Genomic DNA, 140,553 nt, shown 5'->3' with positions numbered 1-140,553 from the left:
TCTGCGAATACCAAATGACAGTGTTTGCCCCCCTCTTCTGCTTCTGGTGTGGTAGCAGAGGAATGATTTGCTTCTTGGTCGGTTATTAGCTGGTGAAGCTTTCGACTTTTTGACATCATAGGGGACTGAAATAAAACATGTCACGACACGGGACAAATTTTAGAGAAACCAAGTACAGAGAATTGTTGGGTGTGCAAGCATAAGATAAGAATATTGGTTTTAGTGTGCTATCGGAAGCTCACCTTGTGAAGATGGAAGTTCATCTTCTCTACTTCAACCAAAAGGTCACTTGGCAATTCCGTTGTGCAAAACCTGCAATAAGGAATTGTTGTGAATATGGTCACTTTTGGATCAAGAAAAGCGTGGTTCAAAGGTAGCCAGTGAGAGAAGTTATTAATCTAACCATGCTTGCCCTCTGGAATTCGGTTGCTCCCCTGTTGTCATTTCCTCAGAAAAATACCAGGATTCAAAAATACAAGCAGATTTCAGTTTAACTGAATTCTGAAGATGCTGAAAACTAAGCATACATAATGTGAGTAGGGGATTGTGGGACAGTGATTTTATTATCACCCTGAATTATAGACGAATTGTAGAAAGTAGACTTGACTGGCACAACCAATTGCGAAATATAGATAGATGAGAAGGAAGAAAAATATTGTCTTTTTGTGCTTTCTTTTGGAGATTTTATGTGGAAAAGAACACATGAAAGCTTAATATAAGAAGTGAAAAGACGAAGAAAGGACCGGGTGAAACAGTATGGAATCTACAAACTCAAAACGGACAAATAGACCTAGACCAAATTCCTAAAAAGGGGATCCATAGGATCCCTTTCCTTCCTTTATCAGAACTTCCTTTTCTTTCTTCTTCTCTGACTTTCAGCAGAACTTCACTATCACCTACTGTTTATCTCACTCATGAATTAAGATGGCAATAAACTCAACAAAAAGGAGGTGTCACTGATTAGTTTTCTTTTTGGAAAGACAACATTCACTCATTACCCATATAGCATTGCTTGCCAACCAGGTTATTACTTTTTGCGCAAATGATGGAATAATTTAGTTTAGGAATGAGAATTCTGGTTTTCTCACATACAGTGTTGCTTTGCTTAGATAATAGATCATCTTATCATTATTTTAGACGGAACCTGTCAAATAATTCTCTAAAAGGCCCAGCGGGACCTTATATCATCTGCCATGGCGGAGTTAACGAATGCAATGTTAATTGCAAATTTCTTTAGTTGGTTTAGGACAACATTCTTTACTGGTTCTTTTGTTCATCTTTTATTAATTAGTTAATTTTTAAAATAAACAAAGTTAATTAAAATAATAATAAATATTTCAATTTATGATAATTAAAATGTTCTTTATTACTATACTATATTAATTAGTAATTTTCATTTTTAATGTTAAATTAAATTTAGTTGATGATAAAACTAAAAAAATATAGGTTAAAACATGACAAAATTCAAATTAATAAAGACTAAAAACAGAAGGAATTATTAATAGTACCTTTTGTTTGGAGGATGTTAATAAATTCATGAAACGTCTTCTATATTCACTCTACCAGAAAATATGTAAGCATTCCTCTTGTCTGCCCTTGATTAAGAGTAATCACAGTAAATTTAGTAAAAACCAGATTAAGGGGGAAGGAAGCCTTATATATATATATATATATATATAACAGAAAGTTGGTATGAAGTATTATTGTTAATGAAATTAGTTTTCCTAAAGTTGAGGAATACATTTTAAAGGATAAGCTTAGAGCTTCCAAACTAAACAAAATTGAGTAAAGAGAAAGACAAATACTGAGAGGTGTCTTCATTTATCGTGGCATATCTTTTGTCTCATACTTTCGTAGAATTTACGGCTACCTTTACTGAGTAAACAACCACTGTAAGGTGCAGTGCAGCATTCCAAGAACTTCTTCAAAATAAACCAAGAGTTCAAATTGATACACGCACATGACAATGTGTACAAATATAGAAAAAGGGTGGGAGGGAAGTGTTTCAATAATGCAGTCTTTGCTTCAATAGATGTACTCTTTGTGAGAAAAGAAAAGGAAATAATGTAAGTATTTGCTTCAACTTGCTGACTTGTGAGAATGGATTTAAAGAAAGATGAGTTGATGAATTTAACAGGATAAAAAGAAAATAATAGAATTGTTTGTTTTAAAGATGAAGAGTTAAAAGTGAAAGGATACGAAGGTAAATTCGGACCTTACCCTTTCAAATGCCTTCCAATGGATCAGTTTATTTGAGAATTCAAGTGATGGGTGTAGAAGTTTCTTTATCAGTTACTGTTTGGTCACTCACACTGTCAATCTAGCCTATTTGCGCTGCTACGTTTTTGGACACAGGGGACCATTACAAGATGCTATTTGCTATTTCGAAAATATTAGTCATACCAGCAACTCTTACGGCTCGTTATCTTAATTAGTTCCAAAATATTGTTTTTAGTTTTGATTATTTATTCTCTAAGTTTTAATCATTCGATGGATTAGTCTCCATTGTTTTACAGAGATTAGATTTGGTATTTACACTGTACTTTTGGTCGTAATTCCAATGTAGAAGAAAATCAGTGTTTCATTTTTCTTACTATATCCAAAAACTTAAGCACCCTCGAAAATTTAAATTTAATAAACCGTTGAATTAACTTCTGAATGGTTTCTCACGTAGAGGACAATATACATAAAATTTTCATGCAAGAACTATGTTCTTGACCGACATTTTTGAGATTTATAATTCTCAAAGTCAAATTAATGGATAATAAAACATGACAATTAAAAAGTATATCTCTCAATAAGCATTTGAAAATCGTAAAAACCCTGCAGATAGCATCCATTCGAAGATAAAGATAACATAACCAAGTCGTTAGAACCCACGTTAAATGCGTCTAAAAAGAGGAGCAAAAGTTCAAGAACATCTATTGAAACTAAAATGACAATTAAACCTTTCAATTATGGTTATATCCAAATATTTTAAATGTTCCCCCTCCCTCCTTTTACCAAATTCCTCCCTCTCAGACCCACGTTAACAGAGTATGGGTTAAAGAGGGATAGAAAACCATGACAGAATAAAAAATAATATACCTAAAACCAAAACATAAACTGACAAACTTTGAAGCATACGAAGTTTATTACACAGGGCACTAGAGCAGAGAAATTTATTCTTTATTAATGGATCCATTAACATAGAAGAATGCAGGTTCATGTTGGTCAGTTTCACATGACCAACGCTACATTACATTATTATATTAGTATTAACCTCCTTAAACAGTTATAACACACGATACTACCCTCTGCACGTCGTCGTATAACTCGAAAAGAACTTGTACGGATCAGAATCCAACGCAGCTCCATCAACTTTGAGCATTCCCGTTGCCTGCTGCAGAAACCAACAGGTACACTCCATCTCCATAATGAATTGGTATTTACATAAAGTTTAAAGTAACGTAATTGATTAAGAGGAAGTTGAAAAGGTTTACCTTGGGAAGAGTTGTTGGGCTGAGTTGGTTGCTGAGTAGCCGTGTCGGTGCTTCTGGGGGGTATGACAACGCCGGGCCATGAGCGGCAGGTGCAGTGCATTCCCTCGTCAATGCTGGCGTAGAGGGTGGTCAGGTGGTTCCCACACCCTCCCCACGTGTACCTCCCACAGCTTCTACACTCCACCCTATAGCACATGATTTTGGCTTTGAAAGTTGAAACTCTTCTACACTTGAGCAATTCCAACGATGCCTTGCTTCAGAGTATGGTATTATGACACAACAAACCCATTTTATAAAGAATGTATTCAGATGACATTGTTGATCCTGTCATCTCGTTAACATCAACGCTTTCTTGGTTTAGTTTCTCTTGTGTCACACACTAATGGGGCCACCTCGATACTGAAGATAACGCCTGGCATAATTATTCGGTTATTCCATTTCAGAGATTCTGTTTAGAAGCCACTCTTCCTATTCCTAATTTGCCTTTCAAAACCTTTATGGACCAGATATTGCATTCAACGACTACCATTATGCCACCTTCTTAGGAATAACCGCTAGACAAAATACATCGCATTCACTTCTTTTCCTAGGTCTCTTTCATTTGTTGATAGTAACTAGTAATTGATCTTACAGCTTCGAGTAGGGGTGCTCAATATATAGAGCTATTTTTTAGGTTAAGATGCTTAAATACTCCTTTCACTGCGCCGCATCCGTTGTCTCTTTGTTTCGCGATCTTAAATATGGTTTTTTATCCTAGGTGAAAGAAATAGCAGAGAACCCTCAGATGGTTCTTCGAATATACTTCAAACTTATTTAGAGAAATCAAATTGAGAATACTTTATACGGAAAAAAAAATCGAAGTCCATCATAAGGTATCAGAAATATAACCAAAACAATTCGGTAGAGAACATATAAATCGATCACAGCCTTTAAAGCTTGCAGATTTTAACTCCTAATTTATAGTTTACATGCATGAGCAAGCTTATAAATGAATTTTGCCAAACAAACTAAGAATCCAAGAAACAGTATTTAACTTCGATCGACAGAAACATCCGTTATTCACAACGGTGGAAAGACCCGTGCAATCATTTTTCATTTATCCTGTTATTTTTGGGCTGCGATGTTATGATATGGATGTTTCATTATACCTTCTGGCTTGGTTAAACAAAAATTGTAGCATGCTTCAGTAATTAATCAATTACCATGCCCCCCAAAATCATAACTATTACTCATTCAACCAAATCCAGAGTAAATACCCTGAGTGATTTTAATTGAAAAAAAATATATCGTAATTTTTTTACGAATGTCATTTCAAGTATTCAGAAATTTGTGACGATATCAATTAGCTGCACATAAAGCCAGTACGGAGACTATATAGCAGAAGACTTTCTCAGAAAACATTCAATCCCCTAAAAATATCCTCTCATCAATAGTTCACTAGTGTCACCAAACTGTATGGTTGCATTCAAAGTTCAAATTAAACACACCATACAAACGAACCAAGAATTACATCAGCAAGCGCTCTCATCACCCTTGTCTTCAGTTGATTCTAACGCTGGTTTTTTTGGTGTGCTTCCTTCTGACGAGCTGGCATTTGATGGTCGCTTAACACCTCTTCCTACCACACCAAGGTGTGTGACTCCACCTGATCCATTGGTGTGGGCAGTTGAAATGGATGGAGAGTCAAAACCTCCATTGTTTTTTACAGTAGCCAACTGTGAGGAACTCACCATTCCCAGAGATGATTCCTTCCCATTGCCTGCTTTGGCAGCGGCTATTCCTAGGATCTCAGCTAAAATTGACTTTGGATTTGAGACTAACTGTTGCAAATCTTCAAGCTGCAATTTCATAAATTCCCATTTATATCAAAATAAAAGCATAGGATAGCTAGTTATCTTAAAAAAATTTACCAAGTTTACCTTTCTTTCCAGCTCACTTGATAGACCTTTCAGAGTTTCAATCTCTGATTGCTTATCCACAATTGAGTTATTAGGGTCAGAATTGGGGTCTGTAGGTACATTCTCAGTTAACTCGGACACAGATGTCAAATCTGAACAACTCTTTACTTCATTTGTAAGACGATGCAATCGTGCCTTACAAACAGATGCAGCCTTCTGACAGTAGATAATTGCTTCTTCAGCCTTAGAACCAACCTCCAAACACAAGCATATGCGAAAGTTTCTATTTTCAGGAGTTAAGTAGCAGCAGAGGACATATTCAGTTATCTACTTTGCTTAAATTAAAGACACCATAAAAACCACACATTTAGATAAAAATTAAACATAGGATACAAGTCAGCAATTTTTCTATCATCTGGTTCAACAAGTTGCTCTAAGATGGACAGTGCCTTCTGGTAATCTGACAGAGAAGTTTCAAAATCCTCTGCATATACAAGAACCAGGAAATAATCCATCCAGCTATTAATATAATCATATTCCACCTTTTTGTTTTTCTGGAGAAGAATTAATAAAATTTAAAATGAGTATATGAATATGGAAATACCTCTTTCCAATGCAACATCTGCCAATGTTGATAGTATGTCCACCTGCTCTATTGTATTGACAGATTGCTTTTCGACAATCGCTCTAGCAATATCAAGCATTTTCCATGCCAGATCCAGGTCAGTCTCATCTTCATCAGCTTCTGCCAAGTCTTCTGCATCACTAGCCTCGTCACCTTCTTCCTCATCATTCTTGGTGGACCCTGTTTCATGTTTGAAAATTGAACTAACACTAAGAAACTGATTTATCTGCAGACTACATCTTTTGTGGTTATAAATTATAAAATTCATCTTGATTAGGGAATAACGTAATGCACACACACATATATACAAAAGTGACCTTATGCTAGCTTCTCCAAATTTTCAAATATGGTTGATATTCAGACACCCAGTATCTACATCTAAAAATTTTAGGAGGCGTTGTACATATTTTTATTCATAAATATCCTGCTTTATATAGTCTGCATCAACCACGAGCTCTTTCTTTTCTCACTGGCTTAGCTACTGGTATCTCACTGGCTTAGCTACTGGTAGGAGAGAATCGACTTATAATGTTAACATCAGTGCCATGCATAAACATCTTATCAGTACACATAAACATCTTATCAGTACACATAAACATGCTTAAACAATGTTTTTCAATTTGTCATTAAACAGCTCATAAATCAAGCTAATTACACCTGTTGATATAAAAAAATGTTCTGGCAACTCTAAATAAAATGCACATCTTATAATCTATCACATAATCAATGCCTCAAAACACTTCCCCTTGTCTGCAAAGACGGTTGAGTAGGGCAGCATGCTTTCTAAGGCAAACTAGCTAAGAGATAACAATTTTTTTGAAACAATTTCAAATTTGCATCACATTTTACATATATGTCCAATTCATCTTATAAAGAACCATGGTATAAAAAACTTTAAAAAATGGAGCAATAAATTATAAACAAAAATAAAATAAAAATTAAGCAGTAAGCCCTAGAGACAACACACTGACCATCATCCACAGCTTCACCCTGGTCAGCTGAATCCTGCACAGCATTGCTCGAAAAAGAAGCAGTGGAAGATTCTGCGTTCCCAGAACTCTTGGCAGGTCCTTCTTTTGTGGAGTCATGTTGAGATCCATCCTCCTTCTTGGGCACATCAGCCAAAGGATCAGCTTCCTCCTGAGCCTTGTACAAAAGAGCACACCCATATTTGTAGTATGTGTGCACACACTCAGGAGCAAGTTCACCATAATGAGACACTCTGTTTATTTCAAATATTCTTTCAGAGCATTATACACACATACACACACACACATACATACATACATACATACATACATACATATATATATATATATATATATATATATATATATATATATATATATATATATATATATATATATATATATATATATATATATAAATTTAGGGTATGAAACATCACATCAACTATTGTTTTCTATTAATCAAGCACACATATTCACTCATGCATAAACCATACAGTCTTAAAAGAGAATTTCTTCAAACCTTTTAGCAGAATGATTAAACTCAATTCACACAGAGAATGTATTTTACAGTAAAAGAAACCTGATTTCCAGAGCACGGCTGAAGTTATCAGCTGCTTCTCCAAAATCGTTCTCTTTTATTGCCAGGTTCCCTTTTTCCATCAGCTCATTCGCCAACTCCAGAGACTTCTGAGGATCGCTAACGGAAGCTTCAGCCTTAGACACAGACTCTTCAACACCATGGGTTGTAGAAGCATTCACAGATATTTCGCTCTTGTCCTTCTCAGAAGAGTTTAGGGTTTCGTCCACTGCGACAGCTTCCTCCAGCCGAGGCATTGTGACAGAGGTTTCAGATGCAGGAGCTTCTTCCGCCATTCTCGAATTTCCCTTCAGAGACGGGAGAGAAAGAAAAAATCGAAACTGAAGTGACCTCAATTCGCAAGGGTTTGGGTTTTGATTTGAGGCTTTGGTTTCTGGCGCAAAATGGTGAAAATGAAAAGGAAACCCGAGTACGAAATGGGCCTTATACCCGCACCATTTCAGTACCCAAATTTGCCGCTTGATACCATTTCGGTATTGACAGTTTGACACGTGGTAGAAGTGATGGTAGAAAGGACATTTTAGTAATTAAATAAATCAGTTAAATTTGGAAACAAACCATGGTCACACAGGTAGAGGATCAGTGAGGTAGTGACATGGTTTGTGCAATCTCGTCATGACCAAAGTTGGTTGTGATCGTGTGTTGTGAAACCTTTGTCGACACTTTAAAACGTGAGAACTGAGACAGTTGCTGTTTTTTTTTTTCTGACGGGGTTGACGGCCAAAGAATCAGCCGCACAGGACATCCCCCTTATTTTGGATACAAAAAGTCTGAAGAAAATGAAAGAGGAAACGGAGCAGATTGTGCAGAGGGGTTGGTAACCGCGTAGAAGGGAAGACTGTGAGAATGTTTCTACCATCAATAGCCTGCTTCAGTTGTTCTGTATGTCCCAGTATTTTGTAACACATTTTTATTCTATTCTTATTATTTAGAAAATTTGAAGGGAAAATTTTTTATTCTTTATTAAAATAAATTTGAAAGCAAATTGATAGGAAATTTAAAATTAAAGTTTTTTTAAAATTAATATATGATTTGATTAATGTCACATATTAAAAATTTTATTTTTAAATTTGCTTTTACTTATTTTTAAATTCACTTAGATAAAATAAGAAATTTACCTTCAGATAATTTTAAATTTGTTCGATCACTCTTTTCAGGTTCATTTAAGTGACTAAAGTGAGACCAAGATCACCATGAACATGTGGATTTAGATTTTTAATAATGAATGTATTGTTGGAATATTCCATAACTGTAACCGTTGAGAATAAGTTTTTTAATCTTAGAAAACGTTTATGAAAAATGCACACCAAGATTAGTAGTAAGTTTATACAAAAGTTTCTAATAAATTGAAATCATATTTAATCTTTAACAGAAACTGAATATATGTACATATTCGATGACTCCATATTTGTACGCCTAAATAGAGGAATGCTGGTTGAGGACTCACAAAAGGTAGTTTTTCCTTCTTTCAAATTGGTCATTTGACCCTTTATTTTAAAATAATATAATTACAATTTTTTATATAATATTTTTTATTTAATTAGTATTTGTATTCAAGCAATAATGTACAAGATTTTCAAAATTATAAAATATTTATTATATTAATTTGAGTTTATGAAAATATAATTATAATTTAATATAAGTATTTTATTTTATAAAATTAAATAATAATATTTTGATTGTTTTTATAATAAGAAATGTATTTATTATATATATTTTAAAAAAATATATATTATATATAATTATATTTTAAACTATATTATGATTGAGTTAACCAAAATTAAAAATTTAATTTTAAATAAAGCATTGATTAGATGATGTAAAAAAATGTAAATAATAAACTTTAATATATAGATATAAACACAACAATATAACTTCATAGTGTCATAGATATAGTTATGATTCCATGAATATTAAAGGTAAACAATTTAATTAATACAAATAAGTATAATAATATATAGTTATTGATTAATCAAACTTAACATATTGGATATTATTAATCAAACATATAATCATTGGATATCAACCTCTTTACATCTAACGAAACATGTGACGGATTGTCATCATGGGTAAGGTTTTTCTTATCAATTTTGTACTAAGCTTGTTGACAACGGAATATTACAACAACTCTAAAAAAACCTTTTTGTGTTCCAAGCCTTTAAAAGAGTGCAAAAAAGAAGCATCCAAAGATTTAGGTGTAAAATACAAATATTAGTTGACTATACAATAACTCAATTAACAAGTTTAAAAGAGTAAAACGAAATTGAAAAAAATTAAAAAAATATGTGACGAATTAATATATTAAGTTTGTTTAATATTTTTTGTAATCTCATTTACACTTTTCTTCTTATACGTGTTTTTAAAAAGAATGACATTGAATAGATTTTAAATAGAATATTCAAAACTTAAAACTAAGAAAATCATATCTCATTTTAAATTAAAAATGTTTTTATTTTATTTCTTACCTTCCATTTTAATTCAAATAAATTAGACAATTCCTTTTTGTAATGGAATTAACATTCTCCAACAGGAGTTTTTATTATATTTTATAAAATAGAAGTTGAATTTATCTTGTTTCTTTTCCATACTAAGGGACAGAAAGAAAAATCTTCCTTTGTCAACTGTGAACGGTGGGTGTTGCAATCTGAAATTCTGCATCTAGGAAATTTTGGTTCCGTGGATGGCGCGTTTCACATCCCCAAACCCCATCACACTGCACAGATTCCGTCCATGTTTACCAATTACTCGCTTCGCTGCAAATCCTCAACACAGTCGCATCAACACCCGCAAATTTCAGACTTTAGCTTGCCAAACAAATCCTAACCCCAATCAAAAGGATGTCCCTCCAAGGGTATGTTTCCGTTGCTCTGCAAAAACAGAAAATTGGATGAGGTTCTTTATTTCGTACCTTAACTTCCTCTAACCTCTGCTCAGGAACAAGAAAAACCAGTAGTTGAACCTACCACAGTCAATACTCAGACCACTAAGACGACCACAAGTTCACTTCCTCAATTGCCAAACAAAGATGTCAACAACAAAATCGCACTTGTTTCTACTTTAGCGGCTTTGGGACTTTTCCTGTTTGCCAGGTTGGATTTAGGTGTTTCTCTCAAAGATCTCTCTACCACTGCAGTGCCTTACGAAGAGGTTTGGTTATGCCCTCCACTGCTTTTCTTCTTTTAATTAGCTTGTGTTAATTATGTCAATATATCTGTTAGTGTTCCCAAGGTTTTCAAACCGTGTTACATAGTATCTGGCACCATTTTTTTTATAATTCTTGTGCTTTCATATTGGATGGTCCAGGCTCTCTCCAATGGGAAACCCACTGTGGTCGAGTTTTATGCAGATTGGTGTGAGGTATGTCGGGAATTAGCTCCAGACGTATACAAAGTTGAGCAGCAATACAAGTAATCACCTTTTAAGTAAAACACATGCTTTCCTATTTATTATCGTTCATATTAAGCAGAACATTAAGGCCATTTTACATGAGGAAATGTGGAGTTTTGGTTTCTTTTTTACTTTTTACTTTGAATCACAAAACTCTATGTTATCTTTACTTTGGTTTCTGTTTCCAAATATTTGCACTTGGTAAAAATATGTTTTTTTTTTATGTTTACTGTATAATTTTTGAGAAATAAACATCCTGACTGAAAAAATATGATAGTTTTGTAATTAAAAGTGAAGATAAGAAATGAAAACAAAAGTAAACAGAGGTCCTTAATTTTGCTATTGCCAGTGTTAATTAGTGTTGACACAGTTTAATTTTCAACACAGGGATCAAGTTAATTTTGTAATGTTGAATGTTGATAACACAAAGTGGGAGCAAGAGCTTGACGAGTTTGGCGTGGAGGGTATTCCACATTTTTCATTCCTTGATAAGGAAGGGAATGAGGAGGGTAATGTTGTGGGTAGGCTTCCCAGACAGTACCTGCTTGAAAATGTGGATGCCCTTGCTCGTGGACAAGCATCCGTTCCTCACGCTCGTGTTGTAGGCCAATATTCAAGTGCTGAAACAAGGAAAGTGCATCAAGTTGTTGATCCAAGAAGTCATGGTTAGATGACCAGTTTCATCTGTCAGTGAGCAAACAACTTGTTACTCTTGTTTACATTTATTTTTTCTTATCCACATCACAATCTTATTATGAACATTGTGCAAGTCTGTCACAGATTAGGATCTAAAAATCTAGATATCAGTCACACACATGTTAGCTCAAATGTGTCTATATTCTTAGTCTTGTTATAATTAAAATTCACTTGAATGTTTACAGGCCTGTTACTCTATTCATTTTCTGTTTTCTAACCATTTATATCTGTACACTCCACTCCCCTTCAAATTCTAAATGCACGGAATTCTCAGTCTATCAGAAAGTGATGTGTTTATTGGAAACAATGAATTTTCTGCTCCTATCAGGGTTTACCACTCAATAACCACGACTAAGATTTAAATGACATTTGCCATACATCGCGTTTATAATTACAGGACGCCCTTAGGGTTCTACTGGTCAACGCTGTTTTCTACCATATTTGTGTTTTCGTTGGACACTCTTCAAGTTCTAGTGGCCAATGCCTTAAGATTCAACTGTTTTATTGTGAATTTTTCTAACATAACTGAAACTTTCAAATGTATTTGGTGTTTCAAAACATCACCAGCTTAATAGAAATAATATATATTCTTTTGTTCTTTTTCAAAATGAAAATTCACTAAAGCAGGGTTGAGATAGACGTGGATCATGCGTCAACTAATGAAAACATTTTTAAATTAATCTGGTTTATTTCTTAACCGTTCACTTAATCGATTTTAAAAAAGATTTTTATCCATGACAGAGGGTAGAGAAATTAATTATTTTTCTCCGTTATTTTTCAATTTCTTCTGCTATGTTGATTTCTAGCTTTTAGTACAATGCTTGCTCTCATCCTGCACACTATATGTAAGATCCATGTCTGCAAACACTGCCCCAAGATCCCTGGGGATTCTCGTATTCCAGCTACTTTAAGTTTAAAACTGGTTTTGGTTCAAAAGTTGGTTCCGAATAATTTAAAACTTTTGTATATTTTTAAAAGAAATGATGTTTTTATTTTAAAATTAAATTCAAATAATTTTTTTTTTCATATACTGAAACTGTATACCTTGGCATAACTTGGACTACTCAAAGACACCCAAAATGACAATTGTAGCCAAAGGTGGTTTCTTTCAACCATAATTATATACAGTAACTAGCATAGTGTTGATCCTGACTGAGTAGTGAATTCTGCATATTGATCACTGATGATTTATGAATATAATATTTGGAAGTTAATCATACACAAAAATAGGTATAGCAACAACTGCGACAGAGAAAAGGAAGTGTTATATGCCTTTAGTATTCACATTTATGGAGGCTAGCCACCCCAAAGTAAGTATACATGTCAAGGGATGACATTTACTAACAAGCTGTTTGACGAAAGTGAGCTGTGTCCACTCGACCAATGAATAGGATCATGTACTGATACAGGAGAGCTGTCTTTCACCTCCACAGAATGAAAAAATCTCTCAATCTTCTGGGGAACTATCAATCTCGCACTCCCTTGGCCAGCCTTTTTGATACCACTCAATGACTTTTCACTTCCACTGCGAGGTGATGAACAAGTGGATCCATTCGATGAAGTCATGGCAGTTTCCTCCATAGTTGCCCATCCACTGCGTTTAATGTGTTCTAGCTCCTCTGCCACTTCCATCATAGTAGGCCTCATGTCACTGTGAAAAGCAAGGCATCTAAATGCAAGCTCAGCTACCTTATGAATAGAATACAGTGTCCAAGCATCTCTGTGTGGTTCAAGGAAGGGGTCTATGATCTCATCTACAGCACCCCTCCTAATCCTATCTACGGCAAGTGCAGCTAAGTTAACCTCACTCCTAGGTCGAGAAAAATCAACCGCTTTCATGGCAGTTATTATCTCTACCAAGACCACTCCAAAACTGTACACATCACTTTTATCAGAAAGATGGAAGTTCTGGTGGTATTGGGGATCCACATAACCAGGAGTCCCCTGTGGAGCGGTTGAGATATGAGATGTTTCTGTCATGCCAAGCCTAGAAAGCCCAAAATCAGCTATCTTAGATTTGAAGTGATAATCCAAAAGTATATTACTAGATTTTATGTCTCTGTGGTAAATTGGGGGGTGAATTGCGGAATGGAGATATGCTATAGCATTAGCAGTTTCAGTAGCTATGGTAAGTCTTACTGTCCACGGCAGTCCTTCACTCCTCTCTCTTTGCAAGTGCTGAGAAAGTGTTCCATTTTGCATATATTCATAAACAAGGATCTGCTCTCCCTTCTCTATGCAGCAACCTAAGAGCCGAACTAAATTTGGATGACTCACTGAAGAAAGGAGCTTGATCTCATTCATGACTTGGTCAGCACTGTTGGTGTCTCTTTGCCTTAACTTCTTGATAGCAACCCATTCATCACTGTGCAGTTTTCCGGCGTAAACTGTACCAAATGCCCCGGTTCCCAGCCTGTGTTTCTCAGAGAAAGAATTTGTGGCTTTTTCTACTTCTTTGTAGGGATAGAAAGGTATACTTGAGTTTCCTGCAGCTTCACGTAATTGCCGCTTTACTCTGGTATGTTTTCCCAACCAAATAGAGCGGCGCCTAGCACAGTAGCATAGAAGAAATAGACCAGCCACCACCAAAGCTCCAGCTATGCTCGCTGTCAAGTGTGAACAATCATGCAGAATTAATCCAAATATGAAATTTAAGAACTTCTCTTCTGTATTCATGTTTGTATCAAGAACGTGAAAAAATATGCATTCAATAAAAGTTTGACAGGTTAACAAAGATTCTCGTGTGAAACAAATTTCCAACATATGACTATATACAGTGAAACGAGTAGGACATTAAGATGTTAAGGTTCTATTCTATAATACCTCCAACAGCAACGCCGATTTTGGTTGCTTTTCCACATCCTCCGGAAGCCAGTGTCGATGCACTGCAACTTGAAGCCGAAGCTGATGACAAGGCAACCGTAGGAACAGATTAAAATCAATGACGATATATGCTAAAAAAACTAATATATCACATTAGATGATAAAAACATATGTTCTGGATATGCAGTATCTACTAAAATCTTCCTCGTTTGATCTATAGCTTTTGAAGACATGATTGTTATTGATCAGAAATTGCTTCAGTTTTTATTAATGTTTGAATTCTGTAAAGTTTTAATTATAAACCCGTCTGAATTAAAAAATAAACCAAACACGTGCAATAGGAAAAATCGTCAAGACGTGGCACAGAAAATGTTCGAACTAAGGTTTTATGTCAATATGAGATATCTATATTGAGAAAATGTCTAGTAGAAAGGGTAATTCGAATCACATTCAATTTGCGTTGTCAACATATGGGTGATAAATAAATTTTCAGTGATGCCATATGCCTAATGTTACGAGTAGTAATTACTACCTTAAATTTGGCAAGTTCCTAATACTAATTGCTCACGTTGAGCAATATCTCCCGTTTGACCACGTCTAATACATTGAAAATTCAATTCCATTCAACCACGCATGTGCAGCCAAAACATGTTGACTTTTGATTTCTCAAGGATTCTGTTCGGTTAAGTTACCATTTAAAACAAATAACGCGTTCGTTATTCCCTCCAACCCTACTCAAATAAAAGAAAACTCAGAACATAACGCCAATAATCTATGCAGTTGCCATACTCCCTATCTTCCATGAGATTGGATTCCTTAGAGAAGTAACACGAAAATTATAATGGGGTAAAAATTAAATAGGTTTATAAGCAAAGCTATCAATAGCTGTTCTTCCATATCTATCCAAAATTAGGGAACCTGCAATGCCTTGTGAACTACACGACCACCAGAAGAAAAACAAAATGCAAGTTGTTTTATCAGAAAGGGAAAGTCAACGTGGTTTTACAGGTAGGGTTTAGGTGAGCTAGTACAGTGTACGTCTCTTCATACTTTTGTTTTAAAAAATATTTGTTTTTTTCTTAACTTTTGAATACATCATTAATAATTCAGTAGTATGCACTCAAATATTTTACGAGTACAAACATATTCGAATATAAAGTCAATGTTTATATTTAAGAAAGATATATAAGTATTATTTTGTACATTACTTATAAAACATGATAAAATATTTTACTGAAAAAATCTAAAATAATTAATTATAAAATAAGAGAGAGAGAGAGAGAGAGAGAGAGAGAGAGAGAGAGAGAGGGAGATTATATTGTTATAACATATTAACAAATTTTTCCATTCCATCCATTGAGTTTAGGTCATTCTCAAGCTAAAAAGGAAATCAATGCTCTTGTACGATGTTAACTCTGCAAATTAAGAAGAAAATGTGCATGTTTTCTGCAAATAGAATGTGAAAAAAATGAGTGCAGTCTCTCGATATGGTGTGATAGATATACACTAGGCACCTAACATTTTAAAGAAGATGGGTATTTGTTTGAGACGGGTCAAAATTGGGGTCTTGCCACATGGTTATCCAGCACATAAAGCCGCAAGCAGGTGTTAAATTCTCAGTCAAACCCCGCAATTTTTCCACAAGCAAGAACCAAACCATATAATAATAAAATAATAAAACCAGTAGATAGATAAATATATGATTATATAAATAATGTGAACTCACTTTTCCGGCAACCGGTGCCATTTATGAAGCCGTCGCCGGTGAAACCATGGATACACTGGCACCGAAACCCTCTTTGGACCGTTGAGCAGGTAGCGTTTTCAGAACATTCATCACACTGTCCTTGAAGCCACCACGCCAACTCGACCACCTGAAACTGCAGCGTAATCTCCTTGCTCTGCCCAAAATAAATCGCAGAGAACAAGTAATTACACTTAGTTTCTTTCAAATCTTTGTACGTCAGAACACCCGCCTCATCTTGTTTCGAAAAGCAACTGATATTACCACTTGTCTTATCGCAGGTTTCCACAAAATTCGAAGCCGGAAAAGCGCACCCTCGAGACGCATCGCTGCAATCTTGCACCAGAAAGCTGTTGTTAACAGAGGGAGCAAAATTGTTACCGAAAAGTGGCTCGATGGATTCCATGCTGCGGTTGCATTTTGCAGGGAGATTGACGAGTATGTTGCTGTTGGTAATGTTTTGGACCAGAAATTCGTGAAGACGAACTTTGTTGTCGGAACAGTTTAGTATGATTTCACAACCTTCGGAGAATCCGAAAGGGAACCGAACACTCTGCTTCCCGCATTGCCTATTACAGGTGAGGTTTTGCGCTCTTGTTGTGCACGCTATCAAGATCGTGAGGACTATAACGAGATTCGTACGGTGGTGAACAAACATTTTTAGATGCTCATTGAAACTGAACTAACTTCAAATTGGTAATCACTATCATCCCCCTTCCCTTGCTGAAAATTATTAAAACAAAAATTCAACTTGAATTCTCCCGAAACATGGTAAGACGATAATCTTTCAGATGATGGATTAAATGAAAATTAAAGGTTGTGATCGGTGCCGTTGGGTAGCCATCTATCTCAATAAATGCGTGCTCATACAAGAGAACCAATCCCCTTTGAGGGAAAATTTAAAAAAGAAAACTGAAAAAAAAATGAATTAATTGCCCAGAGACATAAATATGCATACCTTCAGAGGTTCTGCAAAGGTTGAAATTAATGACTGCAGCAGTTGAAGAAGTAATTCAGCACAGCACACACAACACAACACCCTTCTAAGATATGTGTTTTGTCTGCTTAACGTTCTTCTCCGACGGGAAAACAATAAAACGGAAGTTGCAGCAGAGCGTAGGTTGTGAATTGAAGAATACTCTAATAGTAAGAAAGTTAGCCACCACATTCACACTTTGTTAATGTCTTGGAAATAAAATACATGTGACAGTCGACATCTTTTTCTGAACATGAAATACCGAATGTACCCCTCAATGAACTTTCTTCTGCACAAAATGCCCCTCTTCCATAGCCAAATTACGCCCACTGCACGTAAAATTTTAGTTGGTCAAAACAAGGCAAATTGTAAGAAGTTTGACTTATACCACACATTTTCTAGTTTGAGCCCTATATATACACAGTATTGTTTTCTCCGATTGTACTTTTTTACTAAAAATGTTTGCTATGGCTGTATAAGACATGATTTAACAAGATTAAAATTCTTTTAGAAAACAAAAAAAATTATCATAAATTAATTTATGCATCAATTAAGTTTTAGAAGTTTATATATACATAATGATAGGTTCAATATCTACCGTAAAATCACACAAATTTTCTATAAACTCCCAAAATCAATCAAATTTGTATTATTTATTAAGAACTAATTATAAAATGAATTTAGACTCAACTATATTAATCAACTCAATATTAAACGTTGTAATTTAAAATATCCTTTTAGTTATTATTACTAGTAAAAATATATGTTTTTCTCTTTTTCTTGATACAGACAATTAATTTAATTCAAAAAAATTAAATAAATATTCAATTAAAAAATAAAATGATAAAATAATTACTTTAATTCAAAAAATGATTAAATTTAAATTAACAGTCATTTTAAAGGTAAAAATGAAAATATAATTATTGTAATTTAAAATAATAATTACTTAAAATGTAAAATTAAATATATATATATATATATATATATATATATATATACAAAAAAAAAAAGAATACCCTTAATGGTATAAACAATAACACTTTTTTATTTTAACTTATGTAAAACTTTTAGAAAATTATTTGATATATTCTAAATTGGAAGTTCTCTCACAGATTGTTCTAAAAAATTATTTTAAAAACTTATCTTTAATATTGATTTGTAAATAAGGATCCGTTTTGAAACTATTTTTACATTTATTTAAATAACTCTAAAATGTTTTGACTTTAAATTTGTTGAATTAAACTATTTTAAAAAATTAAAGTTCATCACAATTTTCTTAAAATACATTTTAAAACAATAAAAAGTTGAAAATATATTTAAATTATCGTTAACAATGTATAACTGAATTAAGGGAAATAAACATAAACAATTTTGTTTGTAGGAGATAAATAATTTACACTCTTATATCAGTTAGGGGGAAGCGTTGATATAACAAAAGGTTTAGGTCCCTATTTTTGTTCAGAATTTGAAATAGGTTCCTTTATTTTTTGACGTCTCAATTGGATCCTTATTTTTGTTAATTTGATGCAAATAAATCATTTCCGTCAATTTCATCAAACGGCGTTAATGAATGTGTGACGTGGCCTTACACGTGTCAATACTGTCCTCAGGCCGGTCACGTCACACATTCATTAACGCCGTTTGATAAAATTGACGGAAATGATTTATTTGCATCAAATTAACAAAAATAAGGACCCAATTGAGACGCCAAAAAATAAAGGAACCTATTTCAAATTCTGAACAAAAACAGGGACTATTGAGACATTAAACCTATAACAAAATCATGGAACTTTTATGTTTGGCTATAAATTAATCAGATTGTTTGGTGTGAAATGAATGGTGCCCTCCTTTTCATTTTGTTGTTTCTCTTCGGCTTATGACCACTAATCTGCTACCAGGTTTCCACCATATCTATCATGATTACTTTATTTCTAATCAAATTACATGTTTGTAAGACTTAAAATAGATGATGACTGTCTTTTTTTATTTTAATGAAGATAGATCCACTTAACTGGTCACTCAAACAGATCTCAAGGAGTTATAAATCAATTTATTCATTTCCATATATACTAAAAAAACTATAATTTCAAAATGTTATAACTTTTAATTAGTTTTTTTGTTGAGATTTTAATTATGATTTCAAAATGAAGATATATTCAAATAAAAAATAATTTATTTTCTTTTTTAGTTATTTATTTGCTGTAATATAAAATTAATATCAAGAAAAATATCTATGTTATTTTATTTTAGTAATTATTTTAATATTTTTTAAATTATTTATTTTATTAAAATGTAGTAAAATATATTTTTAAATATTTAATTATTAGCTATGTTTAGATAATTGATTATATGTAATGTATAGTCGAAAATGATTCAATTGCTTCATAAATCTTCACATCGTAAAGAAAAAAAGTGTAACTAAATATTTTTGTCTATAACAATATTAAATTTATGGATTAAAACATACAAATAAACTAATCACTTATTAGTACGAGGAGATGAAATAGTTTACTTACTATAGTGAAATATTTACTTTCTAAATTTGGAGACAGAATTTCGTATACAAGTCTCAAACTTTCAAAAACTAATATATTTAATTTTTTTAACTCAATTATAAAACTCTCTTGATATTTTAAATGACGATTTATGTGGATATTGTTTACACCATTTTTGGTACATTTAAATTTAAATGTAAATTTAAAACATATTTTAACAAGTAAAAAAGAGTTAATGTTATTGAATTAAAAAAATTATATCTATTTAATTTTTTTAAAATTTAAAATATATCAAAATTTGAGACATAAATAAATTTTAATTTCACATTTAAATTTATGAACTAAAAAAAATTAACCTAAAAAACTACATAAAAATAATAATTGTCAAATATATTCACAAAATATTTATGACATGTTTATTTAGATACCCATTAATATTTTTTAATTAAGTTTATTTTAAAAAATTCTTTTAAATACAAATTAAATAAAATTTTGATCTTAAATTAGAATCTAAATTAATTGTATAATAAAATAACATTGAATAAAATTATTTGTTTAGAAAAAGCACCAAGATAAACGTTTAAAGGAAATCATAATTTTAAAAGAAAATTAATTCAATAAGTCTAAATAGAAACACAAATTTAATAATAATAATAATAAAATTATTAAAAAATTAATTATCAATATTCTTCTGATTAATAATCTTATTTGATTCATTTAATTCTTAAAAAATATACAAATAAATTTATATATTTCGTTCATTGATAAGAAATAATAGTTAAAATACTTATACCTATTATGTAAAAGCGAATTTATTAAAGGTTTCATTTTCATATGATAACTCCTCTAATTATAAAAAAAAGTACATATTTTTCATTCTTGACCACATATGTTAAATTGAACATTATATTTAAGTAGATTGAATTTAAATTAATTGGTGAAGTGAATTTTTTTTTATAGTTATATATATATATATATATATATATATATATATATATATATATGATAAAGTTTCATTTTATGTGGAATATTTAATGCATTCTCTTATTACAGTAATAACATAAAATGTGAAAATCGAGAAAAACTAAATAATAAGTGATAAAATAGATCCAAAATTTAATTAAAAGATATATATCATGATATTAAGAAGAAAACTTAAATCTAAACTCAATCAGTATGACTCTATAAAATAAAATTTGTTCTAGTTTATATATTATAATTTTTTTTTATTTCTACTAGAATCTTCAATACTTAATTAACTTTTAGTTAAGTAAAATATGTACGAGAGCATCTCCGAATAAGATATTATTCATCCATAGAATTGGATTCATATTTATCGGTTAAATAAACTCTCACCCATCCGATTTCTTAGACCCAAACAACCTATACAGATTCTTAATCTTTCTTAAAAAAAACAAGTTTTCTGTAACATTTTTCCCATTACATACAACAATTTTAGCAAATTGTTTTCCATTTAAACAATATTTTTATTTACTTATTTATCCACGACCAAAATAGTTTACTACTGTTAATAAACGTGTGTATATATGTAAAAAACTTAAATCGATACTCAATGAAATAAAAAAACTAAATTATTTTGAAGAAAAAATGAACTCAATTATTATTTCAATTTAGTTTAAAAAGGAAATTATTACTTCTAAATAAAAAATTTAAACTAAACTCAATCATAATTTACGAGATTAAACAGTAAAAATTAAAATAAAATATTTATCAATAACGATTCAAATAAATTAAATAGTAAAAAAATTTAGATTAATTTGATTTATTTAAATGATAGAAGTGATTCATTTAAACAATCATACCATGTATACTTTGTGTGGAATTCATTTGGACTGGTTCATACATTTTACGCAGTTTGTCACTGTGCCAGTTAAGATCAAAGAATGGGATTATGAAATCTCATACAATTATCTATAATTAATTTTATAGAAATGTCCATGTCAAATTAACTATATGAATTGCCATTTCATTACTACTTGCAAGCACATAAATGGACGTTGATAATAACATATTAATATTTCAATGTCAGTAAGTGCCAGTTGTAGAACAGTACAAGTTGCGGCTGCATGAATTCACATTTTTCCATCTCTCTTTTACTTTTTTCTTTCAATCTTTAAGATGTAATAAGGCAGAAAAAAAAATTATAAAAGTTGGTGTCATACTATAATACTACGTCAAGTGGTAGTTAAAGGGCATAGCCATAGCCATGAATGCTGCATTTTTCCAAGTCAATTCAATTTAGAACAATCTATTCTCATCTAAACATAACAACAGACAAAGCAATCCAGAGTCAACAAAACAAACACTGCCAAGAAAAAAAGGGATAACGTGTTTATATTTGTTACATGAATTAATTTGGTTTTTAAACTATCTTAGTTTTAAAAAAAAAAAAGGAAAATTCAAAATGCATCTTCATGTTTTAAGTTTGTATTTTGATAACAGCGTTTAGTATATATTTATGGAATAAAAAAATTAAGCTAAAGTAATTGGACTTTTAACTTATTTTTTTTAAAAAAAACTCAAGTTTATGATTGTTATCGTTCATTGAAGGCAAATCCAATCATGCAAACAATTGCACAAGAGAAGTAAAGTTTCAATTCGTTACTCAGTCTATTATCGTATTTTACTGGAAATTCAAAATTCCATACACTGTTAAAGAAAAAAAAAACGAAGATTCGATTTATTAGTGTTACTAATATCACAACTTATCATGATCAAAACGTGTGGAGAAATATTTTGAGAAATAGTTTAACTAGGTCACAACGTTACGTGGGAATCTAAGTAGTTTCCATTTGTGACTCCTTCTCGTTATGGGAATTTCTGCTCAATATTAATGATGTTGGGACCTTATACTAAACAAATATATATTTAGTTATATGCTATGAAACCGTAATTTTGTTTTTATAATTTCTAAGAATAAATATAACCAAAGAATTAAGATACTGGAGCTTTATTTCCACGGCTATATAATCCCCATTTTGTAATGATCACATAATATGTTGATTTTTCAAATTTTGTTGCGCTACTTTTTTAATGTTTAAATTTGTTAGTAATTATATTATCAGGAGGCACCTGATTTCGTAATAGAAGTAAAGTTTGAATTTATTACTGATTTTATTATTATTATAATTGCACTAGAAAAGTGAAGTTTCGATCTATTAATTGTTAGTTTTTTTTTTTTTAATTCTTAAGACAATAGATGTGTACTGTATTTTGTTTTTATATACAGTTTTTTTAGGTTGATTTTTTCCTCATTGTGAGACCAAACTTACACTTAGAATTCACATTAATACTCCCAAGATCGATCCTTATGTTGACAAGAAATAGAAGACATTAAGATTCAGATGAATGAGAATATTAAGAATGAAAGTTTAATTTATAATAAATATCAAAGAGTTAAAATCATCGTATTATGGACACGTATTAATTCAATAAATATAAACCTTTTTAAAGTGTATCAATCTGAAAACATAATGATTGACAACTAAAATGAAAGGCAAAAAGAAGAAGAAATAAAACTAACAATACGCAATCATATAATTTTACTCAAGAGGGGAATACGATTTTAATATCTTTCTTTATAAATTTAAAGAGAACACAATAACACTTTCTAAATTGCAATGATAATATGATTTTTCCAACACATAATCTCCATGAAAGTTTAAATAACAAATATTTCATTTCTTACAACTTTTTTATATGCGTTTTCACATTGTTATACTAAATATGTATTAAAAAGAATAATTATTCTCTTGTATGATAAATCGTACACTTAAACATGGATAACAATAAAAAAAATACAACTACTGAAATTAGTAGAAATGTTAGTTACACTTTTCACATTTTTTTTCACATGCATTAGAATTATAAAAGAAATTTATGAGATTCTAGTATATTTTAATGAAAAAAACAGTATAATCCTTAATAAACAACGAAGTAAAACTTCCCTTTTCAAGAGTAAGGTTAATTTTGTTGATTTTTAACCCAAATTCAAAGCGTGGTGCCACCAAGTCAAAAGCAGAAGCTTTAAAATTTATTTTTGTAGAAGACAGGCTTCCTTTCATTTTAAAAGTTGACACAAAAAGTCATTTATATATTCAATTGGGCACGCAGCAGAAGGATAAATAAAATGAAAAAAAAAATCCCTATTCAAGAGTATATTTACATTGTCATTTTGAAGAATTTATACCATAAAACAATCATAACATATTGACTAGAGTGAAAGAATGTAAAGGGTTTCCAAGTATACAAATGATAAAAGAATAATTATAATAAGATGATGACTAATTAAAAAGAAAACATTTAAATTATCAACAATTCAGCATGTTACCCTTCTAGTCTCATGTCCTAGTCATAGATATGCATATAATTATTAAATGTTCCCGGTCAATTACAATTACACTACTTTTTCATTTCATTTATTTCCAATTTCAATGACTTTTTTTTTGAAGACTGATCATTTTCCTTATATCATAAATTCTGAACGATAAAAGAAAAATCTTGCATCGTTTGTTTGTGTTGTTTTGATGTTATGAAACATTATTTGCCTATTGACTTTGAAGCCACTCTATAATTTGTTCAAGCTTATCAACATGCAGAAAATTTAGGACAAGATCTTTAGTGAGTGATTATGACCCTTCTTGGCAGAATTGTCGTCTACTAAAACAAATCTCTACATTTGATAGGACTCCGGATATATAATTTTTGAATCTATAATTTATAATGGTGTTTTTATTTTTATAATGATGTCTCTTTGTGAAGAATAAATTTTTTTCCCATCGTTTTTAATTTTCCAATGATATTAATTCACAATGAGAAAAATAAAACTAACAAATATTTAGAAACAAGCTATTAGAATATGCACAATAATTGGGGTATGAAAAATGTTATTTTTTTTTCCTTCTACAATCATTATAATAGAAGAAAATAAATATTTTGAAAGAGTATTTTTTTTAAAATTATTCTTAGAATAATTTATGAGTTAACATGCATAATTATAATATTAATTTATTGAACATTTTAATGCTTTGTTTTGGGCCATTGTAGAAAATTTCAAGTGTTTCATCCTACACTTCCAAAATTTCATCCTGCAGCTCTAAAAATTTCACTTTTAACCTTGTGAAATCTCATCATTATCCTGCACTTCTAATTTTATAGAAAATTTTAATTTTAACTTTAATAAATATATTTTTATTTTCTTTTTTTTTGTTAAAAAGACTCCACACCACCTTAATAATAACTAAATTTAAAATTTAAATATTATTTAATATAATTTTATACTTTAATAATTATTAAAATATGATTTATATTATAATAATAGTTATATTAAAAATATAAAAATAAAATAATTAAAATAAAAATAATAACAATAAAAATAAAATTATATTAAATAAAATATTTAATATATTCAAATATATTAAATTATATTAAAATAGTAAATTAAATTAAATAATTATTAAAATTTAAATAAAAAATAAAATTATATTAAATAAAATATTTAAATATACTAAATTATATTAAAATATTAAATTAAATTAAATAATTATTAAAATTTATATATAAAATAAAATTTTAAAATCATTCTTTATCGATATGATATCTGATTCATAACTTATCCGATATGTATATTCGATTAACAAATTTCTCAAAAATTTGTTTTTTTAAAATTTTAATAATTATTAAATTTAATTTAATATTTAATATAATTTAATATATTTAAATATATTAAATATGATTTTAAGTATCATTTTTATTTTAGTTATTATTTTTTAATTTTTTTAATAGAACTATTTTAAAAATATAAATTATATTTTATTAATTATTAAAATATAAAAATATAATAAGTAATATTATAATTTTTATTTAAGTTTAATATTTATTAAATTTTAAATAAAAAGCAAAAGTATTAACATATTTTACAGATTTTAATATATAAATAAGTTTTTTAAAATTTTCATTTTTATTTAAAATTTAATAATTATTTAATTTATTTTAATATTCTATTATAATTTAATATATTAAATCAAATTTATTATTATTATTATTTATTATTATTTTATTTTTATGTTTTTAATTACTAAAATACAAAATTATTTCAAATAATATTTAAATTTTAAATTAAATTAAATTATTATTAAGCTGGTGATGATTGTTTTTAATAAAAAGAAAAGAAAATGAAAAAATATTTATTTAAGTTAAAAGTTAAAGTTTTGAAAAAGTTGGAGGTGCAGAATGAGATATCAAAAGGTTAAAAGTAAAATTTTTGAAGATGTAGGATGAGATGTTGAAAATGTAGGATGAAATAATCTTTCAGCGGGCTTTTGCTCTCACCTGTACTAGCCCAATAGCCCAATAAAATATTTTACTCACTGTCCCGGGCGTGGTACAAAACATAAAATATGCATTGCTTAAACCCTAGAAAGAGTTTCTGATTCGATTTCAAAGGTGAAAGAAGGATTTTCAGAGGAGCATCGATGTCGGACAGAGAAGACAACGATTCCGACGCCCCCGAGGAATTCACAACAGAACAGGTATATGATTTCTTCTTCTTCTTCTTCTTCTTCTTCTTTTGTTGTCAATTAAACCAATCAATTTCATGACCTGACTGGTAACAAGATCAATACTTAACACAAGGTTGACCATCGCAGGGTTTACGGCAAGACGAAGAGATTCAAAGGGTTCAAAGAGAAAACAAATCCAGGTATTGCTTTAAATGTGTCTGTTTATTAATCTAAGTTGTCTAGAGTAAAACTGAAAAAATAAGTTTTTTGTTTGAATAAAAAACTGGTAAACTTCCCTAATTTTTTATTGAAACATGGTTCAATAGAGTTGAATAAAAACTCGCCAATGTATATAGATTCTGGGCTAATTCCAAGCTTGGTCTAAATACCATTGAGGGGTTGGTTGGGTAAGGAGGGAGTATGACTACGAATGTTGCGGAGTATATTCACTAGCTTTCTCTTATTGCAAGACACGAGTTTGAGAGGTTCTCATTTTGCTGTTAAGTGTTATTCATTGATTAACACTTAGGTTCTTAATGGTTTTGAAAAAATACTCAAGAGAACTGAGCAAACTTGGGCCTGTTCAGGGTATATTTAAAAGGGCTATTTAGCTCTATATCAGTGAATTGGGAATCTGCAAGTTCATGGAAGGATATTATATTGTCAATTGTTTCTTAAATTATGGATTGATATATGTTGAACATTTTGCTGCTAAGTGTTATTCATTGATTAACACTTTGGTTCTTAATGGTTTTGAAAAAATAAGAGAACTGCGCAAACCTGGGCCTGTTCAGGGTATATTTATAAGGGCTATTTAGCTCTATATCAGTGAATTGGGAATCTGCAAGTTCATGGAAGGATATTATATTATCAATTGTTTCTTAAACTATGGATTGATATATGTTGAAGATTTATAGGTTAAGATATACTTGTATGCTCTTAAGCTCTGTTAGTCACTTGTAGGATATATTTTTGGTCTCCTGCAGAACCATCAATTAAATGACTCTACGACTTTGATTGGTAGGGTTGTACGCGAAGCAAAAGAGCGTAGGAGGAAATGGGCCCAAAACATAACTCCTAGACCATCTAAAGCTGGTAAAAATTCTCAAATTGTAATAGACTCTGAACCTCAGCAAAAACCGAAAGCAGCCGATGGATTTCTCCCCGAGGATATTGTCCAAATGCTTGCTGCCCGTGAGAAGTATGTAGATCTGCCATTTTTTTTTCTCTTGTGCGATATGTGTATTTTTATTGGAACAAATCTCTAAGATGCTATAATTCGCTTGCAGTCATGTTTCATTTTCTGACACTAAGGAGGAGAAAGATGAAACAAAGTCTACCATTTCAAGGAAGAGAAAATCAAGGAAGTCAGGGTTAGAATTTTCATTCTTTTTTATTGCATTCATTTCTGTGACGATGCATTCGTGTTACATTTTGTCCTGTATTTATTGTGTTCGTACCGTGACTTGCAGTTTGAAACCTGTTATTTTGAGCAAAATAGGTCCTCCTCAATGCTCAAACAGTGCCCTGGAGTTCTTGAAAGAAAGGAAAATGTCAGTTCGAAGATCGTCTTCAGTTTTGAACAATTCCAAGCGAGCACTCCGTCTTCTTTCTCGTTCAGGGGTTCTTGGCAGGAAATGATAATGTTAATTGATTTGTCTTAATTTTTGGCCAGTGGGGTTATTGTTGCAATATTTACTTTTAAGCTATCATGATTATTGCTGCTGTTGGTCCACCCTACTGAGTTGTAATCTATAGATATTCTAATTTGTTTGGATTATAAATAGGAAAGATAAAATGAAATCGAAGTTGAGTAAAAAATTATTTTATTGTACAAAAATAAGAAGAAAATGGAGGGTGCGTCTTTTCTTGTGCGGATGAATAAAGGGTATGGTAGGAAGGTATTCTTATATTAATTAATTTTTTTAATAAGAATCTTTTTCTCTATAATTTGCTGCTTAACAATTTTTTTATTCGTACGAAAATATTTAATCTTTTTTAGAGATTTATGTCAATTCGAGGGAAATGGGGAATACATTTTCAATCAGAAATAATTTGCTTATTTATCCGCGTAAAAAGTAGTACTGAAAGGTAGTTATTTTTGTCCTATTTTCTTTTATTTTAGAAGTAGGAATAACACCGAGGGCTTGTCTGATTTACTTATCACCTCTTGTTATCTTAAACGATTCTATTCTTAAGTAATTTCTTATCAAAACCTCAAATTGGTTTTGGTGATAGATGTTTCAAAACATAAAAAAATAGAGACAGACAACTCATCATCAGTTCCTTTTATGCTTTTCACCCTCTTCAATTCGCACTTTTGCTTTGCCCTATCAGATTGCAGTCAAGAATTTATGTTTATAGATTTCAAAAGCTAAATAAAGTAATTGAAAATGGAACTCAAACACAACATAAAATGGTTGAAGTTTCTGTCTCAAGGACAACAAGGATAAAGAAAAAGGCACACGTAAAGTTGTGTTTTTGAGTAGAAGTTCTGCCTAACATCTGATCTATATTGATCGTGGTTTGAGCTACAAATTAAATCTTGTTAATTTACAGTGGCACAATCATTTCTTCAACGTTCAAATCTAGTAATTTGACTAATGATAATATACCGTAGTTTAGTACTTCCACATTCAATATAAGGGAATATCTCAGCTATGATGAGTTGCATGTATTTCAAGGAGCAGAGAATACATCATATTGTTGTAGCCAAATCTGTTCTTGAGTTGAAGGTGTGTTGCCTTTGGAGCTGCCGAAAAGACCATCAAAAGCGCCTTTGATTCTGTTTAGGGACTTGCGGTGTCGAATGCGATGAAGAACTTCTTGTTTGTTAAGGGTCTGTGGTGATGCTTTGGAAGACAAGGATGACTTCAACTGGAGCTGGCTTGAGACACCATGAACTGGGTCATTGTCTTGCACGTGTCTGCGGCTCGACTTGTCAGTCTCTGCTTCGGGTCTGGAGATCTCGAAATCCATTTTGGTTTAGGTTTTTGTTTGATTAGAATGCTGCTAAACACAGGACATGAATGTTAAAGTGGTGGAAGACGTTGAAATATATAAGCACAGATCACCGATAAGAAGGGTTTCACTTTCAGGCTTCTCTTCAAACCAAAGCCTGTTGTTTCTCTCAAACAAGGGATGCAGACGTAAGTATCGTCCAAGAGACAAAAACTGCGTGTTAACTAATAAAAGGTTTTTCAGACATTCACCGCATTTTCATCAAACCACCAAAGATATTCTGCTGCCTGTATTCTGTGATGTCAAAAAATAGATACAAAAGTCACGTAGCTTTTAAGAGTGTTTGTCATGTTATGCAACTTTTTTTATGATTATTTTACTTTAAAATAATTGTGTGTATATATATATATATATATATATATATATATATATAATATTAAAAATACGTGTCCAGTTTATATATGATATGAAAAATTCTGGAGTAATTCTTATTATAGTTTTTACTCTTGTGAATATATTGTATTACCAATTTGTAGGTAAAATTCATTATCTTTATTTTTAAGATGGAGGTGTGATGGGAACTAGGAATCTTTCTCAGATATTCGTTCATAATTCAAATTTTGGCACTCAGATAACTGAAATCAGAACCTCCCCTGTAAAAAAAATAAGAAAAGAGAGACAAGATGTAGGAAGTAGAGTGCAGTAGCTATAATTATTGAAGATATGGTTGACAGTGATCTCTTTCCATGGGAACGTGTTGGTAGAAAAACAATGGGCTGTGTTAGTAGTTTTCCTTTTTCAAGTAAACTAATGGCTCTGTCTTTGCTTCTGTCAGTTTTCACAACTCAACTCAAACAAAAGTTTAAGATTTTAATGATAACTATTAGGGTTAATTTTTTCAAGTTTTGCAGAACAGAATCGATATATTATTGGATAAAAGGATTACTAAAAACAGGGTCAGGATGATTGGATAAAAAATTGGGTTGTGATTATCACCAATAAATAATTTATCCACTTTTATTTATAATTGAAAGAAAGAAAGTGCAATATAAGAGGTGAACCTAGAAAAGAAAGTTATTTTGAACAAATTTCAATCATTGAAAAATAATGTTAAAAAAGTGTTTTAACAAAATATATTGTTTTCATTTTAAACTTTTAATTAAAACGATAATACTAGATTGAAAAAAAAAACATGAAATAACAACCTATCAACTTCTATGTAATTTTGGTTATTTTAAGAGAAAACATGAAAACAAATAAAATTGTGAAGAAAAACACGAGTTACTAATATTTTCATTTCTCTTATTATATTGTACAAAGTTTTAAACTAAAATAAGATTAAAAAAATATCTCTTTCTTTCATTTTCTTCCTATCTCATGCCAAAAAGAGTTGTTGATTAAAAAATATTTGTATTTGTTTTTAAAATGGTGTATCCCTGTAACCTTTCAGCACCATCATGGTTATAGTGACAATAAATTTAAAATATACTTCCCAACATTTCAGTATATTGTACTGATCAAATGGTGACTTAACTAAAATTGATCTGGTGTATAAGTGTTGAGCGTTTGCAGAATTTCTTGTTTTGGCAAAACTTGAGAAAATAAAGGGTAATTTTTTTGTGGGAAAAAATAAGCACCAATTATTTTTCTTTGGAAGTGGGTGAAAACTACAATTTTAGTTTATTGACTAAATCAAACTCGTTTAACAGGTCAAATAATCTCGTTCATTCGTTCAACATATCTAAAGAGTGCAATTCCTCATATTATAGCAATGTAAGTTAATCATAACATGATTCTTTCGTTACCTAATCTTACAATCTTCTTCCTAATTAAAGGTTGACATGGAAGTTAACCCACGTAGTCATAGGCATATACGCAGAAAACGTGGCACAACATAATTAGACAACAACATCAGATGCATAAGGTTACCAAACAACCACTGCGTCCCAAACAAAGTCCTTTGTCAACCTCAATACCAAACCTCCCAACGTTTATTCAACGACGTTGGGCGGTTTGGTACCTCAACTGATCCTTAACATTAACATTTACTCATTAATTCACCACGACCCCAATACCAAACATTAACTGCAAAAATCCTCAATGCTAATTCCTCTCTAAAACAAATAAAAAAGCTTAACTTGGCTTTGAACCTTTCTGCTTCTGCTACTGCTACATTCCCTTGCATGGGAACGATGACAGGATTGTTAGAGGAAGGAAGCTCCCATGGAAAAAAGTATGGAAAGTTAAAGAAAGACGAATTCGATGGTTATAACTCTGATAACCATCCAAGAAAAAATAGCCCTGTTACGTTGGACGCACCTCATTTGGATCCTCAAATGGCAATAGATCACACTGCTTACGACCCTTCCCTTTCTCCTTTATCGAAATCGCCATGGTCCTCTCACATGAACGAAGAAGGTTCTACCTCCAACGACAACGAGGCTCTCATAGGGTCCTTAGTCCGAGAAGAGGGTCACATATACTCCCTCGCTGCAACCAAGGAGTTGTTATACACGGGTTCAGAGAGTAAAAATATTCGCGTGTGGAAGAACCAAAAGGAGTTCACGGGGTTCAAATGCCACAGCGGCTTGGTGAAAGCGATTGTGATCGCCGGGGAAAAAATCCTCACGGGACACCAAGATGGAAGGATAAGAGTGTGGAAAGTTTCCGGGAAAAACGACCAACAACACAAGCGTGTGGCAACGTTGCCCACGTTAAGAAACTACATAAAATGTTCGGTGAAACCAAGTAATTACGTGGAAGTGAAACGACACCGTAACGTCTTGTGGATTAAACACTACGACGCCATTTCATGTCTGGCCGTGACAGAGGATCATTGTTATATATACTCTGCCTCGTGGGATAGAACTTTCAAAGTGTGGCGAACGTCCAATTTCAAGTGTCTAGAGTCTGTGATAGCCCATGAGGATGCTGTTAATGCGCTTGTTGTGGGGTTGGACGACTTGGTTTTCACGGGCTCGGCTGACGGCTCGGTTAAGATTTGGCGGCGGGAGGTTCACGGGAAAAGGACAAAACATTTTTTCTCGCACACGTTGTTGAAGCAAGAGTGTGCGGTGACGGCGCTGACGATGAGCGGCGAGGGGAATTTTTTATACGCTGGTTCTTCCGATGGGCTGGTGAATTATTGGGTGAGAGAGACAAATTGGGAGCACAGGGGCACATTAAGGGGACACAAGTTGGCCATTTTGTGTTTGGCGGCTGCAGGAAGTTTGGTCTTCAGTGGGTCTGCTGACATGTCCATATGCGTGTGGAAGAGATCACTGAGTCAGGAGCACACGTGTCTTAATGTTTTGTCCGGCCACTGTGGCCCGGTTAAGTGTCTGGCGGCGGAGAGGGATCTCGACGGCATGTGCAACGAGCGACGGTGGATTTTGTACAGTGGCAGTTTGGATAAGTCCGTTAAGATGTGGAAGGTCTCCGAGAATGCAACTGCACAACACAACCACCAAGCACCACGGCAGAGTGTTGATCTCTTCCCCATAGTTTCATCATTGAAGAGAGTGGGGTCCAAGAGATTCTAGTTCCATATCATATGTTCCAACGACATAAATATCTGTGTCATAGATTCGTTAATTAGTTAGCATGTATGAACAGGTTTGGTTTTTCTGATATGTTCTCTTCCAACATTTATGTTTATATGCTTTCCACTCCTAATTCTGGGTTTATGCACCAAGTCTGTGGCAACGATTTCGTATTTTTGAAGAGGAAAATCAAACGCAGATATTACAATAACCAAAAGTAATGTATATCCAGTCATTTCATAGATTAAGCATACTTTTAAATATAAATTATTTATCACAAATTTAAATACAATTTTTGCGTATATAAATATTTGTTTTTTTTATGAACATTAATAACGACATTGTTTAAAATTCTAAACACATTAATAAATATGGGAGTTTGTCAAAACATAAATATTGGCTTCATTTTTACTTTTTTTTGGCTTGCATTTGTTTCTACACTCCTACCTTTTTTGTTCTAAGAAACTGAAACTTAAGCATTTGCGTTTGTCTTGATTTTTTGGGTAACGTGATGTTGTGTTAATAAACTAATAATGTCATCCTGAACCATTCATTATCTTGCACCCAAATTTGAAAATTTATTTCATTCATAATCAAATGAGATAAAAAATTATAAAATATATTTTTTAAATACACGTGAGTATTCACGATATCCGGTGATAGTTTTTAAACCAATAATAAATAAATTTTTTTGTTGATATTTTTTAAACAAATAATAAATAGTATTTCTATTGAAATGGGACGAGAATACTTAGTGTTCCTACCTTAGATGAACGTGCATGCTTAAGTCAGAATTTTTCTCTTAAAATAAAAGATAATTTCATTATGAAAAAAAAAAAGTCAAATTACTTTCAAATTAAATCTCTATTCGTAGAATTTACACAAATCTGACAAATTAATTTATCTTTTAATGGTTATTAATATCACTCTTAACAATCATTAATAGTCATTGTCGTAATAATTGTGCTTTAACTCTGTCCAACTGTTGTGACCAAACGATTATGAAATTCTTTTACGTAACCTAGTCGTTTGGCTCGATCCAACATGCTGATAAGTTGAATCTAGCCTGTATTAACAAATAGAATTTTTTATTGTAAACTGGGTAATGGTTGCCATCTTTACATGCAATTGAGAGGTGTGAAGTTCAAAGCATCACGATTATCGTTTTCAATGAACATATTTCAAAACCAACGATAAAGAGACCAAGTGGTTGAAAGGAAGTATCAAAGAGTGTAAAATGAATCAAACCTCTTCGGATAGTCTTAAGCAATACTCGAATTTAGGAATTTTGTGTATAATAGGACCGATCAATGAAAAAATAGTCCGATTAGTCAAAATAACTGGTTGACCGATTCCAAATTTGTTTGAAAGTGAAAAACAAAACTATTACACCAAACAACGAAGGTTTAAGTCAATTTGAATGGCAGATAAACAATTATAATAAAAAAAAGTATAAATAAAAATTCAGGTAATATGATAAATTACGCAGTAATTATATATTTATTATCTTTATTTTCGAATCCATATTAAGTTTTGACAACAGATATCAGTCCATCATTAAAGGAATAGGAACGAAGACGTTAAACGATGGTCCCGTTGAAATAGTAAAATTGCATAAAATAGGAAGAAGTTGAAGGTAATGTGATTGCAGGAGTTAGAAAAAAGAGAAAAAAAAAATGCAGGAAGTTTGTGTGGTAAAGCAATGTTAGAATGGATAGAGTAGGAATGGGAGTGGGAAGCATAAAAGGACAAAGCGTTCACCAGCTGAGACCCCACGTGCCCCTCCCAATCGCAAAAAAGAAGAAAGATTCCCCGAATTCACGTCCCGTTTTTGTTTCCCTTTCCTTTTCCTTCTTCTCTCACCCACTCTCTCCTATTCTATTATTATATTCCAATAATAATATCATTATTATTCTCTTTCTCTGCCTTCCTCACCTAAAATCACCTTTTGCTTTCTTCACACTCACACACATTCATTCCAATCTCATCACCCAACACTCAACACTGCATTATTCTTACTATTCCCTTTCGTTTAACCCTTCTCGATATCATCGTTTACCACTACTTCCTCTTTGCTTTCATGCTTTTCTTATATTCCGATTCTCGTTAGATTAGGGTTTCCCCGCGTCACCGTTTCTCACCATGTCGCCGGCGGCGCCCCAAGCTGCCGACTACTCATTCGCCGTCGAGTACGACGGCCCGCCGCTAACCTACGACCTTCCTCGGGCGGTGCCCATCAGTGTCGACAGCATTCCGGTGGCTGCCGTCGTTTCCCAGGTTCCTCTCTCCGACGCTCTCTCATTGCCGGTTGTGCAGCCGCTTCTGCCACCGCCGCAGCCCCCTCTCAGAACCCTTGGCTCCGAACTTAGGGGTTCCAAGTTAGCGTCCGAAACGACGGTCTCTCCCACCTCCGTGATCGCATTCGAGCACCGAGCTTCCGAGAGCAACGTCGGGGAGCTTTCCGGCGAGCTGAGCAGCTCCGGCGCGTTTGAGTTCTCCACCGGGAACGACGGCTCCGGTGACTTGTCGGATTTGGGCGAAAGTTCGAGAGTGCTTGAGGAAACTAGAAGCTCTAGTACCGCTGAGTTTTGGGACAAATCAGGGAGAAGTTCTGGCGTGCTGAGGGCTTTGGATGGAAAAGAGAGTTTGGATTTCAACGAGTTGAATCAGCAAGATTGGGCATCCACCGAGTCAGTGTTGAGTTTGGAGTATCCGTCAACTCGGGTTTCTTCGCTGAAGGCTGAGGATATCGATTCCAAGCGCCCCCCGGTTGTTAAGTTTGATGTGGACTCTGATGACGATGCCTTGGATGAGGAGTTTGATGTGGAGGAAACTGTGAGTAAACCTGTTAAAAGGGCGCCTCTCACGAAGGGGAAGAAAGGGTCTTGTTATAGGTGCTTCAAGGGGACTAGGTTTACTGAGAAAGAAGTTTGTCTTGTTTGTGATGCGAAATATTGTAGTAATTGCGTGCTCAGAGCTATGGGGTCTATGCCCGAGGGGAGGAAATGTGTGACTTGCATTGGATTCCCGATTGATGAGACCAAACGAGGTAGTCTGGGGAAGTGCTCTCGGATGCTCAAGCGATTGCTTAACGAATTGGAAGTTCGGCAAATAATGAAAGCGGAGAGATTTTGTGAAGCCAATCAGCTTCCACCTGAGTATGTTTGCGTCAATGGCCAGCCGCTTTCTTATGAGGAACTGGTTACGTTGCAGAACTGCCCGAACCCTCCCAAGAAGCTGAAGCCGGGAAATTATTGGTATGATAAAGTATCTGGTCTTTGGGGGAAGGTATTTGTTATTATTATTATCTATTTGATTTTTCTCGTGCATTTGTGATTTATACAGAGTTATAGTTTGAGTGTCATTTAGGATGCTGACTGGTTTATGATTTCACAGGAGGGACAGAAGCCTTCCAGAATTATAAGTCCACATCTTAATGTTGGAGGCCCCATCCAACCGGATGCTAGTAATGGAAACACTCAGGTTTTCATCAATGGTCGGGAAATAACAAAAGTTGAGCTTCGAATGTTGCAGGTCGAAGATTTATACCGAAAGGCTGTCTTAATAATCATACTTTGTTTATTGTTAAACAAAAGCGTTGAAAGGATTCTGTTTTGGTTGTGCAGTTGGCAGGAGTTCAGTGTGCTGGCAACCCACATTTTTGGGTCAATGAGGATGGTTCCTACCAAGAAGAGGGGCAGAGGAACACTAGAGGTTATATATGGGGCAAGGTAACCTCTTACTCTTTTGCGGTGGGAAAGAAAATACCTCCAGTTCTTCCTGCCAAACGTTATTTACTATGCATTTCTTTATTTGTGCTTGTTAGGCTGGAACGAAGCTTGTATGTGCTTTCCTGTCTTTGCCAGTTCCTTCTAAATCTTCAAATTCTTTGGGAGAACAACCTTTCAGCCTAGCTAGCAGAACAATTCCTGATTACCTGGAGCATGGGGTGCTTCAGAAGCTTCTCTTGGTCGGTTGTAGTGGATCTGGAACGAGCACTATTTTTAAGCAGGTGACATTTAACTTGATAATTGAGTCTGTGAATTAAGTCATGTTTTAATATTTTCTTTGAATTGATAGTTACATTAAATTGGATAAAATATGGTCTGTAGGCACCTGCTACAGGAATAAACATTAGTATACCTTCATTCGCTTAGCAAAATGAAAGAAAAGAAACTTCTGTGTTTTTCTAAGCTATAAACATTAGTATTAACCTAGTTAATCACAATATATTGTGTGCAGTAATATTGTCAATTCTGCAAAGGTTGCTATATATTTTAATTGGATGCCCAACTATGTTACTCTCCATTATGTCATCTAGCATTTCCTCGTTCAGAAAAGCCTATTTTTTGGAGTAATTGGTAACCTATTTCAAAGTTGGATGTGGTAGGCGATTATTCTTGGGAACATAAGGAATTGTTCAAATAAGATTTTGAGAAGCCCCTCCTCAATGTAAAAACAAAGTCACCAATAGAGATGCTGGAACTAGTCAATATATTCACAGAATTGCCAATATCTGTTGCAGGCAAAGATTTTATACAAAAGCGTCCCATTCTCGGAAGATGAGCATGAAAACATAAAGTTGACCATTCAGAGCAATGTTTATGCCTACCTTGGCATACTGCTTGAGGGGCGGGAGCGTTTTGAAGATGAAAGTTTGGGGGATTTGAAAAAAAGACAGTCATCCGTACTTGACAGCACAGGTAGGATGCATTTTTTCTCTCCCTTATCCTCAGAAATATGTGCTTTTTATTGAGGTTTGACCTGTTATCCTGGCTATCTTTCTTTTAAAGCACCTCTATGGTGCCCCATTTAGTTGCCACGAGTTTGTTCTAAATGGCTTGCAGCATACTTGTTTGTTTGAGTGGAGTTATAGTTCATAATTATGTTTATATGTCCTTCTGCTTTTTAATACTTAAAGGTTGAGTCTTACAATTATTGTTTTCTACAGGAAGTAGTCTAAAACATGATGACAAGACTGTATATTCCATTGGCCCAAGATTGAAAGCGTTCTCTGATTGGTTACTGAAAACTATGGTATCTGGCAAACTTGATGCTATCTTTCCAGCTGCTACTCGTGAGTATGCACCACTGATTGAGGAATTATGGAATGATGCTGCAATTAAGGCCTCATATGAAAGAAGAAGCGAATTGGAAATGCTGCCTAGTGTTGCTAGTTATTTCTTAGAGCGGGTAAGATAATTCTTTAATCTATTATTTAGCATTTGTGCTGCTATCAAATTAATTGTGTAAAACCCTTTTATGTGTTACCCATTAACTGTTTTTAAAAGTAGGTAGTTGAATTGTTTATGGAATGGCCGCTTTTCATTTTTATAAGGGATTTTTATGTATAGTCAATTTCTTCTGCAAGTACTGGGAAAACAATGGAGGGGTGAATAAAATTTTTGTACATAGGATTTGATAAGTTTTAAGTATTAGTAGGTGTTTGACTGGTGGTGAAGCTTGGTTGTAAAAAGGGATAATTTCTCAGGGAGAGGTAGCGAGTATTGTACAAAGGATATCGGACAGAAGCTTTAAGCTTGCAGAGTAACAAATAAATTTCAGTCTAGCAAAGTCAGCATTTTGTGAGAATAAGTTAATACTGCTCCTCACCTGTTAAGCATTATTAGAATGCTTGGTCAATATTATTTTTATTGTTGCTCCATCTTGTGTTCTTATAGGTTTCCGTTTTTATATTTCCTCTCCTAGAAAAAAATGGTTGGGCTAGTATCTTGACTAGTTGTGCTGTTCATGGACACTATTGTCTCTGACTATGACAAGTTTTTCTGTTTCAGGCTGTTAAAATATTAAGGACGGACTATGAACCCTCAGATTTAGATATCCTTTATGCAGAGGGAGTTACTTCATCTAATGGGGTGGCCTGTGCGGAGTTTTCATTTCCCCAATCAGATTCCGAGGAAACCGTGGACACTACCGATCTCTATGATTCTTTTGTTAGGTAGCTGAAAATATTTCTGCGCCTGTTATGTACCAAAATTGTGTTTTGGCTCTGAATAAACCCAATTGATCTTATAATTGTTTTCTCTGGGAAAATAGTGGCATCAGTGAAAATACCAAAATAGACAAGAAAATAATAGCATTAGTGAAAAATATCAAAATAAACAAAATACAGGATAAGTATGCTAGAATTGTAGTAAGGAGCTTATGGCTTTGATGAAATATTTTTTTCGCTGGTATTGTTGTTTAAGAAACACGGTAGAGGGTTTTTCCATCTCTGGATATGGATATGAAGTGCTCTCAAGTTTTAATCTTAGTGTTTCTATTTTTTATATTTTAGATCAATCTGTATATTAGTTGGATAGTGGTGCCCATACTACTGTAATGGCTACCGTAGAGATTTTTTAGTCTGGTTTAGTTGTTAAAAGCAAACTCTGTTTCTTATGAGGAAGATGCGTCGCCATTTTGTATATTTGTTTCAAATGGGCGGAATATGACTGTCCTGTCATGCATATCTATTTATGCCAGAAATATCCTATGATGTTGCTGATTTTCGTATTTGTGAATTTGAATCATAAGGGTATTTATTATGTGTTCCCTACCACGTGCCTTTATCGGATGTTTCTGATTCATACTTTTTTTCTGGTCAACAGGTATCAACTAATTAGAGTACATGCAAGGGGCCTAGGAGAAAATTGCAAGTGGCTAGAGATGTTTGAGGATGTTGAAATGGTTATCTTCTGTGTTTCCTTGAGTGACTACGATCAGGTTTCTGTCGATGGGAATGGTTGTCCCTCTAACAAGATGATATTGAGCAAGAAGTTTTTTGAAACCATTGTCACTCATCCAACCTTTGAGCAAATGGACTTCTTGTTGATATTAAACAAATTTGATCTGTTTGAGGAGAAAATCGAACAAGTTCCTTTGACCAAGTGTGAATGGTTCTCTGATTTCCATCCAATAATCAGTCGCAACCGTCCCAACAGCAATAGCAACAGCATTAATAGTAATCCCTCCCTTGGTCAGTTGGCTTCCCATTACATAGCAGTTAAGTTTAAAAGGCTTTACTCATCTCTTACCGGAAGAAAGTTGTATGTGTCCCTGGTGAAGGGGTTGGAGCCTGGTAGTGTGGATGCGGCGCTTAAATACGCCAAGGAGATTTTGAAGTGGAACGAAGAGAGACCAAACTTTAGCTTGAGTGAATATTCAATGTATAGCACGGAGGCGAGTTCATTCTCTCATTGATTGCTGATTCAGGCAAGCGTTGTTAGCATACTTGTGTAAGGCTTGACATCAGTTCGTGTACATATTACTAACTAGGAGTAAAATGGATCGTTCCTTGTACTAGCTATCTCCACTTGTAAGATTCAGTAGATGTTAAACATGTAGGTAAGGTTTCCAGCAATTAGAGAGTGTGCTGGTGAGTCAGTCAGCACATACCACAGATCAATATGTAATTTTCAAATTCATTTTTTTTTTCATATGGTTAGGTAACATCTTCATGATAGAATTTTTATATCACATTTTGTCAGTCTGTCAACTTGTGTTTTAGTTGCAAACCTGCTTTTGTGTGCAGTACATGTACTAAGGCAAGCCTAAGATTTTAACTAGGCTTTATGGCGTTATCCTGATTGTGAATGGCATAAAGATAACATAATATTTGTGAAGGCCTTGCATTACTTTCGTTTGTGAAGGCCTTGCATTACTTTCGTTTATTTATCTTTTTCTAAAAGTTCAGAATGATCAGAGTTCTACAAATTACACCAGCTTTTATAACACAGTGCAACTTCGTTAAACAAGCTATTGTTATTACAAGATTGATAGCCCGGATTTCAGAATCTAGAGGCTTCGTGTACAACTAGTATTATATAATCTAGTTCTCATAAAGCTTGGTGTCCAGACGTGGAGTTAGGAGAACTTCGAGCGGGGTTGCTTTTAAATTTGTGAGTCCAAAGCTCTCCGTCATGTCAACAACTTGATTTGAAGGAGAAGCAACATTGAAAGAGTGCAAGAGTCTAGACAAGGTCAAATGCACTACACGCAGAGCTAGTGAGGCACCTGGGCATGATCGCCTTCCAGAACTAAAAGGGACGAGCTCATAGTTTTGACCCTTTACATCAACATCTTTGTGGCTTGTCAAGAACCTTTCAGGCTTGAAATCATGAGGGTCACTCCACACACGACCATCCCGATGGATCTTCCAAGCATTCACCATTAATTGTGTGCCCGCAGGAATGTGATAGCCGCATGAAAAGGTGCAGTCTTCCATGGCTGCTCGAAGGGTGATAATGGGACTGGGTGGATATAGGCGCAGAGTTTCCTTCACAACGGCTTGAAGGTACACCAGCTTCTTTATGTCAGATTCTTCAACTTTCCTTTCCTTCCCAATAAGAGTGTCCAGTTCATGTTGGGTTCGTTTAAGTTCCGTTGGATGGTTAAGTAGCAGAGACAGCACCCATGTTAGCGTGACCATGGTGGGGTCAGTTCCTGCTAAAATCAAATTCTGCAAAAGATATACAAGACCATGGTTGTAATTCAAAATTGGATGTCAAGCAAAAAGGTGATGTGCACCAAAAGCTGATATTTTCTTCTTGTGAACAGAATAAGGGTGTTACACTGAATCGGATTGCAAGACATCACGTAAAAATTGGAGAAGTGGAATTTGGTTACGTGCGTTAATAGCTTTGGATATTTGCAAGACAGAAGGGTGTTTAAAGAAGAGAGTTTTTCTTCTAAGGAAGTGGACCCTACTGAACTTGCAAAAAAACTAGTAGCTTTTGACATGTTGTTTTGTCCCTTATGAAAAGACTTGAATAGACGAGCCGAAATATCAATAGCTTGTTTGATCTCACAAATAATTAAAAGCAAGGTTGCACAATAAATTAAAAAGTGGGGAAATTTTGACACAGGTCACGGTGATAGTGGTAATGGTTTTCGTCAACTCAAAATTGTACTCTTCTAGCATTTAAAGAATCACTGTTCAAACAATATTATATGTGAATCTTTTCCAAATTTATGTCTTGTACTCTAGTGTTTCTGTAGGAATAAATCCTTTTGAATTTATTACTTGGTAAGGCAGACATAAGACTGCAGTGGTTTGAATATTGATCCATAAAAGCGGTTCGCCAGATACGGTATAATTTCTCTCTTTGATTTTACCACCAGAGGCTCCTGATTAGCGAGTCCTAAACTATAAGGTTTATAGCAGAAAGTCCTAATTGTATGTTTATCGGATAACATGCAGGAATTATAGTAGGAAGAAGAAACCGTGAAAACAAGATAGCTAAACATTTACGTACCAGGCAAGTGGCCTTGATGATGGTATCTGAATCATAACCAGAAATCTCTGTACCCTGCAGAACATTCAGCAAGACATCCATGAAATCATCCCGTTCTTCCTTTCCATTCACATTCAAAGCTCTTTTCCTTTTGTGCTCCTCTAGCCAACCTTCAACTAGAGTGTCCAATTCACTAGCAGTTCTCTTCATATCCTTTTCATATCCATTGATATCTAGCCACCCCAGAAATGGAAATGCATCAGACAACACAAACGCCCCAAACAAACATACCCAGTCCCTCATAACTCTCCTATACCTTCTTGCTTCACCATCCGCATAACCATCGCCAACCCCACAATACGGCTTCCCTCCCACCATTCTGATAGCAATATTATGTGTCAAATCTCCAAACCACTGCTTCATATCTACCAAAACTCCTCCCTCCGGACACCCTTCTTTTGACCATGACCGGTAGAGCCCCCTTATTGCAGCATCTAACGCAAACGTTCTTGTGTTTTTGAGGGGCTCAAGCCGGTTGTTAGACAGAAGCTCAATGGTCGTTAGCTTCCGTACTTGAAGCCAGTAAGGACCATAAGGAGTGAAGCCAAACATGGCATAGTTATAGCCCATTAACTTTGAGGCTGCAACACAGGGCCTGGTCGAGAATGTTTTGTCATGGACAGTAAAACACTCCTTGGCCATCTCCCAGCTACTCAACACCAGAACTTTGTATGAACCGAGCTTTATTGTGAAAATTGGTCCATGTTTCTCAGCCATGACCCCAAGTGTTTTGTGCGTAAGCTGATGACTCCCGAAGAGATGCAAATGGCCAATGATAGGCCATGCACCTGCTGCTTGAGGTGCACTACAGATCTTTTTTGTATTGCCGCCAACTGTTTTCTTAAATTGATAAAACAAAAGGCACACTAACAGAGCAAGAATGCCTGAAATAAGTGTTTTAAGCAGAAAAACATCCATGACCCTCACGCTCTTCAATACCAAATTAAGCTAAAGAATTTATAAACAACATATATGTCGGTTATCTTCTTCCTTAGCCTACCCTTTCATCTACCATCTATATATAATATAATGTCACTGTCACTTCATCTTAATTTTCCTTTTTTTCATCGTTAGCAGTGGAGTTAAGTGCTCAACTAATCATATTAATCACTAATATTATTCCTTTTTTATTTCTCTTTGTATAACTATCATGCATATAATTATTACACACACATTGTTCGTTACACATGACAGAAAAAAGGAATAGAAACAAATAATATATACATACATATTATCAACAGACTCATCTCATCTCATTTCATGCGATAATTAATCTTCTTCAGAGTTTCACTGCTACCAAATACGACGTCATACAAGTATACACTCAACATCTACACTTTTATTCGGTAACATTAAATATACTCTTTTTTTTCAGTGAAAAGGAAAACTTTGACAACTACTTAATACATAATAATAACTAATATATTTAATTATTTTTATGTATATATTATTTCTCACAACAAAAATATTTTTATACGACTTTTACATTTTATTTTTTGTTTAGAATATTTATTTATTTTATCTGAATATATGTCTTCTTAGAAATTCTCTTTCGTGCCAAAAAAAAATTAAAATTCATTTTAGTTTTTATTTTTTCTATGATCTTTCTTCCATTTGGTTTCCTCTCTTTTTTCCTTTTTACTTTCTTTCATTTCACTTTTATTTCCAAACCAAACATACTCAAAATCTCAATTATCACCTAGGTGTCCTCGATTTTCCTAAGTACTCTAAGGTTTATATATATTAAAAAATATTTATTATTGATAACTCATTTAAATTTAACTTTGCCACTAATCCTTGTATCTTTATTTAGTCTACGTATATAATAACAAATTCTTAGGATTTGTTAACTCGTCTCCAATAGAAAAGTTATCATGAAAACTTTCTTAAAATATTCTCAGCTTCTTGAGAAATTAAACATGTGAATTATCTAACTACAATTTTGGGTGAAAAATTGTTAATTCAATTGGACTTGATGATTAGGGTTTATATAAAAAAACTCTTATAAAGAAAATTGTTGAAGAAGACCTAAATGTAGTGGAGGCATCAAATTTCTATCTTGTGGGGTGTGTGTGTGGACCTTAGAGAAGTGAGTGAGTTAGTCTAAGGCCACTTTTGCTTCACAAATAACAATAATTGATTCAAACCTAACAAATAGCTTCGCTCTCAATCGCTTTTCTTCTTTTCTCTAACGCTGTGGAAAACCGAAATCCACCACCATACCTTTATATTTCTTTTTTGTGTTTATCTCACCCTTATAAATTCCTTTCTTCTCTCCTTTTCAATAATCATATTTCTATTTTCTTCATTCATTTTTTTTATAATTTTACAAATGAGATTGGTTCATGTCTATCTATTTATAAAAAAAAAAAATTACTTGACTACAAATATTGAACATTTTTCTTCAAACAAAAAAAATATAGTAGCAAGCCCTACTAGTGAAAATGAAATAAGCATCCTTTTGAACACACAAAAGCAATTATTCATGGTGGAGTTGATATTTGTTCGTGCAAAAAGAAGTTTTTCTGAATATGACACCACAATATAAGCTATTGGAATCTGCAACAACAAAAGCTTATCAGAATGTAAACATTTAGCACTTTGAAAAGAGCAGTTTAACTAAGTTAGAAATGAGGATATCTATTACTTTTTTTAGGATTACCAGCTATCATGTCTTTTTTTTTATCTATAATAGGACAACTTATAACAGCTTTTATACACCTACAAAGATTATACAGTTCTATGAAAAATTGTATACTTTTGTCAATTTTTAATTTTTATATTTATTCTATTTTTTATAACTTTTCTATTACTTTTTTTGTTCTTTTTATGACTTTCTCTATTATCTATAACTTTTTATTGTTTCTCCCTCGTAATATAACAAAATCCAAACCACTCACTATTTATTTATTGTGTAACCTCCATTACCATTTTTAACTATAAAGTAAAAATATCTCTTTCTCGCCAAGTATTATTAAAAAAGGTATTATTACAAGATTTACAATATGCCGATAAAACAAACAAACAAAAATTACAATGTAATATTAAATTAAGCATAAAAATACCATGTTTGAATCATGTTAACTTCTGAAATTATTCAGGTTATAATTTTCTCATTACGTTTTAGATATGTTCATCAAAATTAAAAAAGAAAAGAAAAAGGAATTGATAAATAAAAAGCCTTAAAAAATATTTCGACCTGATATATTTCTCGTATAAAAATCTTATTTATTAATAAATGTATTTATTTTTAAATTACAAATATAATTTCTAATAATTGACAAAAATTTCTAAACCAACACATATTCATATGATCTTGAAAAACAAAACTTAATATAGACCGAATATGTATAGGTGTGACCTAAACACCACTTATCTTTGCCCGAAAGTAGAGGTTGATTATTTTCCTTGACTAGTTTACTTGGCTCAAACTTAAAATGAAATTCTAGTAGATGTATGTGGTTGTGTGAGCTTCAAATTTATTGCTTTTTCTATTTCTTTATTTATGCTTTACTAGTGGACATATAAATAGATATAGCAAAGGATAACAAAACAAAATATGAATTACGTTCACAGCCTATAAAGGAATTTTGAACTATTGATTACTAAAATGTATTATAAATAATAATATAATGAACAAACTATGTTTTTGGGGCTTGTAGTAATTTAAAAAAACCTTTTTATTAATTTATCTTGAACTTTAGGATTGAACTACTTTATTACCTTCAAACCTGTTTTTCATATTTTGAGTTGTAATGAGACATAATGTTGAGTGATTTTGAACAACATTTTCTTCAAGTTCTTGTATCTTTCCCATTGTACTGAGAGAACTTTAAACAATATTAATAATGGTGAATTATCATGACAATTAAATTCTCATACTTTTCAAGAGTAAAAAACATTGATAAATTTTAATTCACAATAATAATTGATAGAGTTCATAAGTTTCTGATGTTTGTGATGACATATATCTCATTATATTGGAATGCTATGTAAGTGAGTATTACTGTGAGATTTTGCAATTCTACTAATTCATAATTAAGCTTACTTCATCTCCACAATTTCCACTTTTTATGTTTTTTATATTATTAATCCATGTTAGGGTTACCTAGCTGTCGTTGAATATCTATATCTTATTGTAAGAAAGTAATTTATGTTTTTTCTTTTTATTTTATTCCCACATCTTCTTATCACAATTAAATCAGAAATTAAATATTCTTATCTATGTCATATATTCACTCATATTTATATCTTTCATAATAAATTTAAATTAATTATATTCATAAAATTATAAATAAAGTAACCGCCAAATAATTTTCATATGGAAGTCCTACTCTCTTTTATTATTATTATTACCTATTTTGACATAATTAATTAAAAATATAAATTAACATACATGATATATATTAAAAGTAGTCTATACATTAATAATAATAGTTTGGAGTGTGTGTATTCTTATTTTGAGGAGAAATATATATATATTAAAAGAAACTGGTTAAAGAATTTTAATCTTATTATCATTTTGTGAAAAGTTTATGTATTTTATAAGATTTTAATGGATTAATGTTAGTTGTTTGCAAAGAAGTTAAACCAATAATATGTTTCTTTCTAATTTTTTCAAATTAATTTTATAACTTTTAAATGTTAATAGAAGAATTAAATCCATAATTTCTTTTAGCATCTCTTTCAACTTTTACTACAAGTTAACCTTATGGTTCCAACATTTCATATGATTATTGATAACTTTTTATTCGTTAACCACTAACAATAAAGTTAATTTATCACAAAAACATTAATATTATTTGGTTAAACACGGAATATAGTCAATTTGATCTCATAAAACTATTAAATCAGTCTATAAAATGATAAAACGACATTGATTTGATGTATGTGTTTACATATTTCCAATTTCGACGTTAAGAAACCAAATTAAAAGATATAACATGTACAAGGATAACTGAATGATATATAATAAAGAGAACAGTTATAATATAACAATAGTTATATACACTAAATCAACAATATTTTACTTTTAGATAGATGCTAATTTAATAATTGTTTACATTAAATTATATATGATTAACCTGAATCGTTTTTACTAAAAAAAATTAACGAAATTAGATGATCTATATGGTAGACTATTTGAAGATAAATTCCAATTAAAAAAAAAATCTAATTACTGAAGACTCTATGATATTCTAAAAATTTAAAAACCATAATAATACTTCATTTAACACTTTAATATACACATAGGATTCTAAATTTAGATGATAAGGAAAAAAAAGGTATGTTTAGTTCATTAAATAATACTTAGGCCCTGTTGATTAAATAATTTTTTTTAATTTATCACATCAATACAATTTTATACTAATTTTCACAAATTTTATTTCTAAATTCACTCTCATTTACTTTCAAATTCACTTAAATAAACGACAAAAAAATTTATCTTCAAATCTCTTCAAATCTACTCTCTCAATTTCACTCAAAAGAACAGGTGTTAATGTACTAATTTATTGTTAAGTGATTAAATAATGAATTTTAGGGTTTGTAAGCATTGACATAAAGTGGAAATTGAAGTATGAGAAAAGTGGAAGGGCACATAAATATTAGTTGAATAACGGTGACATTGACAGTGACAAGATGATCTGAAACTTCCATGTGCCTTGCTTTTGATGGTGGACGGTGGAAAGAGTTTTGAAGTGTACCACCATTGCATCAATACGCCAATCTTACAACAATGCTCTCTTTTTTAAATCAGTACAAATACCAATCATTACATCTAAAGACTTCAATTTCGCCTCTGTCTCTCTTAATTCTATTATCATAATAAGCATCTAATAAGGATCACTAAATGAATTAAGCTTTGATTAAGTGCAGTGTTTATGTTATAGGGACATTATGTCCCCTTATTGGTTTCAAACCTGTAACAACAAACAACTTGGTGTCTAGGATATGTTGGGTGTGCCTGATGTAAGCCACCTCCTCATACACGTCAATTTCTCTATCGTTTTTTTAGTCAAAATTTCCATGCAATTCTCTTCAAACACTACCACACTAATTACATATGTGAAAATCAATCAAAAATTAAGTAGTCATCAAGTAACCACAAGAAAACTAAAAAATGCTCATGTTGGTGAGTTGCTAAAGCTTCACAGTCATTCATCGCTCGAAATTCCCTAAATTGTGCTGTCAGCCATGTAAGAAAAGGAAGTGCACTAAGATTAAAAAATCTGAATAGAAGCTATTCAATTATTAGAAAGCTTAATAAGCAACTAATGCACTACAAATTTTACCCAGAAGATGTTTCAAAACAAACACTGCTTTAAAAATAAGCAGTAGCAGTAACATGTTTAAAAATAGAATGTCATCACAGTGGAAGACCGGTTCATTTCTTTTTTCTTTTTTTACCATTATCCATGTGTTGGTTTTGATCTGAATAAATAATGCTTACACTGTTTGTAGTGTTGGCTTTCCATGTGTTTTACCGATCAAGGATCTTCATTTTGGACCATACAATAGAAGACGTATGAGATCATTGAAATGTTGAAATGAGTTTATTCTGTCAACCGAACTGAGATTACATGTCCTTTGGGGTAGGCCAAGTGGTGAATCCCTAATCAAACTGTCTAGTCACTACAATTTATGAATAAGTGTAGTTGATGAGAATGAAATTGGGTTTTAGATCTTTTCAATAAAGTTGAGTTTAACCATTCCATTTTAAAAAAATTTAAATGAAAACAGAAGTTGAGTGAAGTGATGCATAGGGTTCCCTAGGGAGAATGGAAGGGACATAGATAAGGTGTACATATAAAAGGGGAGGGCCAGAAAAAGGTGTGCAGCTGTAGGATGCTAAATGTCACCTTCTCAGAAATCCAAGTACAGGGTCCTCACTTCTTCATACCCCTCATCCATATTACAATAATGCATACATCTAACATTAGCGTTGCTTTCGCCAACTTTACTTTTACATCAACCTTCGCTTTCTTTTCTTATAATACTTATCTTATACATATATATTTTCTATCACATCATCAACTATACTCAAAAATACCAAACCTGTACTCCCTTCTAATTCCCATTATACTACTATTTCTTTATTTTAAGATAATTAAGCTAATTTTAACCACCACTTTTACATATAGTTGCATTTTTTTCTTATAACTTTGACACTTTAATATTCTACAACTGATATTTTTTTCTTTTAATGCTAGTAGTATTGAAAAATACAATCATAAGTAAACGAATTGTAAAATTGTAAAGCACTAAATTATAATTTTTAATTCAAGTGGTGAGAAGAACATAGTGTTATTCTTATTTTATGCAAATTGTCTTTTCTTATTTTTTGTCACATGGTATCAGAGTTATGGTTAAAATCTATTCTAGCGATATTTTTTGTTTTTTGAGTATTTCTATTTCATCCGTTGTCGGACCGATATCGGACCATTCACCCAATTTCTACTATTACGCTCAAGATGTTTATACTTCGACGTGAAAGAGTATGTTGAAAATCTCATATCAACTAGAAATAAAGCCAATTTATAATATATATAAGTGAAGTACAAATCTCATCTTATAAATCGATTTTGTGAAATTGAATTGAGCTTAAATCCATTTTCTAACCCTTAGAGTTTAGAAATTGTGAGGAGACACGCACTGGTAATGGGTCTAATGATAGCTTGCAGTGAAATAGGTTGACAAAGATTGGAGTAGTTCTTTCGTTACAACTGGCGGAAATCAAGTAATACAGACTCAGACACTTCAATTTTGATTACATCCTTTTCTGGGTTCAGATATTTTGCAATTTCGTGTGGATCAGATTTCATTTCTCTGCTTTTTAAAATCAAATCCTTGGGAGAGTAATTTTTTTCTCCTTTTTAGAAGACCAGTTATGCAATTTATGAGTAATTAAATAGCATTAATTAATTTATTTTAAAAATACTTGCTTAACTGTGTGGTTCAGTGCCACCTAATAATTTCTTATCAAGCAGGGATTGTAGCATGGTAATATTAGTGCAGCACTCAAATTAGCAAAGAAAATTTCGAAGTGGGTGATTTGAAACCAAATTTTAGCACAACGATTAATATATGGATGTTGCTCCCTCCACCCTCAAGTATTTCTTCACCTTTCTATTATTTTCTTTTATTCTAAAAATATTTTATACTTCCTATTATTTTTTTTTATTTCAAAAATACCTTACACATTCCTACTATTTTCTTTTATTTTAAAAATATTCTACACCTCCCCACTATCCTCAACAATCTTTCTCTTTCTTTCTTTGTATTAATGGAGCATTCACATGATTTAAACTTGTGATATATTGCAAAATATAAAATTCAGAGGAAACTTCAATATTACTGCTTCTACCACTTCCATTTTATAAACTTAAAAGTTAGATGCAAATACAAAATAATAAACATAATAATATTAATAGTAAATAATATATTATTATTGTTATTATTATATATTAACTTTATAACAACGAAAGAACTAAATAAATTTCAAATGTTTAACAAATAATTTTTCTTTTATATTTTAAGTATTTAATAATATTTTTATATTATTTATCTAATAAATTAAATACTTTATTCAAGTTATTTGAGTCAAACATGTCGGTAAGTTAAAACATAATATAATGTTAAAAATTATACATATTAAATGTAAAAAAAAAACACACATATATAAACATTTTTCTTTAAATTTAGAACAAAATTTTACCATTTATTAAGTAATTTGAAGAAAAAAAAATATATTGAACAGTGATAATAAGATTGAATCAAACTTATTTAAGGGAAAGTGTAAATAAAATTTTGCAATAAAGAAAATAGTGGAGAAGTGTAAAGTATTTTTGGAATAAAAGAAAATATTGGAGATGTGCATAAATACTTAGGTGGTGGAGGGAGCAACACCCTTAATCTATATACTGCGCTGAGGCCAGTTCACTTGATTGTTAATTTAGGCTGCAATCAATAACAGTTTATTATATTGTCCTCTTTTAATATAGAAAACGTTTTAGCGTCAATATGAACAGTAATTTGTTGGGTACTACACAAATCCAACTAAAATAAAGATAAACAAAAAATTTCAATAATAAATAAAAATGAACAATAAATTATTCTTCAAGTTCTTCACATGTTGAACTCCTTAAATTATGTAAATAGTATAATTGTACATTTTAATTTTTACATGATCGTTTTCTGTGAAAACCAATCGCGATTTGAAGTCACATGTCAAGTTTCACTTAAATCTACTATTCGCTAATCATGTAGTTGTCTTTCACCATTAGAGCTAATTATTGTTTCACTCACTAGAATATTCTCATCTTCTCATATACTTGCAACATAACTTTGTGAGGTTGATGTTTTAGAATTCCTTCTTCCATTCTTCCTCTGCCATCGATCTTTCTTGGCATGTCCTCTCTTACCATAATGATAAATAACATTTGAGATGTTTCTTACTTTGAGATTTTGATTTATCATGAGTTTGACTCCCACTATATCAACGTTCTCTTGATCTACCTCTTGTTATCGTCAAAGTTTACTTGTTTGGAACTTTTCCGCCTGTCTATTTTATTTTTTTTTTCAAAATTTTTCTTCAAGAATAGCTTTGGCAATATACTTAAAGTATAGGTACTCATCAATATTGTTAGTTGTTATGTTGATGAATATTGTTAGTTGTTATGTTGATGATGAGTTAAACATATAAATCGGATAAACTTTTCAATAAAAGCTCTGCACATTCATTTTCAACTCCTTTAAAACCAACTTGCTGTTAAGTAAAAATTCTCCAATGCTAAAGTAATATAAAAGAAGAAGACAAATAGGACGAAAAAACTTTTGGATTGCTAACACAAGGTAGCATGTGATTTCTTTTATAACAACCAAACCATTCCCCTAAAGATGTTTCCACCTACGTGGGACTTCTTTCTTCACATAATTCAGATACATAGATTGAGTGACCTAACGATGCTATTTCAAAAAATCAGTTGAGTATTTGGTACATGGAAAGTCCTGCACAAGAAGACAGAGAATGGACAGGCAAGAATCCATTAACATTTTTTTTAATAAAAGAATGCTACTAGACTTCAAATATATGCAAGCACACACTCCTTTGGGCCCAAAAGTCCTTCAAATGTCATCGGAGAATTTCTTTATGAAAATGAAAATGTGAGTCTAAATTATACATTAAATAACAAGGTCAAATATCATATGAAAAAAAAGACTCAAACTGAATGTTTTTGAACTAAAAATGGTTTCAATCCCTAGAATATGTTGACTCAAATCACATATATATAATTTCTCTTTAATGAATCCTCTGGTATAAAAAGTTGATCAAAATTCTGCCACAAATTATCAACCTGTAAGATGCAGTAAACATGAAGATTGAAGGTTGTTATGCAAGTGATCTATTGATACATTTGCATTTAGATACCAACGTTACTTAGCCGGTCCCTCACCTTGCAATTACAATTTATAACTTGATTGCAAATCATTTGCACGTTTAAATAGCTGATACAACTGAATGATGGATAAAACTTAAGCATCTAATAAGTTCTCTGTATGTTGATGACTGATCAAAACAGAATGGTTGGTTGTGAAGCACACAGTATAGACAATAGTTATTGTAATGCAGTGCAGCTTCTTTAAAATGCAGTCTTCAATAAGTACATAATCATTACACTACATTGCAACTATTTAAGCATGTTATGGCTATTAACATATGGAAAGAACCCAGAGGGTTCTTGTCGTTATTTTGAGAAAAACTAGGTTCATGTAATCTAGTCCTCGTTAGTATGTGTTCTTGCTGTTGCTTTTGAGGAATACATACATCACCAATGAACCACCCATATAAAATATTACAACAACACCAACTTCCAACTCAAAATCTTAAGGCAAATGATACTAAACTACCATATGATCCATGATCCTGATCAAGTAACACGTATTTAAGTTTTTACGTTTTAGATAGAAAAGCTAGTTATTATCTTTAATTAGCAGATAAAGATTTATCAAGACTGTGGCTGATAACCTGCTTATTTGGGACTTTAGCTATTAGACAAAATCTCGATAGTGGTCAGTTTAGTCATCTCACGCCAGTAAGGACCATAAGGAGAGAAGCCAAACATAGCATAGTTATAGCCCATTAGCTTTGAGGCTGCAACACAGGGCCTGGTCGAGAATGCTCTGTCATGGACAGTAAAACACTCCTTGGCCATCTCCCAGCTACTTGAAGAAAATAAGGTATTGATTGGATAATTAATTAAAATTTGATTCAAACTTAAAACATCTGTAACAGAGTAAGAAACATGTGATTACAATAATAAACATATATAAAAGATATTTTAAATTAAAAGAAAATGACATAAATTTATTGCATAACAATAGATTTGCCCATTTAAGTCATGGTGCATGTATCATTCGCCTAGGGATGTCACTTGAGGTAGACTGGTCTTTGTATTGAGGTTGCTGATGTGAATTGAATGAAACGTATGCTACTGATTTAATTCAAGCGGACAAATGATAGGCGTAATCTGATTTTCCGTGTGTTTCAGTCTATTAGAAGAGACCATTTAGTCAATGTTTGCGTCAGCATCGGTTCAAGTAGTGGTTTCAATAATAGAGGATGATCATGTCTTTTACCAGGCAAACGTAATTAATCATCACCCTTTACTTCGTTATCTGAAAGATCTAAACAATTTTTGTTATAATTATACAGATTTAAAAAGAATATAATCCATTATCCATGAGTTCCTTTAAAAGTGGAGTTATTGGACAGATCTATGGATATCGAAAATCTTTAGTACGTAGATGTTTGTATATATACTACTAAACCTGCTATTACAATTTCACTTCCAAGAGCATCAGTATCCAAGAGTAGATAGAAGATACAATCAAACTCATGATAGAAACCAGGTTCTCGGGCGTAAACGTGTTCGTGGATGACATAGAAAAACTTGGGGAATGTGAACCACAAGTGCAGAATTATTATAACAACATATAGTAGCTTCATTGAACTTTTTATTAGCCCCAAGTTGAGGTTACTAAACCTTATTAAAATCTAGTCTTGGTAAAGCTTTGAATCTAAACGTGGAGTTAGCAGAACTTCAAGTGGGGTTGCTTTTAAATTTGTGAGTCCAATGCTCTCTGTCATGTCTACAGCTTGATTTGAGGGCGAAGCAACATTGAAAGAGTGTAAGAGTGTAGCCAAGGTCAAGTGCACAACACGCAGAGCCAGTGGGGCCCCCGGACATGCTCTTCTTCCGGAACCAAAAGGGAAGTACTCAGAGTTCTGACCCTTTACATCAACGTCTTTGTGGCTTGTCAAGAACCTTTCAGGTTTGAAATCATGAGGATCATGCCAGACACGACCATCTCTTTGGATCTTCCAAGTATTCACAATCAAATGTGTGCCGGCAGGAACATGATAGCCGCATGAAAATGTACACTCTTCCATTGCTGCACGAAGGGTCAGTATAGGACTTGGTGGATACAGCCGCATGGTTTCCTTTACAATGGCTTGGATGTACACTAGCTTCTTTATGTCAGATTCTTCAACCTTCCTGTCCTTCCCAACCTGAGTGTCCAATTCTTCTTGGGCTTTTTTAAGCTCCGTTTCATTGTTTAGAAGCAGAGACAGGGCCCAAGTTAGAGCCACCATGATGCTGTCTCCTCCTGCCAAGATCAGATTCTGCAAAAATACACCAGCTCATGGTTGGAATTCAATGTCAGATATCAATATGTACAAAAAAGAGGTGGTGTATTTTTAGCTTTTAAATTTGTTCTTCTGTTCTAAATCAAAGATGGACGCTGTACTGAATCAGAGAACATACTAAGAATTTCTAATGACTAAAGCACAAAACATACTAAGAAATTCTAGTAAAAAAATCTTACATATCCTTCCCTCTGTTATGAAGACCTATAAGAGAAGATTTCGGGGTGTATAAAGAGAAAGCCTTAACCTCCTTTTTTATAAGGAGAAGAGAAAGCCCCTCTTTTATTTTGTATTCTCCTCACAGATAATAATAATATGAACACACTTACCAGGCAAGTAGCCTTGATGATGGTGTCTAAATCATAACCAGAAACCTTAAGATCGTGCTGAACATTAAGCATAACATCCATGACATCCTGTTCTTCCTTTCCATTTGTACTCGCGTTTCTTTTTCTTTTGTGTTCTTCCAGCCACCCTTCAACCAAAGTGTCTATTTCACTGGCTGTTCTCTTCATAGCCTTTTTGTATCCATTGTTATCTATCCACCCCAGAAGTGGAATTGAATCGGATAATACAAACACCCCAAATAAACTCATAAAGTCCCTCATAGCTTTCTTATATCTTCCTGCTTCACCTTCTGCAGAAGCATCACTATTAGCCCCATAATATGGCTTCCCTCCCACCATTCTCAGAATAATATTATTCGTCAAATCCCCAAACCACCGCTTCATGTCTACCAAAACTCCTTCCTTTGGACAACCTTCTCTTGACCATAACTTGTATACCTCCCTAGTTGCAGTCTCTAACTCAGATGTTCTTGTATCCTTAAGCAATTCAAGCCTTTGGTTAGAGAGAAGCTCAATAGTGGTAAATTTCCTCATCTCACGCCAATAGGGTCCATGAGCAGCGAAGCCAAACATTGCTGAATTGTAGGTCATTAGCTTTGTTGCTGCAATACATGGCCTGGTGGAGAATGCTTTATCATGGACAGTGAAACACTCTTTGGCCATCTCCGAACTACTCAACACCAGAACTTTGTTCGAACCAAGTTTTATTGTGAAAATTGGTCCATGTTTTTCAGCCATCATCCCAAGTGTCTTGTGTGTAAGTTGCTTAGCCCCGAAGAGGTGCAAATGACCAACAATAGGCCATGCTCCTGCTGCTTGAGGCACAGTGCAGATCTTTGCATTAGGACCATTTGTCTGCTTCAACTGATAAAGCAAGGCACCTACAAGCAAGACAAGAACGCCTAAAATCAGCGTTTGGAGCTGGAAAACATCCATGATCATGACAATGGCCATGTTTAGTAGGCTACCTTAAATTTGTTTTATGTCCTTTTTCCCTGTGTTTAGCTTAGTAAAACAGTGCACCCCAGTTGTCTTTTTGACATACAGATGGATCAGGTTCGTGAAAATCAAATGTTTCAGATTTATTAATTGTGCATGATTAACGTAAAAACGTAAAGTCTTCTTTACTGAATGGACTTCAATTAAAAATTGGTCGGTCTACTGGAATTTTTCAGAATTGTTGCTCTTAAATTTGCCATAAATTATTAAATTCAAGACACATGATTTTTGTCTCAAGTGATTTTTTTTATATTCAATTGGTAATAATATAATCGAAGTATGCTAGCAACTAAACTTCTGATAAGATCCTCTAGGCAAAATTGACCCGGCATCTTGAAATGTTCAAATCTTCTAACCGATATACAGGAATTCGGTGAGAAACATTATAGTCTGTTCCGCATTTTTTCTGGAGTAGTTAAAGAATATGAATAAACATTTACTGCATACATTCTGGCTTAAGTATTTTCCGGATTCCATTTCATTTTTTGCAACTTCTTTTTTTCATCGAAATATTATTTTGTCTTTTTTATCTCATCTGAGAAGATAGGCTTTGTCTGACTTTCTGCGCTTTAAAAGTGCCACTAGGCATAGGCTAAGGAAGTAATATTAGAATATTCATTGTAGATTGAGATCATTCTTATCGTAATTCTATTATATCTTAGCTAAATGGACCGGCACTATATGCAGCAGTGTTTCAACCATTTTTTTAAGGATTAAATATTTATTTCGTCCTCAACTTAAGAGGTAAATTTTTGTTTAGTATCCGATTTTAAAAATAAAGACATTGGTCATATGTTATGAAAAATGTATGAATAAGGTCATGTCCGTTAAGTTGACAACAACGACGTTAAGTTGACAGCAACGACGTTAAGTCCATGTTGATGTGACCGTACTTTTTCTCTTCTCTCTTATGCTGTCTAGCTTTTTCCCTCTCTTGTTCAGCTTTTCCTTTGATGATTTGTTGAACTTGTTCTTTCTTTGTGGACCTTATTCATATACTTTTCATAACATAGGGACCTAATGTCTTCATTTTTAAAACCGGGTAAACAAAAATTCACCTCTTAACATGGGGACGAAGTAAGCATTTAAGCCTTTTTTTTAAAACAAGCCGAGTGCACTCTAGAAGGTAGAGCTGTCAAAATGGGTAACTCGGCCCGACCCGACCCACCACGGGTTGACTACTTAGTGAGCCAACCCAACCCGGCTCATTTATTAGCGAGCCGAAAAAATTTGAATACAACCCGACCCACCACGGGTTGGTGGGTTAAATGGGTTGGCTCATTGGCTCACTTAATTAACTTTTTTTTACCCTCTTCTTCTGATATTCTTATAACATGTTACTTTGATCAATCAAATTGAAACAGCATTAATTGGACCAATTGATATAAAAAAAAATAAAACAAAAAGAAATATATTGTTATATATATTATAAGCTATCAAGAATAAAATTTTGCCAATTTAGTTTAATGAAACATACACAACCCTTTTGAGCAAGAAACTACATATAGCCGTTAATAAAAATATATAGCACAACATAAAATTGTCATGCTTGTAGACAGGTCTAAAAACAAGATAAAACAAATGATATATTCCTGAATTATCCAATCTATAATATTATCCATCTATTAAATTGGAGTCCTAAATGGATAAATTCACGGTATTATGCTCTCTTGAAGAGTTTTATTTGCATAGGGAAGGAAAACTTTTGGAAAGACAGCGCGAAAGGCTAAGTAAAGGTTCTGCATTTTGAATAATTAATTTAATTAATTTTATTTCAATAAAAAAAATAGGATTTGAATAATTAATTTAATTAATTTGATTTAATTAAAAAAAATAACCAACCCGACCCACCACGGATTCAACCCGTGTGAGCCGGGTTGGCTCACATGTTTCAACCCATTTTGACGGCACTACTAGAAGGTAAGGTTATTTAGTAATTTTATCATCCTTAATATACGTCATTTATAACAAAATAAATTAATATTTTCCAATTTTAAAAAATTAAATTTACATTTATTATTATTGACTTTTAAAATGGATCATTGCTTATTAATAAAACGAATTCATGTTTACAATATTTAAAATTTCCTCCGTCTTCTTAAGTAACCCTATCTAGCAACTTTATCTTCGAAAGATTTTGTTCTTATTAGTGACTATCTTTTTAACGTAAGATTTCAATCAGGATTATCTTCTGGATCCGTAAACGAAGAGAATGGCATTGACATTGATTATCTTCACCATCTGTTTTCATGCAACTCAACAGACAACTTAAATTCAGATTATAAGAAGTATTTGGAATTCAAATACCATTATAAAAGAGTATCTGTGTACTATCCAATCACAAATTATGGCCACTTGGCATAAGAGGCCTTCGGAAAACATTTAGCTACCATGCTAGAAAGTCAAATTATAATAACGTATCTGTGCTGTACTATGACAAAAGAAAGCACACCTTACAAAAAGGTTTTCATGCCAAAAATTACCAACTCCATCCATTTAAATAGTAATGCTTTTTCTTGGAAAGTAAGCACATATATCCCGGGTTACACTAAGAAAAAGAAAAAAATTCTTCATGGTTTTTTGAATCTGGACCTAAGTCTTCCAGCAATGCTGTCCGAGCTGGGTTTGGAGGAAGAAGCGAGTGGCTTCATGGTATCTGAACATTCCTTTTTTTCAAGCTGCGGAGATTTCGGAGTATCTAAACACTTAATCTTTTCTAGCTGTTCTTGTTCATTAGAGAAAAGCAATCTCTTTGTTGAAACCTCAGCACCATCACCTTCAGTTTCAGCTAGAGACTTCAATGATCCCAGATGATTATCAGTGACCTCAAGAGACTTGTTGTCCACATCAGAGAAGGGTAGCGACCTTTGTACTGAAACTGGATTTGAAGCATCTGCATTTTTCTCCACATCTATTTCTGCGCGCCGGGTTTGAACAAGGAAGTGTGCAACTGATTTGTAACCCAATGACGATATCTAAAAAAAAGGGAGCAATTTGAGCTTAGCTTCAATTTCAATATCCGGAGAAACAACTTTATGGTAATATAAATTTCAGTAAAGAATTAGGAGTAACCTTTTTATATAAAGGGCCAGTTGGGGCCCATCCTTTTGCTTGACGGCATAAGCTACAGTTGCAAATTCCACGACAAACAGGGCATAGCCAAGTTGGATTCTGTAGGGCTTCAAGTACATGCTCCCCATATCTACAAAAGAACAATGTAAAATAATGAAAGAGGTCATGCATCACAAGAAGCCATAAATTGCAAGGATTGGTTTTGTTCAAACTAAACAAGCAATAACAACGGATTACCAGCAATGGTTTTTTAAAGGTGAAGTATACTAATTTACTGAAATATTGAAGGATAAAAGATTCCAGACAGAATATTCAAAGCATAATCACGAATTCCCTGGATATAATCCTGGGCTTTGGATGTATGCACATTTGAGATTAGCCTTTGATAATACCTTGAAACATTAGCAGATATACCATAGCTCCAGCTACATGTTTCAATGAAAACAAAATGAGCATTGTACAGTAGTTTAACTAACGAAGTGATCAACAGCAAACTATCCTGAAGATAATATAAATCGGGCAACGACAGGCCAACACCTGATTTAGGAGGGAATTTAATTCACATTTAATACTAATTTTGGAATAGGAGGTTACTGGTTATGAAGTGGCGGTTATAATGATATATGAGTCGTGGTTACAAACTTGTAAAAGAGAAACTTAGTGTGCCTTTGGGAGGGAGCCGAGTCCCTAACGTTGCAGTGGTGAATTGTCACCTGTTAGATGATGCAATATGTAAGATTTAGACATGCGTTTATTTTATTTTTAGATGATGAAAGTGAAAAAGTGTACACATGTCAACATCCTAAGTTGAATCCATACAATGGATGAAAACTCTCTAAATGCAACCTAATGTTGTGAATGGTAGGGAATCTGCTCCCTGTTTAGGAGAAGGAAACCCTGTGTTTGTAACCAAATCTGACCTAACTTCAGTCTTTATTACGAGAGATTAAGCATGCAGTGCACTGTCATTATAAAAGATTTTCCATCATTATTAACTAATAAGAAATCACCCAAAATATTGGTCTACTTGCTTACAATACAATATTACAGCATCAACTATTCAGCATTATCCTTATTTGTCTATAAATATCCTACCAAATCAGCACAATGTAGAGAGACTGTGGCATCTTTCGGCATGAAAACAAACTCACGTTAGAAGGCATACCTCATATACAAGCAATCTCCACAAAACTGCCCCTGGACCATGTTACATTGGCTACAACATGTACGATAACCAAGTGTTTTTTGCCTACAAAACAATATCTTAACTCAATGAGAAAGTTCATGCAGAAAAATAAATGAAGACCGGTAGATCAATAAATTAAATACATCTCCTAAATGAGAACATGGTAAAAATGGTTATTTGCAAAGAAAGATCTTACAAAGAGAGAAAAGAGAAAGTTTATCATCAAAAGCCTTTCTTTTCTAACTCAATTATGTTTATGAGCAAATACAAAAAGTAAACAAACAAACTCTTACTGTTCAAAGTGCCACCGCTATCATACACAAGTACACAATAAAATTAGTGGTGTTTTATTTTAATGAAAAAATCAGCATCATGTTACCCGCAATTAAAAAAGCATGTCTCGAAAGTAGTATTTATATAAATACTAAACACAAGTTCATGGGCAGACAGCCAGTTCACCTCTTAACCAACCACTCAAGAACAACCAAAATTTATACCAATACTCTCTCTCTCTCTCTCTCTCTCTCTCTCTCTCTCTCTCTCTCTCTCTCTCTCTCTCTCTCTCTCTCTGTGTGTGTGTGTTAAAGCCGCATATATCTTCCTTTGAATAATATACGACTACTAAGTTACTCTGGAACTCTATGGCAAGTGATACTGTGATTTCTAAAAAATCCAAACTAACAATAAAAAGTGTATTAGAGGGTGTGATGGTAGCACTCCCCTTAATAACTTAGGCTTCAGACATTAGAGTAACAATTTAATAGAGACTGATTAACCTGCACTGATGGCAAGTTTTGCCACGGACGGAGTCATAGATTCTCTTTCCATCTTTACCACAACCATCAACGAAAAGCGTCCAGGGTTTCTGGGTGTTCCCCAATAACTTCAGGTGCTCATCAGTGTACACCTCAGGCTTGGCACCTTCTTCTATCACCACCCTTCCACGTTCCGCAAACTCGGATTTCTTGACAGGAACTTCAGCGTAACTAACAGGGGTCACATTCTGCAATCTGGAAAAAAGAATCAAAGTTTAAGGTAAAAATGAACAAAACTTATGCGTTGAGTGATAGATGGCTGGGATTGGAACCTGGAAGAGCGGCGAGTGGGGGCGGAAGGTTTGAGAGTTGAAGGAGGGGTTTTGGGTTTGATTGAAGAGTAGGATCTAGAAGTAGTTCGGTGGGGTTTGTTGTTGTTGTGGAGCTTGAGGCTGAGGGAAAGGTCGAATATGCCCAACTTCCCCATTCTCTCACGGTTTTCGCGGATTCTCTTCTCTCTGGTGAGCTCGTAGTCGGAGATATTAGGCTGCTGAGGTGTGGCGTCGTTGGCCATGGCGTCGGACTCCGCCGTTAGGGTTCGCTTTCTGAGAGCCGGCATGGCAGAGTGGGTTTGAATTCAAGTTTGGAGTTACTCTAGAATACGAAACAGTACAACGGTCGGGGTGGAAAGAGGGAATCCCTAAAGCCAAAATCTTAATGTTTCTCTCTCAAACGTCACACCCACTTCCTAAGATGTATTCTTACCATTTTTCGTTTTATTTTCTTAAGTAATACGTTGTCATGATATTAAACATTTATATAGTGACAACATATTGAAATTTTGAAATAAAATAATAAAATATGGACAAACTTGTCTGTAAAAGTAAAAAAGTAAGTGTTATCTGCTAACGTGTACTTCTCATTTCTTCTTGTTAAGAAAATTATGTTACCATTTTTATAAATTTGTATTCGTTAAGTAGTTTAAGATTTGGATGAAAGTACGGGTCGTTGTTTCTTGTGAAATATAATTTATATTAGTATCATGAATAAATATTAAATTAAAAAAATACAAATTTCAGTTATCAAAATATTAATTATTGATATATACACCTATGCTTATTTTAGTAACGCAGACCTATTTTAGTAAAATCCGAATGACATTAGTGTTTTCCAAAATTTTCCTACCAAAAAAAATGTAATATTTAAAGCAAAAAATTTATTAGGTTATTCTGAATTTAAAAATATGTTTTTACAATTAGAACTGAAATTAAAAAAAAAAAACTGAATGTATTTTTGTAGCATTATAGTTTTGGTTTTTTTTTTTTTATAGTTTTATTCATACGTCTTTTATTGCGAATGTTTTAGGTCTTCGTTAAATTTAATATGTTAATTTTAAAATCTAGTCTCAAAAATTTATAAACTATGTAGCATATTTATATAAATAATGTATTGGTAAAATTAATTAAGTTAAAATTCCATTTCTAATCCAATTTTCGTGATTTTGTTTTGGAAATTCAACTATAAACATTAAATTTTTAAAATCAAATTGTTCATGAAATAAATCATCACACATTTTAAGACTCACTTGCATTTTTCTATTTTAAAATATTGTAAAATAATTTTTAAGGATAAAATAAGAAACGCTACACACACTCACTTATATTCAAAGTTTCACTTATATTCAAAGTTGTAACCTAAATTGGATGAACCTCTTGATAACCTACATTTTTCAAATTGTGTTGTTGTTTGCTCTCTTTCTTCTTTCTCTAAGTCTTGGAGACGCTTACGTTAGCGATTTACTCTAATATTTATTGTAATAAAAATGAATAACCAGAGTTAAATTATTTGTCTTTCTCATCATACATATATTTTTAAATATTATAATAACCTTACGATTAGATTTGACTCATTAATCATCACTAAATTATTTTCACTATTCTTATTAATCTCCCGTCAATGACTATTATTCTCTTTATTGGATAGTCGATCCCTTGATTGACCTATAAGTATTATAATGAATTTATCATTAGGTCTAACTCATTAATCACTAATAAATAAACTTTCATTATTCTTATTAATCTCTAATTAAGAATTATTGTTCTCCTTACTAAATGGTGGATCGCTTAACCTACCAAATGGCCATATATATATATATATATATATATATATATAAATAAGGGGTTTGCTAACGCGCGTACGCCTGTTTTTCAGTTGGTACATTTTAGCAATGTATACCAGATTTTAGTAGACAAAAATATCCTTATATATTATGGATTTCAAGTTTTAAGGTTAAGGGTATTTTAATAATTTTCATTTTCAAAACTTAAAAAAAAAAAAGAAACCCCCCAAACCCTTACTCACCTCTCTCATTCCTCTCAATCCTTTCTCTTTCATCTCTCTCACTCCAACCTTTTCTCTGTCATCCTACTGTAGCCCCAATTGAAAAAAATCAGAAACACATGCCTTTAAAAAAATTGAGTCATTGACATATTCACCTTCAAGGCAAAGGTTCATTCAAGATCTCTTCAATTTCACCATCTTCACTAACCCCTCTAATTTCATCATCTGTATTTGTTGAATCATCATCTCTAAAAAAACCCTCCAGGCCAATTACCAATTCTTTCTGATGTCATTATGCTTGTGAAAATTAGATAAAATTATATACGACAAAAATTATAAAATGAAAACTCATTATAAAGTCATTTTTTTGTAAGAAATTGTTTAACAACTGATTGTTTCTGATTTTTTTCCAGGCCAATTACCCATTCCTTTGATGTCATTATGCTTGTGAAAATTAGATAAAATTAGATAAGACAAAAATAATAAAAAAAAAAACTCATTATAAAATCATTTTTTGTAAGAAATTGTCTAGCCGCGAGTATTTTTGAATTTTTTCCAGGTCAATTACCAATTCCTTTATGCTTGTGAAAATTGGATAAAATTAGATAAGACAAAAATTATAAGATGAAAACTCATTATAAAATCATTTTTTTGTAAGATTGTTTAACAGCAAGTGTTTCTGATTTTTTCAATTGAGGCTACAGTAGGAATGACAGAGAAAAGATTGGAGTGAGAAAGAGGAAAGAGAAAGGGTTGAGAGGAATGAGAGAGGTGAGTAAGTGTTTGGGGGTTTCTTTTTTTTTTTTAGTTTTGAGAATGAAAATTATTAAAATACCCTTAACCTTAAAACTTAGAATCCATGATATATAAGGATATTTTTGTCTACTAAAACCCGGTACACATTGCTAAAATGTACCAACTGAAAAACAGGCGTACGCGCGTTAGCAAACCCCTATATATAAATTAAATTTTCTATTTATCTGTCTACATTTGGACTAGGGCTCTGTGCGGTATTTATTATAGGCTTAATTATCTACTTAGTCCCCATGTTAGGAGGTAATTTTCTGTTTAGTACCCGGTTTTAAAAATGTAGGCATTTGGTACCTATGTTTTGAAATTTGTATCAATTCAATCCTATCCAGTTAACGGCGTTATAATTGATGCGAGAAATTAAGGACGTTAATGATAGCCTGGGCTATCAAATGTTTGAATGCATCTTCATTAACGTCCTTAATTTCTCGCACATCAATTATAACGGATAGGATTGAATTGATACAAATTTCAAAACATAGGTACCAAATGCCTACATTTTTAAAACTGGGTACTAAACAGAAAATTAGCTCCTAACATGGGGACTAAGTAGGTAATTAAGCCTTTATTATATGTAAAGAATAATTAGATATTTTATAAAAACAAATACTTAAACACTATCCAACGTAATTTTAGAAAAACACAGAAAATAGTGTAATTTATATTTCTTATCAAATAAAGTTTATTTTTTTCTCACCTCTTTTCTTTTGTGAATTCTGCAACGAAGAATTAAAAAAATATATCAAAAGCATACAAATATTTTGAGCAAGGACTAGTCGAAGCATATACACAAGCAAAATTACTAGTATTACGAAATATTTGTACGGTTGTTGGTTAAATTGAAAAAAATATTATGAATTATATACAATTTTATTTCCAATAAATTTTATATTAGAAAAACATCACAATATTAAACATTTAATTTAAAACAAAGTATTATTTAAATATTAAATTTTATTAAAAAATCAATATGATGGGTACTACTTAAGTTATGATTTGTAATTATGAGTAACATAACCGATTGAGCTTGAGAGATTGTTTCGTCAGACGATCTAAAATGAGACGGATTGAATTTAAAATTTTAATCTGTTAGTCTCTTTTGGTTCGATCTATTCAGGGTGTGTTCACTTGGAGGAGAGGATTTAGGGGAGAGTGACCAGATGAATTTAAGAGAATTTGGGGGTGAATTATTTTTTTGTTTATTTGAGTGAATTTTGAGGTAATTGAGAGTAGATTTTAAACTAAAGTTTGTGAGAATTAATGTAGAATTTAACTGATGTGATAGATAAAAAAATTGTTTAATTGGTAGAAATGATAGATTATTAAAATGCCCATAGTTATTAAAGTAATATAAAATGATAATTGTTAATGATATATTTAATTGTAAAAATGTTTACAAAGAGTAAGAAATTAACCTTAACTATTTAATTATTAAAATTTAAATTTAAGAGCCCATTTAATATTATCAAATTGTCTTAATTAGTTTTTAAGGTAATATTAAATGTTGTTAAATATTTATATATTAGAATTTAAATTTTAGAGACAATTTAATACATCAAATGCATATTATAGGTTATAATAATGAATTAATAGAATAATAATACTCCATTAATATTGAAGAATAAAAAAAGATTAAAAAAGCCATAAAAAAAACTTCTTCTTTCTTCCACATGTCCTATGGAGAAACAAACACATCAAATGTTATTTTGATGTTAATGCATAAGGTTGAGTTTTTGTTTAACTCAAACAAAGAAAGGGTGTGTGAACATTTCCTTCATATCGACATCCTCTTCAACGTGCTCCCTCGCATAACATCCATGCCTTCTCACTCTCGAATTTTCAACCACCTACATCTCTCTCTTCCTCTCCATCCCTTTCGCAACAAATACCAATCTCTTCCTCCAACCACTTCCCTTGCATGTTCTTCGCGCTCCCTTTTCAGTTGCGCTACTCTCCAGGTGCTTTTCTCTCTATTTTTGCGTTTTTGAAATTCGATTGTCTTAATAGTTTGATTTAATTAATTTCTTTATCGTTCAATTCCTTCCACTCCCTTTTCAGTTGCGCCACTCTCCTTTTCTTTTTTTTTTAAATCTTGACAGAGTCATTCTTCCCACCCCTGAATAGGGATGGAAGGGAACCGAATACATCTAAAAAATATTTCATTTCAGCAACTCTTTTGCAACACAGTGTAGTTATGCATGCTTCTTTGATTCGATTATGAAACTTTGGGATAGAATAAAATCATGCTATTTTTTGAACGAGGAAATCCACACAAACAAACAAAAAAATACAAACAAACAACAAAATTCTAGCAAATGGTCGCTCGTAATTTCTCTTATAAAGTGTTTTCCGCTCAAGTGAACAGAACGTCAGTTAACTTGATAGATTAAAATGTCTATCCTGCTAAGACATATATTTTAAATTAAAAATTAAAATAAAAATAATATGAAAGATTTAATTTTTCTATATTATATTTTTTAAAACATAAACATATAATAGTATTGTAATTTAAATTATTAATTCTTATAAATTAAATTTTAATTATTTTAATTATTATTAGTTGTAATAAAATAGTTTATTACGTAAATATAATAATTATTTTAATTTATATAATTAAAAATATTAACTAATTAATTAAAAAATTAAAAAATATTTTATGTAATTAAATACGTTTTTAATATTTATTTATATGTAAATAAATTTTTAAAAATTTAAAAAAGGTGACGGATATGTCTTACTCGATCTGTCAACCCATTTTACGTGTGAAGAGTTATCATTAGTTATCATTTTTGTTTATTGATCCGGTCTAACTCAACCCGTTTTTACCATACTAATAACATGTGAGACCAAAATTAGCCGAATTCCATTTTATCACCCGAGTTTGTAAAAAAATAAATCAGGCGGTCAAGTTTATGCTTTGTAAGTCCTAAGAAGTTGTTGGATACAGATGGACTGTAAATACCACACCATGAATTATGAGAATACAGGCACATCGCTTCTAAATTTTCAGTGTAACCTTGCTTTTGGTTATGGTGACCAAACAATACCTAATCTAATAAATCTAAATATCAGAAACTTATTGAATCTACACCACGTTGAAAAATCTTCACATCCACAATATGTTATTGTTGATGAACTACCACATGAAATTTGTTAAAAAATATGACAAAAGTGATCAAAACTAGGCTTTCGAGTTTTTATATTGTAAATAAACTAAAAGCTTCTTATATAAGCAAGCATTCGATCGTTTGCGTCTTTCAGCAGTGCCTCAGTTCTTTAAGTGGTGAAACATAAATTAAGCTATGGCGTTGAAATATCATACCACCTTTGCTCTTTTGCTTTTGCTTGTCAATCTGAGGTTTCGTGGAAATGTTGCTGCTCAGAATGCTAAGTTAGCAGCTTCTTTCATCTTTGGGGACTCGTTGGTAGATGCAGGAAACAACAACTATCTTTCAACTCTTTCCAGGGCAAACGTTCCCCCCAATGGAATTGATTTCAAGGCCTCTGGGGGAAATCCAACTGGACGTTTCACCAATGGAAGAACCATTGGTGATATTGTGGGTAACTCTTTATTTTCTGGAACAAATGCTGCTGTAATGTAACCTTTTCTTTTTATACCATTTGATTTTATATTTTTTCATGGCTTTTCAACCTTCCTAGGAGAAGAATTGGGACAAGCAAATCATGCAGCTCCCTATTTGGCACCAAACACAACTGGGAAAAACATACTCAATGGAGTTAACTATGCTTCAGGAGGAGGAGGGATTCTAAATGCAACAGGAAGTTTATTTGTGAGTATTTTTTAACTCTGATGTTTTCGGGATTGATATGTGTGTAATTCGCAGTATAATTATTCCACGTTACGTTGCATTAATTTGTTTTTCAGACGAATAGGCTCGGAATGGATGTTCAAATTGATTACTTCAACATAACAAGACAACAGATTAACAAGTTGCTTGGCGAATCGGAGGGGAGAGATTACGTAATGAAGAAATCCTTGTTTTCCGTCACCGTTGGGTCCAACGATTTCTTAAACAATTATCTTCTTCCCTTTGTTTCCTCCGGAGTGAGAGTTTCTCAAAACCCGGATGCTTTCGTCGACGACATGATCAATCATTTCAGGATCCAACTTTACGTAACCACCTTAATCTAAAATTAAGTAATTGAAATGTATCTTTTGAAACACGTAAGCTAATACGAATTTATGATATTATGATAGAGACTATACCAACTGGATGGTCGGAAGTTTGTGATCAGCAACGTTGGGCCAATAGGGTGCATACCTTACCAGAGGATTTTAAACGAGCTCGACGATGAAGATTGTGTGGATTTGGCTAATAACCTTGCAACACAGTACAATGCTCGATTGAAGGACTTGGTTGCTGAGCTAAATGACAACCTCCCCGGAGCTACCTTCGTTCTCGCTAATGTGTATGATTTAGTGTCGGAACTGATCGTAAATTATCGTAAATATGGTAATAATTTAGTCTTGGAAATCAATCACTCATTACATTGAGAAACATGTTTATGATAATTATATATACTTGGATTGCAGGATTTTCGACAGCAAGTAGAGGTTGCTGTGGAATTGGAAGTGGGGGTCAGGTTGCAGGGATAATCCCTTGTGTACCAACATCTAGCTTGTGTTCAGATAGGGAAAAGCACGTTTTCTGGGATCAGTATCACCCAAGTGAAGCAGCCAACCTAATACTTGCCAAACAACTTATTAATGGAGACAAGAGATACATATCTCCAATCAATCTTAGACAACTTATAGATCTTTGATCATACACTAATTCGTTTCCTTCCCTTAATTAATTTGTCCGCACGATTTTCTAGTTTCTCAATTCTATGTAAAAGTGTCTTTAACTGTCAAAAAATGTGCTTCAAAGCCATATCCTTTTTCATCGCAATGTAATCTCAATTTTAATTTAATTTTAATAATAGTTTATGTGTTTCTAATTTCAGAATCACGTCAAGTCGGAATATAAACTATTGAAAATTATTTTAACTTAATGAGGGAATTAAGTAATTGATGTTTGGTTCTAAAGAAAGACCTTAATTAGTAATTGGTTTTTGACTGTTAAAGTTCGACAATCAAACATGAATGTTGGTGTTTGACTTTACTACGCCTTGCCCAAACAAAGAAACTAATTTCACGTTTCAACTGCGGAAGGAGGGTTTCATTTTCTTGTGGGTAGATAGAGGCGGTTTAGTGAGAAATACTAACACCAGGAAGCAATTTTGTTCAACAACTTCTTGTAGCTTAAATTTTATAAATATAAATTTAATTATACTTTTGTTTGCATAACACGAGTCCATTTTTTTTATCTGTCTAAAATTTGATAATACGGTTTTTAGTTGTTGTTAATAATTGCATTTTAATTTTAATCTTTATAAAATATTTTTTAATATTTTATGGAATTTAAATTACTATTTTTAATTTTAGTGTTTAGTTGTATTAAAGATGTACAAAAATTTAATTTATTCAATAATAAAAACAATGATCAAAATCAAACTTAATTAATTGTCGTGGTTAAGAATATATTCATGCTAATTAGCTGTGAATGATATTTTTCTCGATTATTACCCCTGGAATTAAATGAATCTATATAAAAAGAAAATAATAGGCAGTATTTATTTTTCGCGTTCATGAAATTCAATTGAGACATTTTTTACACTCTACTTGGTAGTAATACCGTGGAAATAGAAAAGAGAATTAAAGATACTCTAAAGTGGAAGTTTTGAGGTTTTTATTTTTTAATTACATGGACCATGTAGCGCGGAGTTTTGAAAGGGCCAAGACACGTTGGGCCTTGGTAGCACTTGAAAACCAAATCAAACTAAATTGAGAGTTCAGAAAGATTCTGATTCTCCTCGCTAACCCTCTCTCAACGCAACCCATTTCATTTCAATTCAATTCAAGCCGTGTGAATATGAAATTGAAACTTGCGCAAGAAAAAATCAATTAAAGTTCCCCCCAAATTCCCTGCATGTGTCGTCGCCTAGGGTTTAAGGAGGAGTTTTCTTCAGTCCGATAATAACACTCACGACACAACAATGTCATTTTCGTTGTTCGCCACGCCGCAGCAGCAACATCAACCACAACCGCAGCAGTCTCCTTTTCAACCACAGCAAACTAGTCTGTTCCTTCCGCAGCAGCAGCAGCAGCAGTTTCAACCACAACAACAGCAGCAGCCGCATCAGCCACAACAGCAGTTGTTTTTGTTCACTAACGATAAAACACCCGCTAGTTATAGCACCAATTGGGCGGATCTACATCCTGACTCCCAGAAGATTCTCCTTCAGATAGAGTATGCTTTAATTTCACCATTTTTCCTCAATGTTTCTGCAAAAATGAGAGAGAGAGAGAGAAGAAGGTTTTTGTGTTCAGTGGTTAAAATGTGGTTATTGCTTGTCCTTTAGTTGCTTAATTACCTGTTATTTGTTACTTAGGGAGCGGATATTGGAGTATAGGGATGAAAGCCAGAGACTAGATCAGTGTAGTCGTCTTTATGATTCTTCTGTTTCCAACGATGGCTTTGAGCTTGACGCGGGCCATATTGTTCAGGTGCACCCTTTATGCTCTTGTTGATTCTTATTTGGCTGTAATCTATTCCATTCTTGTTATATAATATATATTTATTTTTTTAAAGTAAAGTGTTGTTTCTTCGGTATAGAACTTGTGGTAAAATGACAGTTTCCTCCTTGCAAGAGAAAAAGAAGTAGATTGATGTTTCTAGTTGACGCATATCTGATATAATGTGACTGGTTTTATTGTAGTTTATGTTTTAGTAGTGTTGAGTTAAGAATTAATGGAGTATCTGTTTTTCCTAAAAGCAGGGCCTAATGCTACTGGTTTTATTGTAGTTTACATTTTAGTAGTGTTGAGTTGACAATTAATGGACTATCTGTTTTTACTAAAAGCAAGGCCTAATGTTACTGGTCATTTCTGTTACTATCCCGTGGACAGAACTAACATGACCATCCTTATCTGACTTCTATAAGAAATTTAAATTTTAATTGTTTGTTGTTTGCGAAGTAAAGTCTGAAAGAAGTTTATTTGTTAACTGTTGCCACACTAAGTGTAAAGAAGTTGTGGCAAAATCAGTTGATTGTTGACACTTGGATTATGTGGTTTGCTCTATTTTTCAATGAGAGCATGTCACATTGTGACCTTAAAAACACAAAGTCTGGGAGTTTTTCATGTATTCTGTTTGTCAAATGTTGGTAGTGAACGTTTTAGGTATTTTAACCTTTATAAATGAGTTGTTTTAAATTGTAGGTAATTCAACTCATGTTGCAGTTGCAATTTTTGTACGAACATGCTAACCTATTTTGAGAAATGTTAAAGTATGCATTCTTCTTATGACGTGTGCTAAAGTCAATTTTAAATCCATTTTTTATTCCTGCTTTGTGCTTTTCATGTATGGTTAGTCAACTTTCTTCTATGACTAAGAACTATCACTAATGCTGAGATGGTTAACTGCTCCCTTCTCTCACAACATCGTGCTTATTGCTTAATGTGATCTATTCATGAAACAATGTTTTTTTTCTTCCTTGTGATGTTTGTAGGAACTTGGTGGAATTAGCACTGGCATGGAACGACAAAAGACTTTGCTGCAGGAACTGATGTCCATTGTTAAGGAAATGCTACGCAACACAGAGGTTGCTGTTCGTTCCTTTATGATACTACGCCCCAGGTTCCTTCATCCCAGTGGGGGTTCATCAAGTGCCACTGCCCCATCACAGACTCCTGGAGCGACTATAGCACCTGGCTCAAGTGGCCAACCGATAAATGCATCTATAATGCCTGTTTTTGATTTCTACAGTGGTCTTCCAAAGAAACCATCTCCATTTTTACAGCAAACAATTTTAAGATTTGAGAAGTATCTTGGCGAGTGCCATCAGTGGATTGAAGAGTTAGAGCAGCTGCTTCTTTTGGACTCTGAGAGAAATGCTTCCAGTAACGGATCTTCATTACTACAATCTCTTCCCAAGGTCATGACAAATGTGCATGACTTTTTTGTTCATGTGGCTGCGAAGGTAGATTGATTGCTCTTTTAGCTAATATCACAAATAACTACGACTATATGCACTTTGTATTGAACCGTCAGAATTAAAATTTACTTATTCATAAAATATGACTTCCAAAATTTAATGATGGTAGAACTCTTTTTTTTTTTTATCACATTTCTCTTTCTTGGTATATTCTATTCTGTGGTTCATTTTAAATTGCTATCTCTTTTTATAGAGTCTATTATATATGTCATTCACCTTGTCCATATTTATGCTTCTCTGGTACTTCAAATTTGTTATCATTTTCTATATTTCATATGGAACTACTATGGTATCATGCTCCATTTTCTGCTTATTGTAATGAATGAAAGGCCAGAAGCTTTTGTAGTAGTGATGATGATAAATGTACAGTTGACCCTTTTGCTAAAAGGGTTCTCGTGCATATACAAAACCATGCCCTATAATGTTACCAATTCTCATTTACAGCAATGATAACCAATTTTTAAATTATGTCTATTCAGGTGGAGAGCATTCATCAGTTCATTGAATCTATGAAATCATCATACCTAGCTGATCAGCGTCACCGGGGGGAGGTGAATGACCCGTTTTTGGAGGCAGATAGGCGAGAAACTGCTAGACAAGAAGCTGCATCAAAAAGAGTTCATCCAACATTACATTTACCTGCAAATCCACAACCCTCAACTCAAGTTGCTGGGTTGTTTTCTAGTTCAGGGACTCAAGCAGCATTGCCTGCCCCACAGACATCTGCAGCAACTACATCATTGTCATCAGGAAGTGGATTCTCTCTTTTTAGTACACCATCCTCTGCTCCATCGTCTTCTGCGTTGTCATCTCTATTTACGACACCAACTCCTGCTCCAGGACCTCAAACCTCACTTTTTGGTTCTGCAACATCTGTACCTGGCCAGGCATCAACTCCCTCTCTGTTCGGTAATACCACTCCATTGTTTAGTTCAACCCCAGCCACAAATTCACTCTTTTCAACTCCATTTGGTTCAGGTACTGTTTTTGGGTTATATTTCTTAATAGTAGTCATCTGTTAGGTTACTTTATGCGAGTAACCTACATTCTAGACTCTCTTCTCACTCCAACACTCGAACAATAGAAATGAAATTATGTATGTATGTAATATTGATTCTGTAAGATATAGAAAATTACAAGTGTAATCTGCCCCAAGGAAGCCTATCTTCCTCCATTGGCAAATATGCCCAGTCTATACTCAAAAGAAATAATCCCCCCAATTAGAGTTATAGGAAGACTATTTATAGTGTCTCATTCTCGCGCCCTATCCTCTCTGCTAATATGACCTGCTTCTACTAATTACCGTTCGGTACTAGGGTATACAATGTTGTCCTTTGATCCCATCCACCTTTAATTTACCGTTCGGTACACCTCCTTCCTTCTGGATACCGTTCGGTCTATACTTCTCTTCTCCCTTCTGTCTACCATTCGGCATGTACTTCCCTCCTCCCTTCATTTGCCGTTCGGTACCCCTCGGCCTCTACTACCCTCCTCCCTTCTGCATACCGTCTGGTCTGTACTTCCATTCTCCCTTCTGTCTGCTGTTCGGTATGTACTTCCCCCTGCTTTATCGTGATACTGTTCGGTCTACTTCTCCTCTCCTATCGTCCTAGCTTCTCCTCTCTTACCCCATTCAGCCTAGCTTCCCCCTTGTCTCCATTCAGACCGTTCGGCCTAGCTTCCCTCCTTCCTTCTTGTTACCGTTCGGTATTCCTCTTTTATTCCTAACATCATCCTACTTTCAAGTATTGATAGACTACATAGTTGTTTTTAGATAGAAAAATGTTTTGGTAGTCATTATTTCAAAGTTTCGGGTGATGTTGGACCACATAACACATAGGACACAAAAGGTAAAAATTAGGGTTTATTGGGAGAATTAAAGAAATGATGGTAAAGGGTGAGGATTAAGATCTTAAGTTTCAACTGAGGTTAACGGAGTAGCTAGTGTCGGTTGTAAATAAAGAACCAAATAATCAGTCTAGTTAAAAAGTTAAAATTAGTTTTATTTCTCATTTTTCATTATTAAGAGAATTGAGTGGAACCGTGTGACTTTAATTGGTTCACATGAAGTGCTGATTCTATACTGGTTTTCTGGTTTAAGTTTGGTTTTGGAAAGGATTTTAGGGTTCCGTTTCAAAGGTCTGGAGGACCGTGTCCTATTCCGGTTCACAAGCTGACATGTTCCGATTTTGGAAATCTGTTTGAAATTACTGAGCATCCTATTGTTGTACTTGACCGCTAGAGGGAAAGAGGATGGAACCAGGATCCATTAACACTAGTCTTTTGTCCCCTAGAAATTTGAACCTTCATTGTCAATTTCATATTTTTGGAGAAAAGTAGAAGGAAATAAAGAATAGGGGAGGGGTTTGGGTTCTTATCCTTAATTCTATTGTCAAATGAAATTAACAATTTGCTCGGTATTCTTTCCAGGCGCTGCAACAGGATCTGGGGCTAGCTTTGGACCTGGATCGGTAAAATAAATTTTATCCTTACTGGCACGTTTGTAGACTATTTCTGTTAATTATTTAAAACAATCCTAGTATGTCGTGTCTTGTCAGTCTTAATAGAATTAAGCATTGTGAATTTTGTGCTTTGTATGATTGCTTCTTCTGAATCTTCGTTTCTATGATGTTCTTGCAGAAAAATCCACGGGCGAAATCCAGAACTGCTCGACGCTGATAAGTGTGATCTGAAAGCATAAAGTTGATTGGAATCTTTCCTGTTGCCGAGCAAATAAGCAATTTTCTTGCTCGAAGCAATGGTTTTTCCTTATTAGATGGTCGTAAATGGTTTTTCCTCTGAATTGGAATGTAGATGTCGCATTGAGGGCACTGGCACGTATCGTGGACAATTGGATGCGGCCCTGTTTCAGTCCATTGAGTTCTTCCATTGGGTATTTTCTTTTAGCTACTGTTGACCCATTTTCTTTAACATTGTAGATTAATATAGGTTAGATGATTTTGAATGCTATATGCTGTAGCTTTGCTTTCTTCCTGGTTCCAGGTTGAGTTTGATACACCCCTCGCTGTTGTAAAAGATACCAACTGCTTGGAAGATATTTGGATACATTTTACTGATATATTATTGTAAACTTGGAGTAATTGAACTTTAAAACACCCAGACTTATTCACTATTTAACTTGGAGTAATTGAACTTTAAAACTCTCAGACTTCTTCACTATTTAAAGCTCGAGACAAACCCAACCCACACTACTGAAACCCCGTAAATATCGTGATAAATTGGTACCTTTAGTACTTTTAAATTGTTAATTTTTATTGATGTAATTTGGTGCTTTGTTTTGTGCACTAAATCTTTAATAACGAAATTCGTTATTATAAGAAATCAAACGCATTAAATACATTAATTTTAAAAAGCAAAATAATAAGGGGATTTGGCTGGATACTTAAAAGTAAAGGTCCAAGATAACTAGGTTTTATACGCATAAGCGCAACACAAATAAAATTGCCCTTCAAAATACTTCTTTTGAATGTGTAAAATTCTGAGGACCGAGTCTTGCAGAGTATGTCATCTTGCAGACTTAATGATTCACAATTAAATTGCACTACGTTTTAAAGAGTTATATTCCCAAACAGAAAATATATTCCATTGGTTACTTGAACAAATCTTCTATTTTTTCTTAAAATGCAAATTAAATAGATCAAATTCACTTTTCATATATAACAACTTCTTTTGGCGGATGCTTTGAAAGATATAAAGAAACAGGGATTTTTAAATTTTTTTTTTGTATAAGATGATAATATAGTAACACTGCATAGTTTTGTATACGTAAAAACTCCAATTAACTCTCAATTTAATTTTGAAAATATTTTCTTCTTTCTGAATAGTTCCTAAAGTAAAAAATTATATAAATAATTTTTCAAGTATTAGAAATGATGCCAAATACTCTTTCAAATATTTATATTTTAAAATTAGTATATAAACATTAATAAAATATATAAATACAAAAATTAATTTGCTGAATATTCATATATTTAAGGAACTATTTATATATTTTTATTCTTTTAGGGACTATTTAAGAGAGTCAGAAAGGGTTAATACATGAAGGAGCACATCTATAATTTTATAAATCTAATCCCCTTATTCTTAAAGAAAAAAAAAACTAATAATGGCACATTCAGTACTGTGTAAATTTTGTTATTGGTAAAGATGAAACAAAGAGCTTCTTAATATTTGACTGGATAGTTATGTTGGCTTGGCACAGATGCTAGCTCTTTCATTGGAGACGATGATTAAATATAATCCTCCACATTGTGGCCAAGAGATTTATAGTCAATTAAATGATGATTTAATTAACAAACATATAATTGTATTAGTGCATTGAACAAATATTTTGATTTAGAGAATAATATTATAAAACTTCCTGAATACAAGGAGAAGATGGAGAAATTACATGTCCATCATCCCTATCCACAGCGGTTTAATCATTATCTACTTCCTCTGTCATCATTTCCTGTTCTAATCATATTTCTTTTTAGCCTGTGCAACTCAGCCTGCACTTCATCAGCCTTGGGATGTGAATGATCTCCGGAAGAGAACACATGAATGCCATTTTTGGCCTCAATCCAACTCAACCCTGGATCTTTCTCTAAGATCGATCCCCTCATATTTCTTCTTATTTCTGCAACTTTATCCCATCTCCTTGCAGCGGAATAAAGATTAGAAAGCAAAACAAGCGTCGGACCATCTTCTGCTTTCAATCTCAAAACTTCCTCTGCTGCATGAATTCCCACTTTAAAATTTTTATTTATAACACAAGCACTTAACAAAGTTCTCCATAGTTCTAGATTATCTTCAGTATAAGGTGACTTATTGATAATTTCTTCCGCCTCTTCCAGTAATGCTGCTCGACTGAACAAATTTACCATGCAAGAGTAGTGCTTAGGCCCTGGAATCAAGCCAATGCGGTTCATATAATTCCAGAGAAAATTTCCTTGCTCAACCCACCTACGGTGGCTGCAACCAGACAATAAAGACAAGAATGTCACTTGATCGGGAATCAGACCTTGTTTGAGAATCTCCTCAAAAAGTTTCAATGCCTCCTCGACCATTCCATGGTGACTATATCCACCAAGCATTGAGTTCCAACACTTCAAATCTGGGTCTGAAACTTGGGAAAATACCAAATATGCAGCTTCAAGGCTACCATTTTTTGCATACATATCAATTAGACTCCCAGAAACAGACATTTCAACATCATAACCCAATTTAACAGCATAGCAATGAATTATTTCGCCTTGTCTTAAAAGTGCAAGGTCAGCACAGGCACTAAAAACTCCACTGAGAACATAGTCATCAACCTCATGGGCTTCATGAACCATTTCGAAAAAGCATCTAATTGCCCTAATTCCATCAGTCGTTTTAGAATAACCAGTGATCATTTCCGTCCAGAGAATAACATCCTTCACTGATATTGAATAAAATACTCGCCGAGCAGCTTCACTTTCATGATTTTTGAAATACATAGACACTAGAGTGCTTCCTACAAACATGCTTCTCTCAAATCCCATTTTAATAACTTCAGCATGAAGAGATTTTCCATAACTGGAAGATGGGAATGCGCCAGTTGCTGATATAATGCTAGCATAGGTGTAGTCATCCGGTTCAGGAAAACACATTTCTCGCAACTGAACAAATAAATTCATGGCATTCTTTCCATCCTCATTCTCAGAATACCCAGCAATCATTGAGTTCCAAGAAACTAAATCCGGGCATTCCATTCTACTAAAAATCTCATAAGCTGTTCGCGTATTGCCAATGTTGCAGTACATGTCTAAGAGAGCATTTTGTAGATGTAAATCCACCGGCACATTCCTAACAATCACATGGGCATGAATCAATCTACCAGAGCGATAATCCTTCAGATGACTACAGGCATTCAAAACCATACAATAGGTGAACTGGGTTGGGACAAAACCAACCCTCATCATTGTAATAAACAGCCGAAAACCCTCCTTGATCTTATTATTCTTCAGATATCCCACAATGAGAGAATTCCAAGCAACATCATCTCTATCAATCATATCCCCAAAAACCAATTCAGCTGAACTCAAATCCCCGCAGGTTGAGTACATATTAAGCAAAGAAGTTTGGAAACAAATATCATTCAAACCCAACTTGAAGGCCTTGGCATGAAGCGATGATCCAAACCACCAATGTTGAAGCAAGGAAGATGCTTGCAGCAAGCTAGTAAAAGTCATGCTGGAGGGTCTTAGACCCTTAGTTTCCATCTGGATATACAGTTCAAGAGCCGAAATGGCATGGTTTGATGAAGCTCGAGAATAGGCTGCAAAAAGTGCGTTGTAGGAAACAACAGTTCTGCGAGGCATTTTGTCGAACACAAGGTGAGAGTCTGTGAGTGAACCACACCGAGCGTACATGGAGAGGATGTTGTTGTACACAAACGGAGATTGGGAGTTGAAGACAGTGGTAGTAGTTAATATTAGGGCGTGGAGTTGACGCGCCTCTCGTATTGAAGTGACGCTGGTGCATTTTTGGAGCAGAGACGGAGCATGACCCTCTACTGCACAAAAACATACTTTGTTCATGTAATTGTTGCATGCTATGTCTCAGCCACACCACACACAATTGCATGCTATTGAAGTGACAGGGTCAAAATGTTTATTTTATAACTCTAAACTTTATAATAAATAAATGTTTTTAAATATATAAATTATATTGTAAGTATGATATTTATGATAATAGACGCTGTTTTAACAAAATAGTTATGTTTTTGAAAATTATATTGATATACAAGACTATTTTTAACTAAAGACATTTTATCTTGAAAATATTAAAGCTTAATTTAAAAATAATTTGAATGACATAAACGACACAAAAAAAAAACGCTTTCAGTGAAGAAAGTTCTTAGACTTTCTTACAAAATAGCCTAAAAATGTTCCGATTCAGTATAATTTTTATAATTTGGATAGATAGATGCTTTATAATCCATATATATTTGAATAACTTGCTATGCTAATCTTAACTTTTTCTATTAATCAAAATATAATATGTTAAGTAAATAGTTAAAATATACTAGACTCTAATTAACATGATATTTTTATAAACATGCTATGAAGAAGAGTTTGATATTTAAATATATATGAACGAAGACAATATTAGAAAAAATAATCTCATTGAATGAACTTTAAGTATTTTAAAAAGTTAGTTCCTCACATCTAACATGTTTACAAAATAAAATTAGAGTTGAACTTTGATATATTATTGATGTAAATTTTACATTATTAACTAATAAAAAATTTAAATAGCACTTTCTTAAAATAATTGTAAAAGTTAATAACTTTTGTGGAAGAAAAAAAAAATAGAAACGAAAAAAGAATTAAAAAAACAAAAATAGTATTTTAATAAGGACGGAAGATAAAACATAAAAAATGTCCTTATCAGACCTAATTTGCGTAGAGTCTCGGTCAATCATAACTTGTCTATCATTTTCGAATTTTGTAATTGTATTTTTCAAATTGATTCTGCAATTTTTTATTCTGGCCTTGACTCAATAATCAGAGAGCTATATATCAAAAATCAAAAGGTCTAAAATTATTTCAGCTAAAAATATATCAAAAGTATTGTGTACTATAGGATACCTAGTTCACCAATGGTCGACCGGTAACCCAGAAGCTAATAATAAGGATATGCAATGCTGACCCTTCTCACGGTCGTAAGGTCGCACGCTTAAATGTTGATGTCGACCACTTAGTGATCGAAAACCAAACAGTGATGTCGTGACATATAGTGCTCGCGCGACAAGTCGCCCATCTGTGTCGTTTAACAGGACGATCGACATGCAAAGCGCAATATCGTAAATATACGATTAAGCGGTTAAGAATAAGCAGTTACGAATATTAGCTAACACCATGAATCGCGGAGGTAATTGACTCAGTATCAAACACGACCTAGCAGTTATAACTTCCAAATAGTCAACTTCAGTAACTGACCGGATTTTCAGGTAAACGGTTTATTTTACTGATTTAAATATGCAAAGCACACCGGAAAAAGGTACGTTTTTCCCCTAAGAGAAATTAAGAAAGAGATTATTATTCTGAAGATTAATCAGACATTCCTTTCTTGACTTGAGCGTCGGAGTGCCTTTGCAGGTACCCAGCCCATCTTCTCCCAGAGAACAGAGCATAGAGAGAGAGGGAGCGTCGCAATAGGCATCACAAGAAGAAGCAGTCCAGTTTTATTAGGTTGGTATCTCGGTCTCCACATCCCTACTAAAACATATTGTATTATATTATTCTATATTACAGTGTTTTAATCAGCCATGCTGATAAACACATTGATCAAAATCTCAACCAAAGAAAAAAGAAATCTACTCAATCTCTCTTTATATATAGCATTAATCATAGCAAACAAGCGTTTCTGAGAGACAACACTTTATTCCAGAAAGTACAAACACTTACACATAGAAAAGATAATTAAGTTTATTCATAAAGAAATAAAACACTATCGAGATAGTTTTAATCTTTTGAAACAGGTAATGGATTTTCTGGATCAAATTCTGCAATGAGAGTGCTCAGTTATCAGCAATCTCGAGAAGAATTGAACAGAGATCCTTGGTTTTACCAAGCATAGCCATGTGATCTGCTCCATTGATCTCCCTCACAGTATGAATTCCAGCATTTTGGATCATCCATTGTTGATACTCTTTTGGAATTATCAAGTCCTCACTGAGGATAATATAGGCACGTGAGACAGACGCATAACCCTCTCGGGAGAAATTTTTTGCCTCTGAAAGTTCTTCAGGAAAGAGTGAGCCTTTCCTTACGAGAGTCTTGGCCAATTCCAGATCCTGCAAAATCCAAGTCAAAAACATTTTAAAATTCTATCCCCTCAAAAGAATTGCCATGATTTGTCTTACGTGTCTGTGTGCCTGTGACTACCTCGGTGGAGCAGAGTTGGTACACAGAAGTGGACAAAAACTCAGGACCGAAAAGAAGCGTGGTTTTGTTTCCAGTCTTCGATATCTCGCAGTCCATCCATCCATTAAGTGGTTCTTTCTTAGTCAACTGTCCAAATCCACATCCACAACGTTATTATCTATTTCGCATCTTTATTTTAATTAACCATTTTTCTAACAATACTTAAAGTACATAGATCAAAATTAACTTTAATTTGGTGATTTTAATTGAGATAGAAAGAGTAATTTTTGTTGTACAGAGCAAGGATATCCGTGTTTCGACATTCATTGCCATTAGTTATCCAAACTCTATCCAACCAATTTTAAGGAGGTAGATTAAAGATGAGTTTAAAGCGTATTAATATAGTATGGTAGCGGTAGGTTTTTAAAATAGTAAAAATGTAATTGTTCTATTCTTGAATGGATAACCATTTTAATTCTCACCTCATCCCTGCATCTACTAAATTAATACTATGTATTTAGTATATACACACAAACTCATATCTCATGCCTGCTATATATATATATAAATCAACAAAAAAAATACTATAAATTATTTGAAGACAACATTAAAATTACGTAAATATATTTTATGGACTGCCTTTCAATTTCTGGTATGTTAAAGTTTTAATTTTAAATATTTTTAAGAAAGCATCTTTATTTGAAAAAGAAATGTAAATGTATAATTAATCTTCTACCATTTTTTTTTCATAGAAAAAAAAATCGTTAGTCTTTCACTCTATTACTTGGGATAAACATTGTAAGAACAAATAATCACACAAAAATATACAAATTTAGAAAAACTGTATGACGCACAAATACATAAAAAATTTAGAAAAATTGCGGCAAAGGGAATGAAAAGAGTAGAGTAGATGCACCTACTCATTTAATTTAATGGTGAACACCGATCAGAAAAGTACGTCTTAGCTTTTCACAGGTATATTTTGTAAGTACCTTACAGTTTGTAATTTGTATGCATAATCTGGTTTTTATTTACTTTAATAATAATAATAAAAAAAACATACCTCTTGTAATACATGGGAGGGTTTGTGGTGGGGATCAGGAGCAAAAGCTGATAGAAAAACTCCGAGAGATACTTTTTCTGGAAAATTTTCCATTGCAAGGGCTATGTTCATCCCTCCAAAGCTATGTCCGACAAGGACAACTGTTTCTGTAGGAGGAAGAGACGCCAAAAGATCCAACAAAGGTTTGGAATAGTGATAAAAAGTGGGGATGTCTTGTATTTTTTGTGTGTCTATGCCTGAAGCTGCAAGGTCAAGGACTGTGACTTTATGGCCAGCTGATGCCAAAAGTGGCTTCAGCTTGTACCAGCACCAAGCACCATGGCCAAGACCATGCACCAGGACAAAGTGTTTTTTCTTACTCTCATTCTCACTCATCCTGTCTTTCCAGTGCTTTCCTCACTGTGTTCTCCTCTGTAACGTATATATAGAAAACACAAATGAAATTAGACAAATTTCATCCACATTTCCGTAAGATCCCACTACATTTTTCTTGGTATGTTTATGTAATAATAATTAGGTTAACTTCGTTTCTAGGTCTTCACACCTTTCAATTGTATTTTTAAACTATATTTTTAATTTAGTTTCTAGCTATTTACTTATTTTAGTTGAATTTTGTTCAATATATTGTTGTTATTATTATGATATATCAATTCAAAAAAATCATAAACTTTATTCAATCTTTTTAAGAGCCTCTTTATAAAAAACATAAATAGTTTAGGAACATAAATAATTATTTTTAACTCTAGTGCTGTTTTAAAAGGTTACAATTTAAATGGATAAACAAAAGGAAGATTATGAATAAGTTATAAGCATTATTATTTTTTTTCTTAAAAAAGTTACCTTTCTAAACTTCAAGTCAATATATTTACTTTTTCTATAAATTATAAAATAATTAAGATAAATGAATTACTACAAAAAAAATTTTATATTATTGAATAATCAACTGGTAAATAAATTTTAGTGATAGATTTTAAAATTTTAAATACATACAAAAATATTTATCGATAAACGATCCGTCATAAAATTTATGAGTAAGATCTAACAATAATTTATATATTGATAAATTTCATTAGCAAAATAAACATCAAAATTTTCATTATAAATTTTTATCACGTACATAGTAAAATTTATCAGTAAATTCATCTATATTTTTTTTAAAACTCAATAATTTAATTTTAAATCTATTGATAGTTAAATTTTTAAAATATTTGTTGATGTTTTCTTTGATAAATCTATTTGTAAAATAAGTTTCAATTTTTTTGTAGGAAAAAAAAAGGAAAAAAGGATAAGAAATAATAGAAGGATGTAGTGACATCCACAAAAGAGAAGACAAGAAGAAGAAGGGTCACAAACAAAAAAGGAAATGACGTGAATTGTGAAGGTGATGGTAGGATGTAAAGGAGGGGAATGCAAAGGAGAGGAGGAAAAAAAAAGAAGAAAAATAATAATAATAGTAATAATAATATTAAAGAAAAAGAAGGTGTAGGAATTTTTATTATAATTTTAATGTAAAGTAATTTAGGGATTTCACACCTTTTAATGGGATGTAGATAGAAACAAGTGGGGTGCAGGAATAAACACCCTTTGTATATTGTCTTCTTGGGCTTGAGATAAGCCCACTAGTCCTAATCCAAACATTATTATTAAACCCTACATATTAGAAATAAAAAAAAATATAAAAATAAAGAGAATGAATGACTTTTTTTGTTGAGCAAGAACAACCTCTCGTTTCTTGTAATTCTTTTAGGAATTATGTGATTTTTTATTTTTTCAACATTATTCATGTACTCATATCATACACAATTCAATATTATGTTATTGGTTAGTGAATCATTTATATAACTTGTTGTTTGTATATAATGTTCATAATATGAGAATGTGATGATAAATGGTTGTATTGTTATCTATATATTATTGGAATGATGATTATTTTAAAATGAACTCACCTTATTCTATCTGTATATGTAATATGTTATGATCTAGGTAGTACGAAAACAAGTAATGAACCAAATACCAATTATAACATTTCCAATATAATATTCTCAATTTTTTAATAAATTTTCTAACCTCAAAAAATTTTAAACTCAATATTATGAAATGTTTTTTCTTTTAAAAATTTTTCAATCAACATTTTCGTTTATACGTATTTACTCGATATAAGTATCTTATTTTACTATAATCTTCCAAATTCATTCTACACTGATATTGATAAAAACTCACATAACTAATTCATTTTTATTTACCAGAAAAGATACAGAAAAAAAGAAGAAGAAATATTTGTTCCCTTCTGATTCATCCGAACAAGTTATATTTAAATAGATCGCACATACTCATTTTAGATAAACCCTTTGACTAAATAATTATTTTTATGATTTTAATTATTTTTAAATAAGTTCAGAAGTCCTTAAATTAGTCAACATTAGATATGCATTACACCCCGAGTAGATTATCAAATAATGTTTTACTTTATCATTTTAAACTATCTTTATATTTATCTCTATTTATAATTCTCTCAGTCACTTAGTATACACGTGCTCACATGTGTCCTTAGCTAATCTCTCTTCTTTCTTTACATGCGTTAAAGCAATATATAAAAGTAGTGCTTGTATGTGATACAATAATAAAATAGTAATAACATTAGTATTTTTTTGCAGCTCTATTATCAGTCTTCTTCTTTCCTTTCTTCTTGTTTCAGGGAGAATATATATGTATGTGTGTGTGTGTGTGAACTTTTCCATTCCTATCATTTAGATCGGGGTAAGTGAAAATATTAGGTGAGATAAGATGCAGAGAGAGAAAGAGAAGCATTTAGTGTTGATTCACGGAGGCGGCCATGGTGCATGGTGTTGGTATAAGGTCGTTGCATTGCTGAAATCGAGTGGACACCGTGTGACAGCTCTGGACATGGCTGCCTCCGGGATCCATCCGAAGCAGGCGGAGGAGCTGAATTCAATATCAGAATACTATGAGCCTTTGATGGAATTTCTGGAGAGTTTGGATGCTGAAGAGCGTGTGATCCTCGTCGGTCATAGCTTGGGTGGGATCGGCATGTCCTTAGCCATGGAAAGCTTCCCCGAAAAGATCGCAGCTGCGGTATTTGTCAGTACCTTGATGCCTTCTCCCGATCTAAGCTTGTACACTCTTTCTCAGGAGGTGGTGTACTTCATTTTTAATATTCTGATCACTACGTGAACTGCTTAAATTTCCTCTCTTCACTCAATTTCATTCATTTCTAAAGTCTCGGGCTCGTCGAAGATCGGAATCTAAGTATGACAACAACAGCAGTCAACCGGAAAAATCAATTAAATTCTCGCCTGAATTCTTAGCATCCAATTTATACCAACTCTCTCCACCGGAGGTATGCACTTTGAAATAAAATATATAAATTACAAGTTTTTTAATGTAATTTTGTTTTTTTCTGTGATTTTAGTTGCTATATTTTTAAAAGGAACTTGGGTTTTCCTATTACAATTATTACGTATCAATAATTTTTTCAAATAAATACAGGGACGCCCATTTTTTTTACTACTAAATATAAAGTTTAATACATACTGATTTTGGCTTTTTAGTATTCAAGTTTGATTTTTGATATTGTTTGGGGACCGGACCTGCAGCAAACACTCCGACGCTCAAGTCAGAATGAGCTTTTGCAAGTCTATATAATTATCAAAGGTTTACCTTCTCCTTTGACTGCTATTTATATGATTTCAGAGAATATTACCCGTTAATTTACCTCTTAATGGCTTTCAATGCACATCTTAAATACTCGACAATGACCGTTACCTCATTAACTACACATTCATGAGCATTCAACTGCTGTCTCCAATCCACAGTTTTATACATCTGTCCGACCGAACATATTGCGCTTAAGAGATCCAATCGGACATATCAGGCTGGGACACCCGATCGGACATATCAGCCTTGCTTCCACCCGCTCGGCCTTCCCGGTCGGTTGTCCGCCATCGGTAGTAACAGATATTAAAGTTAATCTGATTCAGATTATAAAAACTTTTTATTTTGAGATTTTATAATGAATTTTTTATTAAAATTGACTGAATCACTGTTCAAATATCGTGATTAAACGTTTAAACATGATAATTTTAAAGTTAATCAGCTTTAAAACGGTTTGGTTTATATAGGGTTTCGACATGATTTCACTTAACAAATAGTTAGACAGACAGACAGACAGTTTACCGGAGTGCAACACCTTTTGATTCATAGTTATTTTTAATGGTTTTCTTTATATTTTTAAAGATGAGTTTTTATGAAGATTACTTTCAAATTTTTAAATATAATCTGGAAAAGATGATATCAACCAACTTTAATTAAAAAACAGTTAAATTTGTTTATATTTGAGTCCATAGATGTTTGATTTTGTCATGCTATTTTTTTTCAGAAGCGGTTGAGATTCATTTATAAACTGGAAACAATATTATTTGGATGAAATAAGAACAATCGTCGTGAACAGTTCAGTTAAATTTCATTCGTGTTGATATACAGTTTCACTAACAAGCGCACGGAAAAACTAGTAAGCAAAAATGTCCATTTGTAATTTAAAAAAATATCAATAATTACTTAATTAAGCGTAGAAATTTATCCAAAATTTAAAACTATATCATATAATAGAAATAAAATACTTTTTAACATATTGATCTACAAATTTGCATCAGTGTTTTTGGTGAAAACTTATAGATTCAGAATTAAGAGAACACAAAAAACCAGTTTATCATTAGACATATAATCATGAGGCATTTCATAGAGTGTGTAAATGAAGCAGGATTTGACCTTGGCATTGTCACTGTTGAGACCCACTCGCATTTTTGGTGATGAACAAATGTCGGGTGAGAATGCTAGACTGACAGAAGAGAAGTATGGAAGTGTGAAGAAGGTGTATATAATGTGCGAGCAAGACAACATGTTCAAACGTGAGGTTCAGCTCTCAATGATTGAACGAAACCCTCCAAATGATGTCAAAGTCATTGCTGGAGCTGATCACATGGTCATGTTCTCTAAACCACAAGAGTTTTTCTCTCACCTTCAAGAGATCGCCAACACCTATTACTAGAAATTGAATATTTTTGTTGGTTTTATTAGTGAACTTATGTGTGAAGAGTAAACACTGGAAAACAAAATACATCTTCGTTAATAAGGCAAAGAGCTTGCATTTTATGGGATTGGATTTTTGAATCTAGTATGACTAGTGAATTGAAATCAAAATTATTGTCTTTAAAAATACTTTATGAACAATATCAAGGTATTGAGGAGGGTTCTCAAAGTAGCCAACAAGAATCTCAACTAGATGATGATGATGATCCTCATGGCATGAGTTTCTACCTAAGAGCTACAGGACGTAGATTTGATTATATATCAGAGCTTGATAAATACTTGAGAGAGGATCCTGAACCTTATATGAAGTCAGTTGAGCTTGATATTTTACATTGGTGGAAAGTCAACTTGACTCCTATCCTTGCGAACATGGCACGAGAGGTGTTAGCCATTCCTATCTCTACCGTAGCTTCAGAGTGTGCATTCAGTACAGGAGGAAGAGTGGTTAGTCCTTATCGTAATTGCCTAACGCCTAAAATAGTGGAAGTGCTTGTTTGCACACAAGATTGGTTAAAAGGAACACCTTTCTCTATACTTTTTGACGAGGATCCTAAAGAACTTGATAAATTTGAGCAAGGTGAGATTATATGACAAATTTATATACTTTTTAATTTATATTTTAAGTGTTAAAAAATTATGAAATATTTTATTTTATTTTTGTAGAGATAACCTCTCAAGATGAAGTGGGACCTTCAAGTGTTGCTATTAATTTGGATGATTGAAGTTTTGCCACAATTTGTTAGTTATCTAAAGTACATGTGCGTAAGACTATAACCTTAATGCTTTGTTTTTCATGTTGTTTTGTCTTGGAAACAGTACACAAATGCTCAATATTGTTTTTCAATGCTTTGCTACAGGATGATTCATACATTGAAAGCTACATAAGCACCATCGGAGTTGATTTTCTGAGTACAATATAACACCTTTTTAACTTGTCATTTCAAATTGTTGCTCAATTGATAATTACATTTTACTTTGTGTAGAAAATTTGGGACCGGTCAACTTCATCTTGACAAGTTCTAAGAATTGATGAGAAATGGAATATTTGTTTGAGCTCTGTTATGGTTTGTAAGTGTGATTAAGGTTTGATATTTCTTATTTGTGTGTTCTTGGAACAATCACCATTTTATTCCCTTTCTTTTCTTTAATTAAAATTTTTGTTTTTAGTCCACCCCTTGTTCCTCTGAAGCGCATCATGTATATATAAATTAATTTAGTTATTTATTTATTTATTTCAGAAAAACACATATATACAACCACAGTATATAATAGTGTAAAACTTTTTCTTTTAAAAATGTTCTATGAGAAATGTTCCTAAAAACTGATGTAAAACAATATTATCAAAAGATAATGTGAATTGGTTTTAGTAACATATCTAGTCTGCAAACGCTAGGTTTTGAGTTTGGCCTTTACTAGAGTGGTAGAAATTATGTGCTTGCTTATTTTACAGTAGAAGAGACATATTGATCTTTGTATTTATAATCTAAAGGAGCAGTGATCCGATTCTCTAAAACTTTGTTATTTCAGGGAAGCAGTACATGTATGGAGCAATCAAATCTGATGACATTGTTACTCTTGTATACATAACTTATGCTAACACATCAGAATCTTTTGCATCAGGTTTGATGACTATCCTTTAATAGAGTTTATTGTGGCAATGGTTTTTTAGACAGGATGTGTTGATTGTTGTTTAGACTCTCTGTTTTTTTGAGGTTATGAATTAATATATAAAAGACACTCTGCTTTTTTGAGTCCAGAGCACCTCCATGCGAGTAATTTGATTGCTCCTGAGGCTGATTAAGCATCTTGGGGAACAACTGAAGCAGTTCACAGCTACATGATGACAGTAGTTGAATGGAATCAGATGGTAGTGGGTCTCTATTCTTTTCTAGGAAGCCACTTGTATCATACAAAACCTAATAGAGGACCAGCTATTATACAGAAGCAGATATCTACAACTTGTTGCATTTATTCGAAAGCTCCCTTCTTAGAAAGCTTGTTGCATTTATTCATGATATTAGTTTCCCGACTGTACAAAATGATGCTCTTCTCATGTTTAATTTACAGGATGAATATTAATGCAATTTTACTAGTTAGTGTTGTAGTTGTTAGTGTTGTATAAGTGCAGTTCTTGGTTAAAATTAGTATAATTCAGTTCAAAATTAGTATAGTTTGTAGTTCAGTTCAGTTTATAGTGTAGTTTAGTAGAGTTAAGTATAGTTCAGTTCAGTACAGTTTAATAAAACAAAAGCAGTTCAGTTCAGTTTTTCTGAACTATTTTTTAGTGCAGTTTAGTTTTTCTGAACTAGTTTTTAGTTCAATACAGTTTTTAGTAGTGCAGTGCAGTTTAGTTTGATTTGCCCACCTCTACTGCTCACATGTGTCCTTAGCTAATCTCTCTTCTTTACATGCGTTAAAGCAATATATAAAAGTAGTGCTTGTATGTTACCAAATGTAAGAAAGTTATGTCTTTGTTTGCCTTTAATTACAAGTGGACCACCATGCAATGAAGATGCTTGGCTGGTTGCCATTATTTAAAAATTAAATGTTTCAGGCATTAGTTTGGATTATTACCAACCTTGTCCTGAATTATTAGGCAAAGCACTTTACAACTAAGTTTCCTATAATTAGGTCAATTATTGGTGAGCTTTCTCAATATATCATTAATATTGAATAACTAAATTGAAAATTAGATCTAGATTTTTTAAAATAAATTAGTTTGAATTTTTATAGATTTAAAAAAAAATTAGAGGTTTATAAATAATTTTATATCAGTTGATATTAAAAAAAAGTGATTATAAATTCAAAATAATGGAAAATCAATGCTAACAAATATGTTTATCGACACTAATTCTATTAACTGATAATATGATATGATAAACTCATCTATTGTTACCTTATCACCATAGTTAGGGATAATTATATTCTACCTATAACTTATCATCATAGTTATTGACAGATACTTGTCGACAATTTTGATAGCAAATTATCCACCATATCTATGAGTTTTATATTATATTAAAGGGAAATGAGTGAGAAGAATAGAAAATATAAGATAAAAAGAGAATAAGAGAAATGATAAGGAAAGGTAGTGGTGGTTGGGCAAGCAAGTGGGTGATACGAAAGGTGGTGAATGACACAGAGGTTTGCTCGTGACACGAAAAGAAAACCAATGTAATATCTCTTGTATAACTAACTTATGTAAAAAATCATTTTCCGAGTAGTGTATGCTTTATGTGTGAAAATAATGTTGAGACGTTACCTCGTTTTTCTTTATTGTTCTATTACTATGTGGTGATTTTTGGTGATATAATAAACACTTTCTTTTTACGAATTCTGGTCCATTTTTCATTTATCCAAGGTGCATTTCACGTTTCTCTTTCAGCACCTCCAATAAATCTAATAAAAAATAAACTATCTAAAAATTTCTAAAAAACTAGCTAACTAAAAGTAAATCGTATTTTAAAAGAAATATAAATTAAATCAAAATTAAAATGTTATTGATAAAGCCTGAAATATTATCAGAAAGCTTTGATTACGAAATTTTGTATAAAATGTTATTACTGTTCCAATATTTTATTTCATTCTTGTGAAGCCCTAAATAATTAACGCACCAAAATCCACTCTTTAATCACCATTAAACACGTTTTGACACGTCAAAACCAATCTGCATGCGCCTGCCATGTGTCACTGAGGGAGCGTTCCGGAAAGCTTGGTGGGAAACAAGTGGCATGCAGTGGATTGGACGTTGGTTCTGCGTAGAGGAAGGAAATTTTTACCCTCTGCATGCGCTGTCACTCTACTGTCACGACAGAAGCTTCTAAAACGTTAGTGGAAAACCATGTGGCAGTGCGTGAATGCATGGCTGGCTGGCGAGGAAGAGAAAATAATTTCTCTGATACGCTTCACTTCAATTCAAGCTTTCATCTTCTTCCTCACGAAACCCTAACCATTTTTTTCTCCAACTTCTCTCTAAACCCTTTCCATCTTCTCTCTACGATCACTCACCACCAGCACCTCTGTTTCCATTTCAGAAACCGTAGGATCATTCTCGGAGCTGTAAGCTTTCAGTTGAACCGATCAAGTTTGCATTCTGTGACTGGTGAGTTCTCTTCCCTGGAACGTTCTTCTCTTCTGTTCCTGCAAACCAAAATTCTGGTTGCATGCGTGGGTTAGGGGTCTGATCTGTCTATGGTTTCGTGATATTAGGTTAAGTGGATTTGGTTGTGTAAGTTGCTGGATAGAAATCTGTGAGAGCAAGAGCGAAACCTTAGCATTTGGAAGTCACTGCTGAACCAGGTAAGGGAAGCTTGAGTAATTTGATTTAATACTTGGTTGATGTTTATGACAGTAAGGAAGTGTGTTGGATGTGAATTGTATGAAATATATGAATTTTGAAGTATGCATGTACGTGTATGTTGTACTGGTTGTATATGATGGTAAATGCTTTGAACTGTATGTTTATGATGTTATTGGTTGAACTGTACGCAGAGAAGTAGAAGCATGATTTAGGATATGATTAAATTTTCTGTATGATTTGGAATGTTAATGTTTTGAACTGGATGTTGATGATGATATGTTAGAACTGGAAAATTTTATATTGATGAGATGATAATATGAATTCTGGAATGTATGAGAATTATGGTGGAGAGAAATCGTAAGTTATGAAAATCTGTAAAGTCATTGTAAAACGAGAAGTCTGGAAAAATATTCTGTCTCTGATTGATCAATTACGCTCGTCCTTGTGCGGTCATTTACCGTTCGTCTTCTCTAAATTTGAATTAGAGTTAAATTCTTTCGTTTTGGAAAGGATGCTGTCTTAGAACGAGCGTCCCCATTTGAAATCCTAAATTTAGTGTCAGTACTAAGTGGCGTTCGGTCTTAGACCGAACGTTCGTTCACAAGAATAAATGATTTGCTAGCGTTCGACCTTATGTCGAGCGTGCGTCTTTGCTAGCGTTCGACCTTATGTCGAGCGTACGTCTTTGCTAGCGTTCGACCTTTTGTCGAGCGTTCGTTGTTGATAGCGTTCGACTTTATAATGAGCGTACGTTCTAAATCACGCAAGGTCTCCTATTCAGCACGCGTATAAATAGCGTTCGTCCTGCTTTCTAAATAGCTTTCGTCCTGCTTTCTAAATAGCGTTCGTCCTGCTTTCTAAATAGCTTTCATCCTGCTTTCTAAATAGCGTTCGTCCTGCTTTCTAAATAGCTTTCGTCCTACTTTCGAAATAGCGTTCGTCCTGTTATCCAAATAGCGTCCGTCTATACAGTGAATTAACGTTCGTATTTTAAAGAAGTGTAACTAAGAATGAAAGTATGATGTTGAGGGAATTGTGAAGTATGCGAACCATATTTGAGATGAAGTTGTGAAATTGGAATTTGAACGAGCGTTCCAAGGAGGAACGTCTCTATGAATGATTATGTTGAATGGTAAAGTGTGACCAAGGAAAAATCGCTGATGGCTGATCATCCTGATATTCCGTGAGTGCTCTCCTCATGTAGAGGGAGTAGGTCATGCGTGGGAATGGCAGGAGGCCATTAGGGTTAACCTCGGTTGGCAGCTGATGGGAATGCCAGTTACTACACCAACCGGGTGCATGAACGCCTGCGGTTACTTGGATTCACACAGTCCGGACGGTCTGTCTTAGGGTAGTTGGATGATTTATATTTTGCTTATACGTATTGGTGCATGTCTTGTGTGTTAAATGCTTGTGTTAAAAATTGTATGTGATATGTATGAATTAAATTACCTAAGCTTACCCTTGCACTCTCCTTGTGTTGTCTACTGTTGATGTATGTCCGTCTTGTCAATGCAATGATCATCCGTTGTGGATGTGAGCAGATGGGGAGGCGCCACTTGATGCTATGTTGGAAGAAGAAAATTTGGAGGACGCCAACCTGGTCGAAGTGGAAGTTAAAGCCGAGCAGTAGCTCGCTCGTTCTTAGTAGCTGTTAGTAGTTTTATTAGCGTTTTGGACGTTCGGTTATTGTATTGTAAAACCGTTCGTTTTTAGCTTTCGTTGTTTACTTTGGGGCTCGACTTTGTAATCGCTGGAACTTATAGCCGTTCGGTTTCTGTCTCTTGTTTAGTTGTAAAGACTGATGACTGATTACTGTTAATTGTAATTAATTCTAATTAATGGTAGTTACTATTTATTGGGATGTTACATTTATTGGTATCAGAGCAGTTTTGTTCTATCAAAGGACATGTAGGGTTATGAGCATACTTTGCTTTCGTTGTGTGCTTGTTATGTACTGGATGAGTTATTGCTCATTTAACTTTTGAACAATTCTGACGCTAGTTTTCTGATGAATCAGAGGACGAATGGCGCCTAGACTCCCTCCACCTCCCCAACCGAGTGAGTCCGATACGTCCAGCAGCACTAGGTTGTTGGAAACCGTAGTTGAACGGCTGCATCAACAGAACACCACGTTGCTGGAACAGAACGCCACCCTGATGCAGCAAAACCAAGCTGCTATGCAAGGTTTGGAGGCCTCGCGTGTCAACTCTGAAAACACGCAAAGGCAGTTGATGGAGATCTTGGCTGCAACTAGAGGTGCGCCTGGAGCATCCTCTTCAAACGTTGCCCAACCGAATGCTGAATGGAGTTTGGAGAGTTTCCTTCAGCATCACCCTGCCAAGTTTAGTGGAAAGTGTCTTCCGGACGAAGCTGACCAGTGGCTGAGGGATATGGAAAGGATATTCAATGCCAAGAGGTGTCCAGATGAGAACCGCTTGGCCTACACTGAATACTTGTTAACTGGAGAGGCGAGCCATTGGTGGGCGAGTGCCAGAGCCATTCTGATGGACGCTCAACAGCAGATTACTTGGGAAGTATTTAGAAACAAGTTCTATGAGGAATATTTCCCTGACAGTGTCCGTTTTGCCAAGGAGGTTGAGTTTCTACAGCTCGTCCAAGGAGGAATGTCAGTTTCGGAATATACGAACAAGTTTAAACACTTGATTCGCTTCAATACAATGGCCACTAGTGAGGAGTGGCAGTGCAGAAAATTTGAGAACGGTCTACGCAGTGACCTGAAGGTGGTAATTTCCAGTTTGTGTATCCGAACATTCCCTGCCATGGTTGAGAGGGCTAAGGTGTTGGAGAAGAATTTGGCAGAGGCGGAACGTTTGAAGAAACAACAAACAGTAAGGGGGCCGATTGTCTCGAAGGGGAATGTAAATCAGAGAGGATCCCCTTACGCTCGTCCAGCAGGCAACGCGAGTGGATCCCAAGCCTTGACTACTGTCGGACAGTCTGGACAGTCAAGGAATGTAGCATGTTTTCAGTGTGGAGGACCACATCTTCGGTGGGCTTGTCCTCAACTGAATGGGGGAAAATACTGTACTAAGTGCAGAAGGAATGGGCACTTGGAGAACGAGTGCAGTGTGGGAGGACGTGCGGCAATGAGACCGCCGAACGCTGGGAGAGCTCAACAAGGCAGAGGTGGACGTGCACAAGCTACGGGGAGAGTGTATGCGATTACTGGTGCTGAGGCCGCTCGTTCAGGTACGCTCATCACCAGCACTTGCTTGTTGTTTGGAAAGCCTTGTGGTGTGTTGTATGATTCGGGTGCAACTCATTCCTTCATCTCGAAGGCATGTGTTGAGAAGCTTGGGTTAGTGGAGAGTGAATTACAGTTCGACCTGGTGGTGTCAACCCCAGCGGCTGGTGGGATTAAGACGTCCACAGTTTGTGTGAGATGTCCAATAGAAGTTGAGGGGCGTAGATATAAGGTCAACCTCATTTGCTTACCCCTTCAAGACTTAGAAGTAATTCTGGGGATGGATTGGTTGGCCACCAATCGGATCATCATTGATTGTGGAAATAAGGAGTTGGTCTTTCCAGGAGAGGAGGAGGAAGAATTATCTGTTGATCGTGGTCAGTTGAAGGAGGACATCATGGAAGGAGCGAGCTGTTTTCTGATCCTGACGTATGAAGACAGCGAAATTGAGCGTTCGTCCAATAACGAGAGCAGTGGAGGACGAACGGTAGTAGATGAATTCCCGGATGTCTTTCCGGATGAAGTTCCTGGTCTACCTCCTATCCGTGAGGTCGAGTTCACGATCGACTTGGTGACCACTGCTGCACCCATCTCGGTTCAACCTTATAGGATGGCACCAGCAGAATTGGCTGAGTTAAAAATGCAGATTGAAGAATTGATGGATAAGAAGTTCATCAGGCCAAGTGCTTCACCATGGGGAGCGCCTGTGTTGTTAGTTAAGAAGAAGGATGGCAGCTCTCGACTCTGCATTGATTATAGGCAACTGAATAAGCTGACCATCAAGAACAAGTATCCCCTTCCAAGGATAGACGACCTGCTGGATCAGTTGCAAGGTGCGTGCATATTTTCGAAGATTGATCTACGTTCGGGCTACCACCAGATTAGAGTGAAGGAGGGAGATATTCATAAGACAGCGTTTCGGTCTCGTTATGGTCATTATGAATATGTGGTGATGCCCTTTGGAGTGACGAACGCACCTGCAATCTTCATGGACTACATGAACAGGATTTTCAGACCGTATCTGGACAAATTTGTAGTGGTGTTTATTGATGACATCCTGATCTATTCTAAGAACGTTGAGGAGCATGAAGACCACTTGAGAATTGTCTTGGGCGTGTTGAGGGAGAAAGAATTGTATGCCAAGCGTTCAAAGTGTGAATTCTGGATGAAGGAAATCCAGTTCTTGGGGCACGTCGTTTCTGCAGGAGGGATTGCAGTGGATCCAGCCAAGGTGAAAGCAGTGCTGGATTGGGAGCGCCCACGTTCGGTCACAGAGGTTAGAAGCTTCGTGGGGCTCGCGGGCTACTATAGACGGTTCATTGAGGGATTTTCTAAGATAGCAGCCCCTCTGACTTATCTCACCAGGAAAGATCAGCCGTTTGCATGGACTGATCGTTGTGAGGAGAGTTTCCAGGAATTGAAGAGGAGATTAACGAGCGCCCCAGTGTTGGTCATTCCAGACACGACCAAACCTTTTGAAGTATATTGTGATGCGTCGTTTCAAGGTTTGGGCTGTGTACTGATGCAGGAAAGGAAGGTAGTAGCGTACGCTTCTAGGCAGTTGAAGATCCACGAGAAGAATTACCCCACCCACGACTTGGAGCTGGCAGCAGTCGTGTTTGCATTGAAAATATGGAGACATCATCTGTATGGAGCAACGTTTCAAGTATTTAGTGATCACAAGAGTCTCAAGTATCTCTTTGATCAAAAGGAATTGAATATGAGGCAAAGGAGGTGGCTGGAGTTCTTGAAAGATTATGAGTTCGAGCTGTTATATCATCCTGGAAAAGCAAACGTGGTGGCTGATGCCTTGAGTAGGAAGGCTGTGAGAGTCTCGGCAATGATGGTGAAGGAGCTGAGTTTGGTAGAAAGTTTTAGAGATCTAAGGTTACGGTTCGATTTGGGAGCGAACGTGATTAGATGCTGTAACCTGGTACTTTCCAGTGATGTGTTTGAGCAGATCAGAGTGAAGCAGCGTGAAGATGAGGAATTGACTAAGATATTGAGTGCGCTCGGCACAGATCAGGCTAAAGAATTCAATATTGGTACGGATGGCTTACTGCGCTATATGGATAGAACTTGCGTTCCAAACGATGGTGAGCTGAAGAGGATTATAATGGAGGAAGGACATCATAGCCGTCTTAGCATGCATCCAGGCATGACTAAGATGTATCAGGATCTCCGTTCATCATTCTGGTGGCCTGGAATGAAAAGTGACATTGCACGTTTTGTAGCTTCTTGTTTAACCTGTCAACGTGCAAAGGCGGAACACCAAAGACCAGGTGGATTGCTGCAGCCATTGGAGATTCCAGAATGGAAGTGGGACAGTATTTCTATGGATTTTGTGACCCATCTACCGCGCACAGTCAGAAACCATGACTCGATTTGGGTGATCATAGATAGGTTAACTAAGAGCGCTCACTTCCTAGCAGTTAACTTGAAAATGTCAATGACGAATCTGGCAAAGTTGTACGTGAAGGAGATCGTTCGCTTGCATGGAGTTCCTTCGAGTATCATTTCAGACCGAGACACGAGATTCACGTCTCGTTTTTGGCAATCGTTGCAAGGCGAGTTGGGAAGTCAACTACGAATGAGTTCTGCATATCACCCACAGACGGATGGCCAATCTGAGCGAACCATCCAGACACTTGAGGATTTATTGAGGACGTGCGTCCTAGATCATGTGGGAGTTTGGGATGAAGTTCTGCCGCTCGTTGAATTCACGTACAACAACAGCTTTCAAGCAAGCATAGGGATGGCTCCGTTTGAAGCTCTTTATGGAAGGAAGTGTCGAACACCTTTGTGTTGGTTCCAAGAAGGCGAGAACGTTTTCACTGGACCAGAGTTAATTCAGCAAACAACCGAGAAGGTGAAACTAATTCAAGAACGACTGAAGACGTCTCAAAGCAGGCAGAAATCCTATGCTGATAAGAGGAGAAGACCCTTGGAGTTCGCTGCTGGAGATCACGTGTTTCTCAGATTAAATCCAATCACTGGAGTGGGAAGAGTTCTCCGTCCAAAGAAGCTTTCACCCAAGTTCGTAGGGCCTTATCAGATTCTGAAGAAGATTGGATCAGTTGCGTATGAACTAGCCCTACCACCTCAACTGTCCAACCTGCATCCAGTCTTTCACGTTTCTCAGCTCCGCAGATACATATCTGATCCATCACACGTACTGGAGTTGGAAGACGTTCAGCTTCGTCCAAACCGAACCCTGGAAATGCAACCAGTCCGAGTGGAAGATAGTCGTATCCAGCTCTACAAGGGAAAACAAGTTAATCTGGTGAAGGTGGTGTGGGATGCGAGGACTGGAGACTCAACATGGGAGGTTGAAGAGGCCATGAAGGAGCTGTACCCTCAATTGTTTAACTGGTAAGTTTTAGAATTTTCGAGGACGAAAATTTTTGTAGTTAGGGAGATTGTGAAGCCCTAAATAATTAACGCACCAAAATCCACTCTTTAATCACCATTAAACACGTTTTGACACGTCAAAACCAATCTGCATGCGCCTGCCATGTGTCACTGAGGGAGCGTTCCGGAAAGCTTGGTGGGAAACAAGTGGCATGCAGTGGATTGGACGTTGGTTCTGCGTAGAGGAAGGAAATTTTTACCCTCTGCATGCGCTGTCACTCTACTGTCACGACAGAAGCTTCTAAAACGTTAGTGGAAAACCATGTGGCAGTGCGTGAATGCATGGCTGGCTGGCGAGGAAGAGAAAATAATTTCTCTGATACGCTTCACTTCAATTCAAGCTTTCATCTTCTTCCTCACGAAACCCTAACCATTTTTTTCTCCAACTTCTCTCTAAACCCTTTCCATCTTCTCTCTACGATCACTCACCACCAGCACCTCTGTTTCCATTTCAGAAACCGTAGGATCATTCTCGGAGCTGTAAGCTTTCAGTTGAACCGATCAAGTTTGCATTCTGTGACTGGTGAGTTCTCTTCCCTGGAACGTTCTTCTCTTCTGTTCCTGCAAACCAAAATTCTGGTTGCATGCGTGGGTTAGGGGTCTGATCTGTCTATGGTTTCGTGATATTAGGTTAAGTGGATTTGGTTGTGTAAGTTGCTGGATAGAAATCTGTGAGAGCAAGAGCGAAACCTTAGCATTTGGAAGTCACTGCTGAACCAGGTAAGGGAAGCTTGAGTAATTTGATTTAATACTTGGTTGATGTTTATGACAGTAAGGAAGTGTGTTGGATGTGAATTGTATGAAATATATGAATTTTGAAGTATGCATGTACGTGTATGTTGTACTGGTTGTATATGATGGTAAATGCTTTGAACTGTATGTTTATGATGTTATTGGTTGAACTGTACGCAGAGAAGTAGAAGCATGATTTAGGATATGATTAAATTTTCTGTATGATTTGGAATGTTAATGTTTTGAACTGGATGTTGATGATGATATGTTAGAACTGGAAAATTTTATATTGATGAGATGATAATATGAATTCTGGAATGTATGAGAATTATGGTGGAGAGAAATCGTAAGTTATGAAAATCTGTAAAGTCATTGTAAAACGAGAAGTCTGGAAAAATATTCTGTCTCTGATTGATCAATTACGCTCGTCCTTGTGCGGTCATTTACCGTTCGTCTTCTCTAAATTTGAATTAGAGTTAAATTCTTTCGTTTTGGAAAGGATGCTGTCTTAGAACGAGCGTCCCCATTTGAAATCCTAAATTTAGTGTCAGTACTAAGTGGCGTTCGGTCTTAGACCGAACGTTCGTTCACAAGAATAAATGATTTGCTAGCGTTCGACCTTATGTCGAGCGTGCGTCTTTGCTAGCGTTCGACCTTATGTCGAGCGTACGTCTTTGCTAGCGTTCGACCTTTTGTCGAGCGTTCGTTGTTGATAGCGTTCGACTTTATAATGAGCGTACGTTCTAAATCACGCAAGGTCTCCTATTCAGCACGCGTATAAATAGCGTTCGTCCTGCTTTCTAAATAGCTTTCGTCCTGCTTTCTAAATAGCGTTCGTCCTGCTTTCTAAATAGCTTTCATCCTGCTTTCTAAATAGCGTTCGTCCTGCTTTCTAAATAGCTTTCGTCCTACTTTCGAAATAGCGTTCGTCCTGTTATCCAAATAGCGTCCGTCTATACAGTGAATTAACGTTCGTATTTTAAAGAAGTGTAACTAAGAATGAAAGTATGATGTTGAGGGAATTGTGAAGTATGCGAACCATATTTGAGATGAAGTTGTGAAATTGGAATTTGAACGAGCGTTCCAAGGAGGAACGTCTCTATGAATGATTATGTTGAATGGTAAAGTGTGACCAAGGAAAAATCGCTGATGGCTGATCATCCTGATATTCCGTGAGTGCTCTCCTCATGTAGAGGGAGTAGGTCATGCGTGGGAATGGCAGGAGGCCATTAGGGTTAACCTCGGTTGGCAGCTGATGGGAATGCCAGTTACTACACCAACCGGGTGCATGAACGCCTGCGGTTACTTGGATTCACACAGTCCGGACGGTCTGTCTTAGGGTAGTTGGATGATTTATATTTTGCTTATACGTATTGGTGCATGTCTTGTGTGTTAAATGCTTGTGTTAAAAATTGTATGTGATATGTATGAATTAAATTACCTAAGCTTACCCTTGCACTCTCCTTGTGTTGTCTACTGTTGATGTATGTCCGTCTTGTCAATGCAATGATCATCCGTTGTGGATGTGAGCAGATGGGGAGGCGCCACTTGATGCTATGTTGGAAGAAGAAAATTTGGAGGACGCCAACCTGGTCGAAGTGGAAGTTAAAGCCGAGCAGTAGCTCGCTCGTTCTTAGTAGCTGTTAGTAGTTTTATTAGCGTTTTGGACGTTCGGTTATTGTATTGTAAAACCGTTCGTTTTTAGCTTTCGTTGTTTACTTTGGGGCTCGACTTTGTAATCGCTGGAACTTATAGCCGTTCGGTTTCTGTCTCTTGTTTAGTTGTAAAGACTGATGACTGATTACTGTTAATTGTAATTAATTCTAATTAATGGTAGTTACTATTTATTGGGATGTTACAATTCTTTTATTTATTTATTTCTTTTGTCCATAATTTCAACTAAAAAATTTGCTTTAAAATAATTATCAAAACATAATTTGGAAATTAAAGAATAATTGTATAAATACATCATACATAAACTAATTAATATAAAATAAGAATAATTGTATAAATACATCATACATAAACTAATTAATATAAAATAGTTATAAAGTAGAAAAATAATTTTATTAACAAAAAATATAATTACACCATGAGTCAATTATGATTATAAATTATTACTAAAAAAAATGAAATGAAAGTTGGTGATGTGATCGAAAATATGAGAAACATTTCAAAATGAACATATAATTCATTACTTTTTTATATTCTAGAAAAATATATATATTTTTTAAAATAATTTCATGGGTTGGCATAACCCACGGGCTTTCGTACATATTTTGATGGATGTTGCTCCCTCTAACACCCCAAGTGCTCTTGCACCTCCCAACTATTTTCTTTTATTCCAAAAATACTCTACACCTCCCACTATTTTCTTTTATTCTAAAATTACCCTACACATTCCCACTATATTCAATAATCTTTCTCTTTCTCACTTCACATTAATGGAGCATTCACATGGTTCAGATATAAACTTGTGATATGTTGTAAAATTTTATTTACACTTTCCCTTAAATAAGCTTGATTCAATCTTATTTTCACTGTTTAATATATTTTTTTTCTTCAAATCACTTAATAAATGGTAAAATTTTGTTCTAAATTTCTAGAAAAATGTTTATATATGTGTGTTTTTTTTACATTTAATATCTATAATTTTTAACATTATATTATGTTTTAACTTACCATGTTTGACTCAAATAACTTGAATAATGTATTTAATTTATTAGATAAATAATATAAAAATATTATTAAATACTTAAAATATAAAAAAAAAGTTATTTGTTAAAGATTTGGTATTTATTTAGTTATTTCGTCATTAAGTTAGTATATAATAATAATAATAATAATAATAATATATTATTTACTATTAATATTATTATGTTTATTATTTTTGTATTTGCATCTAACCTTTAGGTTTATGAAATGGAAGTGGTAGAAATACATATGAATGCTCCATTAATGCAGAGAGAGAAAGAGAAACATAATGATCCATTAATGCAGAGAGAGAAAGAGAAAGATTGTTGAGGATAGTGGGGAGGTGTAGAGTATTTTTGAAATAAAAAAAATAATGGAGATGTGTAAAGTATTTTTGGAATAAAAGAAAACAGTGGAGAGGTGCAAAAGTGCTTGGGATGGTGGAGGGAGCAACACCCTGTTTTGATTCCTTGAATTTTTTTTATGAAGCATTGTTTTAATTTTGTGAGTTTTTCTGTCTCCAAAAGTTATGTGGGTCAGGACTAAATCATACGTGGGTCAGGACAAAATCATGTATGCGAGACCAAATTGACGGGTATATAAACGGAGCTGTGAAATAAGTCCCCGCTGTAGGAGTTTACCCTAGCCGTGTATTTGAATTTAGACAGGGTTAAGAGAAAATATTAGGTGAGATAAGATGCAGAGAGAGAAAGAGAAGCATCTGGTGTTGATTCACGGAGGCGGCCATGGTGCATGGTGTTGGTATAAGGTCGCTGAATTGCTGAAATCGAGTGGACACCGTGTGACAGCTCTGGACATGGCTGCCTCCGGGATCCATCCGAAGCAGGCGGAGGAGCTGAATTCAATATCAGAATACTATGAGCCTTTGATGGAATTTCTGGAGAGTCTGGATGCTGAAGAGCGTGTGATCCTCGTCGGTCATAGCTTGGGTGGGATCGGGATGTCCTTAGCCATGGAAAACTTCCCCGAAAAGATTGCAGCTGCGGTATTTGTCAGTACCTTGATGCCTTCTCCCGATCTAAGCTTGTTCACTCTTTCTCAGGAGGTGGTGTACTTCATTTTTAATATTCTGATCACTAGGTAAACTGCTTAAATTTCCTCTCTTCACTCAATTTCATTTCATTTCTAAAGTCCCGGGCTCGTCGAAGATCGGAATCTAAGTATGACAACAACAGCAGTCAACCGGAAAAATCAATTAAATTCTCGCCTGAATTCTTAGCATCCAATTTATACCAACTCTCTCCACCGGAGGTATGCACTTTGAAATAAAATATATAAATTACAATTTTTTTAATGTAATTTTGTTTTTTTTCTGTGATTTTAGTTGCTATCTTTTTAAAAGGAATGGGTTTTCCTATTACAATTATTACTTATCAATATTTTTTTCAAACAAATATAGGGGGACGCCCATTTCTTTTACTACTAAATATAAAGTTTAATACATACTGATTTTGGCTTTTTAGTATTCAAGTTTGATTTTTGATATTAAAGTTAATCCGATTCAGATTATAAAAACTTTTTATTTTGAGATTTTATAATGAATTTTTTATTAAAATTGACTGAATCACTGTTCAAATATCGTGATTAAACGTTTAAACATGATAATTTTAAAGTTAATCAGCTTTAAAACGGTTTGGTTTATATAGGGTTTCGACATGATTTCACTTAACAAATAGTTAGACAGACAGTTTACCGGAGTGCAACACCTTTTGATTCATAGTTATTTTTAATGGTTTTCTTTATATTTTTAAAGATGAGTTTTTATGAAGATTACTTTCAAATTTTTAAATATAATTTGGAAAAGATGATATCAACCAACTTTAATTAAAAAACAGTTAAATTTGTTTATATTTGAGTCCATAGATGTTTGATTTTGTCATGCTATTTTTTTTCAGAAGCGGTTGAGATTCATTTATAAACTGGAAACAGTATTATTTGGATGAAATAAGAACAATAGTCGTGAACAGTTCAGTTAAATTTCATTCGTGTTGATATACAGTTTCACTAACAAGCGCACGGAAAAACTAGTAAGCAAAAATGTCCATTTGTAATTTAAAAAAATATCAATAATTACTTAATTAAGCGTAGAAATTTATCCAAAATTTAAAACTATATCATATAATAGAAATAAAATACTTTTTAACATATTCATCTACAAATTTGCATCAGTGTTTTTGGTGAAAACTTATAGATTCAGAATTAAGAGAACACAAAAAACCAGTTTATCATTAGACATATAATCATGAGGCATTTCATAGAGTGTGTAAATGAAGCAGGATTTGACCTTGGCATTGTCACTGTTGAGACCCACTCGCATTTTTGGTGATGAACAAATGTCGGGTGAGAATGCTAGACTGACAGAAGAGAAGTATGGAAGTGTGAAGAAGGTGTATATAATGTGCGAGCAAGACAACATGTTCAAACGTGAGGTTCAGCTCTCAATGATTGAACGAAACCCTCCAAATGATGTCAAAGTCATTGCTGGAGCTGATCACATGGTCATGTTCTCTAAACCACAAGAGCTTTTCTCTCACCTTCAAGAGATCGCCAACACCTATTACTAGAAATTGAATATTTTTGTTGGTTTTATTAGTGAACTTATGTGTGAAGAGTAAACACTGGAAAACAAAATACATCTTCGTTAATAAGGCAAAGAGCTTGCATTTTATGGGATTGGATTTTTGTTCCTAGGGCTTCGTTTGTGTATTATAATGGAACATCAGAGTGTATAATTACTATATGTTTGTAGGCGAGCTAGAAAGGTCTCCTCAATCATTTGAATAGCGCTCCTTTTAGTTATTTCAGAGGTAATAATTTCTTAGGAGTGTCCCATAAGAAGAGGTCTCCTCAATCACTTGATCAGCTTTCCCCTTAGTTATAAAGTCATTATGGGTCATTAATGCAGTTTGTATTTTCAATGTTGTAATTAGTAGTTTATTAAAGGTATGATTTGTTTGTAAACTTACTAAGTATTTTGAATGTCCATGTTCGGTCAAGGTGCGTCATGTGGGCTATTATGAGATGATATATATTTAATTTGATGTTTCCTTCTGTTCAAGAGTTTGGTCATCATCACATTATATTTACAAGTCATTGTTCTTTTTTCATGATGTGGATTTCTTAATTGTCGTTATTAGACATCGTCAAAGCCTTTTTATAAATTAGTGATATGACAGATTTTACATTCAAATATACCAACATATACTTCCGTTGGAGAACAATAAGTCTGTAAAATTTATCTTGAAGTTCTATCGGTATTTTATCACCGTAGTTATTGATAGTTTTATTCGGTTAATAACTTATCATCATAGTTACTGACCATACTTGTTGGCACTTTTGGCAGCAAATTATCCACCCAAATTACGGGAGTTTTATATCATGTTATAAAGGGAGATGAGTGAGAAGAACAGAGAGAAAAAGAGAGAATAAGAGAAAAGGAGGAGGAGAAGGTGGTGGTGGTGATGGTGGTTGGGCAAGCTATTGGGTGTGCAAAAGGTGATGGGTGACGTAAAGGCTTGCCAGTGACGCGAAAGGAGAATTGATGTAACATGTCTTTTATAACTTATATAAAAAATCATTTTTCGACTAGCGTATGCTCCATGTACAATTTACATGAAGATAATATTGAACCGTTATCTTATTTGTTATTTCATTGTTTTATTTGTTGTTTCAATGTTCTATTACTATATGGTTATGGAAATAGTTAAAGAAGGTTATAAAATCTCTTATAGTCCTTTGCTTAAAACGGTTATTATTATTGTAGTTATCTTGATGATTTGAATATGAGAAGTAGATTTCAGAATTCAATTAACTTTTTTTATAATATTTTTCAAATTAAAGAACTAATGCCATTGAAATAAATTTAAGAATCATATGAGCAATACATTCTTTGATTTTTTGGTGATATAATTTTTCAATATTCAAACTAGGGATGTTAGGATGATTTCGTTTATGGAAGTAATATGACGAGTTTCATATGTTAATTGGTTCAAGCTGAATACTTATGGTGTAGTTAGAGGGTTTGACTTCTTGTACTAGTATTTATAGAGGAAGTCAAGGTGAATATGTTGGATAGTTTTTCAACCTTTTTAGAAGTACAAAGTTGTATTTATATTGAGTTTATGTGGATCATGCATGACTTGGTTGTCATGGTTTTTTGGATCAATAAATAGTTATCGGAATCTTAGAAGAAAATGAAGCCAATGTTTGCCTTCTTTTAAGTATAGACAATTTAAAGTTTTTCACGTTTTTTTGTTAGAAAATTGATTTTGTTAATAAGTTAACTAATTTAGCTTTGATTCATAAAACAAATAAATAATTTAATGTTTTACTTTCATATATTTATTTAGATATAGTTTGATCATTGGGTTTAATGTGATTCACTTTATATTTTTTATATTTTTAATAACTTTTTATGTAATGGAAATAATGGTTGAGTTTTAAGATGTTAACATAACTAAAATATCAAAGTTTATAATAATTAATATCTAGACATTGTTTAGAATGAAAACGACACAAGATCAATACCTAGATTTTAAGAAAAAATATTTTCATTCCCCATTTTCAAAAAGATTATATTAATTGTAAGTAGAGATTAGGATGAAGAACTGGTCTTGATAGAAGAAAAAGATTAGTTGTGGAATTGATGAAGTGTTGATTGACTGTCATCAAGATTGTGATGTTTGGGTCAAAGTCCATTTTTCCACCAAATTTTTTTATTGACTTTTCTAACGCGGACTAGGTATACGACGCTTCACACGTCACCTGTTATCTTTGATATTGGCCAATAACATTAAATTATTAAAAATTTGTCTTTTAGATTAGGTTTGAGTTTAATTTTTAAAATAATTTGTGTTTATCCTCTATTTAATTTTGAAGTAACTAACAGTTATCATCTTACATTTCACAGAAAATAGGTCATTTGACGAAGGAGAAGTGTGGATTTTTTTCTAAAAAACGGTATGAGATCTTGAAACGATTTTCATCATAAAATAGTTAGAAAAATAAGTAAAAAAATTATAATTAATTAGTGGAAACATATGGATGTTATTTTTTAAAATAATAAAAGTAATACAATTATAATTATAAAATTTAATACAAAGTAACTTTTAGAACAAAAAATAAATTTTACTCATTTTATAAATAATTTTTTATTATTAATAGTTATTTTTATTTTAAAAATAATTAAAATTTAAAAAATATTAAATTAAAAATTATTTAATTTAACAAAATTCATTGGAAAACTAAAATTAATAAGTGAGTTATTTTATTTTAAATAAATAATTACTTATTAAAAGGTAAAACTAAAAATTAAAATAAGCTCTAAAATAATCCCTTTTGGTATAAATGTATAAATTGTATTGTGTATGATAATAACTAATTATTGTGGAGATATTCAAGTTTTCATTTAAAAACACACCCATCTATTATTATGTAGTTCTATAATTATTATCTTTTTAATTCTTAACTCCATAATAATAAATTAATTCTTACTTATTTATTTATCTCTATGTTATATATGTTGGATTCCAGCAATAATAACAAAAGAAAAAAAAACATGATAACAAGAGTAGAAAAAAAGTAATTAAATTCAAATTAAGGTTTTACAGATAGGGTTTTATTAAATACAATGTATCTACTATATAAAGTCTTTTGTATGTATACAATTTAGAAAACAGAATGGCAAAAATCTTTAAAAGAGTTAATTCTAAGATTAATACATGTGATGAATGATTTATTTAAATTTATTGACATTTTCAATCGAAAATCTTTTGTCTGAACCCATAATTTGAAACTGGATACCATCAATTATAAATTACGTAATTTATTTTAAAAATAATAAAACACGATACGATATATAAATGTATATTAAAAAGTATATAATAATTTTTGAAAACATGATAAATAATAGTTATATGATTATTATTATACGAATTCAAATAAAAATAATATATAATTTGAATTGTCAACTGTCTGGCCTTGTTAAACGCACCCAAAACCCCTGTCAGAATAATTAAAACGCACCCAAAACTCCTCTGAACGGACGCCAGGTGTCAAGCAACGAGGATCAGAAATCAGATAGTGGGATGCAGGTGTCAGCAGAAGAGCGGACGCTCGTTTTGACGTGGGAAGAAAATGATTTTCTGAAACTTCCGTCCCACTCTCTTCTGCATGCACCCTTCTTCCCAGACTCTGAACTTCTCAATTTCTCCTCCTTCTTTCTAAAACGTTTTCCCTTCTCTCTACAAATTCTCACCTCTTCTCTTCTCCGATCAACCTTCAGGCACCAGTTCTACTCTTCCGGTGTAGAGAACGATCGTTTGAACCGATCAGTTTAGGATTCTTAACTGGTAAGTTCATCCTTCCTCCATTCGTGTGTTTTCTATAACATGCAAACCCAGATTCCTGGTTGCATGAGCTGATCCTATCATTCTTAGTATCTTTCTGGTTTTTATGTTGGTTATAGTTCTTAGAACGTGCTGTAGAACGTTAAGGCCTCTGTTAGAAGGAGAACCCTAGTCTGTATCTGTGAACGTTCGGCTATCTTAAGAGGTAAGGGAAGCTTATTAATTTAATTTATATGATTATGTGTTGCATGAACGTTCGTTGATTTGATTGGATATGAAAAATGATTGTGCTATGTTATGATGCATGAAATGTATGAAATTTCTATGTCTGGATGCTATGAGATATGAAAAATTGATTATTGTGTGAATGTATAAAGGTGTGAAACTATATGTTAAGAACTGAATTTGAATAATAATGATTCTGGTAAGAAATTCCCCTAAGAAAGTGTACGTACGTTACTGAACGGTCCTTGACGTTCGGTTTTCTAGTAAATTGGGAATTGTAGTGGATTCTTTCATTTGGGAAGAATCCTAGTTGAGGACGAGCGTCTACACTTCGAAATACTGTGCTTGAGCGTTCGACTAAGCATAGTTCTGTCTTGATATCCTGTTAGTAACACCTGGTCTTATACCAAGTGTTCGTCCTAATAAAGTGTTTGGTCTTACACCGAGCACTCTTTCTATCTCCTTAAACAAAATTTTCTAATACTAGCGTTCGTTCAAACCACTAAGGTTCGCTCCCTATAGTGTTCAGTCTTTAACTGACATTCATATTTCTTAATACTAAATCTAAATAATCTAAGTCCTCATAAACGCTCGGTTTATTCATGAGAATTCCTCTATGTATTATTCTTTGAATCTCTTGGAGTGTCTGTGTCTATTGACTTCGGCCTAGAGCTTTAGTGTTGAGTTTGGTTTTCTTTTTAGATGCTCGGTTAAAGTTCTTAAGAGTCAATTCATCTAATTGACTCATTTTGCAAGTTACGTTCGTTCTATTCATTGGTAGTGATATTAGATTGTACTTCGTTTCTTTCTCAAACCAATAGTAAACCTCTTAGTATAAATTCATTCTGGAATTGGAGGTCTCTCGGTCTCGCTCCAAATTGTTCAGGCTCGTTCTGAGTCAGGATTGAACGTTCGATCAATTGTCTCCGAACGGGTCTTTGTGTGAAATGGTTAAGTGAGATGATTATTAAAGAAAGATGAAGAAAATGAGATATTGAAAGGTTGTGGTTTTTGGACGAGCGTTCCGGGGAGGAACGACTCATGCTTGAATATTGAAATTTGTAAAGTATGACTGTGGGCATGCTAAGCTGGCTGTTCATCCTGATGTTCCGTGGGTACTCGTCTTCACGTATAGGAGGGTAGGTCATGTGTGGGAACGGCAGGAGGTCCTAGTCCTTAGGGGTACTTTGGACAGATAGGGCTAACCTCGAGTGGCAGCTGTTGAGGGCATCCCAGTTACTACATCACCCGGGTGCACGAACGCCTGTAGCTACACAGATTTCATATAGTCCGGACAGTCAGTCTAGTGATAGGCTTTGTATGATTCGTATGATGAAATTTATCTTGTGTGTTGGATTGTTTGAAATGTATGTGTACGTATGAATTAAATTACATAAGCTTACCCTGTGTTTTTCTATGTTGTCTGGTTTTGTACGTCCGTCCTTGTCGTTGCTTATCCTGTACAGTTTTAGCTGTAACCTTTTTGTAAAGCCGTTCGCCCGTAACCGTACGTTTTCTTAGAGTAAAGACGGATCTGAATTATTAATTAATGTGATTATTCTATTATATAGTTTTGTACTATATTTTTGGGATGTTACATCAACATAAAGAAATTATAAATTATTATTATCATAAAATTATTATTTTTCTAGATTATATATTTTATAGAAAAATATTAAGTAAATTTAAATATTCAAATAATATTTAATTTTTTATTGAATACATGTGTGTGTGTGTTACATATGACAATTTTTTTATTTTAAGTAAATTTAAAAAAAAAACAATTTAGTTATTTGAAATATTTTACAAAGTTCTTTAAACTTTAATTTCGTTATTGAAATAATTTATTTTACTTTAAAGAAAAAATAAATTCGTCTGATAAATAAATTAATATGTTAAATGAACTCATCTAAAGAAATCACTAATTTTATATTTATCATAGCATGAATAAATCTTTTATCATAGAGGACACAATTTAAAATACATTTTAATGAAAGAAAATGGACATGTATATTTATTTAGTGGAGACGTGAAGCATTGAAGTTGTGAGCTGAAGGAAGATGGAGGGGAAGAAGAAGAGACGTCTGGTGTTGGTTCACGGAGCCTACCATGGAGCCTGGTGTTGGTACAAGCTCTCTACCCTCCTCAATTCCGCCGGCCTTCAAGTCACGTCTCTCGACATGGCTGCATCCGGCATCCATCCAAACCAAGTGCTCGATATCACTTCAGTTTCGCAATATGTTGAACCTTTGCTCCAATTTCTACGATCTTTACCACCAGAGGAACGAGTCATCCTTGTCGGTCATAGTTTTGGAGGTTTATGCATTTCTCTAGCCATGGAAATGTTCCCCCACAAAGTTGCAGCTGCTGTTTTCCTTACCGGTTGGATGCCTGGTCCCCACCTCAGCTATCTCTCACTGTTCCTAGAGGTACCAACCAACCGCTAACCGTTCTTTCATCTCTCTGCTACTCATTTTAATTTAATTTTCTATAGTTCAAGCACAGGTTAAGCTTGAAATTCAATTTGGGCTCAAAGACTGTCACAGATGAAAATACCAACGATCATCCGAAGCGATATATGACATGTGATCTTCAAAACTTAGCATCCAACGTCTACCAACAATCTCCCCCAGAGGTATATGTCTTTTCAAGTTGTTTTCAAATTATTAGCATTCAACTTTACAGACGATCGCAAAAGTCTCTTAATTAACCATGATATTGGGATGGTATGTGTAAATGATCACCAGGACTTGGCCCTGGCGTCTTCACTTTTGAGACCCTTTCCCATATTTGGTGACGAAGATTTGCGAGAGAATACACAACTGACGGAAGAGAACCATGGAACTGTGGCCAGAGTCTATATAGTGTGTGAACAGGACAAAATAATGGAGCAGGATTTTCAACTGTCAATGGTTGAAAGAAACCCTCCTAATGGGGTCAAAGTGATTGCTGGAGCTGATCACATGCCCATGTTGTCTAAACCACAACAGCTTTTCTCTTACCTTCAAGAGATTGCCGACATCTATTACTAGCATTTCACCGTTTATGTTATTTCTGCAATTATGTGTGATGACCATATCAGCAAATGCATTTGTACCTTCCCAGCTATCTGTAGATGGTCCTATGATCAATTTGCTTCTCTATGTTTCCGAATACTACATAATAATTTCTCCATATCCCAAATTACTTCAGGCTAAGCATGCTTAATCATGGAGTTCTTATGAGTTAGACTACCGAAAAACAAATGTATTTAGTGATATGAGTAGCCAAATCAATCCGTTTAAGCTATCTTTCAACTGTATAGTCCCATACCTACACAGTCTTCAGATTCCTCTCATTTCGGTGTATGTTCGATTCGTCCATGTGCCCCTTCCACTGGAAGCCTGCCAGGAGTCACTCTTTGTCAGTACCCCTTGCATCATGCCTCTTGTACCGACGATCACTCCCCGTCCTCGTCAGTGTCCGGGTGTCACACTATTATAATTTTATAATGTATGTAACTAATGGACTGACTAGGTTTAAATTGATGGAATATGATCATTCTCTATGGCTTTAAATTCATTTCTTTTCTTTTATTTTATACTAATTTTAGTTTTTTTCACTTTTTTAAATATCGTTCCAATATTTTATGATAAACTTTGTTATAAAAGTTAAAACAGACTCATGTGTATATGTTAAGGACTAGAGCTATAAAACACCTACGTAAAACCTATGTATATAAATTAAATAATTAAACTTATTTATAACATATTGGTGAAAGGGGAACTTTACAAACATAATTTAATTTAGACATTGAATGTAATTTTTTTAAATAATTTAAGGATGAAAATATATTTTATTTTTTAACTTATATTTAAATATAGGTTTAATACCTCTTTTGGTCCCTCGAAAGGGGACAAATGTTCAATTGGGTCCTACCTTCTTTTAGAAGTTCAATGTGGTCCCAAATTTTGTAAAAAGTGTGCAATCAAGTCCTTTTTGAAAACGGCGTTGATTTTTTAACGGAGCAGCTGGCAGGGTGGACTGAAGTTAGCTACGTGGCTGTGTGAGGGTAATACGTGGCTGTGTGAGGGTAATACGTGGCTGTGTGAGGGTGATACGTGGCTGTGAGAGGGTAATATTACTGAGGTTAAGAAATTAGGGTTTGAGTTAGAGAGAAATTGGTGTTTGAGATACGAATGACTTCTTCTGAAGGGTGTTCGTCGTGTTCGAAAAGTACCGCGAGGCCAACCCTCCACCTGCAGAAAACCAGAACCAAAAACAAAAACAAAAACCCAGAGATCCAGCGGCCAACCTCGGCAAAGTTTCGTTGATCTCCGCAAACCTGTCGCTCGAGACCCACCGCGCGAACCACCATCGAAACCCCAAGGGTCGCGCCTCTGCCGCTGTGTCGCTCACAAGCTCCGCCGCCGCGGACCACCCCAAAGCTGTCGCAAGTTGTCCCAACGTGAGAGAAAGGAAGCTGCCATATGGTTGCAAAGCAGCGCCGAAGGAGAAGAAGAGAAGGGAAAACTATATCTTTCCCTCACATGAGCGTGACGAAGCAGACATAAGAAGAAGACGGTAGAAAGAAATTGGGATTTCCAATTTAGGGTTCATAATCCTTTCAGATTGGGAGTTTTCCCTCTTAATTCTAATTTTAATTAGGTTCCTAATTTTCAAATTTAGGATTTTTCGAATTAGAAAAACCACGTATTACCCTCACACAGCCACGTAGCAAACTTCAGTCCACCCTGTCAGCTGCTCCGTTAAAAAATTAACGCCGTTTCCAAAAAGGACTTGATTGCACACTTTTTACAAAATTTGAGACCACATTGAACTTCTAAAAAAAGGTAGGACCCAATTGAACATTTGTCCCCTTTCGAGGGACCAAAAGAGGTATTAAACCTTAAATATACAAGATTTAACATATAATTCTTTATTTAGTCTCATAATTTTATTAATTTTCGATATGATTTCATAATTATTAACATGTTTATCAAACTTTAAAAAAAAATTAACATTTTTAATTCGTGGGAGGTGACGTTTATTTAGTTGCTGGAGGTCGTATTTTTAATTTTTAAACTCTATATTACGTTTTTTTTCCTAAATGTGTAATGGTTTCCAAATAATTATTATAAGAAAATTGTGTACTGTTGAGAAAAAATAATTTATTAATAATAAAAAAATTCTTCAATAATTTGAATTTAATATTAATTGCATTATTGATAATAAAAAATTGGTATATTAATAATAAAAATCTGTATATAAAATAAGAATAAATAAAATTTATAAATGAATTATAAAATTTATCAATAATTATTAATCTATTGATAAATATTCTAATTAATATATGCTAGTAATTATTGATGTTGATATTTCTCCAACTCTTTCTCTCTTTTTTTTTCTTTTTCTCTTTTTTTTTTCTTGTCTCTCTCTTCTTTCATATCCTTTCCTTTTTCCAACTATTTTTCTTATTTTTCTTTTTTCATAATTATTTCTCTAATTCTGATGATTATTACGTCGAGTTGTCATCACATTATCACATTGTTGTGTCACTACTATCAACACGCCTCCTATACTTAGTAATTCTCCTCTTTTTCCTTCTTTTCTTCTTCTAACATATTTCTTTTTAACATATAAACAAATATCAACGGGTTAAATATGTTTTTAGTCCCTAAACTATCAGACGATTTTGTTTTTAGTCCCTGCTCAGAACTTTGATGGTTTTTAGTCCTTATAGTTTTGAAACTCTGAGTATTAGTCCTTAAAAATGGACGGCGTTAAGTTTTTGAAGATGTGGCAAACGGCGATGCCACGTGATCACTGATCTCTGCCTTCACTCTCTGCCACGTGGGATGTTTAACTGTTGAACTGAGATTAAGTCAGTTAAGCACTTCGTTGATTGAAATTAGATATAGGGTTCAGAATTTGTCAAAAGTAAATATTTGAATTGGGGGAAAACGTAGTTTTAGTGGAAGCATTGTAGTGGAAACCTTTGACAGGAAGCATTGTATCTTGGTTGTCCTTGCGGTGGTGGTTGCGGTGGTCGTTCCGGTGGTCGTCAAAGACAAGCGTAAAGGTAAGTTAAGCTATTGTTTTTGTGTTTCGGTTATGGTTGTTCCAATTTGTGCGTAAAGCGTTGATGTGTGAATGTAGGTCTAGAAATGGTTTTCGACATTTGTTTGCATCACATGGGGAAGTTTGTTAGTAATAAGGGGCTACAGTATGTTGGAGGAGAGATACACGTGATCAAAGGAGTTGATCCGGATCGTTGGTCATATTTTGAAGCGGTTGGAATAGTTAAAGAATTTAAGTATGATGCAGACTTCAAACTTTGGTGGAAGGGGTCCAAACAAAGGCTGATGAATAATGTCAGATTATTGAGTGATGACAGTGAAGCACTGTACTTGGCTAATTATGCAGAGGAGAATAACGAAGAGGTAGAAATTTATGTTCAACATGTTCCTAGTGAGGCAGTGGAAGTTCACTTTCTTAGTTGTGGTGAAGTGGCTGAGGAAGTGGAAGAGGGTGATGTTGAAAAAGGAAACATAGACACGGAGGAAATGGTTTCCAAAGTGGATGAGATTGTACAAGAGGGTGGAATGGGTCTAGAAGAGGGTGAGGAAGACTGTGATGGTGGTCATGAACAGCAGGAGGTTGATAAGGGTGAGGAAGACTGTGATGGTGGTCATGAACAGGAAGAGGTTGAAAAGGGTGAGGAGGAAGAGTGTGATGGTGGTGAGGAACAACAAGAGGTTCAAATGGGTGAGGAAGAAGAAGAGTTTGGTGGTGGTCATGAACAACAAGAGGTTCAAATGAGTGAGGAAGAAGAGTGTGATGGTGATGATGAGCATGAAGAGGTTGAAATGGGTGAGGAAGAAGAAGAGTGTGATGGTCATGATGAACATGAAGATGTTCAAATGGGTCAGGAAGAACAAGAGTTTGTTGGTGGTGATGAATATGATTATCTTGGGGAAGAAGAACATCCTCAAGACTAGCTACACAACATCTAGGGTCCCAAGCTAGTACCAATTGAAGAATTATTGTAGCCAACCCTTTATTGTATTGAATTTTGTAATTCACAGTGACCCACTAAGGGAACAATTATAGTACTGCCTACAGTGGTTGGTGTGGTTGCTTTTAATATTTTTTGTAGTGGAAAGGGACCACTGAACTTATGTTATTTAATAGTATGTGACCACTTCATTTTCAAAGGGACCACTAAACTTCCAGTTGTATTCCATCTTTGCATAATGGCAAGTTAACTTTATTTATTCCAAGTCCACATTTACAGATACTCTGCCTGTGCTTTCTTATGCTGTGAGCTGTTTTCTTTATTAACATAAATGAATATACCAGTAACAGTGCAATGTTAAAGGGAAAACAAACAACAACATAAACAATTTCCAGACAATCCTCATTTTATTCAACCATAATTCTTAGTTACAATTCATCTTTAACAAAAACATAATACAAAAGAAAATTGTTAACGCCCATGACAAGATAAACAACAACAACATCATTTTTCCAACTTTCTTCTCTTCTTCTAATTTCCTTTTCAACTTGTCGTTCTTCTTCCTTAGATCCAATACGAGTTTTTCATTTTCCAAACACATTTGAAGTTCTTCACGTTTTCTTTCAAAGCTTCCTTCAGTTTCAGAAACTCCTTCATCATGCCATTCAAAGTAATTACAACTTGAATTACTCTGCAATCAAAACAACACAGGATTAATTCAAAATTCAGCAAATGAAATGAAATATTTAATCACTTACTGCCCAATTTCTACATCTATAAAACAATCTTCCTTTGTTCTTCACAGTAGTTGCCTTCAAAACCAACAATGTTTCACCACAACCACACAATTTAGAAGGTAACCGTGAAGATGATCCACAGCTTTGCGACTTAGACGAACTAATTGACCTTCGCGTCCAACCATTTCCTCCACTGTCACCTTTCATTTCACTACAAGAAAACAATCCCTTCATCAGCTTTGGTGCCCACAAAAACCCTATATCCCAAATCGTCATATTCACACGAAGAACAGAAGAAGAAGAAGACCAAAACCAAAACATACAAACTTACCTCAACAATACCAACTCCAACCTTCAGATGTACCCAAGTTCTTTCTCCTCAGCTGCACCCACGAAGAACAACCAAACTTCTTCAAATCTCATATATAAAAGACAACGAAGTGCTTAACCCTTAATCTCAGTTCAACAGTTAAACATCCCACGTGGTAGAGAGTGAAGGCAGAGATCAGTGATCACGTGGGCATCGCCGTTTGCCACATCTTCAAAAACTTAACACCGTCCATTTTTAAGGACTAATACTCAGAGTTTCAAAACTATAAGGACTAAAAACCATCAAAGTTCTGAGCAGGGACTAAAAACAAAATCGTCTGATAGTTTAGGGACTAAAAACATATTTAACCCAATATCAACAGATTTTGTAATTCATTTTATCAATAATTTTTATGTATAATAAAAATTACAAATTATTAACCAAATTTATCGATGAAATTAGTCATAAAATATATTACTAATAAAAATATTTATTAATAATATAAATTTTAATTTATCAACAAATTTTAATGATAAAAACATTTCTTAATAAAATAAAATTATAAAATTTGTGAATAAAATTTATTCATAAATTTAAAGTTATTGATGAATTTATTTATTTTTTATAATTACAAATATTTTTTAGTACAGTAGGAAATAAGTGGAAACTTTAAGATGGGTTTTTACGGAAAATAAATATTATTCGGTAACTTTTGAAATTTTTTTTTGTAAGAAAAATAATAAAATTTCATGTTAAGCTAAGTAAACTAAAAATATGATGTATGTAATTTGAATTTTTATTAATATTTTTTTATTATAAAAGGTCATATTGAAAACGAATTAGTATTTCATATAAAAAATATATTATAATTCATGAATCCAACCATGTTATTATTTTTACTAAAATATTCAAACAGAATTTAAGTTTTAAGAATTTTTTTTTCAGCTGTCTTTTATTCTAATTCTTTAATTGTAGACATAATTATTTATTTTTTGATTTAAATATATTTTTAATTTTTAAATTTTGAAATAAAATTAAAATTTATTTTAATTTTTATTTGTCCTTAAGTTTTAAAAATAATAGTTGTTACATTGTTTAACATGTCAAATTACTTTTCAAGTTGATATTTGAATATTTTATATTGTTTGATATATTTAACTCAAATATTAATATGAAATATCAATTAATCTTTTTTACTATATTAAGTTAAAATATTATATCTATTGATTTTAAAATTTAAAAACTAAAATATATTAGAGTTTAAAATAATAAAAAAATTAATTTTATTTAAAAATTATAAACATATTTAAATTTTTTTAATATTTTTAACTGATTTATATCAATATTTAATATTTATAATGAGTACATCTGACAAGAAATTAAAAATAATTTTATATGGATGAAATACAGTTGTCATCCTCAAATTATTTTAAAAAATGTTGTATGATTTATAAATTAATTATTGATAATGCAGTCTATCAAATTAATTCTAATTTTTCAATATAATTAAGTTTTGTGTTATGAGTAGTTAAAAATAATAATTATAGTAAAACTAACTCAAATTATCTAAATTGATTTAAAATAAAATCAATTTTTATAAAATTTACATTTAAGAATTAGAAATATAAAAATAAATAAATTAGTGCAAATAAGAATAAATAAAATAAACTAACGTGTTAAGAGTGTTATGAACAAATTAAATGAAAATAAATAAAGCAATACAATTAATTGCAACCAAATTTCAAATTATAACTCTATCACAATTAAATATTAATGGAAAGAGACATATTAGGGACGAACATCTAACATCATATTCAATTAAAGTTTTATCCATTCAAAAAGTAAAACTTACGAGTCGTAATCCAACTTCACTATCCGTGCAGGATTGTTAGGCAACTCAACATAATAGTTAATTTTATTCTTTTAACAAAGAAAATATCTTAAATATATTTTCTCTTATAAAACTTATATGGAAAACATGATCGTTTTGTATGTTATTAAACTTAACCATCTTTACAATACCCTAATAAATAAAAAAGGAAAAACTTTCTAATTCATCATTATCAATAAAAAGTAACTATTTTTTAATAAATTAACTATTGTAATATTACCAAATATCAATTATTATTTTATTAAACATTGTTTTAAGCAATAAGAAAAGACAAAACTAGGGTTACGGACTAAACTAAAGACTAGCTATATTATAAATATTAATAAATGTTTTGACATTGAATGCATAAATTTAAAATACATTTAAAAAGTAAACGAAAATGGACACACACACACACACATATATATATATATATATATATATGTATGTAACAGAGACGTAAAGGATTGAAGTTGTGAGGTGAAAGAGATGGAGGGAAAGAAGAGGCGTCTGGTGTTGGTTCACGGAGCCCAGCATGGAGCATGGTGTTGGTATAAGCTCTATGCTCTTCTTAATTCCGCCGGACTCCAAGTCACGTGTCTCGACATGGCTTCTTCCGGCATCCATCCAACGCAGGTGCTCGATATCACTTCAGTTTCACAATATGTTGAACCTTTGTTCCAATTTCTAAGATCTTTACCACCAGAGGAACGAGTCATCCTTGTCGGTCATAGTTTTGGAGGCTTATGCATTTCTCTAGCCATGGAGTTCTTCCCTCTCAAAATTGCAGTTGCGGTTTTCGTTACCGCCTGGATGCCTGGTCCCAACCTTAGCTATCTCACACTATTACAAGAGGTAACACCTATTCTTCTCTCTCTAATATGATGATATTCGTTCGTATATGGGTAGAGATAAAAATAGGAATATAGATTTTATTTTATAAAGTTGAATTAAGTTTAAATTATATTTCTTAACATAATATCGCAATATCGCAATTATGATAGGATTTCTATCTTTTTGATATCAGATTATGAAAATACAAATAATAATTTATAATTAATTTTATAGAATTAAGATAGGTTTAAAATTCATTATTTAATATATTCTAACAAAATTTGTTATTTTATAAAATTGACTTAGACTCCAAATTTACTTCCTAATGTTATAACTCAATTTAATTTAACTTTCTATAGTTCAAGCACAGGTTAAGCTTGAAATCCAATTTCGACTACAAGACTGTGTCTGATGAAAATTCCAACAGTGATGAGAAGCGATATGTAACACCCGATCCTCAAAGATTAGCATCCAACTTTTACCAGCTATCTCCACCCGAGGTATATGTCTTTTCAAGCTGTTTTCATATTATTATCAGGAATTATAGTCTCTGGAAAAATTATATAACCCTGGCGTTGGATGGCATGTGTAAATGACCAGGACTTCACCCTGGCGTTGTCACTAGTGAGACCCTTTCCCATCTTCAGTGATGAAGATTTGCGAGAAAATATACAACTCACAGAAGAGAACCATGGAACTGTGGTCAGAGTCTATATAGTGTGTGAAGAAGACAATTTAATAGAGCAGGATTTTCAACTGTCAATCATTGAAAGAAACCCTCCTAATGAGGTCAAAGTGATTTCTGGAGCTGATCACATGCCCATGTTATCTAAACCACAACAGCTTTTCTCTTACCTTCAAGAGATTGCCAACATCTATTACTAGCATTTCAGCGTTTGTTTTATTTCTGCAATCATGTGTGATGACCATAAAGATCAGCAAAGACATTTGTACCTTCCCAGATATCTGTAGATGGTCCTGTGATCAATTTGCTTTTCTACTTTATAAAGCCGTTCTATTAGTTTCGACTTCCACATAATAATTTTTATCGGAGTACTATTATAATTGTAAGTAGACTAATGGTATATTTATACCCCTCTAAATTTAAACTTATGTAATATGATCATTCTTTAACTAAATTTAAATCGTCAAAATTATACTACAATGACATTTATTCAAGTTGTACGAACCAAGATTTTTGGCCACTGACTTGCCACGATAAAATAATACTAGTCAAATACATAGGTACAATGATATTATATAAAAGACAACTGGCCAGTTATTCAACATATTTTATGGAACACATCTTATCTAGCGTAGTGTTGAAACATGTAATTGATTCATATAACTCCCTTCCTATTTAAATTTGTTTTCTTATCCATAAGTTATGAATCAAGAATTTAAATGAAAATACAACAAAAAAAACTCATGATTCACTACAAAGAAAATTTCTAAATGATGACATGCTTCTAGTCAAGGACCTACAACCAAAGCTATGACTAGAAGAATACAAAAAAACTAAACCTCCTCTCAACATGAGACACCAAAGCTAAAGTTCATGGGACTAAGGAGAATGTGAAAACCTAACCTAAAACTCCATATTTGTATTTGTAAATATTATACTAGTATTTAACTTTGGAATTTGTATTATGAATCCATTAATATAGAATTTTCGTTGGGCTATAATGGACTTGTAGATAAAAGGTGTTATACCACCCACGTTACTTTTTGCACCACCACATTTTTTTTAAATTCCGAAACTATCTTTCATATTTTAAAATATCCTACACCTCCACCTTTTTTCTTAAACAGATGTCGACATTCATTGAAGAAAAAATTCTTCAACCGATGTGCAACATCCATTGAGTTTTTTTCTTTTTTTTTTAGTTTTTAGAATTTTAATTTATTGTATTTTAAATTAATATATAAGTACTATTTAATTTTTTTAAAATTATTAAATAATTATTTACTAATTAATTTAATTTAATTTAATAAAATAATTATTATTAATTTAATTTACGTATTATTATTTAAATAATAATTAAAATATTTTTAAAAATTTTATTAAAACGGATGTGGCAACATCCGTTGCAGTTTTTTTTTAGTTTTTTGTTTTCTAATTTATTATATTTTAAATTAATATATAAATATTATTTATTTTTTCTAAAATTATTACTTAATTATTTATAAATTAATTTTATTTTATTTAATAAAATAATTATTATTAATTTAATTTATGTATTATTATTTAAATAATAATCAAAATATTTTTAAAACATTTATTAAAACGGATGTGCCACATCCGTTGTAGTTTTTTTTTAGTTTTTAGTTTTTTAATTTGTTATATTTTAAATTAATATATAAATATTATTTAAATTTTTTAAAATTATTACTTAATTATTTATAAATTAATTTTATTTTATTTTATTTAATAAAATAATAATTATTATTTAATTTATGTATTATTATTTAAATAATAATCAAAATATTTTTAAAAAATTTATTAAAACGGATGTGGTTAACGGATGTGACTACATCCATTGAAGGATTTTTTTTTAATAAAAACAATAAACCAAAATATAAAATATGTAAACGGATGTTAACATCCGTTCACGGATGTCAATATCCGTTGAAGGTAAAACGGATGTTGACATCCGTTTTAGAGCAAGGGCAAAATAGTTATAGGGTGGTGCACGGAGTGTTCGGTGGTGGTGCAGGGAGCAACTGTCAAAGTGTTTTTGGACCAAGAAATAAGCTTAAATTGGGCCACGAGTCTGACACATAGAATTAGGGTTTTTTTACCTATTGATGTCAAACTTGTGGAGACCAAGCTTCTCCTTAGGTATCACTTGACAAAGAATATGTGATTTGCTTGGGTGCTTGCATGCACTCTTTTTGGCTTAAAATTCAATTTTCTAGATCACATTTCCATCTCATTTTTTAACTCCTTTTCTCCTATAAAATAGAGGAATCTAAACTATGTGAAATTATTCATGAATATAATAGAGTTATTCTGATGACTCCCAATTACTCTCCTTTTGTAAGTTAACCTAGGCTACAGTTCTCCTTAGTGACTTTCTCTAACCTCCTTCCTTAAGTGTTGGCTTAACCTCACTTGCAAGTTACACCAAATCACCATCACCAAACTATCTCTTATCTTTTTACTTGCTTTCGCGCCTTCGTACTTCCAAGGATTCCTCGATTTCATACGCATGGAGTTCTAGCTCGAAGATGGACTCATCACTAAATAATGACTAATTTAAGTAGCCAAAAATATGTTTAGTGAGCAATTTAAATATTAGTTTTCTAATTAAAGGTCAATTTAGAGACCAATTTATTTGGTAGTCAAAACCTTGGCAACTAGTATTAATGACTAATTCATAATATAAACTATTTTAGTTATCAATTTAGAAACAATTATAACTTTTTATTCATAATAGAAAATGTACTATATGAAATATACCCATCAGAGTTAATGGTCATTTATGGGCAGTTACCAAATATATTAGTAGATACTAATAGGTCAGGTTACAAATATAGGTACTAATAATTGATTATTTGATTGCCTAAAAATATATTGTGTTAATGGTTAATCAATATATTTGACTGCCACAGCCCTGTAAATATACGATTGATGTTCAGGTAAAATAACATTGATCTATCCTAATAAAATAAAAGTCTCTTTGAAAAAGATATCTGACTTGAAGAAAGGATTGGATGATCAAAAGAAGACAGAGCAAAAAAAGACGATCGACTCTCGAACAAATTCAACCGAAAGAGAAAATATTCTATTTACCAATAACTTTTAATTTATAAATTAATATATAAATTGATCATTATAATGACTAATTATTTTTAGCCACTAAAATTTTTCATTATTTAAAAAATTTCTTGTAGTGATTGTTATCTCTTTAAGAGAAAACTCCACAACAAAATCAAAGTTTCAAACTCTTTATTTCTTTTTCCAAAATAATGTGATTTTGGAGCATACACAAACAAGTATTGACGAAAAAACACAGGGATAGTTTTCATATTCTATTCTTTGTGGGAAAAAAATATTAACTCTTATAACTCAATTCCCCTCATAAAGAGAAAATAATAATAATAATTTTTTTTCATGAGTTTATATATTATTGTTCTTCTAATTATGAGGAAGAGTTTTTTTATGAAATGTCTCAATAATATATTATTTGGTATGAATCAGTCAATATATTCCGGGATTTTATTTCTACAATGGAAAATCAATAATATTTATTTGAGTATTACATTTACCTTATAAGAAATATATAGGAAAATAATTTATCCTTAAGGAATAATATAATTTTAAATTTTCTTGTAGTTTTATTACTTTTTAATTAAATAATTTAATGTTCATATAGGAAGATAAAAAAGGTGAATCACTCTTCTCATGGTGAAAAATAATTATGCATATAGTGAAAATTAAAATCAACATCAATGAGGAAGTTAATGGACATTAAAGGTTACTTAGTAATGATGAAACAGGTCATTTAGATGGTCATCATGAATTCTGATAGAAAAAATAAAGTTTATTCTTTGGTAATTTTTTAAATTAAAAAAAAATCAAGTTTAATATAATAAAAGTAAATTATGGTAATCAATTCCATGAATTATTAATCCTTTTCCAAATTATTCATCTTATTTTTTTCATCACACATGTTGACTTTATTTAGACTTCATTTAAGAGAATGAGCTGCAATTTCTATAAACTATAGAACTGTTGGGAAGAAAGGAAGATTGTAAAAGATCTATTCCATAAACTGGAAAAGTATTGATGTCAAAAAACGAGATGAGAGATTAACGATATTAACTCTTTCAATGAAATGGAAGTGACAATTCCTGAATGAAGGTAACAACTCGTGGAAGCTCAGTCAAATCAAAACATGGATGTGTGGGATGAAGCTCACGTACAACGGAACAACTTAATAGGAATGTGTGGATTTCAAAATAAATCTTTGATCATAAGAAATTAAGTCTTATTATTGGACATGAAATCAAGGAGTACTTCTTTTCTCTTTGCGATAGAAACCCTAACACATGTCTTCAAAAGCAACAAGGTTTATAAAACATGTACAAGCTGCTTTTTATGCTACAAGGTTATATTATCGGTAGTGTTTAGGTTACGATCCATGTTGTTAAACTTATTTTCTTGTAGAAAGTAAATTGTAATTATATTTTTCTAGAGTTCTAACTTTTTATTTTTATTATATGGATTTATATTATTTATATCAATACAAATATATATTATTGCGGATTAAAAAACACTATATAACTGACCAAAGTGTAATACGAACAAAATAACTCAGTTGCTACAAATTAATGGTTTAGTTATGGTCACTAACATATAATAGAATTTCATAAACAAAGATTCACTCTGGTGTCCTTGTTCTAGCCATGGAGTATTTTTGAATTAGTTGCACAATTACTTATTTTTAGTTTTTTTATTATTAATAAGCTGGTTATTTCTTTCTGACTTAAGAGAGAGAGTTGGACGGGGGGAACTCATGTTAGCCCAGTCTCCAATGAGACAGTTTTGTTTTTCCACCTTCGTAATTTTCTTTTTGTGTGTGTTTTCATAATTTTTTATTTTTGTCTTTACAATTTGAAATTTATTTTTCAACATCCGGATTATACTGCTCAAAAGTTAATAATAATCAAATTACACAATTCAAATTTTAAAACTGATTTTCGAATTATGCCATCCAAAAGTTATTTCATTATCAACAAACAAGTGACTTCTAGATTATATAATTTGGTGACTTTCAGATTATATAATTAAAAAAATGACTTTTATATTGTATAATTTAAAAAAAATGAAAAAAAAGATTTTATGACGGTGTGGAAAGAAAATTACGGAGGTGCAGGAAGAAACTGTCCTCCGATGCTTTCTCTAAACGGGCTATTTCCTGAATATCTTGGATTTCTAGTTAGCAGAGTAAATTGGATATCTCTTCCTGCACCCCTCTTTTTCTTCTTACACCCCATAAAATTTTGAATTTCCAAACCACCTCTAAACAAAATTATAATAAAAATTCCTGCATTTTTTATAATATTTTTCTGATTGAAAATTCTAAAAGAAATTCCTGAATCGGAAATATATTTTGGAATACTCAAAGATATATAAAAATACATTTTAGAATGAATGTTTTTCCAGAAATATCTTTTAAAACACTTTTTTCCAAAAAAAAAAACTTATATTTCGGAATCATTATTCCAAAAGATACTTTTGAATCGAAAATATTAAAAGACTTCTGAAACACGCATTCTGAAATTTTATCTTTTATATTTTCCATATTGAGTATTCTTCTAGATTGAGAAATACCTTCTGGATTGAGTGTTCCAGAATCTAAAAAGCACACACCCAGCCTCTTCTAGCACCATATCTTTTTTATCATCCATAACTCCTTCTCATATGTTTTTATTTATTTGCATATTATGTCTAACTTAATTTCTTGATGAAGTTTTCAATAACACAAAAAATGGAAGGAAGTGCAAGAAGGGAGGTGGAGATGATGCAAAGGAAGAGGGAGGGGCGCAAGGGTGAATGGGAAGGGAAATTAGGGTTAGAGTTTTTATTATTGATTCAAGGATAAAATAGGTTTTTTATTAAATTAGGGGGTGCAGGAAGAAAACCATTGGGTGCAGGAAATAGCAGCCCAGTAAATGATATTTACTTTACTTAACACTTTTTGACTAAAAGATGAATTTAATAAATATGACTATTAAATTATTTAACAATGTTTTACTTTTAAAAAGATTCCCAAGAAAACAAAATAAAGTGTTTGCCTAATGAAGTTATTTCACTGAAAGGCTACTTCAAAAAGACACGAGTAGCTGTAATAAAATTTCATTGGGAGCAAATATATATTTAAGGAAATGTGTGAAAAACCATACAATATACGACTTTAAAACATTTTAATTATTTAAATAAATCATGCAATAGTCATGATTTTCAAGAATCAACTTATGAAAGATTTGTACATCAAATGTCCCTATAAATTAATAAGGAATAACATAATAAAAAGAAGAAGCACATACACAATTTGGTCTCTATATATACGTGCACAATATATTCTTTAATTTCCACACATTTTTTACATAGATTTTTGGGCTCAAAATCTATCATTTTAGTTTTTCTCATATTTTTCAATTTCTAATCATTACGATAAACTTTATTATAAAAACTAAAACAGAATCATGAGTATATTTTAAGGACTAAAGCTATAAAGCACCTACGTAAAACCTATATAAGTATATAAATTAAATAATCAAACTTATCCATAGCATATTGGCCAAAGATAATTTTACAAACATAATGGTTAGTTAAAGTTGTAACTAGCAAGTAGCTAGGGTGGATACATGATTTTTAACTCTATAAATTAAAAGGGCACAACTAGAGAAAGACGTAACAGCAAAGCTAGATTCACATCCTATAATTCTCTTAACAACATCATATACATGTCTTTACATATGCCCATAAAAAATTCATAGGATACATCAAACTGTGCTGTCATTGTTGGAAACTTCATGAAAAAACATCAGAATCTTCACTGATAAGTCCCAGAAATATACAAGAGAATATATGATTATATACTTACAACAAATCTCGAGAAAATAAATTTATAAGACTTATTTATTTATATGTGTTACTATTTTGTCTACTTTTTTATATAACAGAAAACTCCAACTTACGTTATACATAGCCACCGATATCTCGCTGGAAAGTTTTGTGAGAACGTTTAAAGTTGGAATTGAAACATTGATACATTACGTGTCCATGTAAGAGGGTTGAGTGAAAATTGGAAAACATTTGGAGAAGCATGTGGAAAATGTTCCCCGTATTCCCCGTATTTCCCGTATTCCCTTTCCCATTTGTAGATACTGTTGAGAAGTTCTTTAAAGCTGCATCAACGAAAGTATATAAATTGGCAGATTTTAATTTCTAGGCGAATGTGCGACGAGGCAGAGGAATCTGACATGCACATGCTTACAACCAACCTTCTAATTAAGGCTGCTGTGTTATCGTTTCCTTTTCCTTTATCTCTTTGTTCCTCCTTTATCAGAGTATATGTACAGCTCATGTTTCAATCTTCTTACAACATTATATCATTGCTTCAACAAACTTATTCCCTTAAATTCTCCCCGTATCCACCATGCACTTTCCTCTAATATTCTATATATATTATTACATTTTTTTTCTAACTTTTTTATAACCCAACATTAGCACTAGAATGTGCAACATAAGTTCTCAGATCTGTTAACAGCAAACCTTTAATATCTATGAGAAAACTTAATATTAAAAGCTGAATCTATGTTTAATTCAATCTTATAAAATTGGTTGGTAAAAGAATTCTAACAAAACCAAATCAAAACCACTGAAGACAACAAAACCAACGCAGCCAAGAGTCACATTCAGTAAGACCTTTAATATAACTATTATGTCTGGCTGGTTTCGTATATAATAAGAATGTATGTATATATAAGAATTTATCTCAACAACAGGTTCCTTTGTTGGACTAAAGCTTTCTCCAATTCAGTGAAAACTATTACCTTCACTACTTTATCCATGCTTTCAGATCACTGCCATAAAGAAATCCACCGGTTTATAACTGTGTAGAGAGTGCAATTTTTCCCCTTCTGTGGCTTGGAATTTTGTGTCTTTATAGCATCACTGCTGTATTGTGGCGAAGGATGAAGTTATTATAAATGTATCAATGAAATCTTGTTTATATCATAGCAACAAATATAAAGTTCATTTGTAGGGTTAGTTTGTTTTTGGCCCTTTCGACCTTCTTTTTAAACAAAGATATAAAACTAGATAGTGGGTGTAAACCTTAATAAACCCGCCTATTCCTACAAGCATCCCTACAAACCTAGAACTTAATTTTTTTATATAAAACAATGACAGTTTAATACTCACCCAAACAAATTGCTGAGTTGAAAATTCATTTTAATAATATTAGTATAGTAACATGTACTATACTATCTTAAGAGAAGACTTAAAAAAATCTAATTAAAATATTGATATTTTTGAGTTGCTTCTTAAAGATATTCAAACTCAACAGGAGATATTAATTTTGGGTCCAAAGAGTCCACACTTGTTTTGTAGCTGTGAGGAATTAAAAATAAGATCTCATCACATTATAAAAAGGTAGCTACTTTCCAAAAATTGTTTCCACTGCAATGATTCCAATAATATCATAAGTTTTAAACTCACCACATTCCACCAAGAAAAGAAGACAGACCGTCTGAGTGCGTGTCAAATAAGGTATCGTCAGTAAATTTTGACATTAAAATTAATTATCATAATCAAGATTAAAATAAAAAATTATGTAATTTTTAAAATGGCATCGTAACTTTCTTCTAATATATATATATATATATATATAGGTTTAATAGCCAATTTAGTCCCCACTTTGGTTGAAAAATCTCAATTTAGTCCCTCGTTATAAAAGTGTTTTACATTAGTCCTAACTTTTAAAATAGTGGGTCAGATTGGTCCCTTTCGTGTTAACGAAATTAATGGATGATGATATGACACAGCTTAAAGCTGATGTGTTAGATTGGTCCCTCGTTAGCTTTAAGTTGTGTCACATCATCATCCATTAATTTTGTTAACTTATATTTAACAGAAAGGACTAATCTGACCCACTATTTTAAAAGTTAGGACTAATTCAAAACACTTTTATAACGATGGACTAAATTGAGATTTTTCAACCAAAGTGAGGACTAAATTGGCTATTAAACCTATATATATATTAGTCTTAACCATTAACGCATAATTATATATTTTAACACAAAAAATAGTTAAACTTTATTTTTTTACTCCTAAAAATTATTTCCATAACTCACCACGAAACTCTAAAAATAGATATACTTAACAAACATCAAGCATATATATCATTACTTAATTGACAATAATTCCAGATAAATGTGATGGATTGTGAAGGAAATTTGTTTGGCAAAAAAGCTAATTAATATGGATAATCATCATCCGGATTAAACCTAAAAAAAAAAGTCATTTTTCTTGTATATTGTCCATATCACTATAGAATTTTAAGGGGAAAAGAGTAATTAATTGGCATGAAGTGGAGACAAGAACAGAGGTACATGTGTAGGGTTTGAAATGATATAACTTAGACCCCATTATCCATTAACTCCCCTTCTAAGCAGAGAAGAAATTACAAACGACAAGTTTATGATGAAGATCATAGTCATTATCTAGTATACATCAATCACTAACACTATAGCCACCAATTTATTACAGGCATAATTGCTCTAATAGGACAATAAAATAATCAAATTAAGCGTGCGATTTTAATTGTCTGTAATTAGTTGTTGGGTGAGAGGGGCCCTTTCAGATAGTGATTTTTCATGTATAGTTTGCTAGTAAACAATTCTATATCATTGTCCATAAATTGGCTTCACTGCTTTATTGGTTTCTATGCGCTTGAAGCTAATCTATAAAGATTCGCTCAATTCATATCAATGTCGGTGCATTGTTTTCTACTGTTTTCTGCTTCCATTTTCCGGGTGGCTTTGCTAGAAGAATGCATGCAGGTGCTTATAATCGTATCAATTTTATGAGTAATATGATAACATAACTATATAATAGACTCACTGATACGTCAAATCTCGCACACATATAATAAATTCAACAAACTTGATTAGAATAAGTGTTCATATTATATTAAAAAGTAAATTTAAATTTCATTTATTTTTATAAGTTTTATCGTGTAAAAAACGACTTAATTAAAATGCGTATGCTGATGGGGTATTTATTTACTATTATTATTAAAAAAGACATATATTTGCTATATTAAATAGTACAGTTTTAAAATTATTTTAAAAAAGAAATATAATTAAACATATAGTTTAAAATTGCCTAATTAAAGGATGAGACCCTGGTAAAAAATGAACTGAAAATTCTCTCAACGGTTTTGTTGGTGGTGGGTTTGTTAATTCCAATTTGGTATGTGAGAAATTCGTCGTGTAGGTCTCCGAACTCCAATTAGAAAGCTTAGGGGGTCTATGGAATTTTACTATTTTCCGACCCAGGGAATCTTTCCAACAATAACTTTTGTCAGCTTTCAAACCTCACTCATCGATCAATTTCATTGTGCTGGGATGATGACCTATACCTATGCATGTAAGCGTATTTTGCTGCTTTTAAGGTAGGGACCGTCCAACATGGCTAACAAAATCAACAATGCTAACAACCATTTATTCACCCTTCTTCGTCTCTTTTCCAATATGCATGACTCTTAACATTTTGTACACATTTTTGCTTTGCCTTTCAGGATCATGCTCTAGCTAGCTTCCATCCTTCCATGGTTTGGGTCTATGAAGAAGACATGTAATGTTTAAGCTAAAATCGCTTCTCTATTGCATGTGCTATAAACACATATATAGATCGATAGGTATCCGATAGTGACCGTGCTTCTTGTTATAACGCGATATTCGAGGCTTTGGTGTAGATTTATATGCATATGGAACATAGAGGATCTATATACACCCAAACACAAACGCTTCCATTTCATGAAATATCGGAAATTCTATAGGTAATCAACATCCTTAATTAAAAGTTAATCACATGCAATGTTAGACTGAAGAGTTGTAAAAATGAGAAAAAGTCGAAATAAGAGGAGGCATGAGAAAGCTGTGGGCTGCATTCATGCGTAAGAAGAAACATGAGACATGAGTAGGGCCCGTGACCCATGTATATAGGAACATGGGTTTATTTAATTTTTACCCCCCATACCATCCCATATCATGCATCTCCTTTCATGTTCTTATACTTCTATTTCTCTCATCAGGATAGACCATGTACCTAATGACTATCTAGTCAGCGTTTATCCAGACGATCATATGGTGTGTTACAGTTGATTAACGTCAAAACACTCTTTAGTCATATTATCTCACTAATAGATCGGTGAGGAGTCTAGTTGATTGATAATCCAAATCTTTAAACCTTAATAACAATTGAGTTTACGAGTAAAAATATATTTATTGATTATTCGGTCATAATTAGACCTATGCTAATGATAAATCTACTGTGAAACTTATAAATATAAGTTTGAGACAGTGAAATAGAGGATTGTATTTATTGTAAATTTAATATTTTACTGTGTTAATTAAATGATGATATTACATATTTGAGTGTCGGACTACCTATATATATATTTATTTATCCGTACAGTTTGAACAACGAGTAAAAGGAGAGTTAAAAACAAGATAATTTAAACTTTGGAAAATGTGACATTGTGACTAGGATTATTTGGTTGTGATCCAAGACTACCAAAACCAAGTTCAAAGGTTAAATATGTAAAATCATTGTTTTATACTTTAAAAAAATTTTAAAAAAAAGTTTTCTAATACTAATTTATTTTAGGTATAAAAAAAGTTTGGAAGAATTTTTTTAATACTAATGTTTCAGATGACGGGAAAAAAAAATGTCAATCGGTTTTGATATTTAGATGGAGGCAGAAGAAAATGAAAGAGAGATGAGGAAGGCAATGGTATGGCCCTTGACGGAACCAATATACAGTATGCATTTGGCTGCCCGCGCGCACTGCCCGCGTGGCCCGGTCTGTCGTCTTTAGCCAGAGCTGGTATCGTTTCCGCTCTGCCCGCTCAAGTGCATGCCAACTTTCCGTTGTTTAGGAAAGGAAAGGAATAAAGTTAATTTTGCATCCGAACTGAACATAGCAGCGAAAACACTCACTCCCTCACTGTCTCTATCTCTAATGCCAATTCCTGTAGCATAGTATGTAATATAATGTACCAAAAACACAAAAACAAGAAAAAGCCAAAAGCCAACTCCTTCTCATCTTCTCAATCACTCACTCTACCTCTCCGGAAGCCACGCGGGTTCATTCCTCTCACTAACACCATTTTTTCTTTCTACATCCATCACATCATATAACAAATTACTATCCCAATAATTCATATTCCCAGTTTCTCCGTCTTTCACTTTCCCTTTCCCTTCTACTAATTTCCTTGATTCTTCGTATAAGCATGATTCTCGTTTTTCAATTTTCATTTGTTAGTCGCAATCAACGTTTTGGTCCACATTTCTATATGTAACGAACATGTCGTAAACTTCAATTTCCTTTTGCCTAGTTGGACCAAGTGTGGAAGAGATCGCAATTTTGGACGTTAGATTCTGTTGTTGGTTTTTTATAATGTTGGGGGATAAATGCTTTTATATTATATATTAATTAATTAATAATTCTCAGTGCTCCGTCAATTCCATTAGATTTTATAGCAAGAGTGAGGGGACAATATCGGATATAAATATTTTAAACAACCAAGATTTTGTTGAGATTTCACCATTTAATGGATTGCTTCGACAGTTACGCTATCTTGTAACTTAAGTGATAGTATCATTTATTATCATCAACACCCTCACTCAATCAATCAATACCTTAATTGACAAACGGTTCTGCATATAGGAAACATAGAGACCCTCTTTTTCCATGAGCTTTTTTACCACTTTCTTCCTCTAGCTAAAATTTTCTTGTCTTTTATCATCACCTTTGTAACATGCTTTAGGGTCAAAATGCATGGTTAAAACAGCAATTTACGCGTTTGCACAAAATTATTACTACTACTTGATTGAATGATTGCGGTTACTCTGTCAGCTCCGTGTGTAATCGCTCTGTTTTACACGATTACAGTTCATATGACCATGCGTGGCAAGCTGACAGATTCATATAAGATGATGCTCACTTTGTCTTGTTTTCATTAGGTAAAGTATGAAAGTAATGGACATTAAATTGGTGAACACAACTTCTGGTCAAGAAGACCCGAGTCTATGTTTTCTAATTTGTACAATTTCTCATCACTGCATGCTTTTTGGACAGTTCATGTCATATCAGATGAAGTCGCAAAAGCGTTCTTGTCATCTCTTCCAATTCAACCATCGTTCATCCAATTTTAGTTTGGAAATGTTTATCTGTGTTCCACGTGATGTTTATTTTCTATCTTTAACAACCTTTTTTAGTAATTTTATATATTCTATTTATATTATTAGCTATTAATTTAACTGGCACAATACATATATTAATAAATCTTCTATTTTGTATAAATAAAAGTTATAAGAAATAAAATAAGAAAAACGCATCTGCTCATTTTTTTAATGATAATACAAATAATTTTTTTATTATAATAATTATAAAACTAAATATAATTATTAATATACTTTATTAGATATTTTATATTAATAAAAATACGTATTAATTATTTATTTATATATATATATATATATATATATATATAATTAAATATGTTTTTAATTCCTTCATTTGTGAAATTTTTTTATTTTACAAAAACATTATTTATTTTGACCTTCAAATTTTTAAAATAAATTAATATAATCCTTTTAATTTAATTAAGTTAAATATATTAATTTTTTGACGTATTAATATGTAAATAATTCAAATGTTAATATAAAATACATTTTTAACACACAAAAATTAACATAATTGAATAAAAAACTTTTATATCAATTCATTTTTAAATTTATGAGTTTGTATCAAAATTTTGAATATAAACAAATTTTAATATATTAAAATTTAAAGACTAAAAATATATTTAATTTTTATATATATTAATAACTTTTAAAATTGATAGCTATTTAGTCTATTTTTGATACTTCTTTTAGTTTAGTAACTAAATTAGCGATCATATATATTTATCATTTAAAACTTAATTGTTGACTTAAAACTATTCATTTTTCAGACATAATCATTTTGTTTAAATTGGTTGATGTAATATTCGTTGTCTAGATGAAAAGTGTAGGCTTTTAGGCTTTGTTCACTTGAATGGATTTCAGAGAGAGTAATTGAGGGGATTTGAGAGGATTTGAAGATACTTTTTTTTATTTATTTGAGTGAATTTGGAGGTAAGTGAGTATGAATTTGGAGGTAAGTGAGTATGAATTTGGAAGTAAAGTTTCTGAAAATTAATGTAAAATTTGATTGATATGACAAATTAAAAAAATTTAGTTCTAAATTCACTCTCACTTACCTCCAAATCCACTCAAACAAACAACAAAAAATTTATCTTCAAATCCTCTCAAATCTGCTCAATTACTCTCCTCCAAATCCATTCAAGTGAACAAAGCCTTAAGGATTGTAATTTTAGTTACAACTTTTTAATAAAAAACAATAATAATAAAGTTACTTAAAATATTCACAAATTAATTATATTGCGAGATGGAAAAAATATATAAATTTTGATGGCAATCTTTTGTTAGTAATGTTATTTGATAATTTCATATGTTATTGCTAATGAACATTTTAATTTCTAAAAATATAAATAAAATTTAAAACTCAGACAATCTAACAAAAGTCACAAGTCAAATACATTAAATATAAAATAAATATTTCACAAAGTAAAAGTGAAATAAGCCTCATTAACATTAATTAAGATGTTTTTGGTTTTTTCCACCTTATCAATAAAAATAGATATGGTATTTATTTAATTTAAAATTTTAAGACAAGTTTATACTTTTTTTACATGGTATTTACTTTATTTTTTTTATTCATTGTTAGTCATTTTACCAAATACTATCATTAACACTTTAATCAAAATAATTTGTAGTAGAATTTTGGTGGAAACGGGATTGACATTAAAGAGTCAGTTTGGTGGAATAGTTGTTACATTTATTGATCATATTTCTATATGTTCTCCAATATTTTTCTCCTTAATTTTAACACTTGGAGCAAGTTGAACATTTAACTTAGTTATTTTATTTTATATTTCTTTTGTCATCTCTAAAGTGACTCATGATGTCACTGACATAATAGGCTATAAATATGTTAAAAAATGAAAACCTAAATATAGAAAATTTTAAATCAAACGAAACTTTAATTAATTGAAGTCTTAACTATCTTATTCTGAAATAGAACTAAAGTGAACACATAAAATTAAGATACTTTAAAATTTGAAACAAAAAAAAATCGTGTTATAAAAATTATATATATATATATATATATATATATATATATATATATATATATATATATATATATATATATAATATTGAGAAAAATTAAATATACTTTCTTAGTTTCATGACTTTAAACGAAAATCTAAATATTTGTTTAGGTTTAATAGCCTATTTTGTCTCTAGTTATGATCGATTGTGTCAATTTGGTCATTGGTTTTAAAAAAGTGTCTACTTAATCTTGACTTAGTAAATTTTGTGTCAATGTTATCTCTTCCGTTAAAAAAACACTAACTGGTGTTAATGAATTGATGATATGTCAGTTTCTTTTCAATTTTTTTAAAATCTTTGGGCTACCTATTTTTTCTTGTCACATCAGTTTTGCCTTCCCCAAACAACAGAAACCCTAATTCCTCCACCATCAGCCAAATCCTATCTGCCACCACCACCTTGTCGTGCTGCAACAGTGAAGTCCAAACCCTATCCAACTTTGCCGCCACCACCCACACCGTCAATGTCGCAAAGAACCTACAACCACCACATCGTCACCACCATGTCGCGTCGTCACCACCATGTCGCGTCGTCACCACCATGCCGTGTCGTCATCACCATGCTGGAAATCGCACAACCAGGTTCGAACCTACCCTTAATCATCAATCTCGCGCAACCCAAATCACCACCAACAACATCATCTTCTTCCTCGCGATTAAGACCTAGAAAAACCTAGAAAAATGGTGCCCTTCCTCACCAATGAATTCAACGTGCTACTTTCAAATTAAAATCACCGCTTCTACCTCTGCTCCACATTCCCGTGCACACGCTTGATGTTCATTCTCTAAGAAAAAAAATGAATCAGCACCTCTTCACCGCTTCCTCCAAACCTGTTGGACCTGTTGCTGCCCCTGTCACCATACTACCCTTCTTTAATGAAATCAGCACTCTCTCTTTTAAAAGCCAATCACCGTGTGCGCAACTTCTTCCAAGGCGTCCAGCGTGTGCGCTTCAAAGCCCAAAATGAAATGCACTGTTCTTCTCCAAATGAAATCAGCACATGTGCCTCCGTGTGCAAGCTTCCAGCAAATCACCCAACATCGTCGATGATGAGATCAGGACCCCGTCGGGGCCCCAATCAAGGTGTTATCGCAGGCGATGGTAGCGGCTGCGTGGTCCTCTGTGGAGAAGATATTGCAAGAGCACAAGCAAACCTCGGCGCCCTGTGCTCAAACTCAATTTTTTCCCAAATTCTAAAACTAAATCTGTAAAATCCACCTCAACCTTTCATTGCTTACCACGTCATCACGCAGACAACTTAAAATTAACACGTTACCAATTTATACTGCCATATCATTAATTTATTAACATCGTTAGTATTTTTTAACAGAAGGAATAACATTAACACAAAATTTACTAAGTCAAAATCAAATAGACAATTTTTTAAAATTAATGACCAAATTAATATAATCGAGCACAACTAAAGACAAAATAGGCTATTAAACCTATTTGTTTATTATGTGAACACAAGAGGGCGGCGGAACTTTGTCAATAACACATCAAAATCAAACTTTTGCATGAGGCATTTAAGTGCGGTTTGACCCAATCAATTTTCACGTTTTTCTGTGTTCATCTCTTCCAAACCGATTTTAATAACAGTTTTTCTCTTTATCTTACAATGAAGGGAATATTAATCAAAATGAACTATTTATCATTCATCACAAACAAATGGATTATAATGCTAATCAAATATTATAAAAAAGTATTCTCAATAAATAATTTAAAATTATCAATAAATATAAAGTATTTACTGATTGTGAAATGCAATTAAAATCATGCAAACTACATTTTTTATTTCGTTGTATGTATACAGTTCAATCAAACACGGCGCTACGGTCATACCATCGATATTCAAGTGAGAAAAATGTGAGTATATATGAAATATCTACGGGAAAACTAAAAAACTAAAGATACCATTACGAGTGAAGTTAGGTAAAGTGGACCAGAGAATTAGCACAGGAATTAACAAGGAAACATATAATCATTGCTAATTCCCTACCTACCATCATAGTTATATATAAATATCGAACTTTACTATTTTAAATCAATATTGGTTTAAATGTCTCTAGATTTTCTTTTTTCATTTCAACTTAATAGCTTCTTCTTCTTTTTCTTTCCCTAAAAATTAACTACATGATATAAATATGTTTTTTTATCCCCTTTATGTCAGTTTTTTGCTAATTTTTTATTCGACATAATTAGAAACCGAAAATTATTGGGAGATAAAATTGATATTTCGGTTTTATTCAATCACAAGTGTGGTAGTTTTGGTATATGAATTGATAAAATTAATTAATAACTAGACATATAAAGTATTATAAAGACGTGTCTGCGTGTTACATAATTAAAAAATAATAATAAATTTATACATTATTATTTTTAGTTAAAGAGCATTTAATCCAAAAAGAAAATCATCATACGAAATTTTGTAAGAAAGAAAACCATACAATTAAGTCTTAGCTTATAAGTCATATATATGCTACTTCCATTGACATATCATATTGAAGATTTTAAATCTGTATTTCTAATCAAATACCTTTAATATTTTTTTAATCAAATCTAGTTAACATTATATTGTGAGACTCATTATTCGTCCCTTCTATTTGATGAAAGAAAAGAACACGTGTTTCCATCTCGATTTACATGCAGCGTACCACACCATGACCCATGATCGCATATCAATTTTTTCTTTTTCGTATAATTGCAACAAAATTGATAACACATTTTATTATTGAAATTAGAAATAGTGTCTATTTACAGGACAAATATATTTGAGAACAATACGACCTTATAAATTGATATTTGTGATAATGAATTAAAATTAAAATTATTTTTAATATAATATCAATTTTTTTCCTAATAAAGTTTATTAAGCCTATCTTAATGTTATTTAACCATCCATAAATATATTGCAATAAAGTATTTTTTTGTTTTCTATTTTGATAAAGAGAAGGCTAAATTGATTTGGGATGTGCAGTGACAATATATTTTTAAGTTGGGAGCAGTAGGGACAATCAGCTTTACACGTATTTCCATGTGATTGCCCCTATTCTAGTCTCCTTTGAACTTGCAATGATGTTTTTTAGAACATGAAGCATCTTTATTTACGGAATTCGTTATCCCTCACATTAGGATTATTATTTAAGAAAACATTCATTACTTCTGCTTTAATTGCTGCTTTATATTACGTTTCGCCGTTGATCATACATGATTGATTAAACATATAAACATTCTGACAGACCAGACGCTAAAAGAACTTATACATGTAACGAGGACAAGAAATTTACAGTATTATGTAGAGCATATATAAATTAAGACCAAATTAACACAAAGATGAGTAAAAATCCGTAAGAGAAAGAAAGACGAATTACAATCTGTTAAATGTTGTATTGTGGTCATGCATATAGAAAGGGAAAATAATAACATATTATGATCCTTAGAAAATAATAATAACAAGCCTTTATCGGCATTCATTAGTCCTTAGTGGGACAGGCAAAATGATATCTTCTTCTTACATAATTGGTTGTGCAAGACCACACGTATGACATAATAAGTGTAATGATCAAGGCTTTTAATATATGTTTTCTGAATCTGATTCAAATCCTAAGATAAGAGTAATCATGAAGTTTAAGAAACAAGAAAAGAAATTATTGTACTTTAAAATTTTATATAGATTTTAGATACTGTGATTCCAAATTTCTCTCTCTGTCGCTTTCTTAGTAAATACTTAAATTCGTTTGAGTATTAGTCCGAAACATGTCATAAGAGGTACTAATAAATTTTATGTCTCTCTTTAGTATTAAAAAGATTACCATTTCACAGGTTAGTAGAAGAATAAATGTAATGGATAATAGAAAAAAAAAAGTTAACAATCATAGTTAATTTGAATGAAAGTATAGACTTGCAACATAACAATATTCCGTGTAATAATATAGGTTGTCTCGAAATACAAATTCCAACATGAAAAGAGATTGTCGTTTGTGAGATGAATGGGGTAAAAATGGGAGGTGATGAGTGATGGTTGTCTTTGTCCACATGGAGTCTATAAAAGAATTTATAAATAATATGATGGAAGTCCCATTCTAAACATTGGTTGGCAAGAAGCAAGAAGGACCTAACCGACAAGGAAGCAGTCCTAGCTATCAGCATAAAACAACCAAGCAACCCAATTGAGTTCAATTCGCAAAGCTCATTCAATTTCATCGTATGCTTCATCCTACAATATTCTCTCTCCCCCCATTTCCCGCATACACAAATATATACCAAACCTACTTTCTTTTGCTTTTCTCCACCACTAACGCAAAAAGACTCACCACTCATCACCACACCACCCTTTTGCTTTTGCGTGTTTTTGGATTGTTCTAGATCTAAAAGATAAAGATGATCCAAGAACTCTTGGGTGCTGCTACTGCTAGCCTTATAGCAGGAGAAACAAAAATCTCCATTAATAATAATGGAGGAGGAGGAGGAGGACGACTTCTACTAACACCACCCGCACCGTCTTCTCCTTCTCCGTCTCCTTCTTGCACAACAACCATCACCACTTCCACTAACACCGCCACTTCTTCCAACTCAGACAACCAAAATTTGAGGTGCCCTCGTTGTGATTCATCAAACACTAAGTTTTGTTACTACAACAACTACAACCTCACTCAGCCTCGCCACTTCTGCAAGACATGTCGCCGCTACTGGACCAAAGGTGGCGCTCTCAGGAATGTTCCCATCGGAGGTGGCTGCCGGAAAAGCAAGACCTCCGGCATGTCCAACTCGGTGGGAAAGCAGGCCGCCACAACAAAGATGAAAGCAGTGGCATCGGAGCTTGGAAGGCCACAGGGACTCTTTGACCAAGAGCTTCCACAAACCCCAATCCTTTGGGGCTCACCGCAAAATACTCAACTCATGGCTTTACTAAGAACTACCCAAAGCCAAAGCCAAAACCAAAACCAAAACTCAAACCCTAACCCTAACCCTAGTCTCGTGTCAATTGCCGTCAAGAGAGAAGGGAACTTATCGGAATCTCACTCGCACATGGTCACTGAGTCATTTCTCCCAAATGGGTTGCTGAATAGTACTAGAACTGGTCTAGGATACGATGGTGTGGGAGAACTTCCTTCACTGGGTCTATGCAGCTCCTTTTGGAGGAATAATCAAAATCAGAATCAGCAGCAAAGCAACGGTTTTGTACTTGGAGAACAGCAAAGTGTTGGAGTTCAAGAACTTTACCACAAGTTCAGGTCATCATCGTCAGTTCATTATTGTGGTAGTGATAATTCACCGGTGTTTCTCGGCAACATGCCTTCATCATCTTCTTTGTCCAACATTTTGGAATCATCTTCAGTTTCTGGCAGCGAATTCGGGTGCTGGAATCCAACCCTTTCCTGGGGTGATCTTCCCACAACAAGTGGAGCATATCCTTAATCAACCGCAGTAACTATATTTCCTCTTTTTTATTTACCGTTTTCATTCAGCGTTAAATATAGAACTCC

At 33.0% G+C, this 140,553-nt stretch overlaps 19 protein-coding genes and 1 pseudogene across 23 annotated transcripts in view; 12 read left to right on the top strand and 8 right to left on the bottom strand.

Annotated features, from left to right (window-relative positions):
• LOC124829190 (BTB/POZ domain-containing protein At5g66560-like) overlaps positions 1–1,158 on the bottom strand; it is a 3,009-nt gene extending 1,851 nt beyond the window's left edge. Inside the window, exons 1-3 of the mRNA XM_047302654.2 lie at positions 404–1,158; positions 243–312; positions 1–125 (exon numbers count right to left, since the gene is read on the bottom strand). The exon at positions 1–125 is cut by the window's left edge and continues 1,027 nt beyond it. Coding sequence (XP_047158610.2) covers positions 1–125; positions 243–312; positions 404–525 — 317 coding nt within the window. The 5' untranslated portion in view covers positions 526–1,158. The remainder of the gene's footprint in view (positions 126–242; positions 313–403) is intronic.
• A 3,671-nt stretch (positions 1,159–4,829) lies between these two features.
• On the bottom strand, positions 4,830–7,960 carry LOC124829192 (NASP-related protein sim3). Its single transcript, XM_047302656.2, has 6 exons — positions 7,557–7,960; positions 6,977–7,227; positions 5,985–6,185; positions 5,774–5,864; positions 5,402–5,663; positions 4,830–5,320 (listed from the first exon to the last, which is right to left on the bottom strand). Exons 1-6 carry the CDS (start codon positions 7,847–7,849, stop codon positions 4,994–4,996), a joined length of 1,425 nt encoding a protein of 474 aa, XP_047158612.2. The 5' UTR covers positions 7,850–7,960; the 3' UTR covers positions 4,830–4,993.
• A 2,196-nt stretch (positions 7,961–10,156) lies between these two features.
• LOC124829193 (thioredoxin-like protein HCF164, chloroplastic) lies at positions 10,157–11,855 on the top strand. Its single transcript, XM_047302659.2, has 4 exons — positions 10,157–10,425; positions 10,509–10,721; positions 10,878–10,981; positions 11,349–11,855. Exons 1-4 carry the CDS (start codon positions 10,255–10,257, stop codon positions 11,629–11,631), a joined length of 771 nt encoding a protein of 256 aa, XP_047158615.2. The 5' UTR covers positions 10,157–10,254; the 3' UTR covers positions 11,632–11,855.
• Positions 11,856–12,810: 955 nt separating this feature from the next.
• Positions 12,811–17,394, bottom strand: LOC124829194 (wall-associated receptor kinase-like 14). Its single transcript, XM_047302660.2, has 4 exons — positions 17,183–17,394; positions 16,207–16,947; positions 14,481–14,561; positions 12,811–14,263 (listed from the first exon to the last, which is right to left on the bottom strand). Exons 2-4 carry the CDS (start codon positions 16,880–16,882, stop codon positions 12,981–12,983), a joined length of 2,040 nt encoding a protein of 679 aa, XP_047158616.2. The 5' UTR covers positions 16,883–16,947; positions 17,183–17,394; the 3' UTR covers positions 12,811–12,980.
• An 8,698-nt stretch (positions 17,395–26,092) lies between these two features.
• LOC148191986 (UDP-N-acetylmuramoyl-L-alanyl-D-glutamate-2, 6-diaminopimelate ligase) lies at positions 26,093–27,951 on the top strand. The gene is made up of 5 exons (XM_088100866.1): positions 26,093–26,246; positions 26,364–26,416; positions 27,241–27,417; positions 27,506–27,589; positions 27,689–27,951. Exons 1-5 carry the CDS (start codon positions 26,190–26,192, stop codon positions 27,855–27,857), a joined length of 540 nt encoding a protein of 179 aa, XP_087956992.1. The 5' UTR covers positions 26,093–26,189; the 3' UTR covers positions 27,858–27,951.
• Positions 27,952–28,554: 603 nt separating this feature from the next.
• On the bottom strand, positions 28,555–29,463 carry LOC148191985 (uncharacterized). Its single transcript, XM_088101082.1, has one exon. The coding sequence runs from the start codon at positions 29,193–29,195 to the stop codon at positions 28,896–28,898; it is 300 nt and encodes a 99-aa protein (XP_087957208.1). The 5' UTR covers positions 29,196–29,463; the 3' UTR covers positions 28,555–28,895.
• Positions 29,464–30,913: 1,450 nt separating this feature from the next.
• Positions 30,914–32,846, top strand: LOC124844585 (protein JINGUBANG pseudogene; annotated as a pseudogene).
• A 1,790-nt stretch (positions 32,847–34,636) lies between these two features.
• Positions 34,637–40,193, top strand: LOC124844591 (extra-large guanine nucleotide-binding protein 1-like). Its single transcript, XM_047321551.2, has 8 exons — positions 34,637–36,007; positions 36,116–36,253; positions 36,346–36,450; positions 36,546–36,731; positions 37,245–37,422; positions 37,671–37,912; positions 38,515–38,678; positions 39,331–40,193. Exons 1-8 carry the CDS (start codon positions 34,862–34,864, stop codon positions 39,920–39,922), a joined length of 2,751 nt encoding a protein of 916 aa, XP_047177507.2. The 5' UTR covers positions 34,637–34,861; the 3' UTR covers positions 39,923–40,193.
• Positions 40,194–40,464: 271 nt separating this feature from the next.
• LOC124844592 (cytochrome P450 CYP82D47-like) lies at positions 40,465–43,018 on the bottom strand. Its single transcript, XM_047321552.2, has 2 exons — positions 41,977–43,018; positions 40,465–41,180 (listed from the first exon to the last, which is right to left on the bottom strand). The coding sequence occupies exons 1-2, from the start codon at positions 42,931–42,933 to the stop codon at positions 40,551–40,553; spliced, it is 1,587 nt and encodes a 528-aa protein (XP_047177508.1). The 5' UTR covers positions 42,934–43,018; the 3' UTR covers positions 40,465–40,550.
• Positions 43,019–53,795: 10,777 nt separating this feature from the next.
• Positions 53,796–56,191, bottom strand: LOC124844589 (cytochrome P450 CYP82D47-like). Its single transcript, XM_047321549.2, has 2 exons — positions 55,054–56,191; positions 53,796–54,700 (listed from the first exon to the last, which is right to left on the bottom strand). The coding sequence occupies exons 1-2, from the start codon at positions 56,023–56,025 to the stop codon at positions 54,071–54,073; spliced, it is 1,602 nt and encodes a 533-aa protein (XP_047177505.1). The 5' UTR covers positions 56,026–56,191; the 3' UTR covers positions 53,796–54,070.
• Positions 56,192–58,475: 2,284 nt separating this feature from the next.
• On the bottom strand, positions 58,476–61,850 carry LOC124844590 (Zinc-finger domain of monoamine-oxidase A repressor R1). Of its 2 annotated transcripts, XM_088100197.1 has the most exons (6): positions 61,416–61,850; positions 61,105–61,338; positions 60,308–60,391; positions 59,535–59,567; positions 59,143–59,272; positions 58,476–59,045 (listed from the first exon to the last, which is right to left on the bottom strand). In XM_088100197.1, the coding sequence occupies exons 1-6, from the start codon at positions 61,700–61,702 to the stop codon at positions 58,641–58,643; spliced, it is 1,173 nt and encodes a 390-aa protein (XP_087956323.1). In that variant the 5' UTR covers positions 61,703–61,850; the 3' UTR covers positions 58,476–58,640. The 2 variants fall into 2 exon arrangements, with proteins under 2 accessions (XP_087956323.1, XP_087956325.1); XM_088100199.1 differs by lacking the exon at positions 59,535–59,567 and having other exon boundaries at positions 61,416–61,849.
• A 5,660-nt stretch (positions 61,851–67,510) lies between these two features.
• LOC124844586 (GDSL esterase/lipase At2g23540-like) lies at positions 67,511–69,190 on the top strand. Its single transcript, XM_047321546.2, has 5 exons — positions 67,511–67,794; positions 67,894–68,024; positions 68,120–68,368; positions 68,453–68,708; positions 68,789–69,190. Exons 1-5 carry the CDS (start codon positions 67,536–67,538, stop codon positions 69,016–69,018), a joined length of 1,125 nt encoding a protein of 374 aa, XP_047177502.1. The 5' UTR covers positions 67,511–67,535; the 3' UTR covers positions 69,019–69,190.
• Positions 69,191–70,071: 881 nt separating this feature from the next.
• On the top strand, positions 70,072–75,395 carry LOC124844583 (hydroxyproline-rich glycoprotein family protein). 3 transcript variants are annotated; one of them, XR_015782694.1, is made up of 7 exons: positions 70,076–70,547; positions 70,690–70,804; positions 71,809–72,279; positions 72,774–73,272; positions 74,725–74,765; positions 74,935–75,187; positions 75,298–75,395. XR_015782694.1 is itself a non-coding variant. In XM_047321544.2 (6 exons), exons 1-5 carry the CDS (start codon positions 70,294–70,296, stop codon positions 74,772–74,774), a joined length of 1,389 nt encoding a protein of 462 aa, XP_047177500.2. In that variant the 5' UTR covers positions 70,072–70,293; the 3' UTR covers positions 74,775–74,789; positions 74,935–75,395. The 3 variants fall into 3 exon arrangements, 2 of the variants coding, with proteins under 2 accessions (XP_047177500.2, XP_047177499.2); XM_047321544.2 differs by having other exon boundaries at positions 70,072–70,547; positions 74,725–74,789; positions 74,935–75,395; XM_047321543.2 differs by having other exon boundaries at positions 74,935–75,395.
• A 1,297-nt stretch (positions 75,396–76,692) lies between these two features.
• On the bottom strand, positions 76,693–82,736 carry LOC124844581 (pentatricopeptide repeat-containing protein At3g50420-like). Its single transcript, XM_088100522.1, has 5 exons — positions 82,255–82,736; positions 81,213–81,338; positions 80,850–81,121; positions 80,123–80,136; positions 76,693–78,880 (listed from the first exon to the last, which is right to left on the bottom strand). Exons 1-5 carry the CDS (start codon positions 82,627–82,629, stop codon positions 76,740–76,742), a joined length of 2,928 nt encoding a protein of 975 aa, XP_087956648.1. The 5' UTR covers positions 82,630–82,736; the 3' UTR covers positions 76,693–76,739.
• Positions 82,737–84,872: 2,136 nt separating this feature from the next.
• LOC124844582 (methyl jasmonate esterase 1) lies at positions 84,873–88,371 on the top strand. 2 transcript variants are annotated; one of them, XM_088100218.1, is made up of 5 exons: positions 84,873–85,407; positions 85,493–85,612; positions 87,029–87,937; positions 88,024–88,118; positions 88,218–88,371. In XM_088100218.1, exons 1-3 carry the CDS (start codon positions 85,039–85,041, stop codon positions 87,317–87,319), a joined length of 780 nt encoding a protein of 259 aa, XP_087956344.1. In that variant the 5' UTR covers positions 84,873–85,038; the 3' UTR covers positions 87,320–87,937; positions 88,024–88,118; positions 88,218–88,371. The 2 variants fall into 2 exon arrangements, with proteins under 2 accessions (XP_087956344.1, XP_087956345.1); XM_088100219.1 differs by having other exon boundaries at positions 84,886–85,407; positions 87,032–87,937; positions 88,218–88,355.
• Positions 88,372–92,820: 4,449 nt separating this feature from the next.
• Positions 92,821–98,244, top strand: LOC148191984 (uncharacterized). The gene is made up of 6 exons (XM_088099982.1): positions 92,821–92,843; positions 93,918–94,313; positions 94,419–95,463; positions 96,040–96,413; positions 96,600–97,569; positions 97,924–98,244. The coding sequence occupies exons 1-6, from the start codon at positions 92,821–92,823 to the stop codon at positions 98,242–98,244; spliced, it is 3,129 nt and encodes a 1,042-aa protein (XP_087956108.1).
• A 4,081-nt stretch (positions 98,245–102,325) lies between these two features.
• Positions 102,326–104,784, top strand: LOC148191983 (methyl jasmonate esterase 1-like). The gene is made up of 3 exons (XM_088100422.1): positions 102,326–102,771; positions 102,858–102,977; positions 104,003–104,784. The coding sequence occupies exons 1-3, from the start codon at positions 102,403–102,405 to the stop codon at positions 104,288–104,290; spliced, it is 777 nt and encodes a 258-aa protein (XP_087956548.1). The 5' UTR covers positions 102,326–102,402; the 3' UTR covers positions 104,291–104,784.
• Positions 104,785–110,317: 5,533 nt separating this feature from the next.
• LOC124844796 (methyl jasmonate esterase 1-like) lies at positions 110,318–111,868 on the top strand. The gene is made up of 3 exons (XM_047321803.2): positions 110,318–110,727; positions 110,793–110,933; positions 111,046–111,868. The coding sequence occupies exons 1-3, from the start codon at positions 110,359–110,361 to the stop codon at positions 111,328–111,330; spliced, it is 795 nt and encodes a 264-aa protein (XP_047177759.2). The 5' UTR covers positions 110,318–110,358; the 3' UTR covers positions 111,331–111,868.
• A 6,790-nt stretch (positions 111,869–118,658) lies between these two features.
• On the top strand, positions 118,659–120,009 carry LOC124845357 (methyl jasmonate esterase 1-like). The gene is made up of 3 exons (XM_047322438.2): positions 118,659–119,067; positions 119,406–119,546; positions 119,647–120,009. The coding sequence occupies exons 1-3, from the start codon at positions 118,702–118,704 to the stop codon at positions 119,929–119,931; spliced, it is 792 nt and encodes a 263-aa protein (XP_047178394.1). The 5' UTR covers positions 118,659–118,701; the 3' UTR covers positions 119,932–120,009.
• Positions 120,010–139,165: 19,156 nt separating this feature from the next.
• Positions 139,166–140,553, top strand: part of LOC124845352 (uncharacterized) — a 1,615-nt gene continuing 227 nt past the window's right edge. The window contains exon 1 of the mRNA XM_047322435.2: positions 139,166–140,553. This exon is cut by the window's right edge and continues 227 nt beyond it. Within this exon, the coding sequence (XP_047178391.1) occupies positions 139,448–140,485 (1,038 nt within the window). The 5' untranslated portion in view covers positions 139,166–139,447 and the 3' untranslated portion in view covers positions 140,486–140,553.

The sequence above is a fragment of the Vigna umbellata genome, chromosome 10 (genome assembly GCF_029865625.1).
Source record: "Vigna umbellata cultivar VRB3 chromosome 10, Vumbellata_1.0, whole genome shotgun sequence".
NCBI lineage: Eukaryota > Viridiplantae > Streptophyta > Magnoliopsida > Fabales > Fabaceae > Vigna > Vigna umbellata.
The sequence above is the reverse complement of the archived record's forward strand: the minus strand, read 5'-3'. Positions and strand labels throughout refer to the sequence as shown.

Coding starts and splice junctions, on each gene's coding strand:
- LOC124829192 (XM_047302656.2), bottom strand. CDS start 7,849: ATGGCGGAAGAAGCTCCTGCATCTGAAACCTCTGTCACAATGCCTCGG. Junction 6,186..6,976: donor GGGTGAAGCTGTGGATGATG/GTCAGTGTGTTG, acceptor AACATGAAACAG/GGTCCACCAAGAATGATGAG. Junction 5,321..5,401: donor CAAGTGAGCTGGAAAGAAAG/GTAAACTTGGTA, acceptor ATGAAATTGCAG/CTTGAAGATTTGCAACAGTT.
- LOC124844592 (XM_047321552.2), bottom strand. CDS start 42,933: ATGGATGTTTTTCTGCTTAAAACACTTATTTCAGGCATTCTTGCTCTG. Junction 41,181..41,976: donor TCATCAAGGCCACTTGCCTG/GTACGTAAATGT, acceptor TATCTTTTGCAG/AATTTGATTTTAGCAGGAAC.
- LOC124844583 (XM_047321543.2), top strand. CDS start 70,294: ATGTCATTTTCGTTGTTCGCCACGCCGCAGCAGCAACATCAACCACAA. Junction 70,548..70,689: donor AAGATTCTCCTTCAGATAGA/GTATGCTTTAAT, acceptor TTTGTTACTTAG/GGAGCGGATATTGGAGTATA. Junction 73,273..74,724: donor TTCAACTCCATTTGGTTCAG/GTACTGTTTTTG, acceptor TATTCTTTCCAG/GCGCTGCAACAGGATCTGGG.
- LOC124829193 (XM_047302659.2), top strand. CDS start 10,255: ATGGCGCGTTTCACATCCCCAAACCCCATCACACTGCACAGATTCCGT. Junction 10,426..10,508: donor AAAAGGATGTCCCTCCAAGG/GTATGTTTCCGT, acceptor ACCTCTGCTCAG/GAACAAGAAAAACCAGTAGT. Junction 10,722..10,877: donor CTGCAGTGCCTTACGAAGAG/GTTTGGTTATGC, acceptor TGGATGGTCCAG/GCTCTCTCCAATGGGAAACC.
- LOC124844586 (XM_047321546.2), top strand. CDS start 67,536: ATGGCGTTGAAATATCATACCACCTTTGCTCTTTTGCTTTTGCTTGTC. Junction 68,025..68,119: donor ATGCAACAGGAAGTTTATTT/GTGAGTATTTTT, acceptor TTTGTTTTTCAG/ACGAATAGGCTCGGAATGGA. Junction 68,709..68,788: donor CGTAAATTATCGTAAATATG/GTAATAATTTAG, acceptor CTTGGATTGCAG/GATTTTCGACAGCAAGTAGA.
- LOC148191983 (XM_088100422.1), top strand. CDS start 102,403: ATGCAGAGAGAGAAAGAGAAGCATCTGGTGTTGATTCACGGAGGCGGC. Junction 102,772..102,857: donor TGTTCACTCTTTCTCAGGAG/GTGGTGTACTTC, acceptor TCATTTCTAAAG/TCCCGGGCTCGTCGAAGATC. Junction 102,978..104,002: donor ACCAACTCTCTCCACCGGAG/GTATGCACTTTG, acceptor TAAATGAAGCAG/GATTTGACCTTGGCATTGTC.
- LOC124845357 (XM_047322438.2), top strand. CDS start 118,702: ATGGAGGGAAAGAAGAGGCGTCTGGTGTTGGTTCACGGAGCCCAGCAT. Junction 119,068..119,405: donor ATCTCACACTATTACAAGAG/GTAACACCTATT, acceptor AACTTTCTATAG/TTCAAGCACAGGTTAAGCTT. Junction 119,547..119,646: donor ACCAGCTATCTCCACCCGAG/GTATATGTCTTT, acceptor GTAAATGACCAG/GACTTCACCCTGGCGTTGTC.
- LOC124844591 (XM_047321551.2), top strand. CDS start 34,862: ATGTCGCCGGCGGCGCCCCAAGCTGCCGACTACTCATTCGCCGTCGAG. Junction 36,451..36,545: donor GAGGTTATATATGGGGCAAG/GTAACCTCTTAC, acceptor TGTGCTTGTTAG/GCTGGAACGAAGCTTGTATG. Junction 36,732..37,244: donor CGAGCACTATTTTTAAGCAG/GTGACATTTAAC, acceptor TATCTGTTGCAG/GCAAAGATTTTATACAAAAG.
- LOC148191984 (XM_088099982.1), top strand. CDS start 92,821: ATGGCTGATCATCCTGATATTCC. Junction 92,844..93,917: donor GCTGATCATCCTGATATTCC/GTGAGTGCTCTC, acceptor GGCTGCAACTAG/AGGTGCGCCTGGAGCATCCT. Junction 95,464..96,039: donor CCACTGCTGCACCCATCTCG/GTTCAACCTTAT, acceptor TTCTGGATGAAG/GAAATCCAGTTCTTGGGGCA.
- LOC124844582 (XM_088100218.1), top strand. CDS start 85,039: ATGCAGAGAGAGAAAGAGAAGCATTTAGTGTTGATTCACGGAGGCGGC. Junction 85,408..85,492: donor TGTACACTCTTTCTCAGGAG/GTGGTGTACTTC, acceptor TCATTTCTAAAG/TCTCGGGCTCGTCGAAGATC. Junction 85,613..87,028: donor ACCAACTCTCTCCACCGGAG/GTATGCACTTTG, acceptor GTGTAAATGAAG/CAGGATTTGACCTTGGCATT.
- LOC124844581 (XM_088100522.1), bottom strand. CDS start 82,629: ATGAGTGAGAATGAGAGTAAGAAAAAACACTTTGTCCTGGTGCATGGT. Junction 81,339..82,254: donor CCTCCCATGTATTACAAGAG/GTATGTTTTTTT, acceptor GGATTTGGACAG/TTGACTAAGAAAGAACCACT. Junction 81,122..81,212: donor ACCAACTCTGCTCCACCGAG/GTAGTCACAGGC, acceptor TGGATTTTGCAG/GATCTGGAATTGGCCAAGAC.
- LOC148191986 (XM_088100866.1), top strand. CDS start 26,190: ATGTCGGACAGAGAAGACAACGATTCCGACGCCCCCGAGGAATTCACA. Junction 26,417..27,240: donor CAAAGAGAAAACAAATCCAG/GTATTGCTTTAA, acceptor TTTGATTGGTAG/GGTTGTACGCGAAGCAAAAG. Junction 27,590..27,688: donor AGAAAATCAAGGAAGTCAGG/GTTAGAATTTTC, acceptor CGTGACTTGCAG/TTTGAAACCTGTTATTTTGA.
- LOC124844589 (XM_047321549.2), bottom strand. CDS start 56,025: ATGGCCATTGTCATGATCATGGATGTTTTCCAGCTCCAAACGCTGATT. Junction 54,701..55,053: donor TCATCAAGGCTACTTGCCTG/GTAAGTGTGTTC, acceptor GTATTTTTGCAG/AATCTGATCTTGGCAGGAGG.
- LOC124844590 (XM_088100197.1), bottom strand. CDS start 61,702: ATGCCGGCTCTCAGAAAGCGAACCCTAACGGCGGAGTCCGACGCCATG. Junction 60,392..61,104: donor AAAACTTGCCATCAGTGCAG/GTTAATCAGTCT, acceptor ATTGTTTTGTAG/GCAAAAAACACTTGGTTATC. Junction 59,568..60,307: donor GGAGATTGCTTGTATATGAG/GTATGCCTTCTA, acceptor TGAAACATGTAG/CTGGAGCTATGGTATATCTG.
- LOC124844796 (XM_047321803.2), top strand. CDS start 110,359: ATGGAGGGGAAGAAGAAGAGACGTCTGGTGTTGGTTCACGGAGCCTAC. Junction 110,728..110,792: donor ATCTCTCACTGTTCCTAGAG/GTACCAACCAAC, acceptor AATTTTCTATAG/TTCAAGCACAGGTTAAGCTT. Junction 110,934..111,045: donor ACCAACAATCTCCCCCAGAG/GTATATGTCTTT, acceptor AATGATCACCAG/GACTTGGCCCTGGCGTCTTC.
- LOC124829194 (XM_047302660.2), bottom strand. CDS start 16,882: ATGTTTGTTCACCACCGTACGAATCTCGTTATAGTCCTCACGATCTTG. Junction 14,562..16,206: donor TGGCACCGGTTGCCGGAAAA/GTGAGTTCACAT, acceptor CCTTGTCATCAG/CTTCGGCTTCAAGTTGCAGT. Junction 14,264..14,480: donor AATCGGCGTTGCTGTTGGAG/GTATTATAGAAT, acceptor CACACTTGACAG/CGAGCATAGCTGGAGCTTTG.
- LOC148191985 (XM_088101082.1), bottom strand. CDS start 29,195: ATGGATTTCGAGATCTCCAGACCCGAAGCAGAGACTGACAAGTCGAGC.